The 109,477-nt window shown below is 42.5% G+C and overlaps 1 protein-coding gene across 3 annotated transcripts; it reads right to left on the bottom strand.

Moving 5' to 3' along the window:
- Positions 1-4,600: 4,600 nt before the first annotated feature.
- Positions 4,601-102,739, bottom strand: RNF130 (ring finger protein 130). Of its 3 annotated transcripts, XM_080922290.1 has the most exons (9): positions 102,191-102,736; positions 71,489-71,683; positions 53,256-53,506; positions 38,825-38,896; positions 37,347-37,429; positions 29,884-29,980; positions 27,875-28,079; positions 24,648-24,741; positions 19,564-19,756 (listed from the first exon to the last, which is right to left on the bottom strand). In XM_080922290.1, the coding sequence occupies exons 1-9, from the start codon at positions 102,435-102,437 to the stop codon at positions 19,741-19,743; spliced, it is 1,260 nt and encodes a 419-aa protein (XP_080778416.1). In that variant the 5' UTR covers positions 102,438-102,736; the 3' UTR covers positions 19,564-19,740. The 3 variants fall into 3 exon arrangements, with proteins under 3 accessions (XP_080778417.1, XP_080778416.1, XP_080778418.1); XM_080922291.1 differs by lacking the exons at positions 19,564-19,756; positions 24,648-24,741 and adding an exon at positions 4,601-5,395 and having other exon boundaries at positions 102,191-102,739; XM_080922292.1 differs by lacking the exon at positions 24,648-24,741 and having other exon boundaries at positions 102,191-102,738.
- Between the last annotated feature and the right edge of the window lie 6,738 nt (positions 102,740-109,477).

The following is a 109,477-nucleotide window of genomic DNA, read 5'->3' as shown; positions in this document are numbered from 1 at the left end:
GCAGGTTAGAATCCACTTTCTGTTGGGTTAAATTTGTGAAAACGTAGCTCAGTACAATGTTAACTCTTGCCAGTGGATAGAATCAGGAGAGGGTTTCTGACAGGGAGGAGGGTCTAAGATGACAGCTGTGGGCTTGTGGGTGGCCAACAGGCTCCTTCCCCGTGCATGTAACCTGCCCAGCAAGTAGAGTTGAGGGGACTGGAGAGAAATGACACACATCAGCATCAGATGTTTTGCGGATGCTGGAAGATGAGGAGATGGAGGAGATACAGGAGAGATGTGAGATGATGCTTGGTACCCAGCCCTTCCTCAGGGGGGATGAGTACGTGTGTAAAGGTGCTAACGGCTGAGTGAGGGCTCCACCTTCAGCTCTGGCCACTGTCAATGCTTCCGAGAAAGATTATACTTTTAGGCTGTGGAGTGGGGTCCTGGCCACCTCAAGTGTGTCTTAAAGAGTCAACAAGAAGAACCTGAAGGATCCCAGGGCCGAGGCCCAAGTTATTCTGGAGGCAAGGGATCCTCCCAGAATTTCAATAGTTGGGTTGCACAAAGTTCTGCCCTGTGCCATGTGTTTCTTCTTCCTTCGCCAAGTCTGAGTGCAGAGAGTCGGAAGAAGCGTGTACTGAGCGAGAAGGACCGCGGGAGGGTGATCAAGGGTAGGAGCGGCTTCCACAGGGCCACCTTAAGGCCCTTAGAACCATGTCTGTAGTGTAGCAATGCTGCCCTTTCAGCATCTGACAGCTCTCTCCGCTCCTGTGGTCACTAGAGACTGGTGGGGTCACAGCTCTGAAAAGCACAGGTGACTGTTATTACCCCAGGCCTGCTGGGGACCACTGGGGCCATCCTCATCGAAGGTCGGTTTTTCCAAGAACACCCATAAAGAAGAGAAGAGCCTATCAACCCTGTCAGAGCCCTGAAGGAGTTCCTGACTACAAACTTCAGCCCTCACACTCAGGCTTCGGAGGCTGATGTGACCTGCAGAGAGCCAAGGAGCCAGCCAGCCAGAGATGGGGAGTCTGCAAGAGCAGCTTTCCCTGCTGTTTCTAGGACCACCCAACAAGCACGGTCCTGGGCTACAGGCACAGGCATCTTAGTCCCGACATTCCTTCTGGTTCTTTTCTGACACAATGCTTACAGCCTGTAAGGCATTTTCCCAGTCTGGCAGTGATATCAACCACATCCAGGCATCTTAAACAATGATTTTTTTAAACCAGACAGGTTTAAAATGATGCACCCACAGGGCCCAAACAAGGCAGAAGTCCATGCAGTGTTTGTAAGCACTGCCTCCTCTGGATCTGCATTGCAAGGCCCTTGTTTTAAGCTGTGGGTATCAGGACAGCTCTGTGTTACTCCTTATTCTCACCTCCACACACTCCCTTTGAGTTAAAGACACAGACCCCCCATTGGGAACACTGGAGGGTGAGAGCTGCGGGGTCCACCTTTCTCGAGTGGAGACATCATGCCCAACCATTGCTTTATGTGGTGTTTCCAACAGCCTTTCCTGTGTGCTGACCTCCCAATCCATGTTGCCTAGCTCAGTTTCTCTCTGGCTGGCACCATCATCTGCACTGAGCAACCACCTCTGTCAGGGTAGGCATGTGTGCCTGGTGCACACACCTCTGCACAGAGCTGGGGAGGGGAAGGTGCAGAGCTTCCCAGGGCCTGGGATCATGTAGACATCACTCCAAGGCTGAGTTTCATGTGTTCTCCTGGATCTCACTAATATTCACTCTATCACCGAGGTTAGAAATTTCCTTCCATTCTATCTCACAGTTCCCCCACTCTCCGTTCCCGTTTCCTATGTTTAGTCAGCTCAGTCTGGGGTCCCTTGGTCCCAAGCCAACTGCTAGGATACCAGCCCCCAGAAGGGCCCGTCTACCCTCTCACACTGCCTACAGCTCATAGTGTTCTTTTCCCAAGCAGACCTTGGAGCGTCCCCTGCCCCAGAAGGGGAGATGGTGGCTTCAGCCCAAGGACCTTGCCTCACTCCTGCTGCTCCCCACGACCCTTCTCCATCCAGACGCAGCAGGCTGCACTCCCACCTATGCCCAGGGAACTGTCCCCCTGAGACTCACCCTCATTTCACCTGCTCTCTCTGCAAAGCGCTGCCTACGTGCCAGTTTCCAGGACAGCCAAATGTGCTCAACCACTGAGGTGTACCCGAGACTCCCAAGTCTTCATGACCACTCCTAACGCCAAGTGCACAAGTCAGGCACACAGTGAGAACTTTATAAAGTCTGTTAACAGGCTAGGCATGGTGGCACATGCCTTAAAAACCAGCACTTGGGAAGGCAGAGGCAGGTGGATCTCGGAATTTGAAGCCAGCCTGGTCTACAGAGTAAGTCCTCGGACAGCCAGGGCTACAGAAAAAACCCATGTTTTGAAAAACCAAAAAAGAAAAAGGCAAAAAGAGCTGTTGACAAAACTAACTCTACGGTCCTGCCTTTCGCGTCTAAATACCATGGTTTTAAATTCAGCAGTTTTCCTTCTTGACATTTATGAGCAGTGACCCTTGTCAGGAGGACTCCTCATGTGAAATCACAGTCTTGTTTTCTTGCAGCAGGTCGAGGACCCCTAGAGCAAAGTTGAACAGCAAAGGAACAAGTGGCTTTCTTTCCCTCAGTTTGGTGTCATTTAGTGCATAGTTGAGGGAGACCATGGAGGTGAGGGCTAATAAAACCAGGAAGGTTTACAAAGCTTGTGGGACAGTAACCTTTGGTTTAATGCCTTTCTGACCACATCTCGGGCTGCCATGCATCAGGGTAGATGGGAAGCAGGCTCAGCTTCAGGATGGACTGGCATTCAGGGATGTGTCTTGTGAGGGAACAACCAGAGGAGCCAGGAGATGGAGGCTGATTCCAAAGCAAGGCTTAGTGGGCCTTGGGAGTTTTAAACTGTTGATGGTGGAGCTTGTTTTCCCAAGAGGGGAGCAAAGGCGGGCCCTGAACGGACATACTCATTACCTTTGCAGACCCTCTGGATGTGCAGGCTAGTCAGATGTCCTGTCTCCCTGAAGTAACAGGACCACAGTGGCCTCTCCACAGGAAGCTAAGTATCTCAAAAGCTTAAACTTGTGCATTCAAGCTGCTGTAGCCCAGCTCTCAGCTAATGCTACCCTGGCTGTAGCTCCTGATAATGTACCAGCAATGGCTGTGCACCCAGCTTTACCTGGGCATCCAGGGTGGCTTCATGGGATGTCCCCTCATCCTAACTCCTGGTAGGAAGCTGTTATCCTCTGTTCTCCCAAAGCACATGCGCTCAAATAAGAAGCCAGTGTCCTTCTGGACAAAGACAGGGCATCTGGATCTGAACTGAAGGTGGCCCCAATGTTCGGGAAAAGGGGGTCAGCCTGGTATCTGGAGCACTATTCAGAGTGAATCCCTTCACGGGAACTGCCTCCCTGGCTGTTCTACAATGGCCATGTGCCCCAGTTTTTCCAGGGGTTCAAACACTGTCTCAGTAGATTTTAGAGGACTCAATTTATATATTTTTCTCCAAACAATTCCACTTCTTTAGTAAAGAAACCGTCTAGGGTGGAACTTAATATGTGCCTTTATAAGACAGATGAGAGAAGAAGAGAGAAACCCGTGGGATCTGCGTTTGGTCGTGGAGAAGACAAGGCCAGGCTTCGGACAACATGGCGAACACAGCATCCATCTGCCACACCAAACACTTCCACCTAAGCCTGCGGACCCTGGCGGTCTAGTCTCCAGCTGAAATGCTCTCACTGAGAACCTGTCTTTCAGAACGATAATCTATTGAAACTTTATCAAAAATATTTTTATAGTACAAAGACTATAAAAAAGAAAGACAAAAGCCCTTGGTAAGCAGTAAAAGTGAAAGCAGGTAAGACCTTAGACATCGGTCCTGTTCCAGCCTTGAGTACTCAAGCAAAGTGCAGGGGAGTCGGGGGAGGGGCCTCACCCTGCCACCATGTTCTTACAGGCTGTCAGCACTCGGGCTCTCTGAGGGTCTGCCTCCAGCACAGGGGCATCTGAGGGATCTTAGGGACATGTTACAGGATGCTGTGACGGAGAAGAAGCCACACGTGTGAAGATGACATGTATGTGCCTCAAACTTATGACCCATAGAGCCAATGAAAGTGTCAGGGTAGGAGCCTGTCCCTCTCTGTCTGTGCTGCCATGAGCGAGGTCAGACACTGGAGCTCCGTCTGCCATGAGCGAGGTCAGACACTGGAGCTCCGTTCTCCTAACAAGGGTCTGGACTGTGGCACAAACGTCTGCAGATTCTGCTGATTCTGGTCCCACGAGTTCCTCACATGTTAACTTGATGTAATTCTAGATGTGTGGGAAGAGCACACATGTCCCCAGTGTTACCTTGCTGGCCACAGCATCGTCTTCTGTGAGTCTGTCTGCCAGCGCTCCAGCGTTTCTTCATGTTGGTGCTGAGGCCGGCAGGATGGCACTGGATTGCACAATCAAGATGGAGGAGGAGCCCCCATTTGGTATTTGATAGGAGGTTGGTTTGCGCTTCCCAGTAAAACATTCAGGACCATCGTGGTGTTGATGACTGCTAACCTTATCCCTTTTGGTCACTGTGTTAGGCTCCTGGTGCCACCTCCTCACAGATTCCACAGACAGTGGGGACAGCAGCCTCCACGTCCAGCGTCTGTGTAAATACCTGTCGTCTTATGTCATGCTCATCACAGATGCTGGAAAACGACAAAGCAGATGACTGATCCTGTGACAGCGGACTCTGGGCCCCATGGAGGAGGTCAGAGTCTCACAGGGGAAAGGAAGATGAAGCTTCTCTTGAAGGACTCCCTGTGGGAAGAGGCCTTTAACAGAAAACACAGCAAGATACAGAGAACAAAGGGAAGAGGCCAGGGAGCCGTGATTCATCCCCTGCTCCAGTGGGTGCTCTATCTTCAGGCTTCCTGTGCATGTGAGGACCACAAAATGTATTTTACAAAACCCCCATGCCACCCTGACACAGAACAGCGTGCGACTATTTGGGACACCGGCACATTTGCCACAAACGCATCAATAACCCCAGGCCCTACCTCTTCTCTCGAAACAGCAAGGCTCCTGAGGTGCCCGTGCTCAGTGGTCAGCTTTGGGTGGTACCACGAGGCTCACCTGGGCAATAATGCTGCCCTCAAATCTCACCTCGGGAGAACTCCGTAATTTAACCCTGAACCCCAACTTGCGTCCAGAGGTACTGCCATTCTTCCCAGATGGACGGTGACAGAGGGATACAAAGTAAGAAAGGTGACCATAAATCAAATCTCAAAAGGAGAGACCCCCAATAGCCCATTTAAAAAATCAGGTTTTGTTCTCATCATACATGTCCAAAGAAGGCTCGATTGTGGAGAATTCACTTTCATACACCAGGGTACGAGGCGACAAGGAGTTCCGGTGAAAGACGTGCCCACCTGAAGAAGGAACAAGAAAACAGACTTAGTTATGGCCTTAGCCTGGGTCAGTAGGACATTGGAGGAGGATGTTGGTCATCTTTGGAATACTGTCTCTTACCACTAGAATGAAAATAATGTAGGGATTTAGTTCCTAAGAGCTGGGGCTGGAAGGCAGGGCCTCTAATGCGCTAGAGGAGCTCGGCACCTTTGAGCTGCCTTTGGCACTTGGAGGCATGATTGATTTGGTTTTTGCTTTTGCTTTTTTTGAGATAGGGTTGCATGTAGACAAGACTAGCCTTGAAATCATTCTAGCTTGCCCTTGCACTTTTGGACCTCCCATCTCTATTTCCTGAGTCCTGGGATTACAAGCATGTGTGACGGCATCTAGTTTATGAGATGTACAAACCCAGGACTCTGTGTATGCTAGGCAAGCACTCTGCCAACTACGTCACAGCCACGGCCCTTTGTAGGCTATTTCAAATATACGCATTCCTAGGGCCGGAGAAATGGCTCAACAGTTAAGAACACTTGCTGCTCCAGCAGAGGTCTGGAGTTCAGTTCCCATGACCCGCATCAGGACTTGTAACTGTCCATAACTCCAATTCCAGGGGATCCAATGTCTTCTTCCGACCTTCATGGGTATTGCACACATGGCACACATACATATATGCAAACACTCAGACACACAATACAAAAAAAGGAAATCATTTTTAAAAACCTTCTGAAATGTTTGGAAGATTTAGGATCTCCAAAGGCATCACTGTAGCTCTTTTCAGGATTCCACTGATAAATCTGAAGACTTCTTACGGATACAATCTTCTGAAGAACAAACCCTCTCTCCTTCTGAACACCCGTGCTAGCCTAGCCTGCAGGCATGAGTACACAGAAGCACTCCAGCAGCTGGGAGACCCGGGGATTCTGGGTGGTGAGTTGAAAGGTTTTAAACTGAAGAAGATGGTAAAAGTGCAAACGAGCCCCGTGACTTGAGTTTGACCCCTGGGACTAGCATGGTGGGATCAGAAAACTAACTCCTGCAAGTTATCTTCAGAACTCTCTAGGTGTGTTACAGCAGGTATGTGCTTGAAAATATAGACTAAGTCAAATTTAATAAAACCGTTTTTTTAAAAAAGATTTATTTATTTACTTAGTATATATGAATACACTGTAGCTGTTTTCAGACACACCAGAAGAGGGCATCTAATCCCATTACAGATGGTTGTGAGCCACCATATGGTTGCTGAGATTTTAACTTAGAATCTTTGGAAGAGCAGTCAGTGCTCTTAACCACTGAGCCATCTCTCCAGCCCAGTAAAACAGTTTTTAAAATTAAAGTTTTAATTTAGGATTTAATAGGCAAAAGTGCTCCGGAACCTAGGGGCCCAAGTCCAACATCTATGATAACATAAAAAGCTGAGTGTAATCCCAAGTCTGGGAAGGCACACACTGCCTAGACCAGCAGATCCAGGGGCTCCCTGGCCGGACAGTCTAGCCTAAGAATCGAGCTCCAGGTCAAAACAAGGTGGATGACTACTAAGAAACGACAAAGGAGGGCTGGGGAGATGGCTCAGCGGTTAAGAGCACTGACTGTTCTTCCAGAGGTCCTGAGTTCAAATCTCAGCAACCACATGGTGGCTTACAACCATCTGTAATAAAGTCAGATGCTCCTGGTGTGTCTGAAGACAGCTACAGTGTACTCATATGTAATAAATAAATAAATCTTAAAAAAGAAATGACAATGGAACAATGCCTTCGCTGACCTTTGGCCTCCTCATATACTCTCCTACTCATCTCCCACACAAGCAAGCACGCACCCCAAACAAATGAAAACCTCGTAACTTATAGTAAAGTTATACCTTCACATGGTTTTGGTTAACCACTAATGAAATCTGAGGTAGACTTTTTGTGTGTGGGGGCAGTATGTCTTTAAGTAGTTTAACCATGCTGGCCTTGAACTTGCAATCATCTATAATTAATCTTTTGACTTCGTTTTTTCAAGTCAGGGTTTCTCTGTGTAGCCCTGGCTGTCCTGGAACTCGCTCTGTAGACCAGGTTGGCCTCGAACTCAGAGATCTGCCTGCCTCTGCCTCCCAAGTGCTGGGATTCCAGTGGGACTCTCCATACCCCATACCGGGATTGATGTAGAGGCTCTATACGAGGCGTTGTCCCAGTCAATCTTCTTGTCTTTGAGACAGAGTCTAATTAAGTTTCAGGGAGGCCTTGAACTTGCGCTGTCTCTGCCTCAGTGGCTGAGCACAAACCTACACAAGCAGCTGACACGGCATGGTCTCAGGGGCAGCCTCCGACTTCCCTTTTCAGAGTGTACAGATTTTAGTGACTCTTGTAGAATCTATGCTTTCAATTCTATGGTAATTACAAGGGAGCTCTGAATATCTTATGAATAATTATAGGACAACTTGTCTTATCTAGGTGGGCAGTTTATATCAACATCAATTGGCTCTCAGTTTATTGTGTGACTGTTTTGTGGGGTGGGAATTTACAAATACAAATCTGATTGAAAAATTACAAGCTTCTAGACTTTTGATTATACCAGGCTACTGAGAACTGTGACTGAGCAGAGTCTGCAGCAAGAGAGTTGTGAGAGAGGCAGTTGCTACGTGGGGAGAGCCATGGCAACGAGATCACCACTGGGGCCAGAGAGTAGCCGGCGGTGGTGTGGAATGGCGCCCTTTTACGTTTTTTAATATTTTACCGCTGCAATACTTTTGTTTTTCACTTTTAAAATTTATTTTGTGCCACACTTTACTTCCAGTATGAGTAAGAAAATTCCCAGGCAGATCTGAGTTCAGGGCCAGCCTTGTCTATAGAGTGAGTTCCAGGACAGTCAGAGCTACATAGAGAGGCCCTGTCTTAAAAAACAACCAAACAAACAAACACATTTTATTTTGTGTGGGTTTCAGGTGTGGTGATTGTATGCCATTCAGCCTGTGTGGAGGTCAGAAGACAAATTTCAGGAGTGGATTCCCCCGTGGGTCCCAGGTTGTCAGGCTTGGTGGCAGATGCCTTTACCTCTGAGTCATCTTGCCAGCCTAAAGGTACTGATTTTGAGATGCAGATTCTCACTTGAATTCCCAGTAAGGAGCATTAGGACTCCCCCCCCCATTGTTGTCCCTTCCTTCTCCCATACACAGGGGTCCAAGTAATTATTTTTTGGAAGTACATTTGACTTAACAGGGAAATAAAGTAAAATGAACATGATTAAGATTTATATCATCAAGGACTTCTGTAGGGGGCTAGAGAGATGACTCAGTGGTTACAAGTGTGCTGCACAATCATGAGGACCAGAGTTCAAATCCCAATACCCATGCAACAAGCTAGGCTTCCCATAACAGCCCTAACTCCAGTTCTGAGGGACTGCATGGTGTCTTCTGGCCTCTGCGTCTGCACAAACAATCACACCAGCACACATGTGTATACTTACACACAAATGAATACAACAAATCTAGAAAAACAGATTTTTTTATGCATATGCCTACCAACGTAGCCAGACTATAAAACATGAACATGCCCAACACCTGCCAAAATTTCCTGGAATCGTTTAGTAATCCCTTACCAGCTTACTTCTATCACCATGGAAACAGGTTATCTTGCATCTTTCTAGAATGTTGAATCATTGAAAGGCGCTATGAACATTTATGTACAAGCTATGTGTGGATATGATTTTGTGTGTCCTGGGTAAACAGCAGTGGTATGCCTGGGGAGATCTGGGCTTCACCCTTTCAGGGGCTCCCAGGTTGTTTTATGCAGTGTTCATGTTGCTTTCCAGCCCTCGGAGCACTGTATGGGAACCCAGTGCCTCTCTCCAACCCTGCCAATCTTCAAGAGCGAGAGTGCTTGTTTCTTGCCCTTCTTACCTCTATTCCTCTTTCCTCTCTCTCTCTCCCTCCCTTCTTCCCCTCCTTTTAGACAGTCTCAGTATCCTAGGCTGGCCTGAAACTTGCTGTGTAGCTGAGGCTAACCTTGAACTCTGGATTCTCCTGTCTATACCTCCCAAAGGCTGGGCTCACCGGTGTGCACCGCCCCACCCAGCCCTCCTTTTAGTTTTTAAGATTCTATTTTCATTTCTTCTATATGAGTGTTTTACCTGCATGTATGTGTGTGTGTGTGTGTATCATGTATGTATGTGCCTGGTACTTGTGAAGATCATATCAAGGCATATGAAGATCATATCATATCAGATCTCTTACAGATGGTTGTGAGTCACCCTGTGGGTGCTGTGAACTGAACCTAGGTCCTCTGCAGGAGCAGCGAGTGCTCTTAACTGTGGAGCCATCCTTTTAGTCCCTGTCCTAGCAGCTTTGATTTGCCCTTTGCTGGTGACTAACAATACCAGGCATTCTACCATGCTGTGTCAACAATTCTATTTCTTCTTCAGGGTGGGTGCTGGGGCTGGAACCCAGGGCAATGAGCACACCAGACCAGAGCTCTACTCCTCAGACCTCCTTCTTCTCCACAGGGAGATTTATGGTGCCCTGGATAGACTGGAACCTGCTACGTGGAGCATGCTGACCTCAGACTCACAGAGGTCTTCCTGCTTTTGCCTTGAGTGCTGGCATGAGCCATTTGCCTTTGTTTTATATATATATATATATATATATATATATAAATCGAGATTCAAGCCTTTGGTCAGAAATGTTTTGAAAATACTTTTTTCAAGAGAAGCTTTTCATTTTAGTAACATGGATTTTGAAGAGCAAGCTCCAAATTTTAGTAAAATCCATTGACTTAGTAAAATTTATTGACTTTCCCCCTTTCTTAGCCTGTAATTTTGAGGTCAGATTAAGGAACTCTTCACCAATCCCATTGAGCTTCTTCTATGGTGTCATTGAGAAAGACATCAAACATGTGTTTGAACTGGCAGGGATTACAGCTGAAGTTTGTTTTACACACAGCCATCCCGCTGTCATGACTCACAAAGGCCTCAGCAGCTAAGAGAAGTTCACAAGCACACACCTCCAGCCTCAGGAGACTGGGCACCCTCTCTGGTCCTCTTTGAGCCCTGCACACACATGGTGCAGGGCACAGATGCAAGCAGACTACAAATACACAGAAAATTAAAAATACATATATTGTATTTTAAAAGCCAGATTAAGTTCTAAGACACTTAATATCTTTACTAAGTGGCCCTTCTTAGAGTCAAGTCCCAGACAGAAAGTGAGGCACTTGTTTTCTGACAACTACATCTTGGTTTCCAGTTCAACCTGTACAATATAACTGTATTAAGTAGTACAGCATGTTTTAAAGTGGTAAATATAAATGCTTTCTGTTCCACAGGAAGAGCTAAGGCCCTGAGAAGCTGGATGTGCTACTGTTTTCTGTTAGGGTCAGCTTACACCATCTGACCTGCCCACCTCCCTGGTAAGAACAGTGGAAGGGCACAAGCTCACTGTGCTGAGGCTCTGGGTTCAAACTTTAGCACTTAATAAAAGCAGAAACTAAACCTTTCCACACTGAGTTCACTAATCTGTGTCTGTTAACTAGCTTCACTGAAAGCAAGCACACACACACACACACACACACACACACACACACGGCTGCTTTTGCCAAGGAAGTAAAGTGTTTGTGAACCCTTCCTCAGTTTTGCTGCTGTTATTGGCTATGTGATATTTATTAAGAAATGTGTGAATCTATGAATTCCCACAGATGGCACCCCCTGCCTAAGAAGCTGAATGCCACTGCAAAGTCCAGTGCCTTGCAAGTCCCTCATGGGACTCTGTAGCATGAGCGCCTCTCCCTTCTCCTTGGGGAAAGCCACACCCAGACTCTTCCTTGAACCCGGACCTTCTTGCCTCAGCTGAGTGCTGAGCTTACTGGGATGCCCTACTAGCCTCTGCGATCTTTACTCCAAGTGAGTCTTTAGTGATGGATATTTCTTTCAGGAATCTTTCTCCAACATAATGTATTCTGATAATTTTCTAATTGTGGTGTGGATCAACTTATCTGTTACCTGGTGTGTTCTTATTTATTTATTTATTTATTTGAGACAGGCTCTTTCCATTTAGCCCTGACTGTTCTGGAACTTTACTATGTAGACCATACTGGCCTCAAACTTACAGAGACCTGTCTGCCTTTGCTTCTTGAATGCTTACACTAAAACCATTCACTACCATGTCTGGCTTAGCTTGGTGTGTGTGTGTGTGTGTGTGTTTTAAAAGAAATTATGTATATGAGAACACTGTAGCTGTCTTCAGACACACCAGAATAAGGCATAGGATCCCACTACTGAATGTTGTGAGCCACCATGTGGTTGCTGGGAATTGAACTCAGGACCTCTGGAAGGGCAGTCAGTGCTCTAACCACTGAACCATCTCTCCAGCCCCCAGTTTGTACTTTTTTTTTTTTTTTTTTGAAGTCAAGATTAATTCTTTGCTTCTTTGTCAAAACCCGAAGTTTTGAAGATGCTCAATTTTACCTTCCAGAAGCTTCATTGTTTATTTAGCCTTTCACATTTAGGCCCAAATCAAGTGTGGCAGGGCTTTTGATTTTTTCACCTGTGCAGACACAGCCAACATGGTGCCATCCTTCCCAGGCCTGCCTGGTCTCTGGCTGCAAGGCGTCCCTAGATGCAGTGTTTGGGCGTCAACACGGATGCTCCTAGTCTGTCCTGGAGTCAGCACTGCAGGGGTGTAACTGTTCTTGGTTTATGCAGTCTCTGGAAGTTCTCTGCTTATCTGCTCTGCATGGTCTTGATACTCTTACCCTTCTCATTTCTGTACAAATCCTAGAATTTAGCAAGTTTGTCGGACTATGCCTCTTCACACTTGCTCCTGGAATCTTACAGAATCTTCAGGGGCTCTGTAGATTAATAAGAGAAAAATCCTGAGTTTATCCATCCTCCAACCAGTGATGTTCCTTCTATTAGATCACCTTGAATGTCTTGGCAGTGCATGGGAGCGCCCTGTGGAGAAGCCCTGCGATTCTTTCCGCTTCTTTCTTCACAGGCTGTCTACTTGATACTCTTGTAAGCAGTATCTTTTTGAAAATTTTATTTTTAATTGCTTATTGTTGGTGGTTTTTTTTTTTTTTTTTTTGAAGACAGGCTGACTGGGTCCAGAGCTGTTGGGTCAGATGGCCCTCCTCCCTCAGCCTGTGTAGACGGTTCATGCCACTGGGCTTGGCTTGGTACTGCAATGTGCGACTGACTGCTAAATTTGCTTATTCATTTTAAGAGCTGGTTTGTAGGCACCAAGGATTTTCTCCTTGTCTGTGGACAGTGGTAGCTTCAGCTCTCCTTACTTGTTACTTACACCTTTCGTTTCTTTTTCTTGCTTTACTACAGTAGCTCACACTGCGGATGGCGTGGCGGGAGATTCACAGCAGATGCTTCTCTACAGTGGGGAGCGCTTGTGGTCATGTTTAGAGTGCATTACAGTCAAGACCTGGCATCTGTGATAGACAGTGCCTTAGTAAATTGCCACGTGCTATGTAAGCTCAGGGAAAAGCTGGCTCTGTAGGCGGGGCTGCCACACTCTCTGCCCCCTTGTCCAGCACAGAACAAGAGACTCAGATACTGTTTATCCCAGGATGCTAGAGTGCCAGAGGAGGGAAGAACTGACTGAAAGTCTCATGCAGGAGAGGACACTTAGCCTGGGCACCAAACAGTCCATTGGAGTGTCTGAACACTGAAGAGGGCCCCAGGCCTGCGGGACAGTGGGGGTGTCAGACCTAGCACTCTACTGTCTTTCTGATGGACATGGTTTGCTTCTTTCCCTCAATCCTGCTGTGTATTTAATACATTCACTTGGAACGAAAGGCACGGGTTTGTGGGTCACTTTCTTTATGAAACAGCTTGGAATTTTAGCAATTCTTTCTCCTATAATTATTAAGATAAAAGCACAACCTCCCACTCCCCCACCCTGATCAATTAGAGAATAAAAACAAAATCAAATAGAAATATTCACATCTATATTTCCAAAATTACCCATTTCCCCTTTCTTTCCCTTTCAATGGTGGTTAACTGGTACCAGCGCTATGTGGATCATAGAAATACTCGGGAAAATTTCCCCCTTCCTACTCTTCCTTAATTGGTACAAAGTATTCTCTAGCATAAGGCCTGTGTCAGTGATGCTCAGGATGGGGTTCAAGACCCCTTTGAGGGTCAAAGACCCTTTCACAAGGGTTGCCTAACATTGTTGGGTTACATTACAACTGTTAACAGTAGCACAGTTAGTTGTGATTAGCAGTTTCATGGCTGGCGGGGTGTCACAGCACATGGGGTGTCACAGCACGAGGAACTATGGTAAGCAGCGCAATGTTAGGAAGGTTGACAACCACAACTCTGGACCTGAGGATTTTCTTTGAGGAGTAAGTCCAATGGATTACTTAGATGTTGGTGAATTTAATTTCCTATTTCTCATATCAATTTGAAATTGAAAGACATTTATCAACATTTAATCTTCAGATTTTATTGACAAAATTCCAGTATTTTTATTACTTTAAAAAGTTTTTATTTTTATTAATGTGTTTGGGTCTGTATGAATGTGTATGTCACATTGAGTGCAGATGCCCAAAGAGGCCAGAGTGGGCACTGGGCCTCCTGGAGCTGAAGTTACAGGCAGTTGTGAGGACCTGACATGGGTGCTGGGAACTGAACTCAGACCCTCTGGATGAACAGGAAGTGCTGTCAGCTGCTGCTCCAGCCCCTACGGCCACTTTAAAAAATTTGTTGCAGAAAGTACTAACAGAAGTTGGTATCTTTGTCATTTAGAAACACGTTAGTACATCTTGAGCACTTTTACATGTATTTCATTGTGAAGGGGGTCTCCAGGACTTTCACTCTAAAGCCATGGAACAGCTCTCCACTCCCTCCCTAGGCCGACCTCACCGCGTGTTCTCTCATGTGCTTCTCGTAGTTTCTGAAGTGTGCACTCTCCTGTGTTTTCATCTTAGTATTGGGTATTGGTGTCTCCTTGATCAGGAAGTGACATGAATTTCGCTTCCTTGTTAAAGAAATGCCTTTGTGCTCGATTTATTCCAGCGGTGCGTTTGCTCTCCATTCAGGAGTCTAACCTCACTGAGTTCAGTTTGCTCTCCTTGAGACATGCCTAGAGCACCAGCTTCTAGCCTTCCTAGACTCGCTGAGCTCTAACATAGAAAGGGGCATCGGACAAGTTTGAAGACATTTTTAGTAATTTAATCATCTCTTAAAATTATACACTATTACCCTTCTGTTGTCTATTTCTTCTGAATTTCCATTTGTAATTATTTTCCTTATGTGTAAGGATTTTCTGTTTTGATGAAGTTTCAACTGTGTAGCCAGGACCCTCCTACCTCAGCTTCCCAAATGCTGGCTGCCTAACTAAAGTCTAGTGACCTAGTAACAAGCACTTCTGAGACACCCAAAATTTAACTGCCTTTTAACAGCTTTCCAGGGTCTTTAGATGAAGCGGACAAGGTTGTCACTGCGTCTTTTGATGAATGGAAAACAACATCAACACACCACAAAGTGACAACAGACAGTGTGTCGTGTGCTCAGTGGTATCCAGTAAGCCCACTACATGACTCAGCTTTGACCAAGTTTAAGAATTAGTTTGGGAAGGCTGGAGAGTGGAATCAGTCACTTGATAAGTGCCGAGTCAGCGTGTATGGAACCCTGGGCTTGAGCAGGCACTGGGAGGAAGGGGACGAGAAGTTCAGGAGGCCCAGCTCACCCTGTGCACGTCAGTGTTGAGACTAACCTGGACTATTGGAGGCCTTGTCTCAAAACTACAGACAGCCTTCGAACGCTTCACTATGGGAACCTGTGTTCTGACATTTAACAGTGGTTTACAAATCTACTGTCTCGAATGTTTTAAAAAACTAAACAATGCTCAAAATCTGCTCTGATTCTCACCTTAAAAAGGCTTGGATACTGGTACAGGCCTTACTTCCAGGTCAGGGTTCGGTCCTGTCACTGTGTCTCAGGCGTCTGGTTACTGCTGGGGTAGAAAGCAGCACAGCCTTTTCTATAGAAAGCTTTCCTCGTGAGCCTTTCTAAGATGCTAAGCATTGGCTACGCATTCTCCAGAAAGAGGGACCTTTTGTTCTTTCTTGGTGAACAGCTCGGCCTACCCAAGGTTCACTTAGTGAACAGGAAGGAAATGAAGATGAGCTGTAAGACCTTAGTGGCTCAGAGCCTTTCTTAGGCTGAATATGCCTGACAAGGCTTCCCTTCAAAACCAGGAAAGACTGCAGGGTCAGCTCTTTATTTATTTTTTTAATAAAGGAAGGAAATGCAGAAACCACTGAGCCAGGCACCTTCACTAACACAAACTCAGATCTTCCAAGCCCTGTATGCTGCTGCTACAGTGACCTTTACTCACTGGGGAGAGACTGAGGCAGGAAGCTCAGTGAGTCAGGCAAGGATCTCACGCTTGCTTGCTCTCTGCTACACATTCTAATGCAGATCAAATCCACACAAAGTAGACAGGGGTTCACAGGTCAGCGTTAGCTCGCACCAGTAGAGCACTCAGGAGAGTCGGTGCAGATTCAGTTTACTTTGTCCAAAGCTTACACCTGCCTGGACAGGAGCCTAATGCCTGCCACACGCTTCTGCTGCTTGTCCCTACTTTCAAATGAGAGAGGGTCCCAGACCGAAACTGAGCTGTGGCACATTTATGCCCAACAGTAAGAAGTGAGTAGACAATCACAGCTTCATTTTTTTGAGTTGTCCAATTCTTAAACTCTGGATAAGGAATTTACTATAGTAAACCAAACAACAGGAAAGGAAATAATGAAGGACACTTTGGAACCTTTTCTCTGCTGTTTAAAAAGTCTAAAGCTAGAACTTTGCTGGCCAAAGGCTTGCTTTTCCAGGCTCAGTGGCTGCAGCTGCCTTTGGCCGACACAGGACCAGAAGACTCTGCAAGTTCCTCTTTAGACACAATACCAACTCTGGGTTCACTGGTACCAGGGCTTCCCCGACACAGAGTATTCTTAATAACATTTAGTTTTTGGTTAAAAAAAAAACAAAAAACAAAAAACTAAGGTTAAAAACAACATATGCTTTACCCATTACAAAAACTACACCAAGGATTTAGAACTGAAATACCCACCTCAGCCTAAATATGGTCACATTATAACTCTTAAAATACCAAGTGAAAAATTTATTCAATTTTATATAGTAACTCTATGCATATCGTGTCTACTAAAAATACAGTTTCATTTTGATGCTAATTCTGTATTGGGCCCAAATGTACAAAACTCTCTCTCTCTCACTCTCTCTCTCTCTCTCTCTCTCTCTCTCTCTCTCAAACCTGATGTCAGTTAAATATCAAAGATACAAAATACCACATTCTTATCTCACTCAGTTACTACATTTCCAGTCTTAACCTATAAATTTACTCCTTTTTGTCTTTTAGTTCTTGCCAAAATTATGCTGTAGTGCCAGCAAAATTATTTATTGTTACTTATTTTTAGAGAAGCAGTATGTGACGGACTCAGAACCTGTAGAGAGGAGACATTACACCAGCTCCATCTTCTGATGACTGTTTTGATCACAAAGGAGAGGAAACAGCAGGGGCAGAATTACTTGGATCCCACTGGATACAATGAGGTAGCAGGGACTATACTAATTCATCAGACCGTTCGAGGAAAAAGTCAACTTCACAAACTCTTCTGCTCAGAATAAGGTCAGCTGACAGCTGTGCCACCAAGAGGGCCCTTTAACAGGTGATGCTCATCATGTAGGAATGTAATTAGCAAACCGTGTGGCTTAAACATTTCCCCAATTCCATATGCATGACAGAAGAACCCAATGTACATGGAGGAGCAGAGGGTTTAACAGCAGTAGGTGGAGTCTACGCCGAAGTCTAACAGGCAGAACAGAGGGAAGCATTAACCAACAGACACAACAGACACCCACTCAGCACTGCGCATGGTGACAGCAGAATCTTCCCAGGTGCGCACTGAGCACCCTCTGCATCAGATGCAGTGTTTTAGTAAAGCAGCTTTGGTACATTAAGCAGGGCAAACATCACAAAGATGCTCCACCTATTCCAACCGACCAACCAAACACCATATCTGGAAGAATTTAAAATAAAATTGGAAATCTGTAACAGATTGGGAAAATCTATAAATATGTAGGACTTAAAGAATGTAACAGCTAAATAATCAGTGGGTCAAAGAACTCACAGGAGAAAGAAGAAATTAGTTAACAGGAATAAATATGGTTAGGAGAAATAGGACTTGGAGGAAGACTTGGCTACAAGCACCTATATTTTAAAAAGAAGCCAAGCACGTGTAATCCTGCCTACTCAGGCCACCGAGTGTAAGGGTCACAGAGCTCATAGATTCTAGGCCAGCCTGGCATACATACACTGTTTCCAGACAAAACAACAACAAATTCCAAATACCAAAAACTCCCCAAAGACTCCAGATCAATAACTGAATCTTTCACTTTAACAGAGGGAAACAAGCCAGGTGTCGTGGTGCGCATCTACAGTCGAGCATTTGGAGGTAGAGGCAGGTGTGAGTTCAGCCTGGTCCATTTACAGTTCGGGGACAATCAGAGTCATGTGAGAGGGTGAGAGGTCAAGTGGGTGAGCAACTGAGGAGTTCCCCAACAAGTGCAGGAGCACACAACTACTTGTGGGGACACTAGAGAAACTGGAACCTTTCTAGGAAGAACATCTGAAGAACCACTCTTCCAAAACACAGAGGTCAGAACACTGGGGAGATCAGTTACAACGATGCCAAGGTGCAGCAAAGACAGACTAGAAAATGCTAGCCAAATCATCTTTTATAAACTGAACTAGTCATCAGAAAAACCCTAGCAAACTGGGTCCAGCAACGTAAAACCCATTCTGTGAGAGATTACCCTAAGAATGTGAGGCTGGTTTGGTATAAGGAAAAAGTGTAATCGTTGAGATTTGCATTGGCTGCAGACAGCACTTGGGAGAATTGTAGGTCTGAGGTCATTCTGAACTGCACAGTCAAATCCTGTCTCAAAGAAACCAATATCATATACTATGTTAATATGGGACAAAATGCCACAAGGTCACTGCAATAGGTACAGGAAAAAGTTTACAAAATCTAAAAGTTCCACGGTATAAACATCCCATAATCTAGGGATATACTACTCTGTCAAGTTGACGGAGAGTAAGAAAATCCTGTAACTCAATGCCGACAAACCGAAATCTCCCCTCTACCACCAAGACAGTAACAGAACATGAGTCAATTCACACCGTCTCTATTTACCGTCTACCTGAGGACGAACAAGGAGGAAAGCAGAACAGACTATAAAAGAGACATAAAGGCCCTGTATTCAAACGACATGACTGTGTACATAGAAAAGCTTAAAGGATATTAAAGAAAAGATTAGTTAAGTTCAGCAAATTTGCAGAAATAAATCACATCTCTGTAGGGATAAAGTATCGCTACATGATACAACATGGATGTAAAAGGCTTCACACTGTAAGACTATATGCCCCAGAGTGGGCAGAGAAACATGCGGTCTTATAGTTCCCAGAGCTGGCCTAAGTGGGAAGTTCTGTTAGTGGGTGTGAGGCTTCCTTGTGGGGTGACCAACTGTTTTGGAATTAAGAGATCGGTGACGGTCGCATTGCCTGTGAAGACCCACAGAAATATGACAGTTCAGAGGCCAAGAATGACTACTGCACAGTTTACAATATCAACCATCCTTTAAACATGCAATATGACTAATAGCTCAACATTTTCTTCAATAAGGCAAAAATATTTCATTTGCACATGTTAAAATGGCTCTTGGCAAATTCCTTTTCGTTTACTTTTTAAAAATATGTAATACACACACTAAATAAAAGGAGTATCTTTGTTTGCAAGTCCTAATGGCTCATTCCTTCATCCCACCGTCAATTTATTGAGCACGTACTACATGCAGAGCACATTCCCAGGTATGGGAGACACAATGGGAAGGAGCACCTGAAGGGCCTGGTGTGAAGCTACCGTCCGGGTGAAGGCGCAAGGACCACAGAGGAAGGAGAGGTTACCAGGTAAACAGGCACCCTTGACAATAAAGGAGAGTAAGTCAGTGGGGCCCCGAGGGAGCAGTGCCACACAGGATGTCCCTGTTCTGCCACACAGGAGTCAGACAAGGAGGTGAAGACAGCAGCCATACTGTCCCTACCCTCTTACGGAGTCATGAGCACGTTCTACGTGTGGCATCAAAATCAGCCTCTGAAATACACGCTGGCGAAGGATACTTAGCAACACAGTTCTTTTATTTTATTATTTATTTATTTTAATACAAAGCTTTGGCATTAGCAATTTTATGAAAAAATAAAATGTACTAAAAATAAACGCTTGTGTGGCATGATTGGTAAATGATGCACAAAAATAGGTTCTTTTTCCCTTCAAGGCAATCAGTCAGAAAGCAGTGTTTTCCTTCTTCAAAACCATTCTACCCTATGGAATGAAAGGGAAAACAGAGGTCATTAATTAGTTAAAGGAAGGTTGTCAACATTCTCAAACAGCAGACACGATCCTAACTGCAGGCTGGCCCGGGACTGTCCCCAGCCCTAGTATTTGTCAGAGACCCGCAGTTTCTCACTGGTAGGTAAGCAACTTGTTCTTTCAAATCCCCAGATGAACACAGGGGAAGCTGGCTAGCAGTGCCTTGTTTTCCACACAGGGATAGTGTTGTCCAAGCTGGGTCTGTGGCTGCTTTTGCTGAGCATGCTCCTCTTATCACCCTGGACTACACTAAGGCTTATCTGGAAGAGCTAAAGAGCAGACTTCAGGGATGTGTGGCGCTGTTTCAGGACTTGCTCAGATTTTGGTGCACAGAGTGTGATCTTAGTGCCTCTGACAGGAGCTGAAAAGTGCCTGCAGTCCTCTGGGAAGTTTCCTGGTGCTCCAGGATCCTGTTTGTCCTTTGCAGCCCCTGACACTATCTAGCTTCCTGGCCCCTTGTATTTGACTTATTCCCTAAGCAAGGCCTCCATGTCTGGCTCCCTTCTACTGTCCCAAATCTGATCTTTTCCTGTCCTGAGGACCCATGCTTCAAACCACTAGACCTTTGGCAGTCGTACAGTTCTGCAGGCCCTCTTCATCTCTTCCCCACTGTGGGATCATTTCTTCCTTCAACTCCCACCTTATCTAAAGAAACAGCCACCGTGAAAAGCCTTAGACACTCCCAGTGCTGCCACCTCAGTGGAGGAATCAGAGCACACTTCCTGAGCCTGCTTTGCTCCCCTCAATCTGTGCCCCTCAAGGATCCTCAGTGCAAAACCAGCAGCACTTTTGGGTGTGCCCCAAAGTGCACAGCGCTCCCTCCCATGCTCCTTTCCTCACTTCTAACTCTTGCAGAGAAGGCCAGGTCTCTAAGCTCATCCCTGTTCCCATGAGCCAGTGCCTAGTAAGCACTGGGACACAGCATTAGAACGCGTAAGGGAGCTGCCAACGTTTTCTGGAAAAGGCTCTGATGGGAGCAAAGGTCACTTTTCATTAGCGCCTCTGCCCATTTGTCACAGGCCTCACTGAAGGCACCTCTTCCTTGTAGTGTCTCCGCAGAAAAATGGGTACTATGACACAGAGGCTTTTTAGGAACACCACAACATTAGGTGCTCTGGGAAAAAGGAAAATGGCTACTGCCAAAGACCATGGTAACTATTGCTTTGCTTAGGACTCGTCTTTTGAACCATCTTCTCAGAAACTACACTTTCCTCTCTGGTCACAGTCGAGTCCCTCAATGTTCTTTGGAGCAGTCAGGGCCAAGCAGTATAAAGAAGGGAGCTGGGATCAGAGGTGCAGAATCCCACTGTCCTTGGTGGCTAAAGCCTCACACTCAGATTGGCTGAAGAGAATCAATATGATTAGAAGGAAGAAGGCATATTCCCCACATACACATTAAGTGTTTGTTCTCACAAGGAAGGTATTCACGGTAACATAAAAACAAAGACGGATCTTGGTCTGACCGAGAATATTTGCCTGAAAAAGTAGACATCTAAAATTCTTGACAAATGTTTCTCAAACTGTTCCTGAAGTTGGTTTAGAGCTTGCATTGATAGGGAAATAAAGCCCAAGACAGTTTATATCATAGATGTGGCAGGCAGTAAGAGCCACCTTGTGCACTTCTGTTTTAGTTGTGTATGAGGGAGCACTACTGGGTCACAAAGTAAACAGCCTTCACTCTGGGAAATGGCAACAAAGACGTCTCGTAACTTTGCTTTTGAAATTCAGTCTTGCAAAAGGGAACTAGAAAGCAACCCCAATCCTTGTCACATGGGCTCTGACCCCGCCCGGCAGCACATGACTCAGAGGAGGACTTGCCTTCAAAGCCCTAGACTTCAGCTTACCAGCTGTCCATACGGACAACTCTGCCTGATACAAAGTTACTTTCTTCCACTAAACCTCTTCTGTGTCCCCTCTTCTGCACTAGCTGTACAGTATGAGCCCTTGTGCACACAGGGTACTCAGTCCACAGCAACTTGGTTCTTCTCTAGCAGCCCTCGGGACCCCTTGAGACACTCTCACCTCCTCTTCCTCCTTTCTAACAAAGCACCTGCAAGACATCTAATGAGTCCATTTTCAGAGCTCATCTGTCAATGCTCCTCTCAAACAGAAGCCTAACGAGCTGGCTGTGGTGATGTGCTCCACATCTTGGCTGTAAATTTATTGGTAGACAAAGGCAAAATGACTTAAAAAATATCCACAAATGAAGAATTGTAAAACTGTTTTACAAAGCCTTTTATCTGGAATAAAATCATTTAGGAATTTCAACCAACCAGTTAGAAAGATATTGGCAGAGTGACTGATCTTTCTCTCTCACAATAAATGGTCTTAAAAAACAAAACAAAACAAGTAACTTGTGCTTACAAAAACAAAACCCCAAGTTACAGAAGCTCACAATGGAGAGGAAAATATTATCCTAAACACAGAACCTAAGGTACTCACCACCAATATTTTGGTGACTATCTTTTTATGTATCCTCAGGTGTGTAACACACATGTGCACATCAACACACACACTCACTCAATTTTTTCTCTAAATGGGATTATGAATACTATCCTTTAGGATGGTTTTGAAGGCAAAGAAGTAACAGTCAAATGAACAACTGCAAAACCGGCTAATGGGAGAAGGGTTGACTAAGACATGGCTGTGAAGACCCATGACTTAGGCTCATGCATGCAACTGAAGCATCTGACCCAGGTCCCTCTAAAGTATCTGATGTGCAGACTGAGTGCCTGCAAGGAATCTGAGTAAGAGGACCATTAAATCGTCTAGTAATTCTATACAAGTGCTCAGAGCATCACTATTTATTTGTGCTAGTCGTTACCTATAGTTGAATTCTTTAAAATATTTAATTAGACTTATTTATGTGCAGAAGTCTGTGTGAGCGCTTGTGTATGATGGCAAGTGTGTGGAAGAGAGAGGACAACTTGTTACGGCAACCTTTTCTTTCTCCCATGAGGTGGACTCTGACTGATCTCACGTCAGGCCTGGCACAAGCACCTTTGCCCACTGAATTCATCGGCTTCCTCACTGGTAAAATCTTAAGAACTGGGTTATATTATTACCTAGCTTGATTGGGAATAAGCAAGACAATTGGCTATAGACCAAACAATGGCTTTACTTAAAACAAAAATGTTTCTGAAATTACGGGCACCCACAGAGTTCCTATGTTCTGTATCTGATTTTATGGATAAAATTATACTGGCTTTATAAAGGTAGATGGTCATATCTTAATTTTAAATTATATTTATCTACATTTTGTTTGTGTGCATATATACATATCACACAGTGCATGTGCGTGTGTGTGTATATGTGTGTGTGTTCGTCCCATGGTGTGTAGATCAAAGAACAACCTGTGGAAGTTGGATTAAACTCAGGTCATCAGGCTTGGCAGCAAGTGGCTTCCCTACTGAGCCACCCAACTGGCCCCAGGTGGCCATCTTTTTCACAGAACTATAGCAGAACCTCAGTGGAATTTGGCTAACATTTATTGAGCACTTATTACGAACTAGGCACTGTACTAAGTCAAGAGCCCTATGATACAGACTAATCATTATCTGTTTATTTTGATGATTAAAATAATCTTTAGACAATTTAAATGCCCAAGTCTCACAACTGAAAAGGAGGAGTTGAGCAAGAACCAAATCTGTGTGTCTGACTCTAGAATAAGACATTGGGTACTAATGAAAACTGCATCTAGTAGCATCAACAGAGGTAGCTAGCTGCTGGCCAGCCTAATACGAGGGTGAAGAGTAGTCATCTAAAGGGTGACGGATGCCAGTGTACCATAACAGCTTCTCAGTATGTACGGGGTCATGGGTGCCAGAAGGTATTTCCTGTAAGTATTTGTCAACAGGTAAGATTAGAGTATTTGTAATAGTCAGTGAAAGTCAAAGTTTTTTGTTTCCTCAGCCAAACAATATTAATTATTCCAGGAGACTGGCTATTGTTGGCAACTTGAAACGCTAGGTCATACTCTGTGACAGAGAGCACGTGGTGGGCAGCAGTAGCAATGCAGGCTTGAATGTGGGCACTAGCCTAGGGTTGCGTCCATCTCTAAGGTGTATGAATGCTTCAGTAGAAGAAAGGACTGAATAGGAAATAGAAACGTTTAAAACAAAGGCAAACAAGACCCTCCCAGTATCACACCACCACAAAATGCTACTTCTGGAAAACCACTGCATCAAAATGACCAAGATGTTTCCCCTACGACAGCCCTTATAGTGACATGCAGCTTCTGCCGACATTCCCAGCTCTGTGCATTCCTTAGGGGCAGGACCCTCTCACCATTAAGAAGCCTGGCTGGTGTTCTTCCTCATGGAGGTAAAAATGTGACTTTCTGTATCCTGCCCTGGCCTCTGTCTGCCCTTTGAGAGACTGTCTATTCTGGCATCTCTACTCCCAACTGTGTTCTAGGATCAGTAGATTTCCTTCCCATCTCTTTCCTGTCCTTGATCATAAGCAATGGTTTCGGTGTTCTCCTGGTAAAGTCCTGAGCACACTGTGAGTAGAGTTATTCCTATCAGTGCTGGGGCCACTGACATTCTTCACATAGGAAGACTGTTCTGGTGTCCTGGCATCTGCATGACGCTGTGGATCCAGCTTGAACTAGAGAGAGCCTCCAGAGCTTTGCTCATGTCTGCTAGTTTTACTGAACAAAGTGAACTCCCATTCTGTGTGACTAAAAAATAGATGCTCATGAAATAAATTATTTTGCTAACTATGATCCCAATGGGATCAGCATGACACAGGTGGGAAGCTAAGTCTCACCACCTTCATGAAAACTACATGTTTTCTTGGGATCGTCTGGCACATGCAATCCAAAAAACAATTTGTTACTTACTCATTAGCATTCAAGCTAGCTGTGGCTCTGATGATCATGTAGCAGAGTGTGAGAGCACTGAGGAGGCCAAAACTGGCAATAATAAACCATTCTTCTGTTGACAAAGGAAAGGGAGGAAATCACTCTGGGGAGAAGGTTTAAGTCAAATCGATGTCAACACTTCCCTCAAATACGAAGCAGACGTCAACGGAGGTGGAAGCCAAGGCTGGCTCAAGGAAGTCAAGCAGGAGGAAGTTTGCCAGAAAGCTACTAACTAGAGAAGGTTAGTGGAAGTACTGGGAAAAGCTGCAAGGAGAAAGGAAAGCATGGCTCAACCATCTCTTTCAGTGTAGATCCAGAAGTACACAAGGAGTGTGGCCACCGTGAGGCGCAGGGAAGTGGTGTGGGGACTGCACATGGACACATGGTGTTGTGAATTTAGAGGACAGAACAACCACATTTATAATCGTTTTTCAAATTTCCTTGTGCTATTTCTGCAGGATTCTAACACTCCATCTTAGATGAGGGTTAGGAACACAGACTGGGGTTCTCAAAAGTCTTGTGAGTATGCTAAGCAGAAAAGCTGCTCCTCCAAGCCACTCACGTCTGCCTTGTTTTTTCTTAGAATATTCATATTAAAAAGACACATCACAATTGTGCCAACAAAATAGGTTCATAACCCCTGCTGGAAACAAAGTTGGTCCTTCTGTCTTCTTAGAAAAGTAGGAGGGCCGGTGACCCAGGAGGTGCTTGGCTCATGAAAGAGCTGAAACTCTTGTGTGTACAATGCATGCATGAGGAGGAAGGAAGACGAACCTGGGGCCTTAGAACCAATCCAAAGTTTTAACTATAAAGTATCCCCATGATAAAGTAAACAGAGATGGTTTAACAAAGTAATTCTATAAAGTTCCTCTACATTTGTATCAAGGCATGACAATGTTCATTTGCAAAACTGTGCCTAAAAGGAAACAAAATCTTCACTTAAACATTTTAAAATTAGTATAAAAAATGGCTTTCATATGACTTCATTTATGTGTGACACGGGTATTCTTTCAGAAAATATTTTAGATTATGTGCATGCATCTATGCATAAGTATGTGTGTATGCATGTTATGTGAGCACAGGTGCCCATGGAGGCCAGAAGAAGGAGTGGGAACCCCCCCTTCTTGGAGCTGGAGTTACAAGTAGTTGTGAAGTGCCCCATGTAGGTGCTGGGAACCAACCTTGGCTCCTTCTGGAAGAGTATCAAATGCTCCTCACAGCCCTGCCTTGGGTATTTCTTAGTCTGGGTTTCCTGAATCCTGGAACTTGTAAGTGTCAGTGCACATGCTTCTTTTTCTTTCTCCCTAGAAAAGGCTTAGAGAGCTTGTTCTCTAGGTTCTCAGGATGCTGAGTTTGTTCCACAAGCTAATCTTTGCTGGCCCGCTTGGTTTATATGATTAACATTCCTAGCAAACTTTTCCATCTGACACGCAAGCACTGCTTCTTGGGTTATAGACTTCCACAGCATTAGATTTAAGCTTTTTATTGAAGTCAAGATGAATACTCAAAGAGTCCATGTAAAAATCACTGTTGTAACCTATGTATTTTTTTTAAGTTGGGAATAACATATACTGGTATTTTTTCTTTTAAATCAAGAGATAAATGGCTATCAACAGCAAGGAACTTAACACAATATTCATTTTTTTCCCTTTTCTTTTTAGCTATAGCAGAGGGAGCGCTGGCATTATAAGCATGTCCCACTGTGCCTGTTTCTTACTTGTTTTCCTTAAAGGCAGACGGAACTTAGATCCTTACAGAATGTATCACAGAACTAAGCTGCCACCCAACCCACTTTCTAATAAACCTTTGCTCGTGATAAGCAAAGCAATATTCAGAAACTTTAATTACGTATGTATTTCTGAAATCTGAACACATAAACCTATTTGTGTCTTTGCATGTGAGAAATACCACCAGAGCACCACCTGCTCCAAGAGTACTCCAGCACCACGGGCTGCCGCCCTTTGACCTCCACCTGCTCACTCAGCACAGTGCTGTCCTTGTACACAGTGGGTGCTGGCTGGATATATCGTACTTGCTTAGGGCAATCCAGGGATTTGGAAGAAAAAGAGGTACTTTGGGTCTAGATAATCACATGAATTTTCTTTACCAGCATTACGTGTAAATTCTGATAAAAGTGTTTATTTTGTATGTGAATTATTTTTATCATCAAAAGATTTTATTATCAAGATTTTGAAGACATTTCCACATAAAATGATAGGATGTGTGCTTAATGTAGTAGGTGCTCAATAAATGCCCAATTAATGAAGGACTTATAAAAACGCAATTTTACATCACCTTTATCTTCTTTCATACTACTAGACCAGTGAACTCTAGACCATAAAACCTGAATGCCAAAGAAGGAAAACCATAAAATGTTGCTAAAACAAGCATTGGGAAATGGTAAGAAATGAGCCAAACTATATCAAAGAATAGTTTTACTCCTAAAGGAATGAAGGCTCTTGGCATTCAGACAAATGGCAATCTTTGCATGATTTAAAACCATGCATTTCAACAAAAAAGACCACAGAAGTCTTCACATGTAAAGAACAAGCTAGTCCATAACTGTTCCCCCATGTTTGTTGCTGACTCCCAGAGTAAGTGGAGCCTCATCAGTCCAGGCTTCACGTCCCGGGCAAGCGGCAGCATAATTAGAGGAGGCAGCACCAGATTGGCGACGAGATGGGTGAAAGGTTGTTAGATGGAAACTGCATTAAAGGATGAAACGGAGAGAAGAATGTGCTTGTTATAGGATGAATGCCTACACACCCAGACACACGCCACCAGCCCACTCACACCATATACACGGGCACTGCCTTCGCTGGTCAACAATTCAGACATTCATAACTATCTCGGAATACTTGTTAGGTTTGAATTCCACATTAGTCTTCCCTAAGTTCTGATAGCTTGGGGATCTTGGGCAGCAGTGCCCACACTGCACTCCACTGCCTCCCTTTAGATGACTATTTGCCACACAATGGTTTCAAAACACTCAACAGCCATTAAAGAAAACCTTTAACCAACTAACCACATAATCGCCAGCATCCACATTCCTCATTATGAAGAACGCTTGTTATTCCAAACGTGTCTAAGTGTGCGCACTATATCCTTTACAAAGTGGCTGGAGCACGTGGCTGCAGCTTCCTCCTGGACAGTCAGCAGGTGCTCCATACAAGGCCCTCTGGTGCCTGGAGAAAGGCCCGACTTACTTGTTACTGCAATGCTGATTTCGCCCGTTCGAGGACTGAGCTCCCCATCTTGAGGAAGAGGCGATATTCCCGAAGTTCTCAGTGGCTCAAGGCCAAGGGAACTGTCACTGGCAAGGTCACCAAGGGCTGATCTTCGGTTAACTGCTTGGGTTCTGGTGAGCCTTTCCATATCAAATGCTACATTATCAGTACATGGCAGATTTGGCTGCAAAATATTTCCAAATTAAAAATCATTACAAGAACAAGTTCATAAAATCCTAAATGTTTACACCCACTGCAAAGACTTTGTCACACTTTTCCCACATCTCATCTATCTTTCCTACTGTCATTTAAGACACTTTCTTCAAAGAATCAGCTGACTTCTCCCCCCAAAATGGTACAAAGGAAAACCAAAACCCATAGCTCCAAACTAGCCACTGCAGCTTGGCAATGAAATGATAACCATAATGTAGCCACTGTCACAGGCAGAGGGAGGCTAATATCATGTGCAAAGCTGGAAAGCCTGCAGTTTGAAAATTTAGTTCATTATCTTAGTTAACATTAAATGTCATTGTTGAGGGCAGCAGGTAACATAATACCTTGTTTATTCTGTAACCTCTCTAAAATGCTCCGTTTACTTGGTACCTAGTTGAGAAAAACAAAACAAAACAAAACAAAACTTCTACCTTTAAAAACAAAGCATGCAACCAAGAGCAGATCAGAGCTCAGGCTTGTAAACTGTAAGAACTAACTGCAGGGTGAGAGGCTGCTCCTGTCTTCAGTAGAGCACAGGCAAGGCAGAGCCCAGGAAAAACGGTTCACACTACAGACAGTCGGGACCCAGAATCTATGGCTCTAGGGCAAAAGAATTCTGCTTCAGAGCCTCCCAAAGTTCTATTAAACACAAAATAAAAACGCTAAGAGCTGATGCTTATCGCAGCGTCATATCCTAAGAACCATGACAGCTAGAATTTATTCCAGAAAGCTCTATTAAAAATGGACAAAGGAGGGCTGGAGAGATGGTTCAGTGGTTAGAGCACTGACTGCTCTTCCAAAGGTCCTGAGTTCAAATCCCAGCAACCACATGGTGGCTCACAACCATCTGTAATGGAATCTAATGCCCTCTTCTGGTGTGTCTGAAGACAGCTGCAGTGTACTCATATATAAAAATAGATAAAACTTAAAAAATGGACAGAGTTGTCAACAAGTTAATGCTTCCGTGTGTTGGCCATGTGAAAGATGTCTGTTAAGCTAGTCTCACATGGAGGATAACATGGCTGTAAGAGAACAGCAATGCTGAAAAACTTAATATTTTTATTATACTTTTATCGACATTTTGGTTATAAGCCTTAGCCTTTAATTGCTGAGCTATCTCTCTATCCCTATATACCTTTCTTTTCCTTTCCTTTTCGATTTTCTGTGTGCATCCCTGTCTGTCCTTGAACTCACAAAGACTCATCTGCCTCTGTCGACACAGTGCTAAGGTTAAAGAAGTGCACCGCCACCATCTGGCTCTTACATACCTTTCCTAAGGAATGCAAGAAAGTCTTCAACAGTCTCACTGTTCTGCTCAGGCACCTGTCATGCTGACCTCACTGCAGCACTTGGCTAACATACCTGTCAAGTTGTTCAAGGTTCTCTAGGGGATTTGTGGTCACCATCTGCTTTCACTGCTTGCAAGTTACTGACACTCAAAGACATGAAAGGCAAGCTAAAGAGGGCAGAGTATAACATCATTTCATATTATGCCAAATATGAGAAAAATTACCATTGAACCAGTTTTCTATTTCTTTTATGCACTCTAAACAGAAGTATACTTTCAAAGTAGCCTAGAACAGTTACTTGCATTCTCTTCTAGTGCTTCCAAAGGTAGTTTAGAATTTTGACGTCATCTGGACAAGGGCACCGTTGCAGCAACAAGGTCTGCGTGGTGAGGGCTAGTGTGTTCTAACGAGATCTGTCATGTCAGCTGTATTATACTATACATAAATTTGATCCTGCCCCAAAGTAGTGACAATCAGAGAACATACCACAATTCCTAGGGCTTTCAAAATATTAAGTTTGCACATAGGACAAGTACAGTGTTCACTAAGCCAGGGATCCACACAGGATTTGTGGAAAACATGCCTAGAAAAGAACAGAGAATTACTCCATGAATTACACAGTGAAAAACTCTTAGATCAACATGGAAAGACTTAGAATGTTTAATTTTTTTTTTCTGCTTAAAGGGATTTTTAACACTGAAGAGATAAATAGTGGGGGCATATAAAAACATAATTTACAGAAACTCCCCTGTACCCGATCTCATGTGGTAACAGCACTGAGTAATGAAGAAGAGAGGGATGTGTCCCTGATGTGCTGGAGATCCAACAGGGCCTCATGGATGCTCAAGTGATTGCAGAGTAGCTGAAACTATCGGTTTAAATTATTGTGCCCCAGCCTGCCTTTTCATGCCACCAAATTCCAAAAATAGACTTGAGGAAATCTAAAAAGAAATATATTAAGAACAGAGATAACCAGACTTGATAAAGAAGCTATATTTCAGAAAAATAGCTCATGCAGAATTTCACAAAGATATTAAGTCACAGCCGAATTGAGAGTACTCTTGATAAATGTTAGTTTATGGAACTCAACCTATGCTGAATATTGGTAAAAGTCCCAGGGCAGTCAGATGCTTTAAGGTGGAGAACTGTGTCTAAGAATAAGCTCCTCAGCTGCAGTTCTCGGCTGATGTTAAAGGGCTAAGGACTGGGGAATGGGGGTGGATGACATCTCCTATTCAGGATTGCAGGAAGTCGTATCCCGCTGACTCCAGTCACCCACCCAGGGAGGGTCAGTATTCTTTGACTAGGAACTTTTTCACATGGAAATCTGGAGAAAAGAAGGACAGGTAGAGACCACGCCCAAGCTCCAGCACCCTTGCAGGAGAACTTGAAGAACCTGGAGTGCAGGGAAGACATGAAAGGACCATTGGCAGATACAGTTTTGGAACCTGTGTAATCTGAGTCTGGAATAAAAGACAATTTGAAAGAGTGCAAATTGGGCCATATCTTCATAACATTAATTGTTAATTTATAATTTAATGTTTTGTTACTGTTTTAAAATGCAGTTTTGATTTTAAAATATGGTCTAGAAAACTTTTTACTGGGATGCATATGACAATTTCAGCCAATAGTATATACTGACCCAGTTTTCACTTAATGTTCTTATACCCATTTCTTTGCAGCCCAGAATAAAGATCTTGAAGTCTTGATTCATCAGTCTATTCCAAACCTTTCAGACAGGACATTTTCAGCCCTGAATTAGGCCCAAAAGCCATCAATTGCAGGGAGACCTAAATTTATAGAATACAAGGTTTGTGTCTGCCTGTTATTACTTGTGGACAAAGGAGCATGCTCTAGAGACGGACAAGGGGCTTCTGGGGACTTAGTCCTTATGAGGGTCATCCACAGCTACTGCTCGGCAGGCCTCAGCTGTGCCAAGGTGGGCTACAGTGGAACAATGCTGCTGCTGTCTCTCTGTGTAACAGTTCTAGAACTCGCTTTGTAGACCAGGCTGGCCTCAAATTCACAAAGATCTACTTGCCTCTGCCTCCTGAGTGCTGAAATTAAAGACATGTGGTAGTCAGGGGAAAACTTGAAGAAGTCAGTCTCCACAACCATGTGGGTTCCAGGGATCAAACTCAGGCCATCAGGCTTGGTGGTAAGTGCTTTTATAAATTAGGATATCTTACTAGTCTAGAACAGTACTTCATAACTTCTATGGCACACACAAAGGTAAAAGCCCCTTTAGAGCTCATCAAAAAATGTACAACCTAATCCGCATACATCTAGGGGCTCAACTAGTGCCAGAATGGAGAGTAACAGTTGAGAAGGTTAGGTTCTAGCCACAGGATGGACAACGGGATTTGGCTGGTCATCAGAGTAAGAGATCATGTGACCTTTCTTCAAAAGGGCTGCTTTGGTTTGAGGGGGTGAGGAAAGAAGGGAGGGTAGGCGTGTTAGCAGAATCTGAACTAGCTGACGGTTTTTGAGACAAGGTCTCATGTATTCCAGGCTAGTCTCAAACTTGAGGATGATCTTAAATTTCTGATCCTCTTACCTTCACCTCCCAAATGACGGGACGACAGCCCACGTTGACCATATCTGATTCTTACATGCTACCAAGTTCTCGAACACTGAGTCGAAGGGTTTATAACCCATCTGTTCCTTTGACCTTTGATTTTTCTTATGTTGCACGTTTAAATAGTTATTCTCTTGTAGAGTTTGACTTAGGAGAAAAAGTGCTCTATCCCATGTTCCCTTTTGTGTGTAAGAGAAGACAATGAAGACTAAATGGCTATCTGTAGACAAATAAAAACTTCTCTCCATTAGCTGACTCAGAACCTGTGAGGAACACAAACGTTCTTTTACTATGCATCCTCACCCATGCCACAGACAACTGCTCCAACTCTGTTTCCCATGACTCAGAGCCACTCTTTCAGCTCTTCACGAGTCTAGCTGTTGGCTATCTCACCAGAGACCTTCTGCCTCTAATGCCCACAGCTTTTCCGGGCCCTGTGGAGAGGCTGTGATTGGGATATACTGTATGAGAGATGAATAAATAAATTTAAAAGAAAAAGAAAATAAAAACAACACCCCCTACTCTAAAACAGGCCCTTGTTCTCTGTCCCTAGAGGCCCTGGACACTCCTGCACTCCCCCACCTTTTTTCTGCTGAGCAGATGCTTGGCTGAGGGCTGCCCCTTCGGCTGCCCCTTCATCACCTATTGTCTCCTTGTCCCTGTGATCATCTATCTCCTCAGCTTACTGTCTACCACACCACCCACCATGTCCTTCATCTTCTTTCTGGGCAATGCTTCGATACTAAGCTTCTGGAGCCTTGGCCCACCACTGTCCCCAACTCTTAGCTGTCCCCCTGAAAGATCATAGGATGGAAGGGTAGGGAAGGTAGGTCTGATCACCTTACGAGGCTGTCTGAAGCACAAAACAAAACAAACAAACAAAAAAACTGTCCGTGAAATACTCTGAGACGTTTTAAGGGAAAAAGATGTTGAAAGCTTTACTAAACTGGCAAAGTGACCTCAATGGTCACACAGCATCCCAGTAAATGGCAAAGAACACTCTTGTAATGAGCCTCAGGCATTAGCACATCCATCATGGTGCCTTTACAGTAGCCAGAGGTACACCACAGGGGACAGAATTTGAAAAGCAGCCCTTCTTGTCTTGAAAACCTCTTGTAATAAAAATGATCACAGCAGCAGAGAGGGGCGAAGGGGCGACTGAGATGTGTAGAGAACAGTGGACTGATGTATCAGAGCTTCCACCATGTCCTTTATTTCTGCAAGAAATGCTGAGATACAAAGTGGGAAATGCACAGAATATGAAGGAACAAAGCCTGCAACACTGAAATGCAGGGTCTTTCCTTCCACTCCCCAGGACCCAGAATAGAGAGGTCAAAAAGCAGCAGGGCTGGGGAGAGGCATATACACTGAAGGTGTTGTTGTTTTTACAGCTCTGCAGCCTCTGGGTGCCCTGTTAAAGACCTGGCAAACATAAAAGGACCTAGGATTATTAAAGGTCAGAGACAAGAAATCCTCTCCAGCCAGGACTGACTGATGCTGTTTAAGCTGACCTCCCTCTGTGGTGGGGGTGGTTTCAGCAACCCCTCAGCCAGCAACCAGCCAGCATCCTGCCCATTTTAGCTCCAGCAGACATCTTCAGCTGCAGCACTCTCCTTCTTGGTATTTTTACCTCCTCAAATCTGTGGCTAACCTTTAAATAAGGTGGCTGTTTTTCAGTTCTGAAGCCATGATGGCTAATATCCAAAAGATGATCAACTGTAATCAACAGACACAAGCAGGAGGTCCCCAAAGCAATGCCAATGGCCATCTGTCCACAATGAATTAGTGCAGCAGAGGAGAAAAGACCATGTGGCAAAGCAATCACAGAGGTTTGGTATCTATAAAGAAAGGTTTGATTCAGAATAGGCTTATTAAAAATGAAGGACAGACAGACAGACATCTCGCTGTCTTCCTCCAACTGAGGAGACATAGTGAACAGATTCTACCAAAAGCTGGCTGCAGGGCCGTATGGGTAAGGGACAGATTTAAAACAAACTCAAAGGCTTGAGTATGACTAAATGCTGATGAGCAGAGACAGACTGAACAAAGCTGAGGGAACAGTCAATAAATCAAGGTCCTCTAGGAAGGGAGAGAGCTGGTGGTAGACAAAGACCCAGGTAGAAACAGCAGCACTGGACTACAACTGAGCTGCGTCTTCTATCCTAGGAGGTATGGGGTGGGGTAGGGAGCACACACAGATGCCCATGCAGAAGGCCTAGTGATAGAAGTTCAGGAATTCCATCAACTATTCTCTTTATGAAGCTCACAATGGGATTAGAAAGGCGTTTAAGAAAACCCTGCTGTGATAAATAGGGAAGGCCAATCAGGATAGGAGAATGGATCTGTTAGCACTTGGCCAGGGGTGAACTGTGGTCTGTTCCGTCTGTTCAAAGCCCAGGTGGAAAACAGTGAGGGGCAAAAGTGCTCAGCTACATGAAGAAATCCATGGAAGGCTCAGGGTCAAAGACCATAAATATAAAAGACGGGAGGTATTCCAAGTGGGAAGATGCTGAGTAGAAATACCAGACGAAATACCACAGGTACCAGAGTCACTGACAAGAGGCTTGAGGAGGATTTGGGGTAAGAACTTCCTAGATGTACATATTCTAGGTTAGTGATTCTCGTTGGGAGACATTCTGGGTTGTCAAAATGTGTGGTTTAGGTGCTTTTGGGGAGTAGTATCTAGGCTAAAGACAATGCTAAATGTCCTGTCATGTACAGAACAGCTACCCCTACCTTCTCCTTCAAACAAAGACTTATCTGATCAAAATGTCAGCAGTGCCAAGGCTGAGAAACTCATCAAGGTCAAAGATTGTCACAAAAGGTTGCTCAATGAAAAAGTTAATTTTTACTACATCTGGGGATGGTACTGTTGTTAGGGTGAGGTGTCAACATATTCTGACTTGGCAGAACACTGTAATTTAGAGAAAACTGCAACTTGCTGAGATGTAAGAGAGCAGCTGGCTGCAAAGTACCGTGAGAGAACATGGGCAGCAGCAGAGCACATCTAGAGTAAGGACAGCGACGGGGATGGCGCTGCAACTGGACTACAAAGGAATTCCCCGAAGTTTGCCATCCTACTCTAAACAGCCCACAAACACAAAGGCTAAGCAGCTGTCATGCTTTAGCTTCAGTAACAGTTAAGGGGCCACAAGACTGTAGACCTCACAGGGAGTGTGACCCTGTGGTATCAGGATCACTTAGGGATTTACGAAAATAAAGATGTATGATGGGGCTCCACTTTGGATCTTTATAAAAATCTCCCACTGATCTGATAGGGAGTCAGGTTGAGAAAAGTCTGAGTTAAATTAGAGATGGGAGGAGGGGAAGGGAGGATGGAGAGAGAAAGGGAGAGAAACATACATACATACATACATACATACATACACACACACACACACACACATACTCACACACTCATAGACACACACTTGTGCGCATGTGCACACACAGAGAGATGGAGGGGGCGGGACAGGGAGGGAGGGAGGACTCAGAATGAACCTGGAAAAGCCAAGGTTTTAGGGATAGCAAGAATGAGAGCAAGCAGCCCAGAGTCACCTATTTTAGGATCAGACTCCCTTGAGGAAGACACTTTCATTTTAATAATAACCATGATTCTCTCTTTTTTTATACTTGAGGTACCAAGTAGGTCCAGAGGTTCTTGGGCAGGGATAGGAAGACAAGCAATGTCTTACCTCTTGGCTTCCTGATAAAGAATGCAATTGCTGACTGATTTCTAATGCAGCCTATAGATCTTTTCCTGACCAGTTTCATACATGTGTTCTATTCAGCCTCATACACTTGGATTTTAAATAACTAAATGAAGAAAAATGGTCAGTACATAATTCTCCACAGGGCTGTTTACGCTGAGTTTGCTAAGATTTTCCTTTATATAACCTAGAATTAAAATGCTTACTCCAGAATCTTAGATTTCTATTTTTGTATACGGGAATCTTCTAGAGATCTGGGATTTTTTTAAAAAAGTAATCTACTTAGATGCATTTCCTAAGACACAAAATGTTACTTCCTGAGTAAGTAAAAGAGGACTGTTAGCTTCATGGAGACAACCGCCCACAAATATTTTATCCAGTCACAAGTTCACAAGGCAGAACTATGAGATAAGAGAAGGAATTAACTTTTGGGGCTAGGCTTCTTAGGTGATTTTACATTTTACACTGAGGACAGTGCACCTTGGTATTTCACAATCCCTAGCTTTGCACAGAACCATGGTAGAAGTCATCATGCTTATGAAGGAAATTTGCATAGCCCAGTCTGATGGGGCAGTCTGGCCTACAGTGAGCCAGCCTAGGCAATGTAATGAGGTCCTGTCTTAAAGTACAAAGCTGGAGATAGCCCTCAAAAGAGAGGGAAGAAGAGAGAGAAAAGGAGAGAGGGAGAGAAGGGGCTAGCTAGATTTTATGTAAGAAATGATATTAAACGGAGTCCCTTTTATTGGCTCTGCCATATTTGACCTGAAATCTACTACTGGCTTCACTATTCTTCACTGGACAATTCTGCCATGGTTTGGGTATAACGTGATTGTCGCTCCCCAAGTTCACTGTGGTGAAACTTTGGTCACCAGGGTGGTACTGTTGTAGATTGCAGAACTTCTGGGAAATGGAACCTAGGAGTACTAAGGCACTTAGTGTGAGGTATTTCCTACGGGACCCTTGTGATGGTTCTCACGAGGCTGTTGTCTGTCATCCACACAGAGATAAAACATCACACTGAGAACTTCTAAGACTACAAAACAAACCTTTTCTTCAGGAGCCATGACAGATACTTTACCACAGTATGGAAAACTAGCCAATATAAACAAGAGGAAACAACCACTCTGGAATGTTGTGGGAATCAGAAAAGACAGTAAATGCAATCCGCACAGAGTAGTGTACTGGCTCAGAACAGCTATAAATAAATGACAGTCCTTCCATTCTGTATAACTCAGGTCCCTAGCATTGTGGAACCCAGAGCAAGTGGTGAGGGACTCTTAGAAGGGCTTTGTAATAAACTCTGACTTGAGACGGAAATAAAAATGGTTTTTGTTTGTTTGTTTGGGGTCTTTCCCCCCCCCCCTTTGGCTCTACTAGGGATTAAACCCTCAACTGGAACAAGCCAGGCAATTGCTCTACCCCTGAGCTACAGCCTAGCCTAGGAGGGTTATTAATGTGCCTGGATGTTGACTTGTTTTCTTACAGAACCAGTTCTTGAGAAAGACTCTGGTTGGAGTTGACCAGGACCTCCCATTATCAGCATCTGGTCCTCAGCCTGTGAGCAGAACTATTGTTCAGCCGGCTTTTCGGGAGCAAGTAGATGCCCACTCTGCAAGGGAGAAATGAACACCACCCCTTTCAAACAAAGAAAGCTGACATACTTGCAGGGGAGAACCCGAACAACATCATTCTGCTTATAGCTCTCTATGCAGACTGCACAGTGATCGAAGTCTGGGTCTGTTTCCTGAAACAGAAGCACAGAGCCGAGGTGAACACACACGAGCTGAGGAGGAACTACAAATTACAAGCTTCATTCGCCTAAGTGTACTGCCCCGAATTACATATGAGTCAATCATATAATATGTCCACAATAAGCCACAGTTCACACTGGATCGCCTTGGACTGTCATGCATGTATGCCATCTGCTCTGAAACTGCCTGCTCGCAATAGATCTCACTGTCACACTCTAAAACACTGAGGTCCTCATCAAGGTGCTCATGCAACCGATCAATTCCTAAAGCTGTCACAAACGACGTGATGGTTCTGTAGACTCCTATGTCAGTCCTAGCTCAGGTGTAAGAATTTCACTCTGGTCAGACTTGGGGCAGTTAGTAGTTTAACTCAGTAATGGAAAGGCCAGCGGTTATTTGGTCACCAGGTTAGTTAAGTTCCTTCATTCTCTGGCCTGAGGAGGGTTCCATGAGAGTTGTCTTAAAGTCTGCCAGTGACCTAAGCCATGGCCATATGGTTGGCAGGTCAACCTTTGGCAGAAATAGGAGCACAAAAAAGATGTCAGCTTTAGTAAAACAGGAAAAATCATTTGGTGCTGGGGAGGAGTAGAAAGTGATATGGTAGGCTGTACCAAATCCAGAGAGTTTCTAATTAACAGCGGTTGGCCAAGCCATGACAGCATTTTTACCAGGACTGGCCTATGGTCAAATGCAGCTGTACTAATGCAGGCTCTATCTTCTGCAGGTGCCTTCCCTCCCTAGTGTGCCATTACACTCAGTGAGAGTGCTTCTATCTCTGGAGCTGTTGCAAGACAACAGGCTCCAGTATTCAAAGGCATAGAAATAAAAATAACAAAAGAAAGAATATGTCAAAACAAAGAAAATACAGAATCACACAAAATCCTCCTACCAGAGTTCTCTGCTAAAATATTAGCACTGGGTGTGGGATGGCACAGTCTTGGTTTTTCAACGTTAGAGCTTGCTTTCTTTAATTTTTTTAAATTCTTGATAAATCTGAATAGACCGGGTGTAGACACTAACACTAAGGTGCCACATGCATCTGCGTTCTGACAAGGACCTTGGGTGAAAGGCCCAGCTGTTCTTTGTTGTCATCCCTTTGATTTGGTTCCCTGAAGTTTTAGGTCCGACATGGGCAAAGTGTTCTTTCTAACCTTTGTCAACTGAGACACTCTAGAAATGAAGGCTTAAAGTCCTCACTTTGTCTCATTAGGGTGCCTGGAAGATGTGTGCTAGGCTTTAAGAGAAGAAAACTCCAGAGGAGCAGCCAGTGCTAACTGCAAGAGTCACTGCTGCTAACGGTGAGAGCTCCTGAAGCCCAGAGAGCTCAGAGACTAGCTGAAGGCTTTCCAGACAGGCAAAGCGTAAGCGAAGGTAATTCATTACTGTACCTTATCACCCTTTTTCACCGTCCTAGTTGTCAATTTACTGATGGCTTTCTTGGCTGCATCTCCAAGACGACGCTAAGAAAATGAAAAATAAAAAGACATTAAATGGACGATCTCTGAATAATAGCCCTCATTTTAGTTTGTGATGCTGAAGTCAGTACATGGTCTTTATTTTAAATAATTAAAGGTATGATGTCTATTATTCTAGACCACTTCTGCCATATTATGTAAGTAGATACTGAAAAAGCAATAAACATTTAGAAAATGGGCACCTATACCATCGATTCTGCGTTCTAGTTGAATAAAAAGTGTATCTGGCGAGACAAATGTGTGGCCTTCTGTCTCTGTCTGTTGGGTAAGGCCATGCTGTTGGTGCTGCTGTGTGCTCTAGGCTCACATTCTTGCTCAGAGGCTTTCCCAGAGGGCTCTGACAGCAAATGAAACTTCAGATCCCCACTAGATTACCACTACTGCACTGAAAACAGATGAGTGTCAAGTCTACTTCTGCCTCACAATATACTCTTGTGATCTTAGCAAAGGGTGACTGCTTGTCTAGGTTTAACTCAAGACAATTTCTAAAACTGTACTCATCCAACATGGCCAGACACAAATAGCAATTGCTGGACATCAACAACCCAAAGACAACATGACAGTGAATCTGTGGTCTTAAGGAGCCATGTGAATTTAGGAAATGAACAAGGAATACATCTCATGTGGTGGTGGGAGATGGGTCAGGAGTAGAAAAGAATGGCTGGGAAGGTTTTGAGGAAGTGATGTCAGAGCTCAGACCTGGAAAACTAGGCCAGGAGAAGTTAGTAAGACCCAAGGACAGAATGGGATTCTAAACAGAAGAATCAGAGTGCTTTGGGAGTCACACTGGGATGACAGATGCAAACTGAGACCGTTTCAGACTCCCACTCTACATACAACTATATTTTAAACTGAGCAGAGGCAGATCAAAAAAAAAAAAAAAACCGAAGGAATGGGGAGGGGAAAGAAAAACAAGGCAGAACTCACATTGTTCTGCAAGGACTCAAAAAGAAAACAGAAACAAAAGAGCGTCGGAGTAAAATTCAAAATAAAAACTAAAATAACTTAATGAACATCTTATCTATCAGAATGGTTTAACTATCAATATTTTGCTTGTAATTTCATCTAACAATCCCCCTGTATTCTAAGGATTCCAGTGTGTCACATCAACCTGTCACCTCATCCCGTCTTCATGTCTGTATCTCTGATAGGGCTTTTGTCTGATGGTACTGTCCTACTTAATAGAACCAATCCTTAATACTCTTACTGAAACTATATGCTTCAAATGTCTACACAGCATCTTTTTTCTTTTAAATGTTTTTTGAGCCTCCAGAATGTCTTCTGAGAGGTGGCTTGTATGAATCAGGATATGTCTAAGTAGTATTTAGCTGCTATGTTTTCAAGTTTCTTTTGGCCTGTGTCTCATCTATCACACTTTAATAAAAGCAGCCCTTTTTAAGACACAATGGGTTTATACTGCATATATGTAAGGGGCACATGGGATATTCACTTAAAAACACATTGAAACCCCATGGATAGAGCTTACTTAATCTCATGCGCTGCTTTAGAGACATCATTCTAATTTTCACAGACTGTTGTATTTCCTCTGTTGATTTCCCAAGACCACAGGTTAATTTTCACCTATTTGAGGGTTGCTGAGATTTTCCTATCAATTTATTTAATTTCAAGCAGGCAGAGAACACATGATATTTTGTGTAAACTTGACTCTTTTGTTCCACGGCAAAAAATGTTTATTCTGCTTTTGTCAGATGGAGCTCAATGAATGTCAACCAGGCTAAATTTGTGTTTCCTACACTGGCTGCTGTTTGGCTCTGTCAATCACTGAGATGGCAGAAGCTTCTGGGGTCCTTCCTCAGTGCAGGTCAGCTCTTTTCACCTCCCATTTAAAGCTTGAGCATTTAAGATTGTTACATCTTCTTGTTTAAGTGACTGCTTTATTAAGGATTACTTTGATCTCCAGTGTGATAGCTACTCCTGGTTGTCAACTTGACTACATCTGGAATGAGCTACAATCTGGAAATGGAGGGCACACTGTGATCTAGATCTTAAGGCTGGGAGATACAGGTTTCTGCCCTGGATCTTGACATGGAGCTCTTGAGGCATAGTGGCCATGAAAAGCTAAGACTCAGGCAAGGTAGTGCACGCCTTTAATCCCAAGAGACAAAAGTAATTATATCTCTGAGTTCAAGGTCAACCTGGGACACCAGGAAGGCATGGTGTGGGAGGAGCTGAGAGTTCTACATCTTCATCTGAAGGTCTCCAGGCAGTTAGGACCAGTTAAAGCCTACACCTACAGTGACAAGCATCCTCTAACAAGGCCACACCCATTCCAGCAAGGCTATACCTCCAAATAGCAGCACTCACTAGGCCACGCATATACAAACCATCAAACCCAGTGACTATACACTGGCATTAACGTTGAGCACTCAAGGTTTGTTTTAACTTGTTCCTAAGGTGCTGCTCGGTCAGGTTATTCCCACTTATGTATACAAGCCATGCATTTTTATATTTAAAGTGGGTTTTTTGTAGGCAGCACATAGATGACTCTTGCTTTAAAAAAAAAAAAAATCCGTTCTTAATCTCTGCCTTCAACTGATGTGTTTGCACCAAGTGTTTCAGATTGCAGGGTTACTGGATCTTTTATCTGTGCCTCTATCCGCCTGAAACTTGCTTTGTCCTCTATATATCCTTTCTTCTCTGTTGGGCAGTTATAACACACACAGTTTCACTTTGATTAATTTTGTGTGTATACATGGGACTGAACTCCAGGCACTGAGCTACCTCCATGACCTCAGTTACAAAATTCTTTATTCTACTAATTTAGTAACTGCTTTAGGGTTAATGCATGTATTTTTAGCCAGTTACATCACTGCTTTAAAAAATATATATAGTTCTGACTCCCCCAATCACTTTTGAGAGAAGGTCTTATTCTATATTCTAGGCTGGCATGAAATGTACAAGCAGCCAGCCTGGCTTTAATTTCATGCAATCATTTTCTTAAAAAATTTTATTGGATATTTTCTTTATTTACATTTCAAATGTTATCCCCTTTTCCAGTTTCCCCTCTGGAAACCCCCTATCCCATCCCCTCCCCCTGCTTCTGTAAGGGTGCTCCCCAACCTACACTGGGGGATTGAACAGGGCCAGGGACTGCTCCTCCCACTGATGTTTTGCCCTCATTCTTCAGTTGCTAAGATCCTGGGTGTGATCCACCATGCTGTGATTTCTTCCTCCTGTCTTTCATACTATGATCACCACCCCTTCTGCTTATTTAAATTCTATAAAATCAACAATATACTGTAACCTCATTTCACATTTTTTTAAAACTAAAAATTGTGATAAACATGCAGGTAGCATGACATTGACCATCTTAAACATTTGTGGCTCACTGAACTAAATATATCTGTGGTGCATCCAATCTCCCGCCTATAGCTCTTGGCAATCACTATTAATGACTCTGTGTATCTAGGTAGCCTACAAAAGAATGACCAATATCTCACTCTGCATAGTATTTCTCAAGGCTCTGCTGTGGCAGCACGTCTCGGAATTTCTTTCCTTTCTGAAGCTGACTCTCCACTTGGATGTGTATATACATTTCCTTGACAAAGGCTCTCGCTACGTACCCTATGCTAGTATATCATATTTGACAATCTCTGCCAAAGCTTGGCAGGTGCTGGATTATAGACATGTGCTCATATCACATTTTATTTACCTCTTCATATGCAGAGAAACTCTGGAGCTGCCTCAGCTTTTTGACTAATGTGAATTACGCTGGTACCAAAAATCTATCTGAATTCCTGCTAAGGTCTATCATTTGTAGAAACATCACACACATTTCTATAAGTGCATCCACTACTTATTATCAGTGTATTTATTCACTGGCAATGCACCAGCTTCATCCTTGTATCCATGCCAGTGGTTATTTTCTGTTCTTATCTCTCTCTCTCTCTCACACACACACACACACACACACACACACACACACACACACACACACCCTGATAGGTGTGAAGTGATTCTTCGACCTGACTTTTTCATTTGTACTTTGTTAATTAATGATAGATAAGCAACTTTCATCTGTTCATTGGCCATTTTCATATTTCTTTGGAGAAGTTTATATTCATGTCTTTTGTCTTTTTTTAAAAAATCATTTTTGTTAATGCAATGTAGTTCTTTATTTGTATGTTTTAATGCTTCATAAAATCTACAAGTTACAATTTCATTACATTTCAAGGATGTCTTTCTAATTTGTCGGCTGTATCTGTTGTAGAGAAATCTTTGATTTTAATATAATTTAGAATTACCAATTATACTTTTGTTACTTGTGCTTTTGGTTATATCCAAGAATCAATGTCAAATTAAAAAAAAAAAAAACAACCTGTTGTCCTGGTATTAAAGTTTTTATGGATCTTATGTTAAGGCTTGGTTCATTTTAATTTTCATATACAGTTTAAGCATCTAAATTCATGCTTTTATTTGTGGACCTCAGATTTCTCCAGCACCATGACTGAGAATCCAACAATTCTGGTGCTTACGCTGAAAGTCATCTGGCCAGACTTCCACAGGTTCATACATGTGTAATGCCAGTGCCACATTAATTAATATTCTTTTTATATTGTATACTAGCATCCCACTGAATTAGTTCTGCAGTAAATTTCTTTTTTTATAATTTTATTTATTTCTTATATACACTGTAGCTGTCTTCAGACACACCAGAAGAGGGCATCAGATCTCATTACAGATGGTTGTGAGCCACCATGTGGTTGCTGGAATTTGAACTCAGGACCTCTGGAAAAGCAGTCAGTGCTCTAACCATTCAGCATTTCTCCAGCCCCCTGCAGTAAATTTCAAATCACAAAGTTGGAGACCTTCGTTCTGTTTTAAAATACTGTTTTGGGTATCTGGGATCTCTCCATATTTTGTATGAATATTATGGTGGATTTCCCTGGCCATTCCAGTAAGGAAGAACACTTGGGATTTTAATAGGTATTCTTTTAAATCTGAAGATCATTTTGGGTAGTACAGATGTCTTAGCCACCTGAAATCTTTAGCACGATGAACTGGAATGTCACTAATTTAAAAATCTGAAACCAAAAAAATTCTGAAATCACATGCTCTAAAAAATTCAGACTTTGGCTCATTTTAGATGTCAGATTTTTACACTAGGGTTGTCCAGAAAGTAAAGTCTAAACAAATATTTCAAAACCCCAAAATCAAAAGCTAAAATAGTTCTGTCCTGAAATTGAGGTAAGGAACACCCAACTTACATCTGTGCCTTAATTCCTTTCACACATTTTGTGGTTTTCAGGATTCCGGTCTTACTGTTCCTGGCTGTGCTCATCACTACAGATGTCAGCCTTTTGTTCTTTCTGATGTCACCGCAACTGGAACAGCCTCTCACTTTTGTCTGCTTTCCTTTCACCTTTATTAACTTGTATTCTCAGTCAGGACTGTATGTATGTATGTATGTATGTATGTATGTACGTATGTATGTATGTACGTATGTATTTGTGTGTGCACATGCATGCATGCATGCATGTATGTATGTATTTGTGTGTGCATGTATGTATGTGTGTATGTATGTATATATATGTATATTCACATTTATTTATTGTATGTGTGTGCATATGCCATGGGGTACATGTGGAAATGAGAAGACAAACTATGAAGTTAGCTCTCTCCTACATTTATCAACTCAAGGGACTGAACTCTGGCCAATAGGCCTTTATGCTGAGCTATCCTGTTAGCACCTGGAATAGCTTTCTTCATTCCCATCTTAGAATATTTAGTTAACATCCATTTTTCTGAGAAAAAGACCATGTTAGGCATGAAACAAAGTTAGGAGATACTGTGACTTAGAGGTGGGTGGCTTAGAGAATATGAGCTAATCACCATGTCATGTCATGAACATGAAGGGACAGCAGGTTTTGGAAAGAGAAAGTGATAATTTAGTTCTGGATATACACCATTTCCAAAAGTCTGCTTGAGTGACTCCCACATCCCTGTCCTGCTCAGCCTATCAGAACTCGTTCACGTATGCAGCATGGTGGGACCACATCAGCTCCCAGGGCTCTCCTCCCTAGGCTTATCCGTTTCCTTGCTGTCTTGCATGAATGCTGGTCATCCTGCCTATTAGCTCAGTCTTCTCAAACGAGGTAGCCTACTTCACTGCACCGAGACTCTCCATAGTGTGTTCTGGGGACTTCTGACGGATATTCCTAGACACACCTCGTTTGCTTTTTCCCATTTCTCAGGGAATTAGAGAATCCTTGTTGCCTAGTGCCCAGTGTCTTGAAATTGTCTTACATTTTTTATTTCATTTTTCTTTTCAAACTGTTTCAGGTAGGAGGCCAAGCCAGGTTCACTACTCCATCTTAGTCCAAAGTGAATATATCACACACTTTAAGTATCACTCTGTGTGTGCACATGCACATGCGCTCGCATGTACACACACACACACAGATGAAAGAGCAAGAAGAGGGAGAGTGATTAAGAGAGATGAAACTGGCAGACAGACAGTATTTTGTAGCTCATACTAACCTTGCTTATGGCTCTACCTAGTGAATGCTAAGACTATGGGACTGGTTTCCACACCTGGTTGTTATTTATTATTTAAAAAAGACAGTTACTTGTTTTATATAACACCCTACAATTTAAATCTAGCCTTTTGTTCCTTCCTGATACTATTTTTCACTTGGTCCATCACATTTTTATTTTAATTAATTTATTGCATGTGTCACATGTTTAGCATGCCGAGTATGCAGAGATCAGAGTATAACTTATGGAAGCCAAGTTTTTCCTATTACTTGGGTTCTGCTGATGAAACTCAGGTTGTTAGGCTGAGTGGTCAGCAACTTTAGCTACTGAGCCATCTTGATGGCTCTGCCTCATTTTGTAATAAAACCAGTTGTTAGCACTGGAGATGAGACTCTGTAGGATGCTTGCTGAGCATGCATGAAGCCCTGGGTGTCCCAGGACAGAATAAAGCTGGTTTGCTGGTCATTTTTATTCCTTGTGTTCTCTAACATCCTCATCTAGGATCTAGACAGATGCTTTAAGATGACACACAGATTGGCTAGCACATACAAGGCCTGGAGTACTCTCAGGACTGCAAGACAAAAGCTAGAAAAAAAAGGACACCTAGACAATTTTGTACTAACTCAAGTGTCTACGAACAGTAGCCTCGTTTCATATCAGAGGCTAATGTTACACAGCTCTTGAAAAGTGCATTTCCCAAGGATTTCTGACTGTTCTGACTGGAACTCACACCACTATTTCTTCTGTTTCTCTCTTATTCCAAAATTCTCACGGTTTTGTTCTGTGTCTGTGAATGCCTGGGTGTAGGCCAGGGGCTGATGCTGGAAGTTTTCCTTTGTTCTGTTTTGGGAACAGGGTCTCACAGAACGTGAAGCTCACTAACTAGTCTGGCTAGCCAGTGAGCTCGGGGACCTCCCTATCTTTCTCAGGCTGAGGTTACAGGCATGTTATAGGTGCTTTGGATCCAAAGTCAGTCCTCATGTATCTTTCCCGAGCCCTGAACATCCTGAATTTCTATTTTCTTCATCAGCACTGTTGTTGTCTTTGTCCACAGGGATTTTCTGTGTAGCCCTGGCTGTCCTGGAACTCAGAGATCTGCCTGTCTCTGCCTGCCAAGTATGGGGATTAAAGGTGTGTGCCACCACCACCTGGCTTACAATTCTGATTTCTAATTTCATTAATTGTGTTTTCATCCTACTACTGCTAGCAATTAAGACTACAGATTGAAACCTCAACTTTTTATTATACTAAAAAAAATGTACTTCTAAAAAAAGTTCCTTTGGAACGGTAAACACAGCCCCCTAATTAAGAATACTTGTTGCTCTTGTAGAGACCCAAGTTAGTTCCCAGCACTCACATAGTGGTTATTGTCAGCAGTAACCCTGGTTCCTCCTCAGACTTCTGAGGGCTGTAAGCATGCAAATGGTGCAAATACACACACACACACACACACACACACACACACACACACACACACACGAGTCATATACAAACACTCCCATACATAAAATAAAAATAAGAAAGTCTTTAAAAGTTCTTTGAAGTAAAATAGTGTCTTCTGGACATGCCAGGACTCACATCCATGAATTCATAGCAGCTATGGCTGTTTGCACAAGACCAAGGCAGCCAATGTGTGAACATGGAGAGGGAAAGGGTTCATGACCCCACTCCTGGATGAGGAGATACTGAGGGAGAATCAGTTCTCATAAGGATGTGGTCCCTAGTGAGGCAGCCATGCTCTGTGGGATGGCTCTAACAAGCACAAGCTGGGTGCAGGGCTACTTAACGAGGACATGAAGCAGAAAGTGAGAGTAGATACAGGCAGAGTTAGAGGTCAACATGATCAAGATATATCATATAAAATTCCCAGAGAATAAATTATGACACTGATACAGGCCCTCGAAGAGCTTCTCTCTGCAGCTGTGCCAGCATTTCAGTAGCTGTTTGTTTACACTTATTTCTAATTTTCACTTATTCACTCGTGTTTCCCAAGCTGACTGGGCCTCAGACTTCTGGGCTCACAGCGATCTTCTTGCCCCAGTCTCCTGACAAACGCATCCACCACACCACCTTCCTTACACTCTGGCAATTAATACGTTATGTAAAAAAAGCCATGATCCCAAGTTCAGAACATGAGATGAAGTACAGGAGGTTTAACTTCCAGTTTCTTCCTTCCTGTTTCCTTTCCTCCCCAGATAATAAGTACTTATTCCTTACATTGCTTCATTTTGAAATTAAATATACATGTTAAGTATACATACATGTAAAGATATATGCTATGCATATCCATACATAGAAATACATTTTCATAGTTCCCTTTATCTACAACTGCATATGTCAAATTTCTGTAGCTCGCTTTTACCTTAATAATACACCCAAGAGCTCACTCTATAGGAGCAAACAGTGACCATCAGTGCTCCCTTCATATCTGCAGCACTGAATGAGTACAAATCACTCAGCACGGACTATGGAGAGACTACGTTAGCAACCAGATCTCTACTTCTAGATGTCTGATCATTTCAAGTCTTGTCATCATAAGCAGTGATCAGACTAGTACAGCTACTTTTTGTTTGTTTGTTTTTTTTTTCTGAGACAAGGTTTCTCTGTGTAGCCCTGGCTGTCCTGAAACTCACTCTGTAGACCAGGGTTGGCCTTGAACTCAGAGATCCGCCTGCCTCTGTCTCCCGAGTGCCACCATCACCTGGCACAGCTACCATTTTTATCTTCAGTAAATTTATCATCAGGTTAGACTACTACTCTGGTGTGAGGTTAAGCAAAGAATAATCATTTATATAATTAGACCAGGCATTATAAATTGCCCCCTCACAAGAATCATTATTAACCTACAAGAATTTTCTCAAAAAAGCATATTATCAAATTTTTTTATTTCTTTAGCAAATGGCACAATAAGAAATGATATTTCAATATGGTCTTATCATATCTTTGAAGGAGGCTGAGTATTCATCATTTAAAATACTATTATATGCATTTCATTTTAAGATGGTCTCTATTCATTTTACTTATTTAACACTTATATAATTTGTGTATGGTATATACATGTGTGCAGATGTGCTTGTGCATGTATATATGTTCATGTAGAGGCCAAAGGATGACATTAGGCATCTTCCATCTTGAGACAAGGTCTCTCACTGAACCTGGGCCTTGTCACTCTGGTTTAGTATTACTGTACCTTTAGAAAAGCTTGACTGACCCCCTCACTCCTTAGGGAACGAAACCCAAACTCCCTTTCCTTTCCTCCATTCCTAATGTTCCTATTCAACTCTTCTCTATCTGTGGAAAATGATCCACTTCCCTTCGATCTATCTGATGAGGTCTTAAGTCTTATTCATTCTCTGGAGTGAAATTCAGCTCAAACGTCACCACATCCTCCGTGAAGTGTCTATGACTCGACAACAACTCCAAACAGAGTTTCTATCATGCAGGGCCTGAGCCATGCTGCCTGCCTTCTCAGAAGAACAGGGCTCACTCTCTTTTGCACTGACTTGGTATGACATGCCAAGCAAGCTCTTTGCTAAATCACAAGGATTTACAATGAATGTTTTCAAACACCCTGGTCTTTTTTTGTTTGTTTGTTTTGGTTAAACAGATTTCTTTTCTTTCTTTCTTTTTTTTCAATTTATTTATGTATTATATAAAAGTATACTGCAGCTGTCTTCAAACACACCAGGAGAGGGCATCGGATCCCATTACAGATGGTTGTGAGCCACCATGTGGTTGCTGGAATTTGAACTCAGAACCTCTGGAAGAGCAATCAGTGCTCTTGACTGCTGAGCATCTCTCCAGCCCAAACACCCTGCCTGATCTTAAAGGCAGGGGGAAAAAAAAAAAAAAGAAATCTTAAACTGTTGTCTAACATTTGAAAAGGTATGAGGTCTCTCTATGCTAAGTCCTATTTATTTACATAGACTTATTGTTAATAAAAGGCATCCAAGTAGGTGCAGCATCTAAAACAAATGACAAGACACTGACTATTCAGATCAAAATATGTACTTTCTGAGCTTCAGAAATTGTTAAACCCTGAAAAACATAATAAAATTCATTCTACTATGTTAAAGTGATGACCATAGACTTCTTCACTGAGAAAACTCTTTAATACGTATACTATTTCCATCTATCCCACTTTAGAAAGAAGTAAAACCTGTCATTTTCAAAGATTAAATGTGTGAGTGCAAATCATTAGCTTTCCTGATGCAGGGAAATTCAATATATATAAAATTCTTTGTTTATTTGTGTGTGTGTGTTTTGTTTTTGAAGACAGGGTTTCTCTGTGTAGTCATAGCTGTCCTGGTACTTACTTTGTAGACCAGGTTGGCCTTGGATTCAAAGATCCAACTGCCTCTGCCTTTTTGAGTGCTGGAATTAAAGATGTGTGCCACATGCCCAGCTTAATTCTGTATTTCTGTATCAGGTATGCAAATGCATTATTGATTTGAAACTAAAAAAGAAGCATGTGCCACATGCAAAATGATCTACAGTGTAATTACTACCCAATGCTGGAAAGTTAATTTGGAACGTGGCCCTTCTGAGCAGTGAGCATCAAGATGGTATTCTGTGAAGAAAAGCTCGATTCTCCTTTCAGCTCAGTGTTTCCTTTGCTAATACTTTACGCTTCTTCTTCTCCTTCTTCTTTTTTTTTAAACAGCCTAAGGTTCCAACCAGTTGAGCTATTGCCACCTTCATATTAAATTTTAATAAGCTAAGCTTTTTAAGCCACATAAAAATTTCATCAAGCACTTCTCAACCTTAGGGAAAACGGAAAGAGGAAAAAAGGTCAGAACATCACTTTCTACTAAAGGATCGTCTGGAGAGGGATGCTCTGAAAGGAGCTGCAACAAAAGCTAGGAGACAAGCGCCCGTTGTGGCCTGTGCCAGATGGTGAGTTTTTTTACTCCTTCATCACATGTCGGACCCACTGAGGGTGCTATTTAAAGCACAACCATCAAATACCAGGCTCCAGGACAGCCCTGAGTTTTTCAAAGGCCTTTGCATGTGCCCCATTCAGGTCTAATATTATCAGTGGACTTCTGATTAAAATGTTTTCCGAAGAACTCCTGATTATCCTATTTTTGGTGTCCTATATGATATATTACAATAAGATTATTTATGATTCATATGGTATTTAATAATAATAAACCCAAATCTTTTTAATCTAGTACATACTACCACTCCAGGTAAGAAGAAGGGCTGTCTAGGGCTTTGGCCTTGAACAGACACCAAGTGCTGAGGTCTCTAGTTCCCTTACTGTCCCACAGACTCCCATCACTGTGCTGCAGATGTCTTCAGCCCAGAGCTGCCTACAGGAACAGCCACAGCCAAGAGAAGCCTGACTGTCCCAACCAAAATACCTGAAGAGTGGACTCATTGTCAGGAACCCTCTAGAGCAGTGTCTGCTCCATTCCAGTCAAGTGCCAAAGAGAAAATGTTCCTCATCCTCCCAACCTGGCATAGCTGTCACTCAGTGGAAGGCCATCTCCCGACCCTCACTGCTTGCACAAGCAAGCTGAGTGCACTGGTCAGACAAGTCTAGTGCATGCCCCATTGGCACAGTCCACGCTCTCCTATGTACGTAAAGCACCAGAACTAAAACCAAAATTTCTATCATAACACAAGCAAATTAAGCATCATTAACTCTTCACATCAGACTTTAAACAACTGGAAACAAGACAGTTCTTAATACATAGGTCAAAGAGGACGTGTTAAATGAAAACAAGGCCGAGCATGCTGGTGCATGGCTATCATCCCAGCACTTGGGGCCTGAAGCAGGAGAGTACAGAACTGAATGAAAGCATGTGCCAGAGTCTGTGAAGGAGAGCAAAAAAAGTGCTGAGAGAAATGTATAGCACAAAATGTGTGCATTAGGAGAGAAATGGCTTCAGCCAAATGACTCTAAAATGTAATGCTTTAAACATTTAGAAACAAAGGGAATATCTTCATGTGACAAAGAACTTTTTACAATTGATACTAAAAAATTTCAAGGGAAAATTCACAAATTAAACTTTATCAAAATTAGAAAATCCTCAATAATTTGTTTGTCAAGACTATTAAAGTGACTGAATAGACAAACCAGGAAGAAAGTATTTGCAAAGCACATTATCCGACAAAACAAATACCATATCTAAATACATAGAGTCTAAAAACCCAATGCTAAGGCGATGGCTCAGTGGCTAAGAACACTGGCTGCTATTCCAGAGAACCTGAGTTTGATTCCTAGCATCTGTGGTAGTTCACAACTGCCTGTAACTCCAGCCCCAGGATATCTGACACTCCCCCTGTTCTCTGAGGTCACTTTATGCATGTGGTGCACAGAGACAAGAATCCAGGCAAATACACATAATAAAAATGTACAAAAAAAAAAAAAAAAAAAAAAACCATTTAAAAATCCTCAATAGTAAAAGACAAAGAATCCAGGAAGAAAATGGGACTTGAGCGGACATTTCACCGACGCAAACTATGCTCAGGGCAGGGGGATGGCTGTCAGCACAGTGACTGCTACACAAGCATGAGGACATGAAACTATTTTTCTGTGCACACACACAGACACTCATATAGGTGACCATGGGAGAAATGCACATTACAATCACAAAAGAAATGTTAATCTATCAAATCCTGTCAAAACATGGAGAAACTGGAGAGCCACACAATGTCAGTAGAAACGTAAAATAATGGAGCATCACTTTTTAAAAAAATACTAAACATTTACTTATTTTGTGTTCAGAAGTTATACATTTATTCCATGGAGATGAAAACTCATGGTCAGACAAAAACCAGTACATGAACATCACATCTGATTAGAGTCCCATGTTAAAAATTATTCAGCTATTCTCCAATGAGTGAATAGCTAAGTAAATTACAGTACAGCCATACCATGGAATACTACTCACCAATGAAAGAGAGTTACTGAGGTATACAGCTTGGAAGGACTTCAAGGGAACTATGCTAAAACAAAGAGGAAACCTAGCTCTCTAGGTGAAGTACACTCTGACTGTCCCTACAACATTCTTGAAAAGACACCAGAGATGAGGGTTAGGTTTGTGGTGAAGGGTTAGGGAAGGGTGTCTCTGTCTATGAGGGAACACTGGACCCTTTCCTTACAGAAAAGCTGTCCTACACAAGAGTCTGCATGAAATGGAGCTGAGCTGCACACATGCACGTCCAAGAGCACAAATCAAACAGAACAGCTCTAAAGGCAGCAGCGAATCCACTACCGCAGTGGACCTGTGCTGTGGGAGTTACTATAGCTTGGTGAGATGCAACAACTGGGGAGGTGGAGCTGTACTGCTTCAATAAATCAATCAAAGCAAGGGCACCACCCTAATGCTTAAAAGGGTGATGCTGAAAAAATGCAGACAATCTGGATTGAAACCATACACGGCACAGATGAGATGCCAGGGTCAGGCACAGCCCACTGTAACACACATTCTGAGGGATTTTGTTTTTGTTTTTTTTTTTGCCATTAAAGACACTTCTGAGTAGTTATGGAAAACCAAGAGAGCCAATAGGTCTGGAAATATATTAAATAAACACTCATTTACTGAGTCTGATAGTCACGGTGTGATTATGTAAAACAACATTTTCTTTCATTTCGTTTCCTTTTTCAAGCTGAGATAGGAACGGGCTATGTAGCTGGCTGTGAAGGGCAGATAGGAACTCGCTGTGCGCTCCAGCTGGCCTTGAAATCCTGACTGCAGGCATCACAGGTGCACCACATACCTGCCATGTGCTTGCTTTGTCGCTGCTGTCGGCTTTGTTTTTAAATACATTACATAAAGAAATACTTAAGCTGTGTGATCACAAGAGCCTCATGGATTGCGGCTGGTTAGCTCACCTGGTTCCTGTCGCGAGCATTTGTGTACCTGATCTTCTGAATGAAGTAGAATATGAGCCACGCGGAAGAAATGACCATCAGGACAATGAAGGATATTGACACGAAGACTAGAGAGCTGCGGCTGAAGCTCTTGGGCGGCATTCGAGTTCCAACAGCTATTGTCATTTGTACAGAGATGTTTTTCTCCAGATAACTCAGAATATCCTTACCCCTCAATTCTGTTATCATGACAGCAATAATATCTCCCGTGCCTGTAATGTAAAACAAACACACAGACTCGTGACACGTGAAATTCATAGGGACATCATATAAATATATACATATGCTCCACAGAGAAATCACCATAATTTTTGCTAAGGTTTACAGACTCAATTAACACGAGGCTGCGGCTGTGACACTGACAGGTGTGAAAACAGGTACAGTACTCCAAACAGGTAATGTGGTGTTAACAATTCATGAACTGCCTTACAAGTAGCATGTAGAAACACTGTGACTAAATCAGGGTGAGTCTACAGGATAAAATCTTTCTGTAGCAATCGATCTTGAAAGTTCTAACAGAAAAGTACTGTCATTTATGGTGTAAACAGGTGCCCTTGCACTAATCACCCTCACACGCACTGCCGAGCAAAGAACTAGTATAAGAAACAGAAAGAAGGCTACCCCTTAGGGCACACACTTGGCTGCGGAGTAACAAGTGCCAGATGACAACATCTTTTACTGACATCTGAAACTAACTCTGGTCTTCTGTCTAGAGTAAAGCTCCTTCCAGAGCACTTCTGGATCTCAAACTAACAATTTTCCCCACCCTGTTTGGAGACAGTACCTCACGTTGCTTAGGCTGGTGTCAAACTTACTTTTATGTTACAGTTTTCCACCTTGTTTAACCATGCCCAGTGCACTCAAATCCTCTAGGCAGGCCCAATTTCAACTTTCTAGACTACTACCTGTAATGGTAGCCTACAGTTTCTAAAAACCATTCAGAGTTCTGTCCACAGGCACAAATTATATAAGTTAATTACAAGGAGCTCAGTTGTTTTTCCAAGTACTTTTCTCACATGGTTTCCAGGGGCTGTTTTACCCCTAAGCATACCACAGGCCAGTACTCCATCTGTCCTCCAATAGAGAACAACTTCTCAGTTTATTTTAAGGCGACAGGAAGCTTCTGTACCACATGCAGCTGTTGGCAACTGTCCTTTCTTAAGGGAAAGTTAAGTGTGACAACATTTTACAATCTATCTTTTCCAAAGTCCTGGAGAAAGACTGGAGGCTAGGCTTCCCATATTATTTTGGAGGAGAGAAAATTATAAGCACTTATGTGAGTATGAAGGAGAGTGTGCATCTAAATACAAAATACCCTCTACAGACAAGCAAGCAGAGCGTCCCAAACCCGACCTTTCGAAGCTCCTTCAGTGAACATGAAATATTTGTCTTTATATCTTGTTACCTTTAGCAGTCGAGAGGCAACAGAAACTCAGTAACAAAAGTTTTCAGAAAAATATAGCCCAATGAAATATATATTTGTACAGTACTGTGTTCAAAAGATTTTTAGTCACTTTATTAGAGTAGTTGTTTATTGGTTTATTTATTTTTGCTTAAAAATCTATAAACAAAAACAAAACAACCAAATGAAAACTAGCACTATTAAGTTAACATCTGCGTCTGGTCAGTGAGTTAAAAAGAATCATTGGTTTAAATTTCCATTTAGAAACCTTAAGTTTGTGCTTCTACAGTGTTGATCAACAGGCATGATCTGTGGTGTCACGATACCAGGTATGGCTATAAAGTAACTGAGACGGATCCCGCAAACCACATGTGACAATCAGTCTCATTGCTTTATAATCACACCAAGCACAGTTGGTTTTAGAAATCAGTTCTGAGGCTCCCTCTTGAAGACTCAAGCTGGAAAAGTAGTGGGGAGAGCTGCACAGGTAGCCAAGGGAACCAATCCAGTAATCTCCTTAACGGAACACTAAATGGGCGCATCAACTAATCTCAACAGGAAAGCTGTTTGGGAAAGAAAATTTTAATTAGTTCAACACTTGTCCATATTCACTGAGCACATACCAAGGTCAAGGTTTTCGTTCACTTCTTTCATTTTTCCTTTCCCTTCTTAATGGGTAAGGAGAGTACCTCATCTTAATTGGTGTGTACAGCACATCTACTCGTGGGAGACAAGAGAATAACCCTCCCGGTAACCTTATCATCCTGGCACGAGGAAGAGGAGAACGGACAGTGCTGCCAAAGGAGACTGAAAATGATCGAACGGAAAAGTCACAGCAGCACATCTGAACTCTAGTGACGAAGCGCACTGTAAACCCTCCTAGAAATGTCCCTTTCTCCCCAACATCTAGAGCTGGGCTGTGTTCAAAGAACATCATAAGATGGCTTGGACATTTAAAAATGGGGATGTGACTAAAGAGATGGCCAAGACCACTGGTTGATCTCGCAGAGGATGTGGTTTGGTTCTCAATACCAATATGGCAGCTTGTAACTACTAAAACTCCAACTCTAGAGGGAGCGAACTCTCAAAGGTGCAAACAGACTCATGCAGGCACACACGCACATTTACAAAAGTGAATAAACATTAAAAACAGGAAGAAACAAAAAACTCTTGGGAGAGTTGGTACAGATTCAGGAGGGATGATGACAACAGAGGAAACCTCAGGATGAAGTTAGGACCCGAGCAGCAGTAACCGGTAGGAAAGAAGGGTTGATTAAACTGTAGTGACAGAAGCATTTAAGCAGTACAAAGTGTGGCAAGACCAGCCTTCTGCCTGTGTTCTCAAACACCAAGACATGGCTTAGGAGTCCCATACCTTTCAACAACCAGGCAGCATGCGCTCCTTTCTACTGCTGTGGCTAATACCAAAGCCAAGGCGACCTATGGCAGGAAGGCTTGTTCGGTTTATAGTCCCATCTTGTTGGGGAAACATGGCAGCAAACAGCAGGCATGGCAGTAGGAACCGGGTGCCAAGAGCTCCCATCTTTTAAAAACATTGTTAATTTTAATTTCAATTATGTGTGCATCCAAGTTGCAGTTGCCTGTGGAGACCAGGAGTCACAGATCCCCTGAAAGGGAGTTACAGGCAGTTGTGAGAGGCCTGATGTGGGTGCTGGGAACTTAACTCAGGTCCCTCCAAGAGCAGAATGCACTCTAAACCTCTGAGCCATGTCTCCACTCTTGCTTCTTCAACCATAAGCACTAAGCCGAGAGAGCCGTAGTAAATTCTGGGAATCTTTAAACTCTCAAAGCTGGACTCCACTAATATACACCTTTTCCAACAAGGCCACACCTCCAAAATATCCCCAATGGTACCACCCTCTAGAGACCAAGAGTTCAAATATGAACACCTATGGAGGACGTTCTCATTCAAGCCACCATCGCTTTTCTTAGAGATGACAGTGAAATACAGAATATTATGATCCTTTAACCCCAGCACTCTGGGGGCAGAGGCAGGTGGGTCTCTGTGAGTTGGAAACTAGCCTGGTCTATAGAGTTCCAGGACAGTCAGGGCTACAGAGAGACCGTGTCTGGAAAAACAACAAAATCACTTAATTTTATGTTTATATGTATACGCTTATCTGTGTATCTCCCATCGGTTCCCTGGAACTGGTGTCACGGGTGGTTGGGAATCGTCCCGTGTGGGTTCTGGGCACTGAACTCAGGTCTGCTGGAAGAAAGTTAAGATGGCACTCTTAAACACTGAGCCATCTCTCTAGCCTGCCAATTTATTCTTTAATAGGATTTTATGTTTCGTTAGTACCTTAGCATGACTACTTAAATTTGTAATTCTTCCCCTTTTATTCTGGGAATTTTCTTCTTTTCTTCATAGCTTATTTTTATTCTATGTGTACTGTTATTATGCCTGCATATACAGACGTTCGCGTGTGAGGGTATCTGTACCTGGAGTTACAGACAGCTGGGAGCTGCCACATGGGTGCTGGGAACTGAACTCTGGTCTTCTGGAAGAACAGCTAATGCTCTTAACTACTGAACCATCTCCCCAGTCCCAGCATTTTAAAAATTTTCAAATGGAAGTTTTAATACTATGAGAGCATTCAGATAATCTTTGTTTAGAAACACTCCTGCCTTTCTCCGTGCTTTTTTTTTTTTTTTTTTTTTTGCTCGACCAACTGAGAGATTACAACCAATAGGACATTTCGATTTTCAATAATTCAGGAGTATCTCCTAAGAACAAGGTTATTTCAGTTGTGCATAAGGTGTTAATTATATTAAAACTTTACTTCTGATAAAATGTATTCAGCGTTTAATACACTTTATATTAAAATATTCTTACTCAGCCTAACAATTCAACCAAGGGCTGTGGACACTGTACCTGACTATCTTGTCTCATTAGTTTTCCAAAGGGCTCTAACACGCCCACATTTGGTAAACATAGCACTGCCAAGCCTTGCCCTTTTCCCTCTCTCTTCCCTGTAAACCAAAGATTATTTCCCTAAAGCTAGCCATAAAGGTCTATTCCCTTATTTGGACATTTTTTTATGCCAGACTCATTCCTGAGGCTGACTACCTAGGACTAGCAATCAAAAGCCCCCTTTGGTTCACATAATTAGCATGTCCAATCAAAATATACAACTACATCCTAGCCCATTGTAATACAGACTTTTCTCAACTCCCCTCCCCTTTTCTTAAAAATTATACCTGCAAGGTCATTTGCTGCTGTTTCTCTGCCTGAGTTAGAGAGCAACCATCTTTACCTTTATTCCCAGCTAAAGGATCTCTCTGTGAAAATAGGTGTTTGCGTATGGTCTGTGCCTAATCTGGGCTCTGGGAAGGAGTTCCCTTCATTTTCTTTGATCTAAAATAGGTTTTTAGTCATTTTTAGTCCACTGTTCATGACACTGACTTAAAAAAAACACAGATATTTATTTATTTAGAGTATGTATATGTGTGTGTGTACACACATGGTTTTTGGGTTGGTGGGAAGTGTCTTTATCTGTCTAGTCACCCAGTTATCTTGCCATCCCTGTTTGTGTTTTCAAGACTAGGTATTACATAGTCAAGGCTGGCCTTGAAACTTGCTATTGCTGAAGACAACCTTGTGCTCTGGATACTCTTGCCCTTACCTCAAGTAAGGTGGCGACAGCTGTGAACCACCAAGTTGCAAGATGCTGCCCTTTTTGAAGAGTCGAAGACAGACATTTTGATAATGCCTTTCTATCTGGATTCATTGGATCACTTCCTGAAGGCTGTTCTCTTATTGTTGGTAGGGGAGCTATGAGGTAATCTCTTCCTTCCTCTCCTCCCTCCCTCTCCAGGGAATCACCTCAGGAAGCAAAGGGTGTTTACTTTCATTATTGATGGCAAACTTTATAACTTGAATTACTAATACCTGCCAGATTTCATTATAAATAAATGCATTTCTATTAATTAATAAGCAATCTGTAGAGTAATACTTTCTGATCCTGTGAGTAGTGAGAGCCTCAAAAAGCTTTTATTCAGTGCTCTCAGTGTCCACTGATGAAATAATTTCTATAATGGCATCGACAAAACTGTTATTTTCTAATCTCCAGAAGAGACTCTGTCATCAGAGTCATTAACAAGATTCTCCATTCAGCTTTACCCCCATGGGAACAGAACGAAGCTGGGCTTGGTGCTATGCCTTCAGGAGGCTGAGGCAAGAGGATAGCAAGTTCGTGGGAAGCCTAGGTAAGCCAACAAAACAGTCTCAAAATGAATGAAAAAAGAGAGAGAGAGAGAACTAAGGTATGGCTCAGTTGGTAGAGCTCTTGCCTGGTATGTAAAAGCCCAGGGTCTGATCCCCAGTGTCACACAAAATCAAGCATGATGCACATGTAACACCCGGTACTCAGGAGGTAGAAGGGTCAGAAGTTCAAGGTCATCCTTGATTACATAGCAATTTGGAGGCCAGCTTGAATACACAAGTCTCTAAAAGCAATAATAAAATAAAGAGGCTGGGTAAGGTGGCTCATGCTTATAATCACAGCATTGGGGAAGCTGAGGCAGAATGATTTCACTGAGTTCCAGGACAGTCTGAGCTACAGAGTAAGATACTGTCTGAAAAACAACAAACACACAGTAAGGCAATCAAAAGGGGTTGGGGACAGCTCAGTGGCAGTGGGCTAGTGCAGCAAGTGTAATGCTACACCACAAAGTACTACCACCAAAGGCCACAGAGCTGCTGCTGGGTCATCTGTCTTTCTGAGAAACAAACAAACAAGCAACCAAACACAGCATTGACTACCACATGTTCTATATTTCAATGACAAAAGGCTGAGTGGGAAAATATAATGCCCTTATAATCATGTTTGCAATAAGTCAACTTTGAGGTGCCAAAATAGGAACCTTAGAGGCAGCCTTTTTGGGGGCTCTGGAATCAGAAGGTCTAAGATTCATTGATGCACACTGTATAACCTGTCTGAATGTCAGTTTTGCTTTTCAAATAGGTACTGACTCCAAATTTCACTGTAGATGCTGTTACTCACAGAAAATAATAAAAGGAACTCAAAAAGCATACTACAGAACAGAGAACTCCACTCCCTTCCGAGCTGTCCCTGCTAACTCGGGAGGCACTCTGCTACCTGCAGACCTCCCTGATGCCAAGAAGATTCAGGCCTCCGCTCAGAGAGTGAGTCTTCCCAGTTGGGAAGTAGCAGAGCTTCCTTCCTTTACCCCATCTTGGAATAAGTCTCGTGCCCAGCATAGTGCAGATGGAATACTGGGGGTGGGGAAAAGAGCTACCTGAGCCCAGTCCACCAATGGAGAAAGGAGCCTTAGCTTTTCTGCTGCAAGCTCGCCTGTTTTCTAGATGCAACATCTGTGTAAGAGCCCTCTTAAAACAGGACATTTCAATCTGCCAGCTAAGTTCAAGTTACTCTGCAAAGCTCTAAGGAGTTTCAAAACTCAGAGACATGCTCAAGGTCATGCTTACTCCCCATACCTCACCTTTTCTCATTTTTTGTTTGTTTGTTTGTTTGTTTTCTGTTTTGAGACAGGCTTTCTCTGTGTAGCCCTGGCTGTCCTGGAACTCACGGAAACCCCCTTGCCTGGGCCCCCTGAGTGATGGGATTAAAGTTATGCAGCACAAGTACCTTCAATGGCACCTTTATAACTAGAGTATTCCTGCAGACCCCAGGGGTGTCAAGCAGAACATGTCAAGCTAAATTAACGAGACCGAAATCATCCCAGAGTTCTAAATGTCTACTGAGATGGTAAGACAGATGTTCTACAACACTGTTCAGCTGCCAGGGAACAGCCGAGCCCCACTCTGCTACCCACCTCTATCAGTCTGTTCTCTGATGGCTCCCCTGACTCAAGTCCTTAATTCTGTATCTACAGTTTTTCATGTTTGGCAGATGTTTCAGTTACATTTTTATTGCTGGATCAAAACACCATGGCCAAGGTGGCTTATAAAAGAATGTTTTCAATTAGGCTTATGGTTTCAGAGGGTTAGAGTCCAAGATGGCAGTTCACAGACACTGAGAGCTCACACTCAGTGAGGCAGATGGCACTTTTGAAACCTCAAAGCCTTCTCTCAGTGGCACACCTCCTCCAAGAAGGCCATACCTCCTAACCTGTCCTAAACAGTGTATCCCGTTGGTGAGAGGTTTCTCATTCAAACCATGAAGGCAGGGGTGTAGTTCAGTGGCAGAGGACTTGCCCAGTGAGCTTGAGGCCACAGGTTTTCTTCAGCATCAGAGAGGAGCAGAACAGTAATTTTGACAGATACAAGGGATGGATGGTCTAATTATAAATTTCTTGCTGAGATTTATTACTAGTTTTTCTTTTTTTTTTACACTCCAGATTTTATCCCACTCCCATCCCCCACCCCACCAGACTTCCCACTTATTATACAAATACCATTAGCTGTTAAGGTGCAATGCGGCATATCATAATTTATTGACAAATAAATCACAAAGTGGCACTAACTATAAGAAACAGTCCAATTTCAGGCTATGTATTCCAGAATCAATGAAACTCCTTTTCCACATGATAGTCTTTCAACTATTCAAAAGCATCTTCCCTGGAGCCCTTTTTCCTGGCATTTCCCCCCTAGGAACTACTCTTAGAACCCCCAAATTATCCCCTCTGAGTTACAGACTGGCAAAGCTACAAAAGTGAGACCCTGTCTCAAAACAAAGCAAAACAGTAAAACCCTCAAAACAGCTCCAGTGTGGACACACAGCACTTTCACCATCCAGCTGCTGGGGGCCATCTGGACTGATTCTAAGTACAGCTGTGACTGCTGCTAGTTTAACTCCTCAGATACATTCACAAGAGCGGTTCAGCTGGATCATACGGTGGTTCTGGTTTAGTTTTTGAGAGAGCTCTCTGCTGATCTCCACAGTGGCCGGACACACCGCATCCCCACTGGTGTTATATGAAGGCTCCTCGCCGTTCTACCTGCCACGATAAACTCACCAGCACTTCTTTATTCAGTGAGATGGACTCTCCATGTAGATTTCATATATATGTTCCAATTCACTAATTAAAAAGGTCAAACTTTCAGAAAAGTTGTATCTATTCATTTAAAACCTAGAACCTTTGAAGGTGAGCTGCTGGCCTGATGCCTTGCCTCACTGTGCTAGATATGTAGTATTTTCCTATAATCAATCTCCCTTCCCTCCCTACACACACACACACACACACACACACACACACACACACGGGTGGGCAGGAAGGCAAAGGAAACAATCCCTTCAAATAAACATGACTCTGAATGGGTAAATCATATCATGTCATTTCAGAATCCTTTTCATGTCCCCCCAGCTTCCCAGAAAGGCCCTTCCCTTTTAGTCCTGTAGACCAAAGTTGTTCAAATTGCTTAGCCGTCGGGTTTCTAAAAGAATAGGTCAGTTTTAAACAGTGCCTCAGTCTTTCTCGATGTTGATGACCTTGAGAGTTTACAGGTCAGCTGCTCCATAGAAGGTGTTTCCTCGCAGCTAGGTCCAGGTCACACACCTTTGGCAGGACCAACACACAAGCCATGCTGTGCTTTTCTCTACCAGATGGTGCAGGCTTGATCATCCATTACCGGTGTTTACTTTACCGTCTGTGCGAGTGACGTCCTCTAGACATCTGTACCACGAAGCTACTCTTTCCTCTGTGTCATCAACAAATATTCTGTGAGGAAGCACTTTGAGAGCAGGCAAACACCCCACTTATGAAATTTCCATTTTCTTTTATCTTTTATATGACTGTGGAGTCACAGGTTAAAATAGTTATTATCATTGTTCATTCTAACATTCAAATTTCAAGCATTCTCATTAAGAGACTGTTTTCAGTTTTTCCATGTTGTTCTTTTCTGAACAGCTGTAGTTTAAGTGTCTTGATAAAATAAAATGCTAAAAATAAAGATAATAATATCCAAGAAATCAAGAGTATCATAAGGTCACTACTTTCTCATACTAGATTATGTCCACAGGGCACAGCTAGGTGTTTTCCTAGTAATCTGGCACACATTAGCCAATAATAATGAGCTCCCAAAATTAGGGTCCAAGGATTTCTCCATTTGAACTCTCCCTTAAGCCAGATAACTCTACAAACCTTTGCTACTGATTTTTAAAAATCCAATTTGCATGGCGTCTTAATGAGCATCTCCTTGTTTATTATCTATGTTTCAAGATTCTATCTCCCTAGTGTTGTGTCCTTTCAAGTAGACTCTTACATTTGTGCTGTTACAACGTCCCCGTAGGTACTTTAAGCAGGTGGGTAAGCACACAGCCAGGACCCCAAGCAGGGGAGATCTAAGCTGGCGAGTGGCCTATGCCAACGGCTTTCACACCAAGTATCAGAACGTCTGCTAGCCTGTGAGCTATAAAATGGATTTCTATTTCATGTGCAAATGGAGAGGTATGCATGCGTATGTGTATAGCTGTCTTCTACTACTCTCTACTTCTAAAAAAGTATTTAATTTTTATTTATGAATGCTTGGGGACATCTATATGTCACTGATACATGTAGAGTTGAATTTAGGTTATATCAGGATTGCCTTTCATGGCAAGCACTTCGCGGGCTGAGCTATCTCACTGGCTCTCTACTTTTACTTTTCAGACTGGGCCTCTGGCTGAATCTGGGGCTCACTGATTGTGTCAGGCTGACGAGCTGGGGATAATCTCCAGGGATCTGCCTGTCTCTACAGCCTTAGTGCATATACCACAGAGCCTGGTTCCTCTGCAAGGGTGCTGAGGGTCTGAACTCAGGTCCTGCTGCTTGTAACAGCAGGCACTTTACCTATTGAGCATCTCCTCAGCCTCAGGAAATCTATTTCTAACCCAGCATTCCAAGCCTGTGTGGATTCTTGCTACAGTTTACCTTCTTCCTCTTCTGTGGTCAGTGGGAAAAAGATAAAGCACAAGAAAGACAAAAAAGCCTATCGGATGATGGATTCAAACAAGAAGGCAGGCTGTACGCATATACCCATGAAGTAGATGGGGTTCTCCAGCCACTTAAGACATGTAAATTAGGGAAAAGTTAAGACTCTATAGGGCAGTTTTAAAATGAATTAACTACATTTATTTTATAAAGTCATTATTTTTAACTATTGCTTTAGGGGAAAGATGGTTTAGCAGATAAAGGCTGCTTTCTTCCAGAGAACTGAGGTCAACTCTTAGCACTTACTCCGTGTGGTTCTCAGCCACCTGGAATCAGCTGCAGGGAATCTGGCCCTCCTCTGGCCTCCACCAGCATCAGTACAGATGTGGCGTACCCTTACAAACACAGACACAGGCATACAAATAAAAATACATTTTAGGGGTGTTATCCGGTTTACATTATTAATTTTATTTTGGAGGCTGGGGAGCAGAGACAAGAACTCTTACATAGCCCTGAAGTCCTGGAAATCACTATGCAGACCAGGTTAGATTAAAAGCACTGAATATAGCTTTTCAGTGTAAAAAAGCACACACATAGCATATTTTTAAAAATGTTTTAAGAAGTGTATATGCACTACAAATAAAATACAGAAGCAATATTGAAAATACAGACAAAAATGAACGTACAATTTAAACTTTGCCTGCATAGCAGTGCGGTTAAAACTACAGGCACAATCTTTTCTGAGGTAGTTAAACCCATATTCAGGGAGGAATTAAACAAACAAACAAACAAAACCCCCAAACTCCTTCAGTGCTAACACAGCAGCATGACTACATTATTCATTCATGGTAAGTGGCCCAAATTACTGCTCTGTAACAGTATTTTTGCAGTACGCTTGTGGCTGTTTTAAACTAATTTTTGTATGTTTTTATATTCAAAGTCTATTTTCTGTATTTTATAAAGTATGTTTTCTACTTGTTGCTAAAGAGCTGGTCAACTGCTTCTGTTCCAGAGAATGTGAGATTGCTACTGATGGCTGACATGGAGATTAGAAAGGGAAAAAACCCACTGTTATTTGGTTAAAAATGTCCAATCATTCCCAAAGACACAAAAACCTATATAAAGATTCCAGTTAGACAATGTCGGATAAAATTTCATTCAGACCACTAAGAGTGGCAGTAAAGTCTACCTAAAAATGTAAAGCTAGAAAACCTAGTCTCAGTTTTCAGACAAATGGGTTTCATTTCTATTAGCCAAGCCCATAACTCTCTTATAACACCACACATCCGAGGACCACACAACAAACTCATTCTGCTAACTGGAGGTAACAAGTAAAATCACATATTGAACAGTCTTTCCTGTTACTGATATCACAGTGACATCTTCCCTGCATTGGGAAGATGTCCTTCAGCCACCAGATGAAGGGCATTCCCAAAAAGAAGACCATCAGCAAGCTCTGGAAACATGGCTAAGGCAAGAAAACACAGTACCTCACTTAAAATGTGGAATTTTAGGATCTGTCTTAAGCAATATGAGTAGAAAAGCTAAGTATCGAAACTAAACAGCTGAATGGAATCAAAGCTACTGTTCAAAGCATGCTGCTGACTGACAGAAGAGGAAGGAGAGAACAGTCTCAGGCTCAGCAGCCTTTCCATATTGCCAGCAGATTAAGAGTAAGGCAGTGTGACAGAAAAAGGGCAGTGCTGTCAGGAACAAAGGTCTCAGACAGTGGCAAGGTCTGAACAGTAAACTTGCCGAGGGAAGGCATCTGTTTCTCTGTTCTTGGCTGTCAGTCCATGTTAGTTTATCTTCAAACGTGTAGCAACGAGAAGCATGGATCCAGTGTTTTTTTTACTGAAGTGAAGGGCTGAAGACAGACAACATAAAGAAAGAGTGGACTCAACATGGCTCTGTGTCCTCCCTTAAGAATCTCAGTTACATGTCTGGGGGGAAGAGGGAGCCCTGGCATTAATGTACTTTATATTAGTAATTCTAATTCAAGAAGTGCTGCCCTACAGCTTGAGAATGCTGTCTGGGGTGGGCTGGAGCCGACTGCCCTGTCTGTGAGATGGGGAGCAAGGCATTGCTAGAGGAGGACCACAGGTTGAAGACTCATCATCAAGAAAGAATGAGAGGCAGAGGGCTTCAGATGGTCCACACATACGTTTGTTCTACTTAACCGCATTACTTAGAGGTTAAGAGGCTCTGGTCTAGATCTGGCTGAAATTTTTATAACTAAATTTGAGGTGGTATAAGTTGGTCTTTCCCTTGGCTCTCCTAATACTCTTCCTCATAGTGGTGCATTTACCTTAGGGAACTGTGTTTCGTGCGTCTTGTTTTTGCCACACAAGTCCTACCCAATCCTTCTTTTAGGATTTTCCAAGTAGTCAAGTATTAGACGTTGGGAAGAAGCCAGACACTTTATGTGGGCTGCTCAGCTACCTTGTTGCTACAGAAGGGAGGCTTCGTAACTATGGAGAACCTCGTACCAAGCTGAGACAACACAGTATACAGGAAATGGGATCAACCTCACAGACTAAGAGAACACCACCTCCCATTTTTCAAAATCCTCGTGCACTGTTATGGAATAATTCTTCTTTTGGCATACTCTGCCTGTAAACTTAGTTTGCTATTCCCTCGCCCATCCCTCCACAGCCAGCCACACTGGCTATTTCACACCCCACTCTATCCACACCCACCCTTAGCCCAGACTTAAAACCACTCTTGCTTTGCTCTTTTCCATACAGATACTTTACTCATGAGGCACCTTCTGCCTAGGGTAATTTTCCTCAAACATTTGGGCTTCTGCACAAAAGTCATTTCATCGAGGGAGCCCCTCAGAACTCCTTAACTGAAGTCTTCTTGCAATCATAATTCAATGTTTATTTTCTATGCATGACTGGAGTCTATAAAAAAGATGTGCCATGTGTGCCAAGTTTATGTGTACAGTTTTTATAGAAGCACAAACACACAAAGATCCAATCAACAAAGCTTCTTTCAGCTAGTTCAGTCTAGTTTTCTCCCATTTACTCTCCGACTCCCTCCACAACAGTCCCTGTCTGGACTAGTGTGGTTCCTCTAATGAGAGTACCTTTTTCTCCATCACAACTTAAATCATTGTAACTACTTAGGGCCCAGCACAATGAAGTCTTCTCAGCCAAGTCCTCTGATAAGTCCCTCACAGCTAACAGTCAAAAGTCTTTATGTTCAGAGGTTCCCTCACCATTTCATGTATTCGTGTCTCTCCAATAGTGGACATGAGCTTCAGAAAAACACTATGAATCCTACAATGTGTTTCATAGAATGCTTGACATATAGTGTACAACTTCATATCATGAACTTATAGTGTTACATATAGTTAAAAATAAGTTGTATAGGTAAACATGCCAGAAAAATGAAGAAAGATATGACCAGGTATAAGACAAGTACCAACTTCAAACTTAAACTTAAAGAAATAAATACACTGATTTCATAATTTTGTAAGAGGTGCCATCATTGGAGGCACAAAACTTAAAAAAAGTCATTACATCAGTAAATTTCACATTCACTCTGCTGGGTAGATAAAGCAGACAGATACTTTTCAGGTATTTTAACAAATGAAGATATATTTAAAAGACTTACCTGTCCAAACTTACAAGCCTTGTAATACTACTAGATTATAAGATTCAAACTCTAATATTCAAGATCCATGTCAGATTTTTTTTCACAACTTTAAAGACATCTGACAAGAAACTAATTTTGTTTCTACAACCAAAGTGACAAATTTTAAGTTTGTGACAAACTTTTAGAAACCTGTGTGTGTGTGTGTTTCAGTGTACAAAAGTGCAGGCACTCAGGACAGGGCAGATGTAGAGGTGAGAGCACAAGAGACAGGCCCTCTCCTGTTCACTGCTGCCTATATCAGGCTATCTGGCCCATGAGCTTCTGGTAATTCCACCTCTGCCTGCTGTCTCCTGCTAGGTCACTACAAACGGCTGTGCCACTGTGCCTAGCTTTTATGTGGGTTCTGGGGATCTGAACAAGTTATCAGGCTTGCTACATGAATACTTTACCCACTGAGCAATGACAGACTCTTAGCCCTCAGCCCATAACTAACTCTGGGATACGATTCTGAGACTAGAACAAAACAGAAGAGGCTGGGAAGCTATAAAAATGGAGATCTTTAAACTGGACAAGTGTGGTTTCACCGTCTTGTTTGTCTGACAGCAAGAAGCGGCATACCTACTAAGAACAGGCTGAGACAAAGACTTCGTTCTGTTTGGGAAAACAGGAAACAGTGAGCAACAGCCTAGGAGTTCAAAGAAAGCAGGGCAAAAGCTCTTCTGGAGAAAGAACCTAGAGGCCTCCCATATGCAGAGATGAACCTTCTTGCAGGTAATTCCAAATCTTTAAAAGCATAAAATTATACTGCAGAAATCTTTTCAATGGATAGATTTATTCCTACTGTTTTTTATTAAGACAATACCCAAGCTTTTTTATCTAAATAATCAAGTTGCTTTTGTTTAAATAACACACTAATAGTGTACTTTGGCTTCTATCTGATCAAAGAGCAGATTTAGGATCTGTAGCTGATCTTTCAGTTTAAACCTCAAAGGCACCCAGTGCAGCCCCACAAGTCTGGAGGCAACACAGTGCTCTCTTCACACCCCTCCACTGAAGTACAGGTTCTTACAGCCCTTTAATTTCTAATCTGAGCACTTACAATGGAAATAAAAGTAACAAGAGACTATCTCATGAACACCCGATGGTGTATCAAAGTAAGAACAATTGAGGACACAGAACTGTTTCAGTTAGAGGACCTCACTTTGTCAACTGTACCCAATTATGTCCTTTATAGCAAAGGAAGCAGAGTAAGTATTCCTGTGACTTTGTTCTTTTTTAATGAGTTTGCTTTGCCTCGTCTCATGTTCCCCGGTAGAATAAAATGACAAGTTCTTAGCCGAAATTTATTTTATGCTACTTTTAGTCTTCATTTAAAAATAGTTTTAATCAAATATAACTTATATTGTATATATAATTATATTTATTTTATATAATAAATCTAAATTTTAATTATATGAAACACTATTATAATATTCATTATAATTTAATTTTATATAATATATCATTTTCCTTGTTTATTTGTTTTTTTGGGACAGGGTTCCTCTGGGAAGCCTCAGCTGTTCTGGAACTCACTTTGTAGACCATGCTAGCCTCAAACTCAGAGGTCCACCTGCCTTTGCCTCCCGAGTGCTGGGATTAAAGGTGCATGTCACCACTCCAGCTTTTTAAAGTTTTTATTTGTTTTCCAAGACAGGGTCTTACTACGTAGCTATCGGTATCCTGGAATTCACTCTGTAGACCAGGCTGGCCTCAAACTCAAGAGATGCACCTGCCTCTGCCTCCTGAGAGCTGGGATTAAAGGAGCATGCCAGTACGACACCAAGTTTATATTTCTTTCTTCCTATTTTTTCGTTAAAAAAGTATGTCTGTATATGGGTATGCTCACAAGTACAGGTATGTACAGCGGCTGGGGGACATCATGTTCCTGGATCTAGAGGTACAGCTGATACGTGCAGTCAGCCACTGAGTCATCTCTCCAGTCCAGATTTGCCTTTTATAAGTGCACAATTCAGTAACTTTATAGAGATACAATCATCACCACAATCCAAGTTGAAAATGTCTATAATGCCTAGAAAGCTCCCCCACACTCAATTAATTGTGATCCTTCATACCTTCCACGTCTCTATATCTAATTTCTTAGATATTTTACATAAATTGGAACTATGCAATAGTTGGCTTTTGTGTCTGGCTTCTGAGGTTTATCCATGTATCTATAGGGTTTTGAGACAAGGTCTCACTTTGTAGCCCATCTTGGACTGGAACTCAATATATAGCCTAATCTGGTCCTTAAATCACAGCAATCTTTCTGCAACCCAGTTAATTCCATTTAGCTGATAAACTGAATTTTACTCTAGGAGATTTGCTTTGCTTTTCTTTTTCTCCTCATGAGCTGACAGGCATTCAGGCGTTTCCAGCTTACTGGGAATACTCTACTGGGACATTTAAATGTCCATCTTTGTGAGCATTCTTCCCTCTTGTTCACTCTTTCCTGATTTTCTTGTCATGGCTGCCAGGGGGAAGACAGCTGGCTCATATGGTTAATCTGTGCTTGGCTTTAGAACTGTTTTCCAAGCTTGTGCTACGTCCCCAACAATAGCTACATGTACCCAGTGGGTGTGCAACAGCGTCTTATTGTTGAGATTACAGTTTTTGTAATGACTAATAAAATGTCTGATCACTAAGTCCTTTATCCATTGTAACATTAGGTTTACCTTATTACTGATTTATAAGGTTTTCCTAAACGGGGCTGACATTTCTAGACATCCTGCATGGTGCATTTTGCTACTTCTCCCCTTAGGTATACCTCCATTCTGTGTGCTTTATAGAAGCTGTAGTTCCTGTGGAATTCACTGTACTCTACATCTGAACTTCTTTATTTTTGCTATTACAACAATAAATGATAAAAAATTGTATAGTCACACAAGCCCAGCAAACAGTTTTATCACAGTTACTCCCTCTAATACTTTTTGAAAACCTCTGTGTGTCAATGAGCATGAAGCACCTCTGCAAGCATGCTATTCCAAGCACTTCCCAAAGTTTCCTTCATGCTGTTTTTCTCTGCTGGTTCTCTATAACATATCAGAATAAATGGATGTTTTGAGTAATGCAGATGAGAAATCTTTATCATCTGATAAACTTCCAGCTCTACGTGTGTGTGTGTGTGTGTGTGTGTGTGTGTGTGTGTGTGTGTGTGTGTGTGTGTGTGGTATGCATGTCTGTGACTATTCAGGTACATGAATGCAGGAGGTCAGGAATCCTTCCCTACTGCTTTCCACATTACTGCCTTCAATGAGGGTCTCTCTCTCTCTGAAGCAGACACTTGTAGTTTCAGCTGGTCATCTAGCTCTTAGAATCCACTTGTGGAAGACCCACCCTGTGGAAGGTGAAAATCTACTCTCTCTAGCTGTTCTCTGACCTCCACACACACATACAAATAAATAAGTGTAAAACCAAAACCAAAACCAGGGTGTTTCTTTTTTTCAAGGCAATCTCTTAAGTAAGACACTGTACCAAAAAATCTTCATGGATATAAAGCTAAATTAAACCCCAGAAGTACAGAGTCAGTCTTATGAAACTAAGTGGACATTAGTAAACTTGGGTCTACCCCTCTTTTGCAAGTTCTTACTAGTTTCAGTCTTCTGTAAAACTTGGACTTCCCTGAGTGTGTGGGGGGGAAAGAGGGGACACTGGATCCCTTGGACTCAGAGTTAGAGTCACAGGCAGTTGGAGTCACCTGACACAGGTGCTTGTAAAGAAACTTAGGTCTTCTGAAAGAATAGCCAATGTTCTTACGAACCTACAACAAAGTGGTGGGCATATACATATATGCATACATACATACACACATGCTACATAGCATAAATGCTCAATAAATTGCAACGACTGTTATACAAACAGTTATCCTAAATACTTCTCACGAGAAATGAAGAAATGGCATCTCACTGCTGTATGTATTCATCACCAAGGCAGCTTCAACATTTATTCTAATGTCATGGAAAGAACCCTCTCTGGACAGGTAATCCTTGAGAACCCAGAGCAGTCTGGGAGAAGGACCCCATATCAAGTGCATGGTAACTAAAGCCACCATACAAAGTGCAAAACTACTGTGAGTTCAATCCTGACTGGCCACTGGGAAGCTTTACAGATTGTTTTGGTCACTATTAAAGAAAAAACACAGGAAAAAAAGACATGGATCTCCACAAGTGACAATACCAAAAGTTAACATGATTGCAGACTTACATAAAAGATTATGACTTAACCAAGGGTAGAAGAACGCTCAAAGCAGTAATCTCAAGAAAGAAAGACAAAATATAAAGGCCCTTTTCCTGTTTACCTGGATGAGTCATGGTGACTGGCTCCTCTTTGGATTTATTATTGTAGATGACTACAGCAGCCGCATTGTGAAAAGCAGCCCGTGATATTTTTTCTTTAAAGGTGCAATTTCCTCTTTGCAGCAAGGCGATCCACTGTTTGATATTAGGAGGGACAAAGAACCGAGTTTGAGGATCACAGCCCAGATGATCAGCAACTAGACAACAGAAAGAAGAACACGTTAAAGATGAAGTCAATCATTCTTTATCAAGTGTCCTTCTGTTTCCTAAACACTACACATATCCACAGCTTGCCGCAGCAGGGCTGTACGGATTTCCACCAAGGGCAACACAGTGAATTCAATCAGTGTTTGGAGAAAGAGGAGGCTCCACAAAGATTTTACTTGTACTGCAAATAAAACAATGGGGGACTTTTTTTTTTTTTTTAACTTTACAGATTAAAAAAAAGGATAGACAGGAAAGGAGACCTGACAGAGAAACTGAGGCGGCAGCTCTTGTTCTGTCTTCTAGTTTACTCATCTGCACTTCCTAGCATTAAACACGCTGCTGCTGCCGCCACCACAACAAATCATTTTGCTTGGAGTGTGTGAAGAGGTCAAATTAATTCTGCTACCAACCAAGTGACACCTTGAAATGCAAACACGGTAAACAAACTCAACAGATGTCAAAGGAAATCACAAAAGTTAAATTTGGGCCTATATTTAATAGTGAAAATGACATGGATAGTAAATACCATTCTTCTAATTTACATTTATTGGAAAAATAACTCTACAAATCTACATTAAGAAATATAAAATAGGTTACAGGGAAACACCAAGACTATCCCTTGGTCCTAAAAACAACATGACCACAGGTCTAGACTCTGTAACAAATACAAACACATTTGAGTTGGTCAAACTAAGTTCCTCAATCTTTGGTTCTACACATATGGTACTTTCTGCAAAATCACAAAGGAGCCCCTGCTTCTCCCGACCATTTAGAACAAGTCAAAATGTGAGAAAAGGGTGATCTATAAGGAGGAAGGTGATTTATGAGAAGCCACCAAAGGCAGGGTTGTAGACTGTCAGCCAGCAAGCAGGGACCTAGAGCAGGGGTAGAGAGCAGAGGGCAGGCAACCCCACCCCAGCCTCCTGGCATCCGACTCATTAGTCTTGCGTGTACTGTGAAGAAAAGGAGGAAGGATCACAGCACACTGACCCCAAAAGGTAACTTCACAAGCAAACCAATCATAACTAAGTACTGAGTGCTAGAAATAAAGAATAACCATAATGTACAAAGAACACTAACTAATAGGAAAATGTTTTTCTGTAAGCATGTTGCCAAGCAAAAGAAATCAGGTGGTTATAGTATTTGTCTACTAAAAAATAAACCTGTCACTAGTATGAAAAGTCATACCTACTACTCTCATTTAAATTTTGTTCAATTTTTCTTATGAGAGAAAGAGAGGGGCAGGGAAGGAGGAGGGGAGAGAGAGAAGGGGTATCACATAAAGCATTTTCTATGAAAGGACTTTAGATATATAGGAAGTAGGAGGCAAATGTTTCCACAACACATTTTAACAGGCACTGCCTACAATTTCTGCTGCTTAACATATTACACCTTCATTAATGAAATAAAGTGGTGTGTGTGAGTGTGTGGAAAGGCAGGATAACACAGAACATGTAAATTACTTGGGATGTAATTCATTTGAGTAACACATGTAAGATCCTGGTCTACTCCCAGCGTCAGAGAAAACTTTAATTGAAAAAAAAAAAAAAAAGCCTGCCACACAATTTTCCCCAACTAGTGACAGATTTTATGAAATTTTAAAGTCCAGGGTGGATTGTCTACTTCCAGCAGTATCTCTTACACAGTTTTAAAATACAAGTACTGAAAAGGTGTGTTATAATAACCTCTTAAATCTCAGGAAATTATGCAACACTATATTAAATGGGGCAATTAAAACAAACAAACATGTTTTAAGAGTTTCATTTGCTATTTTTCAAAATAGACTGGCAGAAAATGCAGATTAAGAAACACCCAAAGAATGCCAAGATGGTGTGGCTCATGCCTGTAATCTCAACACTCGATAGGCAGAGGTGGTGGATCTCAGTGAGTTCAAGTCCAGCCAGGTCTACGGAGTGAGTTCCAGGACAATCAGGGCTACACAGAGAAATCCTGTCTCAGAAAACAAACAAAACAACAGCAGCAGCACAAAGAGTATCCTAAGGGATGTTCGTCCGCACACTTACCAATATAAAACTTCCATTTTCTGTAATGCCCTTTCTCTCCGTGGCTTCATATATTTTTACAATGCAGCCAAGAGGAAACTGATCACTGAATCAGCAATACCAAGGATACAAAGTCTAAACCAACTATTTGCTAGCTGAGCAGCTGTGACCGCTCTCTTAATCTGATTTTTAATTTATACAAAACTGGACTTATTTACTGGTGGTGAGAGAACATCCTTAGCGTTCTCAGGCTACAAAAGGACAGCAAAGGTATACCAAACAAAATCCACCAAACCTACGGAAGACAACTCTGAAATTCTACAGGAGTCCCTACCCACTAAGAACAGATTCTAGAACAAATGCTGGGTTCAAATGAACTCTAACAATAGACTGTATATGCTTACTCCTACTCCAGAAAACTCACCCAAATGCAAAAGGTCCCAAAGTATTTATATCAGTAAGAATGCAATGTAAAACTACAAGAATGAGGCATGTGGGTTCCTGTTCCAGGAAGTGTATTTATTATTCAGAAGAAGAAAATGAGGTTTTCACAACCACTTAACACCGTAGTGTATGTATCTTACCTCATTATTCTTTCTATTTATAAAGATAAACGAACAATGAAATAGTACCAATAGCTCTGAAACAGCTGCCCATTGTGATTAAGTGGTTCTACTGCAAATTTAATGCCATTTGTTTGTATTTGAACAATTTATTTTGTGAAAACATATTGAAGCATGGATTATCTATGCAATTATGAACTATTAAAATGTCATTAGCAATTCTGTTCAAATTCAGAACCACTTTACTTTCATGTTCTTCAAATTTCTGAAGAGAGTACTGCCTGATTTCTTTGCATTCATTAGTTATAAAGCTGAGAAAACTTAACAAATCATAATGAAAGTCTGAAGTTACAGATATTGCAAAATATTATACTATATAAGGACTTAAGGCCTGGGGATAGCACAGCAGTAAAGTGTTTGTCTAGCATGTGTTGAAGACCTGAGGTAAAGCCCCAGCACTAGAAAATATAGTAAGAAAACCAAAGTCTTAAATTTTGTTCTCTATGTACGTTTCCCTGCTGAATGCAAAAACAATAGTGAGGCTTCTTTCCCTTCTTGATAAGCACCAAACAAGTATGGGAGCCTCGCCTTGATGAACTTTTATGATATGTGCACGTGGAGGCCAGAGGACAACACAGCTGCTACCCCCTCAGGAACATTTTCATCTTCTGTGAGACAAGATCTCTAGTCTGGGCTCACCAATTAGGCTAGACTGGTTGGTTGGTAAGTTCCAAGGATCTTTCTCCAGTTCTGGGATTACAAGCACATTGTACCATGCCTGACATTTCTTAAGTGGGTTCTGGGGGCCCAACTCAGGTCTTCTTGCTTACAAGGAAAGTACTTTACCAATTAAGCCACCTTCCCAGCTTAATAAGTACTTTTAAAAACTTATGTACTCAGAAGCAAAACAAATATCAAAGAAAAATAAAATGTGATAACCACTATTCTTAAAATTTATAGAACTTTGCAGGAGCATCTGATTGTTGTGCAAAAAACCCACATATTGACTCACAAGTGTCAGTAACTCCAGTTCCAAGGGTTCTGAACTTCTCTTCTAACCTGTGTGTACAAGGCACGCATGTGATGCATACATGCAGGAAGAACTCCTGCACAGATAAAATCTGAAAACGACAATAATGTTAATAATAAATAAAAAAGGATGTATGGAACCTCTGAGCTCTCTGAGGCGGTGTGACTGACACAGCATCAGCACAATGTTAGAAAACACTAGAAAGCAGAGTATTTAGAAAGGCAGGAAAGAAAAAGAACATATGGTACCGGGTCAGTGCAAGGTAAACACAACCCTTGAAAAGTTGTCAGAGCAGAAACGATAGGACACGGAAATGTCTAAAATACAGGATGGGGCTGGGCTAGGGCTCAGCTGAAGAATCCTTGCCTAGTACGCATGAGGCATTAGGAATGATTTCTAGTACTAAAACAACAAATACAGTGACCCTTAGATCCACCAGACACAGAAACACACGTGTGTACATACACTCGTGCACACACACACACACACACACACACGTTCAAGAAGGAGTGGGGAGGTGTAAGCATCTTGAACATGTGTGAGTATCAGGAAAGATGAATACAAAAGGTAGAGTACAACTTTAAAATAACAGAGTTCTAAAAACTTTTTTTTGGAATGGGAGAAAGAAAATATTCCAGCATGAAGAAAAAAGTAAATATTTAAGAATTTTACTTTATTTGTATTGTGTGGTGCTGGAGAGCCAACCTGGGCACGACAGAGCTACCACTGACCTGTACCCTTTGATATAAGTATTTAAAAGGCTGGGGAGCAGTGAGATAGCTCAGCTGGCAAAGGCACTTGCTGTCAAGACTGATGACCTTAGTTCCAGCTCCAGAACATACAGTTAAAGTAGAGCAATTTCCATAAACTGTCCCGATTCACACATGTACACCACACCACACACTAATCAATAGACACTAACACAAGATAAAGAGAGTATTAAATTAAATGCAAAATTTTAAGGTTAGTTTATGAACTAATAACATCCATTCTCTCATTCTACTAGTCTGAAACTTGGCACATGATTAATTTACAGGATTTTACCTAATAAAAATCCAATTCCTCACATATGGAGCAGTCACCCTGTTCTGTGTTGGTTAATGGTTTCCTCCCAAGCCCCAAGAACCATCAATTTGCTGTAAACCTCTGGGGTAAGGGTGGTACAGAAACAAAAAGCCTGCAAAGTACTTTTCTGCCATTCCGGTTAAAACAGGTTATAGTCTGTTCTATGCTCTCAGGGCCTCTTGCTCTCAACCCGTGTGTCTTATTTCCCAAAATGCTAATGATACCATATCCTTGGCCAACCACTTTCCGAGCTTTTGAGTTCTGTCTTCTCTAGCAAGCTCCCCTTCCTCCAGAGACTGACTTGGGTAGATTTTTCAAGTTGCCATGGCACCCTAGAATTGAATCCCTTTTGGCATTCTTTGAACTGTATCGGTAACTGGCAGTTTATTTCTGACTCTTTTCTTTTAGAAGGTGAGATCCAGCATCTCCTCCAATATGTCTGGCACACTGGAAACACTTAACATATCTGATGTAAGGAGGGTTAGGGAGGAAGCTGTGGAAGGGCATCTACCTAGCCAAGTGTGAAGCCCTAGCTTCATTTCTTAGTTAAAAATCAAAACCAAAAACATACTTGATGAAAGAAGAGGAGTGATAAAGTGAAATTAAAAGAAAAAACTACAAAAGCTTGTGTCAAACATTTTTTCTGGCACATGTGTTGTATGATCTGCAACTGTATCCACATATGAGTAGGCAGACAAATGTGTGCATGTGACGACCTGGGGCTGATGTCCAGCATCTCCTTGGCTCTCCATCTTCTCTATCGACTGCTTGGGCTAGTCTGGCTAGCTGGCTTGCTCCAGGGATCCCAACTATGGTCCTCATTCTTGTGCAGCAAGCACTTCACCTGCGGGGCTATCACCCTAGTCTGTGTCAATGGTCTTTTATTTGATACTCATGTTTTATGAGCTGATTCATAGAAACAAGTAAAATTAAACTCATCAGAGTCGACAGATCTGTTCTGATTATTTTTCCTTTTCTAGTCTGAAAGATTATAATCTCTTTAGTCTATAAATTTTCTCTAACTTTTTTCTTTCCTTTATAACTTAAAAAAGCCCCATAAACTAGCTTATTTTTGTTCCTAATTTTAAAAATCTTACTTTTTCGTGGCCAGCTACTAGGCTAGTGTGTAGCTTCGTTCTTTTGTCCGCTTGCACAGACAGGACCTATGCTTTGGTTTCTATCCTTTCACCCAGCCCTCCTAACAAGGACAGGAGCAGAGCCATTGCTTGTATTACGTTTACTGGGTGTTAAGTGTTACTGAGAATGTTTTATATTGCCTTACCTATTTTCTGTTCATTTCCGTTCTCTCTTAGCTTTGTACACATGATCATGCATTGCTCAATGACAGGGACCTGTTCTGAGAACTGTACGGTTAGGAGGTAATCCAGACAAGCTGATAAGGTAATGATGTCACTAAGTGATATAATCTTATGGGACCACCTGGGTACACAGACCCACCATTGACAAAGTGCACTGTATTCCTCTAATCCCTTTTTTCTAGTAGGGTTTAATGTTATAATACACAGAGTAACAAATCCCACTCTATCCATCTCACAGGAACTTTCTATCAATGACTGTTCCTGCTTTTGCCTTGTCTAGTTCAAAGAAGTAAAAGGGGATTTAAAAACTATCCTTTACTGCTGCTATTTCAGGAGTGCTCTGTCTACCGCCATGCTGATGTCCTTTTGTCCCAGCAACATTTCATCTTTAACTTTTCTGCCTCTAACCACGCCACTGAAACCACTGACTTCTGGTCATCTCAAGGCACTCTCTAGACAAGTAAGTTTTCAACCTGCGGTCATGACCCCTTCCGGCATGGCTGGGGTTGTGTGTTCCTTTCACAGGGGTCACCGAAGACCATCCTTTATATCAGATATTAATATTACAATTCATAACCATAGCAAAATTAAAGTTATAAATAGCAATGAAAATGGTTTTATGGTTGGGGGTCAGCACAACATGAGGAACTGTATTAAAGGGTCACAATTTTAGAAGGTTGAGAAGCACTGCACTCAGCAATGGCATACCAGCTGTGACCTGCTCCAAACTGCAGTTCTTCATAGGGTCCTAGGCATTGCTACCTTTATTTCTTCTTCTACCTGACCCCTAGGTGTTGATTTCTGAGACTCTGCCTCCTAGACATAGGTCTAGGGTTTTTCATATTTTATGTTTTTTCTTAGCAGAATGATATACAAAGTAGCCATATTTTTAAATGTACTTTTTATTCTTTCACTTTGATAAATCTGAGTACCCATCATACATAGTTAGATCAAGTCAACAGCAAACCAAGACACAAGAAAGGACCATAGGAAATGTTTATACAGGGAAAGGGATTCATTTCTTCTCATTCCAAGAAAAATCTCTAGTCCTGATTTTGATGAGCTAACAGTAATTCTTGAGTATTTTTACCCAGTTCCAGGAAAGCAGGCCTGGAAGAAGTCCTTGAAGGTCCATCTATGTCAAATCATTCTGTTTTTATTATTCATTTGCAGGCTGCCTTCCCTCACTTCCTAGGCAAGACCATAGGACCACATATAGCCTTTCAGCTACCAGGAGGCCACTTCCAACAGAATACTGGGAGACAAGGGAGAAATGTTTATTTACTCTTTTGGTGACTAGAGAGAGGGGAGCTCTTAGCTTCTGTCTTCCTGCAGCAGAGTTGTAGTTTTACAGAAAAGATTAAACAAAAGCCAGAGAATGTGCAGATGCAGCCTTCCTTGTGAGACAGGTTATCAGAATGGTGGGAATTCCTTATTTAGAGGTGAGTTCCTTTTGATGTGGCCAAAGCTTTTCTGATTCTAATTTTCTTATTTTTTTTTCCTCTCTGTTTAGGATGTCCTCAGGAAACGAATTCATCATAGTCCATCCCCTAGTATAGTTTGAAATTAACACTTAGAGCTCTCTTCCAGCATTTACTTATTTAAATGAACAAAATACCAAAACTCATATTGAACACAGACCTCTAGATATGTTAAAAAAGTCCTCTATTCTGAGCTAAACAATGAACCCCTAGAAATCCCATTTAACCCAGCCACCTACTTCCAGGCACCCATGAGCTTTAATGTGACATCTATTTGTGCATTAGCCAAGGGATAACGGGGTGAGAGAAGAGATGACCAGAGTAAGCCACACAGAAGTAAGGAGCCTAAGTGACATGTTTGAGGGATCAGGTTTTTCTGTATCTCCCTCACCCAGGGATTCAGACTGAAGGTAGGTAGGTTGAAGCCAAAGGCAGATAAGCAAGCAAGCATGCAGGAGGCAGGTAAGAGAATGCTCTTAACAGGGAGAAAGTAGACCTTTCTGTTCTTTACAAGCCTGCTATTGAATGCACAAGGCTCCCTCAAATTAGGAAGGACTATCACTTTTACTAATTTATGAGTTCAGGTGTTAACATCATCCAAAAACACTTTCACAGAAGTGCTGGTAACAAAGAAAGCCCAGTATTTCAGCAACCCTACACCCAGGAAATGGATATGGATATATGTAAGATATATGGAAATGGACATGGATATATGTAAGATATATGGAAATGGACATGGATATATGTAAGATATATGGAAATGGACATGGATATATGTAAGATATATGGAAATGGATATGGATATATGTAAGATATATGGAAATGGACATGGATATATGTAAGATATATGGAAATGGACATGGATATATGTAAGATATATGGAAATGGACATGGATATATGTAAGATATATGGAAATGGACATGGATATATGTAAGATATATGGAAATGGATATGGATATATGTAAGATATATGTAACATGTAGACAATCCCTCTGTCAGGTCCTCCTCACATCTCACCTGCCATCAGGAGGCTTCATCCCTCGGAAATTCTAAAGAATGTTATAGTAAATTTGCATCTTTATATCTAATAACATTTCTGTTATTCCCATTCTTGAATGTGCATTGGTTTAGATGTTAAATAAAACTAATTAAAAATTCAAAGCTCCTTTCCATTACCCTCTAGCTTTATTTTTAACAAAGATAAAACATTTAAATTGTGTTGTCTCTTGACTATTATTCTACTCATTTTTCACTTTTGAATATAATATTTTGAAAAGTACATACTTATATTTTTCTAATTGGCAATTTTACTTCTTTGGCCATGTTCTAAAGAAATATGTCAACAGTTATTCTCTTTTTATTCAGGGTTTTAAAGAAGGCAACAGATGTGCTCTGCACACTCACAGTGTGTGGGGCAGCACTGCACGCAGTCATGCACAGTCCGGCTGTCAGCAAGTTGAGCCGTCAATAGCCATCCATTATCATTTGTCTCCTATACTTAGTCACTGCACATCTCAAATGGATTCTGATTATTTTTCACATCCTTAGAACTCAAATATATTTGTTGGATGTTCTCCATGGCTTAATAAAAAGCATCTTAAAAGCAATTTTAAATGATGGCTAATACAAATCACTTTACATAAAAAGTCATGCTCAAAAATAATTTTTATTACAACTGATGTAACAAATATCTCATTCAAGAGAGATGCTATAAATCAAAGCAAGTAAAAATGGTAGCTCAGTCCTCAGACAAAAGTGGTCCCAGAGTACAACAGCAGTGCTAAGTGTTTAGACTACCTTACTGCCTGTTCATAAAAGGAGTTCAGCATTGAACAGGACTCCTTAAGGCCTCTCTTCACTCAGCTTCTACTCATGCTTTCTGCTTGCCTCTGACCACTCCTTCTCATTTCCCAGGGTTTTCATTTTTCTCAGCAAGCCGTCACCTACATGACAGTAATGTGTAAGTCTAAATTTCCCTTGAAACTTAGCATTAATCATTCAACTGCCCGCTAAGTGTTTCTCTATGAATTTGTACTTCTACTTGGGTTATCTTCTGGTGCTAAGTTCCTAGTCAACCGAATCATCTACTTAAACACATGCGATTGGATTCCCCATTAAAAGCCAGGAAGTGACTATCTAGAGACCCAGCTCAGTCAACAGAGCCTTCTGGTTTTGTCTGCCACAAGACCAACCAAAGTTAATGACTGACTCAATAATGCTGATGCACACAGGGATCTAGGACACCACCAAGAATCTAGAGCAAAGCTAGGCAGTGACAGGTGTTAGCAGTCAACGCACTAGGCAGGCTGAGAGATATTTGTCAAATTCTAGTCAGCCTGGGCTACATAGTAAGGCCCTGTCTCAAACAACAGTTACACTTCAGAGGAAGCTGAGTGCAGTGTAGTAAGCTTGTAATCCCATTTGAACTCAGGGGTCAAAGTTAGCTTGGGCTAAATAACAAGACCCTGTCTCAAGAATCCAGAATAGCATCTGAGACGTTAACTCTTGGGCAGAAATATAAAGAGTACGGGTGCACTTTTATTTCTAAATCACCTCGATTGCAGGCTTAGTACATGACAAGACTGACAAAGACTGGAATATCAGGCCCAATGCTGCCAGGGACAGAAAACAAGCTAGGAATTGTATAGCTGACCCTCACAAGGCAGATGACACTTGTCAAGAGATGTTTAAGCTGAGTTGCTGAGACAGGAGGTAGGGAAGAAAATGGGGAAAGAGAACAGCCATAAACTCAGTCACAGTAGAGGAAAACTCAAGAAATCATACAAGAATAAGTGGTCTCAACGTTTCATAAACCGAGCTGTTTATATAGCAATGAACAAGAAAAAAGGCAAACATTTAAATGATCAAAGAAGACACTTGTTGCGGCAGGTCTTAGCTTTCTCTCTGAAAGCACTTCTTAAAGGGGTGGAGGGAAACATACATTTATATTGATATGTGTCTTTCAAGGAAACATCAATAAATAGAAAATCAGGCATGTCGAGACCCGCCTGGCACATGGGCCACCCTACTGCATGGCCCACGCACAGCAGGAGTCACTAAGTGTGCAAGTGTGTGGTGGAGAGAAAGAAGTAGGACAGTCTGAGCATTGTGGAGAGATGGAACTGAAGACGTGAGAGTAGCGAGGAGCAGCCTGATGTGAGTAACCTGCCTTGCCACCTAAGGCTATGGTAGATTCCTGGCCCTCACCTGCACCTCGCCCAGGCAGCACAGCAGAGCCGGCCCTGCTGGCTTAGGCATGAGAACTGGCCCTGTCCTTGCCAGTTATGGTATTCAGTGCGCTAGCCAGGGCGGTGCTGGGGAGCTCATCCTGGCAGTGTGGGTACACGGTAGTAGGTGGACTGACCAGCTCAGCTACCACCCAGGCCCCTAGCCAGGGCTCTGAGTTGGCCCACCCCAACATCTACCCCAACAATAAATGGCTGGAGTACACAAAGGGACTGCTGCAGATCCAAAGCTGCAGAATTTCCATGATACAGGGTAACGAGAGAAGTCCAGGTGATATTGACAGTGTAGCAGAAGCCAGAGGCCTCAAACCAGACCAAAGACTCATTAAAAGGAACATTTGCAAGTAAAGATGTGTGGACAAAAGGGTATACTGTGTGACACACTGACACAGTTTCCACAGTATGGTGGTTTGAGCAGGTATGGCCCCAGAGATTCATGTGTTTGAATGCTTGGCCACAGAGAGTGTCACAATTGGGATATATGGACCTGTTGGAGTAGGTGTGGCCTTGTCGGAAGAAGTGTGTCACTGTGGAGACAGGACTTCGAGGTCTTAAATTCTCAAGCTAGGCCCAGTGTGAAACAACTTCAGTCTCCTACTGACTGTCTTTGGATCAAGATGTCGAACTCTAGGCTCCTACACACCAGTTGCTGTGCTTCCTGCCATGATGATAAATAATGGATTAAACTCTGAAACTGTAAGCCAGCCCTAATTAAATGCTTGCCTTTATAAGAGTTGCCTGGGGAAGAGGGGGCTGAAGAGATGGTTCAGTGGTTAGAGCGCTGACTGCTCTTCCAGAGTCCTGAGTTCAATTCCCAGGAACCACATGGTGGCTCACAACCATCTGTAATGGGACCTGATGCCCTCTTCTGGTGTGTCTGAAGACAGCTACAGTGTACTCACATAAAAATAAATTAAAAAAAAAAAAGTTGCCTTGGTTGTGGCGTTTCTTCACAGCAACAAGACCCAAGCTAAGACACAGGAATTTTTATGTTTTTATTTGTTTTTACTTTCTTCGGGGGGAGGTGCAAGAACAAGGGGGTGAATGAGATTGGGGTGCATGATGTGAATTTTGCAAAGAATCAATAAAAAGTTAAATGATAAGGAAAAGGGAATTTTAAAAAGCAACCATTTGTCTGAGAAACAGAAAAGAAACAAGACTATCAGGGCAATGAACCAAGCGGCCACCTGGAATAAAAATGCAGGTTCTGAACAGACTGCAAACGTGAGAGACAATTTAGAGCCCTGGCAGGAAATCTGTCCATCTAAGGACCTGCAGAGATCCTATTCAACAGCAGACAGGATGTCTAAGCTTCTCACCTGCCTTGCTATCCATCTGAACTCCTAGGAGGTCATGATCATGGCCAGAACAACCAGGTCAACTGGTGCCTAGAACTTAATTAAGCCCCAAATGAAATGAGACTAGCAACTTTGCGCAAGAAATGTAATTTCGGAGTTTTCAAAATCCAAGGCAAAGAAAATTGGGTAATTATAAATCATGTTGATCAAAGAAAGTGAGACATTACACAAAGTAGTAGGAAGCAGGCTGGCAAGGCTGCTCAGTGGGTAAAGGTGCTCACTGGCAAGCTCCTCAAAACTGCCCTCTAATGTCCACAAGTGCACCACCCCCACATAACAAATACAAGTAATTTCCAAAGTTTAAAAAGAAACCAAGATGAATGTACAAGACAGGTTAAATTTTAAGGTGAACAGACAAATACAAAAGGAAATTTCATAAGGAGGCTTTTTGTTTTTTATTTTTTAATTATAAAGACCAGAGATTGGGCTGGTGCGATAGCTCAGCAAGTAAAGGCACAGCACAAGTCTGGAGACTCAAGTTCAATCCCTCAAACCCACATAAAAGTAGGAAAGAATCATCTACACAAACACATACACACACACACACACTTTAAAAAGTGTGCCCACAAAAGCAGAGGAGTGTAGAAATGACAGGAACAAGCAAAAGGCCCTTACCTTTGAGAAAGGTTATTCACTCTTTTAAAAGTATACAGCAAGAATAGGAAAGCAACAGCTCTGCCTGCTGCTCAGGGACTGCTACATGAAAGCTAGAAACATTTCCCAAAATCGGTTGTCTTCTCTATAATAACCTCAGAACAGAATGATTGTCACAAGGCTACAGGACACTGAATACAGTAGAGAAATTGTCAGAAAGCAAATGCTTTCTTAGGATGGGTGTCTTGGAAAAACTAGTTTATAGCTTGCACATTTTCGTCTGGCTTCCTCACAAACATCTCTATTTTGTCTTTTCCATTAAGATGACTGGTAATTACATGGCCTCTTTAATTCTGAGACATGTAAATTTTAAAAATGATAGAGTTGCTTTCTTCCAAATTCCCACGTTGCTTTCTACCACAAAATGCAAAGAATTTTATCTCTTCTCCTAGCACATTTCCTTCCTTCTAAGTGACAGACAAGGAAATCCATTTGGTTTCTCATCCCAGCACTCTTGGCTAAAAAACATTGTTTCCCCCTCTGAACTGTATTGGTAACCTTGTCAAAAGTCAACTGACCAAACTTAAGGGCTGATACCTGACTTTGAGTCCCATACTACTTACCCATGCATCTGATCATATACCACTGCCTTATAACCAGGTTTAGTATCAGGAAATATCATCTAGGTGTGTTGTACGTGCCTGAGGTGTGTAAGTCAAAGGTGGACACTGAGTACCTTCTTCAATCACTGTACACAGTATTTGTGGAGACAAGCTCAGTCCATCAGGCTGGCCGGCCAGTGAGCTGCAGATGTCTGCCTGTGTTGCTGGATGACTTCTCTGAGTGCTGAGGGTCCAAGCTCAGGCTCTTGTGCAGCCGACTAGTGACTGAGCCACCTCCCAGGCCCATAACCGTTTATTATGTCCCGTATGCTTTCATGTGAGTCTTAGAGATGATTTATCAATCTCTCCAAAACAAACAAAAAAGAAGAAATCAAACAAAAACACCAAGTAATTTGTATAGGTTAGTTCAGAGAGCAGCGCTATATCAAGAATACTCTGCTAGGCATGGTGGTGCGCACCTTTGATGCCAGCATTTGGGAGGCAGAGGTAGGTTGGTTTTGTGGCCAGTTTCAGGCCAGTCTGGTCTCCATAGCACATCCCAGGACAGTCACTACTACAGAAACCCTGTCTTTAATAAAAAAAAAAAATCAATAATAAATAAATATAATACTCTCTGAATTCACAACCATGAAAAACATTGTTTACTTAATCTCCTTTCTTACAAAATGGTTTATAGTTTTTACCACCAATATTGTGTTTTCAAATGGTATTTTAAAATTTTATTGTCTAATTGATCCAAGCATACAAAAGTACACTGACTTTTTGGTTTTGCTTTTGATATACTGACCTTGTACATATAAATATTACAAAATTTGTAAAAGTTACTATTCTGGTAATTGGTAATAAGAAATCGCTATAGCATTTATTTATCAACACTAGCTGCTTTCCTGAATTTTCATCTCAGATGGTTTCACGTACAAATGAGGTGGCCTGAATAAAGGGTATTACAGTGTTATAAAATGGCATGTGCTACTCAGATCATATTTTTAAAACTAAAATGACTTTCACTAAACTAACAAATAGCTTTAGAAAGCTGTGCAAAGAAACTCAATAAGAAACAGGCAGAGCTAATGCTTCAACTTGTGAACCTGTTCTCTTTACCTACCATAAAGGATTTTTTAAAAATCAAATTTGGAAAACAAAGACAACAAGCTAAACATCAACATGAAACTTGAAATTAGAAATATAAATTTTTTCCAGCTGTTATTAATCATTAACTTAAGCACTGGCCTTAAGATGTCACCTTATGTTAAAGAAAATTGAGTGCCTAATATTTCTAAGTACAATGCATACATTGGACTCTCTTTCTCGTTCTCTGACACACACACACACACACACACACACACACACACGCACACACGCACACGCACAGGGTTGGGGTGGGGCTAACCATGTGAGGCTGACAAGGAGAGGGCCATTCTTAGGATGGTCAGGCTCAGATATGACACCATGGACAGTACTTTAAGCTACAGACACAGAAGGAACTCAGACTGTAAGGAATAGACTGAGATAAAAAGAAACTGGACGCGGGAAGCTAGACAGAACTATGCACAGTCTAAGAGATGAGTGACAGAGGTAATGAATGTGAGAATTATCACATTTTAGAGGTTAAATGTAAGAGTTTGGCTTACCATGCCTGGCAATGAAATACAGGGTTTGGGATCTAAAGAGGAAGAGGCCTAAATTTCTGGACACAACAGGATAATGATAAAAAACACTGACTGGATAATGTTGGGACTGAGTTTTGGAGAGGAGAAGATGAACTAAGACAAAGGCTGGGAAGGAGAGGGCCATTCTTAGGATGGTCAGGCTCAGACATGACACCACCAAAGTTCTTAAGCTACAGACACAGAAGGAGCTCAGAGACCCTCTGTCCAACTTCAGTCTCCTAACAATCTTTCTCCTCTTAAGAAGTTTAGAAAAACCAGAACTTCACAACTGTTCTTCCCAAAGGTAGTCAAAGAAACTATCTCTCTCTGCTGAACCAAGTGTGAAGCCTAAGGAGGTCACTCTGCCCTTCTACCTTGACGACTTCTATCCACGGAAGGGCCCTGCTTAGGAAGAAATGCTACCCAGAAGCCACAAACAACCTGAAGAGGCAGGCCCTGCAAATACAATAATTAATTTTTTTTCTTGAATCTACTTTTATTTTCTTTTTGTGTGCATGCACGGTTGTGTGGGTGTGCTTGCCTGTGCACTCCTGTGAAGGTTAGAGGTTGACAACGGGTAGCTTCCTTCACTACTCTCTACCTTACTTTTTTGAAGCAGGGCTTCTTCCTGAACCTGGAAGTCACCATTTTGTCTGGCCAGTGCGTCCCCACAATCTACTGATCTCTGCCTTACCAGAGAGAACACATGAGTGTTGGGGACACACACTCATATCCATGCTCCTTGACTGAAGTGAGTGATGCTTAGGGAATTTGTAAAACAGGGTTTTGGCTGTGTCTGTTAACATTTCTATACACTGGTCAAAGCAGAAAGCTAGAGCAAGGAGGAGGCAGAGGTTTTCAGTTTAATGATGAAAAGAGATTTAGAACTTGGTTACATAAAGCATGAGTGCATTTAATACTAGTGAGCTATTTCTCCTCAAATTATTGGAAGTGCTAAATTCATATTTATACTTCTCAAAGTAAATTAAATACATCTATGAAAATGTAATGAAACCAATTATTTTGCATACTGTGTGCTCATAAAGATGTCTGAAAAACAGATAAGCTGGCAGCATCTTCCATCAGGCTCCCCCATCATTACTTTTCCCTTCTGTGGTATTAGAACCTGGAGATTGAGCCATATGCTGGATGGAGGGGATGCTGCTGACAGGTCCATTCTCCCAGTATGAACCCCACTCCGAATGATGCCTTCACTACGGACTGTCACATGATAAGCACACACTGCCTCTGAATGTAACCTCAGTTCCACAATTAAAAAAAAATCACAAAGACTTTTCCAATAATCTTTCATCCTTTTATAAAGTTCCAAGCCCCAAAGGGACACTACCTCCCTTTTTAGTCCTGCATGGCATCCTCTCCTTCCTCTCTTCATGCCAAAAAAAGGAACTGACCTTCCTCTGTCCTCCTCCTCAGTGTCTGCCGTGCTCAGGCTTCTGCCTCAGCCTAAATACCGTTTCTTTAGGGAAGTGAGGTTCAACTGTTAGTATCACAATGTTTTAGAAGAGATTATTCACAATTACTTTAAAGTTTTTACTTCACATCTCTTTTCTCCATTATACAATACATGTTACACTTCCCTTCCCCACCAAGAGCACACAGGCACCGTATGCACTTAAACACTTGACAAATGAATACTTACAGCAACTGCTACTACCTGGATGTAGGATTTTTTGTTTCATGAGCTGGTCTGGTGACAACAACAGAAACAAGAAACTCCATCACTGATAAGAACTTTGAGGAATCATGGAAAAGAGACAGTAAGGAAAAAACAGCACTCTAACACTTACAAATAAAAATGGAGAATGGTTCAAATATAGGACCAGTTAAGGCACTGTTACCCATTAGCAAAACTAAGAACTGATCATAAGAAATAATTTGTAGACATTGTGAAAGAGAGAACTGGAATCACAGGGAGTTGGTGCTGATGAATTATGTATAGGAGACAGAATAAAGTCTTCTCCAAAGATGACCAGGTCTTATCTCTAGAACCTGTGACAATGTTCTTCATAAGCCTAGGAGGAATACAGATTTTGATAATCAGCTGGGCTTATGAGGAAGGGACCATTTTTTGCCAAGTGAGCTCACTGCAATCACACAGCTATTTAAGTGTGCGGGGAATGGTCAGAATCAGCGGGAGGTTTGAAGATGGAGAAGGGCTGAGTGATAAGGAATGCAAGGCCACCTCTGCATGCTAGAACTTCTAGAAGCAGTGCAGTGTGGATAGCTTAACTCTAGCCCACTGATACTCAATACAAACTGGGAGTGGCGGCGGCTGGTTTTTGTTGTTTGTTCTCTAAGTCAGGAGTCTCACTGCCTAGTGAAGCTCGCCCCAACTCAGGATCCTCCATCCTCAGACTCACAAGTGCTGGGATTACAGATGTGTATCACCATGCCAACCTAGAGTAAGGATTCTTAACTCTAGATCCATGAGCCATGTGAAGCTTCAAGATACAATCCAACTGCCTATGCCTTCTTACATGTTCTGTGTACATCTATATAAAAGATATATCTTCCTGTAGGATGGGCCATAGCTTTTGTCAAAGGCCACTGATTTTGTCAAGATCTGTAAGTCCACAATCTATAAGATCTATAAGCAGACAATATGTCTATGACACTGAATAATGATAAAAAGTCTACTAGAAACAGTAAAGATCTCCACCATGTCCACAATAGCCTTATTTATAATAGCCAGAAGCTGGAAAGAACCCAGATGTCCTTCAGTAGAGGAATGGATACAGAAATTGTGGTAATTTGCACAATGGAATACTACTCAGCTGTCAGAAACAATAACTTTATGAAATTCCTAGGAAAATGGATGCATCTAGAGAATATCATCCTGAGTGAGGTAACCCAGTCACAAAAGAACAGATATAATATGTCACTGATAATTGGATCTAGCCACAGGAAGCTCTGAATACCCAAGAAATACTCAGACCATATGAAGCTCAAAAAAAGGAAAGGCCAAAAAGTGGAAGCCTCAGTCCTTCTTAGAAAACAAAACAAAACAAAACACTAAGTGCATAGGACCCTCTCAGAGTGGGGTACACCTAGACCTTAAATCATTAATAACTCAAGAGCTAATTTGTGGCAATTTTTGGTATTTAAAAATTATTATGTTTAATCTTTACACACCAAGAAAACCTTGACTATTTCCATGTTACATTTTGTTTTACATATACTTTATGATCAATGTAAATAGTAAGATTTCAATGCATACTATTAAACCTTTAAAAAAATCAAGTACTGACAAAAATATATTCATATAGATTTATGGTAAAATGCTTTTAATAATCTGTACATGTATCTCTGAATTTTTTAAATAAAGTTGTAAGGGAAAAAAAGAACAGTAAAATGACAAATTAGGATTCAAAAATTGTTTTTACAGGCTGAATAAAATTATGTGGCTTAGGATGAGAGTCTATGAAAAAGACCACGGATTTAACCAAGAGTGAGCCTAGGCTGAGTCGGTGTTCGATCACCAACACCATCTGTAGAACTCCAGGCCCATATCCAGAGACAGAAAGAGCGGCACATCTACACTGCCAAACCAAATCTGCAAGACTGTTCAATTTTGGACTTTTCTTTTTATTAGTTTCCTGTGGCTATTATAAAAAATCATCGCAAGTTTGGATTACAAGATCAAAAGTCTGTTATATCAGAATTCTGGAAGCCACAGTCTACTAAGATCAGGCTTCTTTCCCAGTTTCTGCTGACAGTCCTTGGTGCTCACTGGCTGTGGGAGAATCGCTACAGTCTCTGATTGGCTCCTTCCTCTGGTTCTCTCATGAGCTCTGTACCCTCCTGCCACTCACTGGTCACTGGATTTTGGTTTATGCTAATCAGTAAAATGTCATCTTACTCTGTAACTAAAAGCACACTCAAAAGTTCTACTTCCAAATCGGGTTCTAGGTGAACATGACATTCCCTTCAGCCTCTTTTATAAGGGCACTAATCCCACTCATGAGAGCTCCACTCTCATTATCTAATCACCTGCAAGAGACCACCTGTAAATATTGTCACTGTGGGAGGAGGCAAAGTCCAGTACAGTAATTTTGGGAGGACACTTACATTCAGACACAAAATGTAACAATGTAAATGTATTCAACACAGCAGACCCTCTGGGTGGGATGTTTATAGACAGATGCATTCTGAGGCCCAAGATGCCAAATTCCTAATAGCCAAAACCAAACCAAAGCAAAGCAAAAGAAAACAAACAAACAAACAAAACCCCCACAGGAACATGAAGTCCAAAGGTTAGAGGACTCAAGTCTGACAAGAAAATTTTCAACTATGTAGGAACATTTAAACCAACTTTTCTTTGAGGAAGAACATCTTGTAACACTGAGTTTTCAAAGGATGAGGGTGGTAGTTCTTTGTCACTGTCCTTACTAAAGTATCTGTTAGGTAAGACACAGGCTTGATGGAAGGGTTACACTTGTGGATCACTGATGAGTTAAATTCTGACTCTACAACTACTTCCCTTGTCTGTCTCTTTAATGGCAAGTGTATGAAACTATAACCCTCTACCAAGAATGCAAATACGGTGTGTGTGTGTGTGTGTGTGTGTGTTAAGTAAGGGATATGCATTGGTGGGACACCAGCCAAAAGGTACACGTGGTAAAATTTGGAAATCCTAAGAACCATAGGAGTATCAAGGTTTAGCACATAAACCTGTAGTGGTAAGATGAATGTGTGGCATGAGCGAGAGGGAGCGCTAGGTCAGAGTGCAGGCTCCCGTTCTAGGAATGAGAAGATACTCAGGGAGTTTAAACAAGGAGTGTCATGGTTGTATGAATTTTCTAGATACTGCAACACACTGATAGAAGTTAAGAAAAAAAAAAAACAAAAAACAAAAAAACTAGAGCCCAAGAGAACAGAAAAGGTAAGGAGACAAGTGCTACCTTCGGAGGCCCTGGGAGTGCAGCAAGTACACAGTCAACAGATAAACCGTGAGGAGCCGCTGACAGGCGGACTGTCAGGAAAGCAAATACAATCCTGGCTCTGTCTGAAAAGGACCGGACAGAGACTTACTGGGTTGGGAAGACTAGAGAGCAGTGGTAGTAGACTGGGAGGTGAGACTGAACTAAAGCTCCACTCCACCTGCAACTGATTCAATTGCAAAGACTTTAGGGTACTTAAAGAAAGAGATCAGGTAAGCAATTAAATATATCTAGAGCTCAGAGGACTGGCTGAGCCCATGTCTTACCACACAAGAGGAGGATTACAGGAAGCACATAGGAAGGAAAGAAGGAGTGCCTTCAGAGCTTTAATTAGTCATGCTGGAGATCAAAACTAGAGTTGTCTGTGCTATACAGATGCTCTACACTGAGGGTTGCATTCCTAGCCCTACTTTTTGACACAAAGTAAATTGTCCAGGCTAGGCTAGAACTTGGAGTTCTCCTGAGTTAGCTTCTGAGTAGCTAAGATTGATCACACGTGTGCTACATACTTGACTTTCTTTAAAAGACAGTATTTTTTTATTATTGGATATTCTTAAGTGTTTTGCTCCAAACTTATGATGTCAAACGTCAGCTGGGTTATGAAGTCCCTAACTCTTCAACCTTGCCTCCAGCACTCACCTGCTTGGCAATAGGAAACCTGGGATTAAAAAAAAAAGTTTATGGCTCGTCCATGATGTGGCTTTGCCAAGGTGATCTGGAATAGAGGAACAAGGGATGAATATGCAAGAAAAAAATCACGTTAAAAGTCAGGAAGAGACAGAAACTCGCTCTACCCAATGGGGGCCACAAAAACAGTTGAATGAAAGATGCCTACTAGAGAATAAGAAGACTAGAAAGACAATTTGGTGGCTACAATATTAAGTTATTTTATGTCTATGAACCTAGATCTGTTTATGAAAACAAAGGTACTAAATATATCTGCTGCTCACAGTTCAGGTAACATCCCGAGAAGTTGCTTACTCTTTACACAGTCCTAAACTGCACCACATGCCACTGGAGCTGGAAAGGATCTCGGATATTGAGAAAATAGGGAATCTCTTCAAATAAGGAAAGAAAATAAAGGAAGCAGATTCATTTGCTGTCAGCAGAGGGGAAAGAGTGGGACTTTTACATTAAGAAAAGGCAAATTTATTTGTCAGGCTCTACCAGAGCCTCTCAGGAGACAGCTATTATCAGATTCCTGTCAGCATGCACTTCTTGACATCAGTAATAGTGTCTGGGTTTGATAACTGTCTGCTCTTAACCAACCACTGGACTGAGAATGGGGTCCACAGTGGAGAAAATAGAAAAAAGACTGAAGGAGCTGAAGGGGTTTACAACCCCATAGGAAGAACAACAATATCAACCAACCAGACCCTCCAGAGTTCCCAGGGACTAAACCACCAACCAAAGAGTACACACAGAGGGACCCATGGCTCCAGCTGCTGATGTAGCAGGGAATGGCTTTTTCGGGCATCAACAGGAGGAGAGGCCCTTGGTCCTATGAAGGCTTGATGTCCCAGTGTAGGGGAATGCCAGGGTGGGGAGGTGGAAGGTAGTGGATGGGTGGGTGCGGGAGGACTCTTACAGAGGCAGGGGGATGAAAGATGGGATAAGGGGATTCCGGAGGGGAAACCAGAAAGGGTATAACATTTGAAATATAAGTAAAGAGAAAATCCAATGGGGGAAAAAAGAAAAGGCAAATTTACCCAGCAACTCACAAACAAGCATAGCTATGCCTCATCCCTCTGGTACCCAAAGAAAACCAACTTCTGTTTTTAGCTCTTTTGCTGGCCATCCTTCAAAATTCTAAAAAGATAAGAGCCATTATTTCTTGGTTTGTCACAAAACAGGGTTCAATTCACTTATTCGTCTAAACTTGTGATTTTGTTTTTTCTTTGTTTTCCTGTGTGGTTAAACCTTTCTGGCATCTGCAACTACTGACACCTTGTGAGATGATTATACAGTCCAGCTGTATCTAACATGCTTTTCTCTCGTCTCCTTGGCTTTGTCATCCACTCATCCTTAAGGTCACAGACGTTCTGCTCTAAAATTGTAATTCATCTCCCAGGCGTAATTTCCAGATTGTTTTTACACAGTGCAAAAACAACATAACTAACACAAATGTCAGCACCGCCCTATAAACACATGGCAAAGTTGAGACCCTGTGCTTGCATTTCATTCCCCTTTCAGGGACTCTGTGCTTTACATCTGGACCAACCAATCACAGCTGCTTTTAGAATACTCCTCCTCCTTTTTTTTCAAGACAAAGTTTCTCTGTGTAGCCTTGGCTATTGGGTAGGTAGCCTTGGGTATCCTGGAACTCAGATTGGCTTCAAACTCATAGAAATCCACCTGCCTCTGCTTCCCAAGTGGCTTTCACCACCAACACCCAGGGAGAATACTTCTTATTTAAAGAAAAGCAGACTCTTTTAACATATTCTTGGTACCATCCAGTTTCCTGCTCAGACTCACCAAACCCTGAAGTTATCCTGCTCTTACTGAAGGTACAGAATAAATTAAAGAGTAAAAGGGGACGGGGCATAATTCAGTCACTTGTCTAACATGAGCATGGCCCTGGGCTCAAGATCAAATACTAAAAAGCAAACAGATTTCCAGATGCTCCTTCCTTAGTCATCTCTTTCAGGCAGTGAATGCCCCCGTTTTGCCCTCATGAACACTTGCCCCCACATTTTCTAAGAAATTCATTATTGTATGTGTCACAGTACTCACGTGAAGGTGACAACTGTGTGAAGTCATCTCTCCCACTACTTCTATGTGGGGCCTAGGAATCAAGCTCAGGTTGTCAAGTCTGCACAAGTGCTTTCACCTACTCAGCCACCTCACCAGCACACTTTCTCCCCTTTCAGTGGAAACTAATCATTTGTGTTTGTTCCTGGAGATGAAATTGAGGGTGTAAATACACATATCACTGATCTTTACCCATAACCCTGCAGCAGTTTGTTTTAATCCAGAGAAATGCCATCGATGATCTAATACAACCCCCTTTTTATTTTGCATATTACTTTGAGCCCTAGTCCACTGTAAACAAACTTAACACAGTCATAGTTCAAACAGTTTGTGTTTATTTTTGTAGCACATACAGAGCTTTAATGATGCCCTCTTTTATGGCTGTGTAACATTCCACTGAGTGGATATATCATAATTTATTAAACTCACTTGGGAGGCAACACAAAGAGGTGGTTAGAGTATGGGCACGGCTATCACGCAGGCCTACTCCAGCTCTGCCATGGCGTGCTACCTCCCTCTACCTCACCTTACACGAATTGCTCAGTACCACTCTTCTATGTTCCAAACACCATATGCATCACTGAATATACAAGAGTGGACATAAGAGACAGGCTCTCTGCCCTCAGAAACAAAGAAAATAGGTACATTTCAGTTATGTTAAGTGTTATAAAGAAAACAAGCACCAAATGAAAGACTGGAGTGCCCTGAATTTCCCAAGCACCAAGATATTGCGGCCTTTAGGAAACACCAGCACCACTTGTTAGACACAGCACACACCCAATATGTGTTAACTACATTACTGCTCCAGACAAACTGAGAACAAACAGGATCCTCTCCTACCCCTACGCACAGCACAAGTCAGTGTATCTCTTGTGCATTTTCAAGGCCGGTACTATATAAGAATTTTATCTACAGTGTTTTTAACTTCCATTCTCTCCTCATGTTCATGTTTCCTTTTCCACTCTTGAACACATGGTATAGTTCTAAATACTGGCCTAACATTATCATCTGCAATCCTGCCATCTGGTTATAGGTCTGCTTATAGGCTGTTTTTCTGCTTCATCATAGGCCTGGTGATTCTGGACTGGGTCGCTTTCAGATTTTATGGTTTTGGGAGATACATATAAAGGCATTCCTTTAAATAACACTTAGACATTTTGGAACAGATTACATCTTTAAAGGTTTGCTTTTAAGCTTCATGGGGAGAAGGTCCGAGAACAGCATTGCTCTAGGAGTAATCTGGCCTCACTACATGCTCCTGCTCACCAAGTTTTTCTATACTGATGAATGAGAACCTCATGGGTTCCTGACTTCCTGTGGACTCCTGGAACCACCCTTACTGCTTCTTTTTGGTGGTCCTTCTCTCAGCCTCCAGTAATTTCTTCATACAGGTCAGTGCCCAGACTGGAGGACAGTCCCGTGCAGCAGTCCCATTGGCTCTCTGCACTGTAGCCTAGAAACTGCCAGACAGTAGTTGGCAATGGTGGGGTTCTTCTCCCACGGATCCCCATCCCATGTTGCCTACTGACCTTATCTAAAACTGCTACTCATAGGCCGTCTGGTTTTCTGTTTAGTGAAGGCTGTGAGGGAACCAATACCAGTGAACATACTACAGCCAGAAGTGGAAGTTCTCATGTCTGACTTCAAGTCCCTTTAATGGGGAAAAGACCGGGTCAACATCTCTTTTTGACTCTGGCTGGCCTGGAACGTGCAATGTAGACCAGGTAGGCCTTGAATTCACAAACAACTGCCATCTGAGTGCTAAAAAGGAAAGTCATGTGCCAATCCACCCAGCTAAACAAATCTCATTTCTAAAAATGAAACCTTTCTAGACTATTAATTCAAATAATATTTTCCATTTTTCTGGTCTCCATACTGTACAATAAAATAATACTCAATACAATACCATAATGGAGTCTTACTCTGTTCATCCCTGCCCTACCCTGTCCTAAGATCCCACCATCAGCTTCACCAGCACACCAAATACCACAGAGTTAAACACAATTACATATTTGAATCACTTGGTAATATCAGAAATAGTATCACTAGCTTGTCTCAAATGAAGAAGATAGGACCCATTACTTCCAAGGATTCAGTCTGGACAATTTAGCAATCAAAGCCTCAGTTATGATACAGTCAGTGGGGAAATAAAGGAGTTTTCTTACAGGACTGGAGAGAAACATTTTATCATAGGTTCTGCAGGGTCTCCACAAACATAAATTCTGAAGGTACAGATGAAAGCAGCAACTGATGCCAGCTTTGATGGACAAAACTGTGTGTCAACAGAATGATATAGAAGTTTCTGCTTCAGAACAAAATCCACCTACAAAATGAAGAAAAACTTTAGTCTTTCAAAGTGTTGTGCCTGAGTCCAGCCAGAGTTGATCCTGTCAATAAGATGACCCACGGTTTTTTCACATCAGAACTTATACAGGTCCTTTCTGTGCACACACAGAGCTTGCATAGCATAAGCACAGAGTGGGCTTTAAAGTTTTTTTATGGTATTCGAAGGGTTCTCTTTGTTTTACTCAAAATTACTCCCAACAGAAGGAAAAACCTCACAATTAAAATTATGGAGAATAACAAATGCCTAGTATACAAAAATACTTAAGACCAATAAAACAAAGGATGACGGTCTAGACAAATGTAATGGCTGCCTTTTGTGAACGGGTCCAGCGGTATACTTAAAAATACTAGCCATGAAGCCACTCCAGCCATGCCACTGACATTGGTATGCCTGAACCATAAACTTCCTTTTCGTAAATTATATAAAGGATGACATATACAACACAAAGACTGCCTCTCTTTTATTTTATACATATTAAGTTCATGTAATATGTGAACTTATAATTTTTTGATATCTATCAAAAAATGTTGTTATGAACAAGCTGGCTCTGATCTTTGATCCTCTTGCCATAACCACTTGAGTATGGGCTTCCACTACATATCTGATTTTTAAAATAACGTAAGGTATGTGCCCATGACTTGTGGTTGCCCATGGAAGCCAGAGAAAGCAGAACCCACAGAACTGCAGTTACAGGTAGTTGTGAGCATCCTAATATGTGTGCTGGGAATCAAACCCAGGTCTTCTGCAAGAAGTACACTGTTTTAACCACTGAACTATCTCTCTAGTCCCATCACCTCTGTTTTAAATCTTACCTACTCCCAAATGCCTACAAGTAATTTCTGATTGTCAAAATTCAAATTTATCTGGAATTTAAAGATTTTGTATGTTGAATCCTTTTAAACTGTTCAATAAAAAACAGAGCAAATACTAACAATGTTGAATGATTTGTTGCTCTTAATGTGTATGTATATGTACACACAGTCTTCGAAGGAGACTGGTTCAAAAGAACAATATCCTTGGGCAAGGATATAGCTCAGTGACAAAGTGCTTGGCTAGGGTGTATGAGGCCCTGAATTTAGCTCCTTGTAGGACAGAAAGAACTCTTTAATGAGTATGTACATTTTGGCAGGTTTCTTAAAGATTTGTCTTATTTCAGTCACATCTTGCTCTAGGTGAGAGGATCTCAGAAGACATTAGTCTATTCTTAGCAGTGAAGGATTTCTTTTGTAACATTCAAAATGAAGTTCTGCAGTTTGTCTCAGAATTAACCATACGTTAAAGGTGTGTGTGGCCTTTACAAAGTATGATAGAGCTGCCCTAATACCAGCTGTGACATATGGGTAAGCTTTATCTCCATTAACAACTCTCAAACAAGGCAATGCTTCTACCCAAGAACTACACATCTGTCTCTAGTAAAAAGTTAAAACTTATTTTAATACTTTTAATTATTTTTATACAATGGCCCATCATTCTATAATCAAAACTTTAGGAATCCTGACCAAGTCATCCAACATATCAGTTAAACGTGTTGTTTTTATCAAAATTATTAGCATAACAATCAAAGACTGTGTAAGGAAGAGCAGGAGGAAGAGATGAAGGCAGCAGGTAAAGGAACATCAGAACAGCAGGTTGGGAGCCTGGTAAAGACAGTGGGTAGTTCTATGTTTTTCATTATATGTCTATGCTAACAGAAATGAACCAAAGTGACAGGGAATGTGTGCCATGTAAAAATACTGTCTGCACTGTAAAGTTCAATACAGAGGTAATGCACACGCCCCGAGGTTTCTTCTTGCCCAGCTATTTCATTATCTCAGCAGTTTCCAAAGCCTCCAGCTTTCCTTGAGTTCTCTTCCTGAATGTTCAGAATACCTGCTGCCAGGGTCATATGCACCCTTTCTGTAACTATGAAATCTCTGTCTAGTGGCCTTCCTCTGCTATTATAAACTGTAATGTTACACGGTCTTTCACCTTCTGCTTTCTGTCAGTCTCCTTCACTGTTCATGAAAACTCCTAAGTCCACTCCAGAGCTGAGAATCAGGGTTTCAACAGAATCACAATTTCTTTTTTCTTTTTAAAAAATTTCTTCATTTATTTTATGTATAAAAACACTGTCATTGTCTTCAGACACACCAGAAGAGGGCATTGGATCCCATTACAGATGGTTGTGAACTACCATGTGGTTGCTGGGAATTGAACTCAAGACCTCTGGAAGAGCAGCAAGTGCTCTTAACCACTGAATCATCATCTCTCCAGCCCAGACCACAATTTCAAACATAAAAAACTAAGATAAACCTTTAAAACTTATTTTGCAATTCTACAATCAGCAAGGTATCTCAGTAAGTGGCAAAGCTGTTCTCTAAGGTTTTAACACCCCATCCTGAAATTTCTATACAACGCATGAAGTGACCAATGCCAAACTCTCTGCCAGCAATCTGCATACATACTAATTACATCACCACCACAGGGCTTTCTCCTTCCCCAACCCCCACTCTGGGCTCAAACAAAAAGCCAGTGTGCATGCACATAAAGCACATTTACAATGTCTGCACCACACATAGCTAGGTCTGCTCTGCAAAGGGATTAGGGTGTTCCTAATTCAAAACTGATCATTGCAGCAAGCAGCCGAAAAGCAACTATGATCTATTCAGAAATGTACAACACACTCCTTCAAAAGTCCCTTTCTAAAAACGAGCACTTTTATCAGATAACATATTAATGTTTGTCCAGAACAAAGAGCATCTCCACTCACTGATATATTCTGTTTAATGAAAAATATTTGCTTCAAAGTATACTTGTTTAGAGAGTGTTTTTACGAAGTAGAATGGTAACACTTTCCAAAATGTACTTTTAAAGTAACAACCTTTTAAGGAAAATTGGAGTCAATTTGACCTTTATAAAGATAGGGCAAATAAATAAATAAAGATAGGACAAGTAAAACTCAGTAATTCGTACATGCCTAGCTGTGCAACTCATACTGGCCTGAGAAGAGTACTATAAAAATAACAAGGATTTCTAAATTCACAAATCAAGCCATTAATGATAATCATTATGAAAACCTTAAGTTTCTTCTGTTCTTTCAGATAGGTATTAATTGTTTTTTTTTCTGGGGAAGAGGCTCTCACACCACAGGCCAGGCTGTCCTGGGATGAACTGCAGAGACCAGCCCTCCAGCAATCCCACGATGGGATAACAGGAGTTTGCTACCCCCACTTAAGCTTTAAATAGTTTTCTTAAACACAGATAATTCTCACCGGTCTTCCTTTTAAAATACATTCTTGAGTCTCTAGTACACAAGCAGAATGTCGCCTTGGCGTTCTTACAAACGCACAGGCGTAGAAACACTCATGGGTAGACTTCCTGAGGAAAGAGCCCCTCTGAACAGGAGCTTCAGAGACCCCTCAACAAAGTAGCTTGACTCTGGGCTACTGCTTCTCCTTTTCATCGGTGCTTTTCATGGTGCTTGGCAAAGTGGTTTCAATCAGCACTTGCTGGACTGAAAGACCTCAGGGCTAAGGCCATTTGTCCAAAACTTGACTGAGGCCACCTACAGGGTCCCACCATCACCATCCTGAGAAATCCTGACAAAATTCTCATGTGGTATGGGCTGGAGAGAGTTAAGAGTGGTTGTTGCTTTTGCAGAGGACATGGGTCTGGTTGTCAGCACCCACAGGATGGCTCTGTAACTCCAATTCCAGGGGATACAACACCCCCTTCTAGTCTCCATGGGTAATACATAGCACACATACATCCAACAAAACATCCATACATAAAGCAAGTGATTTTTTTTTGAAGACATAATAATGACACCCCTTCATCACAGGAGAGGTGAATAGTCTATCCGCCCCCTTTTTTTAAGATATGAAATGAAGACGCCAAGCAGAATTATGTTGCTAATATCGTAACAGTGTATTTCAGCAGAGGTCTGATATGGAGCCTCCATCCTCGCTATTTCCCAGTGACAGGATAAGACAGCTGACTTTTAGTTCCCCAAGCCTTTCTGCTAAATTCCTACAAGCATTATCCCAGACAGGGGTGAGAACAAACATCAGACAGCGGCATTCAAAATGCAGCATCTTAAGTGAGGGTGGTGGTCCGGGCTGCCTGGGGAACCAAGCACCAAGCGCAAACCACAGATTTCACAACACCTTACAGCTCTTTCTGCAGAGTAGTTTGCTTCTCTCTTCCTCTTCCTCCCCTTCCACATGACCCTCAAGGTCCTTTTCCCCACCAGAAAATAGTGTAGCATTGTTACTGTCATAGTTTGGCAACATTACATGTCCCAACCACAGTGACTGGCACAGAGCAGGCAGCAAATATTTATTGAATGGAGCAGAGAAAAAAAACGTTTCTATGGTTAAATACAGACCTAAGCGCTGCTTCTAACCTAGTGGAATAAGAAATACACCATAAGCGTTTGGTCCCTGGGTAAAAATGAACGTTTAAGAGCCCAGTCTAAGTTGAAGAAAGAAACCTTACGCCCCAAGCCGGGATGCCTCAACAACAACAACAGCTTAATACGTATTGTACAAATACCGAGCTCAGTGGGAATATTTTAATATTTTTAGACTATAAAAGCAAACACCATTACCCTAAAGAGTGCCTAGATTAACAAAAATAGCAGTTTTGTTGTTTAATCCTCCCGATAAAGGTGAGAACAGGAAGGTATAGAAGATAGGCGACATCTCCCCAAAGTCCAGTCTGCTAAAGCCCCCAAATATCACACTCCACGGAGAAATGTCCTTTAAAACACTACCAGTAATTAAAAGATACGAGTTTACACCAAATCATTAAGTACGCACAGCCAGCATGACACAAGGGGAACGCCAAGGCTAAATCAAATGACTTCAAAGGCGATTCCTGACCATTTTACCTCTTTCCCTCTGGATGGGCACCCGTGACCAAAGACTTGGCTAGTAGTTCAGATACTCTCACGTTCTATATAATGTGAAAATCTCTAGTGTTTCATGACAGCAAAACTACCGGGGCCAGAGAAAGCCAAAAGCAACAGACCCTCACCCCTTAACCACTATATGGGGGGGAGCACGTTTGACGTGGGAGGGAGGGTTGGGAAAGCGGGGGGGGGTGGGGGGGGCTCTCATCCCTAGAGATTCACTGCAATGTTAAATCCCTGGGGTTTCGGGGAAACAAAAACCAAAAAACTGCCGATTCCAAAATATAGGTTAAGCATCTCATTCACCATGAACTAGTTCTGTGCCCCTGCACCACCTCCTTTGTCTCAACTGTCCCTGCAACCTCGCATTCCAATGCCCTCCAGTAAACAAGCTACCTAAATGAAAAAGAGGAGGACGTTCTAAGCCTCGCTTTCTTTAAATTTTAGGGGGAAATGCAGCAGGGTTTCTGGAGCCTCCTTCCCCAGCGGGGAGCAGGCCAGGCTCCACAGCGCGGGGACCTCGAGCCCCTTGGGCCGGCGGCCGAACGGCGCGCAGACACCGGCCACGCCGCCCCCGCGACCCCCGCCCGGCCTCGGGCTTCGGCTCCCGCCTCACCTCCGTGGATGGGCAGCGGTGCCAGCACCTGGCCGCGGACCTCGGCCTTGGGTGAGTCGAGCCCGTAGCGCCCGCGGTCGATGCGGAACGTGAGCGGGGTGCCGCGGCCGGGCTCCTGCACCGTCACGTTGATGAGCGCCGTGTAGTACTCCTGGCTCGCGTTGTCCGCTCGCGTCGGCCACAGGCTGCAGGTTAGCAGGGCCAGCGCCGCGAGCCGGGCCGGGCCCGCCCGCGCCGCGCCGCTCATCGTCCCTCCCGGCGCCGCCGCCGCTCGCGGACCGGGCTCCGGGGCCGGTGCAGAGAGGCGGGGCGGGCGCGGCCCGGGCAGCGGCGGGAGCGCGCGCGCGCCTCGCGACGAGCCGGGCACGAGCACGGCCCTCCTCGGCGCCGCGGCTCCGTCGTTCGCTGCCCTCACGTCCGCGGCCCGCGCGCCAGTACGCGCCCCTGGGTCCCTCAGGCCGAGTGCTGTCGTCTCCTCAGGGCAGCTCGAATGACGAGAGGCCAGGCCTGCGGACTGGGCACCGGAGAGGACTCGGGGTGGGCGGGAAGGAGCGGTCCTGACTGCTCCGGGAGAGTCGGCGATGCCGCCTCAGGCGCGTGCCCGCCGCCGCCCCATTCCCTCCAGCCGAGCGGCAACGCGCAAGCCCGAAGCGCAACCCCGTCCGCCGCGCGTGCGCACTAGGCGCTGCCTGCTCCCGCCCTCCTGCACGAGGGCCAGGGGCGGTCCAGTCACCTGCTTGCTGGCACCGGGCTCAGTGAACTGCCCTCGGGCTTCATAGTCCGCTATGACCTGGATCTGTGAAGCTTTCCAAGAACCTATAGAGATGTTGGAGATACGACTAAAAGAAATCAAGTTAAACATTAAGGTTTTAAATTAAATGTCTTTGAGAGCTAACATTTCCACTGGGTTGGTTGCATGCTGTATTATTGAAATCGGTCGGGAGGGTGTCTTTGCGTTTGGGACACAGTAGAGTTGGACCCAATAAGGCATTTGACTGGTTAGCAAGGTCTGTTAGAGACAGATATGAACTTCTTATGGTTGGTATGGTCCTCTTCCCTCACCCCTACTCCCCCAGAATACCCAGATCCACCGATGCTCGCTTCCTTTCTGTAACGTGGTATAGTGCTTGCAGCATTCAACAAGGGCTCGGCTCTGTTTCTTCTGTATTTGAGCCTCTCCTCACTGAGTGAAGTGAACCACAGTATCTATTCTCAAGATGAGATCCTGGAGTTGCCCGCCAAAATGTCACAGGCTGTGTTCGGAGCCTACATGGGGCTCTCTCTAGTAAGGATCTCCTCTTCCCGTCCCATTTGTTGGTCCTGTCTTCTCTTAGCATGCTTATGGCCCCTCCTTCTTGCCCTTAGCAAGTGTTTTTAGTGTATGGGGTGCTTATGTTCCCAGCAAGAAGTGATACTGCAGAAGTCCACACACACCTGCTACAAAACCAGGGCAGAAGAAATAGCAACAAAAATAATGTTACAGTTGGGGGTTACTACACCATGAGAAACTGTATGTTTTAAAGGGTCACAGCTTTAGGAAGGTTGAGAACCATGGTATAAAGTATATGGTAAATGAGACTATGGTGTTTGGGGTACTTGGGTGTAAGAGTTCTCCTGGAGGATGTGGGCTGATGTCTGAATAGAGCCCTCAGCTCCCTGTCAGTGAGCTGCCCTCATACCCACCTTGACAGCGCCATTTCTCTGTCTCTACCACGTTCTCAGTCTCTTAAACCTCTTTACCTGTCTTTCTTCCCATTTCTCATTCATAAGAACGCCTCAATCACCTGCATGACCCATGTCAAATTCCCTTCCTCCCAGAGCTCCACTAAGATCTCAGATACCATCTTAGGTCCCAGATTCCATTATGAGTTTCAGCCTGTCGGGGTCTGATCTGCTTGCTATCTCTAGGTGTCATGTGTGTAAGACTCGTTGAACGGCGCTTGGCGGACTCCAGGGGTCAAAGCCTAAACTTGGTCCCATGGGCAGTGCTGAATCTCCTCCCTCTTCCCACCCCTTTCCCTCCCCACCCTTCCCCCTCCTGTCCTCTTCCTTCATAGCCTCCTTAACACTTCTTATTATTGTACTTCCTCGTTTGCTTAAAATTTCTAAATGATCCCAACTAGTCCTACAAAACCCTGCTCTTACTTTACTATCAGCACGTTCACTTTTTACCACAATCCCTAGTCTGATTTTCTGCCCCATAGACGGATATTTCTCAGGTAACCAGTGTGTCTTTTCTTTGTATCCTTGCAACATTTGTATTGTCTAGTATTACACACCTTTAAGTTATTGAGTAGTACTGGCTTGTGAGAGTCTTCTGTCTTTTATTCTCTTCATTCAGCATCATGCTGTGCTTTTAGCTTTACAGTTATTAATGTTTATGTTGAAATGTAACATCTGTGACCTGGGGAGGTGGCTCTGGGGTAAAGCAATTATTGTGGGAACATGAGAACCTAAGTTCTAATCCCCAAAACTCACGTAAAGCCAGACATGGTACCACGCGTCTGTGATCCCAGAGTCTCTATAGAAAGATGGGAGTGGAGAGAGAATAACCAGAAAAGCCCCAAACAACACAGAAGGCAAAGACAGACGGTACCCACGGTTGTCCTCTGACCGCCACACTGTCCCATGGCGTGAGTGCATCCACGCACATGGTGAACAAGCACACATGCTTCCTAAGGAATGTAACAGCTGTAGGAAAACGCAGAAATCTTGTGTGTGCACCCAGCAAATGTTTCCAAGGTGGAAGCCCATTTGTAATAACTGGAACCAAACAGCAGCATTAAAACCCCGAAAATCTCCCTGACCGCCTCATGATAAACACCCCGGTATTCTTATTCCTGTGGCTATAGATCAGTTTGATTTACATAAATGGAACCACACAGCACATACTCTTTGGTGTCTGGTTTCTTAATGTTACATCTGAAATTAATTTTCTGTCATTTTAATTTAGTCATGGTTCTTTTTTATTTCCCGTGTAGTACTCCACTATTGATTTATCCATTTTCCTATTCATGAGCATTGTTATTGATTTTTCTCTTGGGACTACGGAAGTCAGAGGTGTTGGGAAATCTGTTTTGTTTCTATGCGGCCACGCCTCCTTGTGGTCCTGTCCTTGTCGGCTGGACTTTGAACCTGCGGCCTTACTCATGCAGGACAATTGCCCTGCCACCAAGCTTTAGCTATGTGGCAGCCCATTTGCTATGGCTAAAATATTTATTCCCGAGCATTTATGTGTGGTGAGGTAATATCTAAAGTCATGTAGTGATGGTCTTTGGAGGTCATTGGGTCAGGAGGGTGCTGGCTGACAAATATATCGATCTACTTATGGATTTGTGGAGTAATGGACCAATGGGCTACTGAGGAGTGACTTAGTTATAAAAGCAAGTGGAGGTCAGAGGACAACCTTGAGTGTCTGTCCTTGCCTTCTATGTTTGAGGCAAGGCTTTTCTGGTTGTTCTCCTATCTCTGGTGTGCTGGCTCTGATCTTCCCCATGATCTTCTACCATGATAAGATACAGCAAGAAGGCCTTCCACAAATGGTGCCATGATCTTGGACCTCCCAGCCTTCAGAACCATAAGCCAAATACATATCCAGACTTTGTTAACTACCCAATTTCAAGTAACATGCCATAGCAACAGAACATGAACTGTGTCAACAGGTTTGGGTGTTTTCTGTTTTGTATCCCTGAGTGTGTGTTTTAGAGTTGCAGGGCAGGGCTGTACTTAGCTTTGGAAGAAGTACCACTATCTTTTCTAAGATTAAACTCTCTTTATCCCAACTCAAATCTCTCTTTTCTGTCTTTCTGTTAGAGGCCTTCACCGTTGTTACGAATCACATTTCATCACAAACTATGACCATGGATAAATTAGTACAGAAATTGGTCCAATACTATAAAGAAGACTTGCTGAAGGTGTGTCCTGTGGACACTCCAGTCCCCAAGGTGCTACAGGTGGCCTGTGCCCCAAACAGAGCCATGCAGGAACTGCTTCTAATGCTAGTGTATTCACCCCAGATTCACTCTCTCTGCCTTGTGAATGATGTGAACAGGTGTGTCCTGTTCCTATAATGGCTTCACAGAGACAGGTTCTAGGGACCCGGAGTCCAGTCTTTGAATCATCAGATACAACACATAATGTCTTTTCTATGGCTGTGATAAAGCACCATGATTAAGGTAACTTACAGAAGAAAACATATTGGGAATCACAATCCCAGAGGATTAGAACCCGTGGTCATCATGGCAGGGAGTACAGCAGCAGACAGGCAGGTGTTTCTCTGGAACCTTATTTGAGAACTTACATCTTCATCTGAAAGTAGGAGGCAGAGAAAACTGACTAGGAACCTGAAAGCCCACCCCCTATTGACACACCTTCTCCAACAAGGCCATACTTCTTGATCCTTCCCAAACCGTTCTACCAACTAGTGACTTAAGTATTGAAATATATGAACCTATGGAAGTGTGTGTGTGTGGGGGGGGGTTATCATTCATTTTACACAGACGGTGGTTTACAGGTATAGTCTCAGCACTCCAGAGGCCAAGGCAGAAGAGTGGCTAAAGTACTTTTTTTTTTTTTAAATAAATAGTCTCCTGTAGCCCAGGGTGGCCTGGAACTCACTCTATTGCTAAAGATGTCCTTGAACTTTTGACCCTCTTGCATCTACTTCCCAAATGCTGGGATTGCAGGTGTCCCACCTTTTCTGGTTTTACAAAGCCCATTTCAATGTTATCTTCCCCTCTGCAGTGAGTGATTTGGTTTCAATGGTAGCCTTATCACCTGCCTTTAGGTATCACCCACTTGGCCAACATTGAAGAGACCCTAGATTCAATCCCAACCACAAAGGAAAAGAAAGCAGGTGATGGGGGTGTGTAGTGTGGGGGGGAGGGGGGAGGTGTGGTAGTGGGAGGATCCAGAGAGATGGCTCAGCTATAAAGAACATTGACTGCTCTTCCAGAGGTCCTGAGTTCAATTTCCAGCAAACTCATGGTGGCTCACAACCGTCTCTAATGGGATCCAATTAGATCCCTCTCTTCTGGTGTGTCTGAAGATGGCAACAGTATAGTCACAAACATAAAATAAATAAATCTTTTTTTTAAAAAAAAAGAAAGAAAGCACATGGGAGAAGGAAGTAAAAAGAAGGGAAGGGAGGAAGGTTTCTGGAAGAAAATTATTTGAGTAATAAGTAAATGGGACCTGAAAACAGTGAAATTCCAAAATTGATTTTTTTTTAAAGTCAAAATAAAGGACAACTAATAGAAAAGAGTGGGCGTTTGAGAGACACCCAGGCCTGCTCTCACATCAGTGGGCCACTGGAGCCTATTGTTAAGTATTCAGGAAATCATTGGTACCCTGAAATTGACCGTGATATCGGGGCAACATTTACACCATGGAAATTGACAGTCCTAGGACTCTGCATGCTCCTTCTTTCCCTCTCCCTCTACTTCTTCCTTAGTTTTCAGGGTGATTTATGTAAAGGCCATGTGTTTGGACACAGGTCAGCTGGATGGAATTTGCTTGTCCCACTGTCCCAAGGTCAGCATCCCTGTATGAAGTAAGATAAGGTTCCTGGCCTCTCTAAGTTTAGCAGGTTCTAATCTGTTACTGAGTACCTGCAACCTGTAACCACTAGCTAGCATATTTCCTTACGACCTGTCGCTAGGAAGACAGGGATTTTGGAAAGATCTAGGCTGTGGTTAGGAGAGTCTGAAGTCCTAGAGCAAGCGTGGAGTATATGAGTGTGTACTGGGTACCAGGAGTCACCCTGTTACCCAGGGGACAATTACAGAAAACCTGCAACATGTTTGTGTTCTTGTGGAATGCTGTCCTCCAAGTATGACGGCCATTGCCACCTTTGTTAGAGCAGCTGTGATGAGCAGAAGAGGCCAAGGTGGCACCTGTTGACCTCTGTCATAGAAGGGATGTGGGCGTCTGTGACCATCACAGCCAGCACTGGGAGGCAAAGGTAGTTTGTGTTCAATACAACTACGTAGCTAGTGTTGGTTCAAACTTTGGGAGACTGACCCCAAGTAGTTTACTTTAGGCATATCTAAGCACAGTACATTTTGTTGAAACTCCTCCTGGTGATGACTAACTCAATCCTGCGTGCACAGTAAAGCTTAAGATGTATGTAATTCTGACACAGCGATACATGTCCTTGGAAGATGCTGGAGTTTATAGAGGGAGAAGTTAACTTAAGGGGGACTCCATCTCCCTAGCGATAAGGCTGATGTTTTGGGGTCACCCATACTCCTGTGAGTGTCCCCTCATTCGTGCTTCTTCCGTGAGTAAGCCCTCACTGCAACTCCTGTAAGCAAGCTCAGTAAGAACATTACTTCACCAAGCTAGCCTTGTGTGGAATTGTTTCTTTAGTTTGTTGTTGTTGATTAAGAGTGAGGTGTGTTGATCAATTTTTGTGTATGCCTTTCCAAGAAAAATTTACACAGTAGTGATTCCCTCCAAAATTTAATGTTACTTAATAAAAAAAATGGCCAACATACAAAGGCTTTAAAATGGCACCTGTATGCTTGCTACTTTAATCTAGCCATAGTCATTACTATTTGGTTACAAATGCTCTGTCTTTGCACGGTTTTCATTTTTTTGCCGGAACTCGATGGCAGCTTAGTCTAAAATTTCCATCACTATGGAAAGGGTCTTTTATAAAGAGAAGAGGTTTACTTAGTCCACAGTTCAGACCAGTGGGAGATCCTGTGTCATAAAGAAAAGACAGGTGCTTCCTGAAGAGTAAGACCTGATGTTTATCTTTGGCTGCCATATGCACAGGTACACACAGGTCCCCACCACAGACGAGTACACACTCACGCACACGCACACTTATACACACATGCACACACACACCACACACGAGTATACACTCACACACATGCACACTTATACACACATGCACACACACACCACACATGAGTATACACTCACACACATGCACACTTATACACACATGCACACACCACACCACACATGAGTATACACTCACACACATGCACACTTATACACACATGCACATACACATACGCATGCACACACACATGCACACTCAACACACACATGCACACTACACACACACACACACACACACACACACACACAAGTTGAGGTTTTAAGCTTGTTTCCTGCCAAGGACTGCACCACTCAAAATTTACCATGAAACATATTGAGTTCTGCAATTACTTTGCCAACAAATAAGTGCCTGGTATTGTTTTTCTGTTTAAACACTGATATCATAATTACTGTAATTTTATTTATTTTTTATATGCCAAGAACCTCAGAGAA

This window comes from Micromys minutus (genome assembly GCF_963924665.1).
Source record: "Micromys minutus genome assembly, chromosome: 10".
NCBI lineage: Eukaryota > Metazoa > Chordata > Mammalia > Rodentia > Muridae > Micromys > Micromys minutus.
The sequence above is the reverse complement of the archived record's forward strand: the minus strand, read 5'-3'. Positions and strand labels throughout refer to the sequence as shown.

Excerpts from the sequence above, each read along its gene's own strand:
- RNF130 (XM_080922291.1), bottom strand. The coding sequence starts at position 102,437 with ATGAGCGGCGCGGCGCGGGCGGGCCCGGCCCGGCTCGCGGCGCTGGCC. Across the intron at positions 53,507-71,488 it reads AGTCACCATGACTCATCCAG|GCACGGGAGATATTATTGCT; the intron begins GTAAACAGGAAA and ends TTTACATTACAG. Across the intron at positions 38,897-53,255 it reads ATGCTCGCGACAGGAACCAG|CGTCGTCTTGGAGATGCAGC; the intron begins GTGAGCTAACCA and ends TCATTTTCTTAG.